Source organism: Glycine max, chromosome 4, assembly GCF_000004515.6.
Source record: "Glycine max cultivar Williams 82 chromosome 4, Glycine_max_v4.0, whole genome shotgun sequence".
Classification (NCBI taxonomy): Eukaryota; Viridiplantae; Streptophyta; class Magnoliopsida; order Fabales; family Fabaceae; genus Glycine; species Glycine max.
In genome coordinates this window covers 8545339-8689517 of record NC_016091.4, presented here as the reverse complement: position 1 = coordinate 8689517, position 144179 = coordinate 8545339, and the positions used below count along the sequence as shown (strand labels likewise).

General features: G+C 36.1%; 7 protein-coding genes across 14 annotated transcripts in view; 2 read left to right on the top strand and 5 right to left on the bottom strand.

Moving 5' to 3' along the window:
* Nucleotides 1-13892, top strand: part of LOC100802230 (protein SABRE) — a 26633-nt gene extending 12741 nt beyond the window's left edge. The window contains exons 9-20 of the mRNA XM_014774572.3: nt 769-1125; nt 1251-1369; nt 1720-1969; nt 5566-5790; nt 6384-6523; nt 8605-8677; nt 9226-9327; nt 9432-9614; nt 9799-10128; nt 10226-10393; nt 10708-11080; nt 13287-13892. Coding sequence (XP_014630058.1) covers nt 769-1125; nt 1251-1369; nt 1720-1969; nt 5566-5790; nt 6384-6523; nt 8605-8677; nt 9226-9327; nt 9432-9614; nt 9799-10128; nt 10226-10393; nt 10708-11080; nt 13287-13396 — 2430 coding nt within the window. The 3' untranslated portion in view covers nt 13397-13892. The remainder of the gene's footprint in view (nt 1-768; nt 1126-1250; nt 1370-1719; nt 1970-5565; nt 5791-6383; nt 6524-8604; nt 8678-9225; nt 9328-9431; nt 9615-9798; nt 10129-10225; nt 10394-10707; nt 11081-13286) is intronic.
* A 12704-nt stretch (nt 13893-26596) lies between these two features.
* Nucleotides 26597-44431, bottom strand: LOC102662616 (alpha-glucan water dikinase 2). Its single transcript, XM_006578233.4, has 11 exons — nt 44215-44431; nt 44004-44113; nt 42621-42699; nt 42441-42532; nt 42176-42332; nt 41128-41421; nt 40935-41045; nt 40745-40843; nt 40507-40638; nt 27609-27743; nt 26597-26754 (listed from the first exon to the last, which is right to left on the bottom strand). The coding sequence occupies exons 1-10, from the start codon at nt 44293-44295 to the stop codon at nt 27630-27632; spliced, it is 1269 nt and encodes a 422-aa protein (XP_006578296.1). The 5' UTR covers nt 44296-44431; the 3' UTR covers nt 26597-26754; nt 27609-27629.
* Nucleotides 44432-48644: 4213 nt separating this feature from the next.
* On the bottom strand, nt 48645-49115 carry LOC100810049 (cysteine proteinase inhibitor 1). Its single transcript, XM_003523747.5, has one exon. The coding sequence runs from the start codon at nt 49019-49021 to the stop codon at nt 48677-48679; it is 345 nt and encodes a 114-aa protein (XP_003523795.1). The 5' UTR covers nt 49022-49115; the 3' UTR covers nt 48645-48676.
* A 4592-nt stretch (nt 49116-53707) lies between these two features.
* Nucleotides 53708-72953, bottom strand: LOC100801328 (GATA transcription factor 24). Of its 3 annotated transcripts, none has more exons than XM_003522723.5 (10): nt 72212-72953; nt 70844-70930; nt 70621-70754; nt 56740-56850; nt 56505-56616; nt 55940-55999; nt 54989-55057; nt 54830-54904; nt 54579-54659; nt 53708-54390 (listed from the first exon to the last, which is right to left on the bottom strand). In XM_003522723.5, the coding sequence occupies exons 1-10, from the start codon at nt 72467-72469 to the stop codon at nt 54325-54327; spliced, it is 1053 nt and encodes a 350-aa protein (XP_003522771.1). In that variant the 5' UTR covers nt 72470-72953; the 3' UTR covers nt 53708-54324. The 3 variants fall into 3 exon arrangements, with proteins under 3 accessions (XP_003522771.1, XP_014630057.1, XP_006578295.1); XM_014774571.3 differs by having other exon boundaries at nt 53708-53903; XM_006578232.4 differs by having other exon boundaries at nt 70621-70733.
* A 2722-nt stretch (nt 72954-75675) lies between these two features.
* On the bottom strand, nt 75676-80849 carry LOC100809517 (GATA transcription factor 25). Its single transcript, XM_003523746.5, has 7 exons — nt 80277-80849; nt 80083-80166; nt 79653-79786; nt 77132-77239; nt 76869-76977; nt 76157-76216; nt 75676-76061 (listed from the first exon to the last, which is right to left on the bottom strand). Exons 1-7 carry the CDS (start codon nt 80604-80606, stop codon nt 75957-75959), a joined length of 930 nt encoding a protein of 309 aa, XP_003523794.1. The 5' UTR covers nt 80607-80849; the 3' UTR covers nt 75676-75956.
* Nucleotides 80850-83100: 2251 nt separating this feature from the next.
* LOC100800789 (BEACH domain-containing protein B) lies at nt 83101-141825 on the bottom strand. 6 transcript variants are annotated; one of them, XM_006578223.4, is made up of 42 exons: nt 141478-141825; nt 141220-141291; nt 140918-141123; nt 138473-138536; nt 137979-138198; nt 137423-137599; nt 136571-136891; nt 130385-130607; nt 129982-130050; nt 129140-129601; nt 128658-128973; nt 118774-119238; nt 118514-118672; nt 118260-118409; nt 110924-111079; nt 110684-110725; nt 110206-110550; nt 108671-108844; nt 108386-108546; nt 107955-108273; nt 107385-107820; nt 106945-107281; nt 106652-106840; nt 104043-104298; nt 103680-103865; nt 103389-103607; nt 103067-103243; nt 102188-102300; nt 101617-102078; nt 101118-101331; nt 100267-100488; nt 99683-100150; nt 99271-99594; nt 98698-99150; nt 98553-98599; nt 98343-98436; nt 88213-88419; nt 87914-88039; nt 87430-87801; nt 87083-87317; nt 84998-85765; nt 83101-83614 (listed from the first exon to the last, which is right to left on the bottom strand). In XM_006578223.4, the coding sequence occupies exons 3-41, from the start codon at nt 141034-141036 to the stop codon at nt 85074-85076; spliced, it is 9771 nt and encodes a 3256-aa protein (XP_006578286.2). In that variant the 5' UTR covers nt 141037-141123; nt 141220-141291; nt 141478-141825; the 3' UTR covers nt 83101-83614; nt 84998-85073. The 6 variants fall into 6 exon arrangements, with proteins under 6 accessions (XP_006578286.2, XP_006578290.2, XP_006578288.2 ...); XM_006578227.4 differs by having other exon boundaries at nt 87083-87314; XM_006578225.4 differs by having other exon boundaries at nt 140918-141119.
* On the top strand, nt 141797-142937 carry LOC102664205 (N66 matrix protein-like). The gene is made up of 2 exons (XM_006579008.1): nt 141797-141811; nt 142389-142937. The coding sequence occupies exons 1-2, from the start codon at nt 141797-141799 to the stop codon at nt 142935-142937; spliced, it is 564 nt and encodes a 187-aa protein (XP_006579071.1).
* Nucleotides 142938-144179: the final 1242 nt, after the last annotated feature.

Below are 144179 nucleotides of genomic sequence, written 5' to 3'. Positions count from 1 at the left end.
TTGTCCCCTTAAATAAACCACGTGCTGAACACCAAAGAGAAGCCATGTACACAATTATATCCCAAAGAAGATTTAAAGGCAAAGATACACCCTTGAATATACAAGCATTCCTTTTCTACTGCACAAAATACTGTACTGAACATTGCCACAAGTTTTTGTTTTCTCTCTTATTGCCAAACCCTTTAATGTGAACATTAAGAATCCAACCAACTAGGAAAAAACCCAATTCTTACTAAAAATTCTAAAACAGCCTATTCCAAAGGCAGCTTTCAGCCAAACAATGGAGAGTACTAAATGAGGCAAAATTGCCGATTCAGAACTGCACATAACATACACACAACAAAATTATGATGACGGAGAATATCTTTTTGTTACCTTTGTTTCTTCTATCATTTATTCTGCCTCTGCTCTTGTACTCATCTTCTGCCCTCAAATAAAATTTCTTCTCTTATCTAAAAAAGTTCAATTTTTTTCTTTTACCGCTGAATTTTCATTCCTTTTTCCCACTTTTCTCAAATATTCAAGTATTTTGTACATCTTTTACGACAAAGAAAATGTATCTAGTACACCTTCTCTTATATTAAAATAAATGAAGCATCTAACTATCTATTTTACCTGTGGTTTGCAGAAATGTAGGGCCTTGATTATGTATGTGATTGTTTATTTTTTACCTCATTGATACTCCTTTATTTGAATTTTTTATTCACTTACTAACAATGTAGACATCACTCATCCTTTTTTTAAAATCTCAATTTTTTTGTCAATCAGGGTAGATTTTTGCTTGCTGCCGTAAGCGGCCGAGTTTTAGCCCGGTCATTTCATTCAATCCTTCATGTCGGTTATGAGATGATTGAGCAAGCACTTGTTACTAAAGATGTACATATTAACGAATACCAACCTGAAATGACATGGAAAAGAATGGAATTCTCTGTTATGTTGGAGGATGTGCAGGCTCATGTTGCACCTACAGATGTTGATCCAGGAGCTGGATTGCAGTGGCTTCCAAAAATTCTCAAAAGCTCTCCAAAAGTATTGCGTACAGGTGCTCTTCTTGAAAGAGTTTTTATGCCTTGTGATATGTACTTTCGGTATACAAGGCACAAAGGGGGCACTCCAGAACTGAAGGTGAGTCATTGTATACCTAATCTGTTAACATATAAATGTTTACTCCCCCCCTAGTAAATGCATGTATTCCTCAGATATGTCATTTGTCATGGATGTGGTCAATACTCGTTTTAAAACTACTGTAGGTGAAGCCCTTGAAGGAGCTCACATTCAATTCTGATAATATAACGGCAACAATGACATCACGCCAGTTTCAGGTCATGCTGGATGTATTGACCAATCTTTTATTTGCACGCCTGCCAAAGTAAGGACAAACCTACTGTGCTTGCACTCATTCTAAAACAAAATCTATTTACCTACTCCAAACAGTCGCTTATGTTGTGATTCAGTCCTTATTGCTTTACTATTTATCTCATTGTACTTAATATCTAAGTTTTAGTTTTCATTATATTTAACACCATTGTTGATTCATTATAGTTTGTCATGTTTACATTCCCAGGAATGAACTTTTAATCTGTGAAACAAACATACTCATTGTGACAATTATTCAAGATGCGATCTCTTTTTGCCCTTCAAGAAATTTAAAAAAAGTCCAAGATGTTGTGATATATGATGAGTTCTTCAAATTAAATAAGTGTATTGTACACAATGCAGGCCTCGAAAAAGTAGCTTATCCTTTCCTGTCGAAGATGATGAAGATGTTGAAGAGGAAGCAGATGAGGTGGTTCCTGATGGTGTCGAAGAGGTGGAACTAGCAAAAATCAACCTCGAAAAAAGAGAGAGGGAACAAAGGTTACTTCTTGATGATATTCGAAAATTGTCTCTTTGGTGTAACCCTTCTGTGGATCCACATCAAGAAAAGGAAAGTGAATTATGGATGATATCTGGTGGGAGATCTTTGTTGGTAAGAAATGAATTTTTTTAACAATCTTTAAATTGATGTGACTGTATAGTTTTATTCAAAGTATAGATGCTTGTTCCTAAATATTCTGGTCCTGCTGTAGACTGATAGCAGACCTCTTAATAAAAATGTGTCTTAGTATTTTGAATCTGCTGTATACCCATCCTATACTGTACCATAGTACCTCTGGTACTCATATATAATATATCATTACTTTTGCTGAGCAAAAAAAAAAAAAAAAAAAAGGGGTTGGAAAACAGGTAGGAAGTTTATAAGTTATAACCAACTAATAGAAATTTATAGGTTGATAGCGAACAGAACAATATAAATAGAAAGAGATGATGGAGAGAAGTGTGTAGAAGAAGTTAGTATGAAAATGGAGTGTTTGAGGAGCTCTCGAATCATTCTCAAGATTGTATTCCGCCACTTCTGGTTACATTGACGCAGTGAGTATTAATAAAAATTACTTGACACTGAGTTTTTGTTTGTATTATTCTTTGGTGCTGCTCAGTTGGGTCTATCATAGACAAAAAAGAAATCAGGCAAGTACTTTGCTTGGTGATATTTTTATGGTTTTGGTACTTGAAATATTAGTATCTATTAGCAGAGGTTGATTATTAGCTGTTAGTACTAACTTAATTAAGGAAAAAAAGTCACTCTTCCATATAAAAGAAGAAATTTAGTATAAGAAAAGGAGTACGTGGGAGGAGAGCTAGTCCCTAATTAGTCCCTAATTTTTGAACATTTGGATGGTGATCAGTCCCTAATTTTTAGGGACAAACAGAATCTTCTAAGATGAGGTATGTGGCTCCAAGTCAAAAGTTCTAAGATGATATTATAGTCTATCCTCCCTCATACTCCTTTTCTTATATTAAATTTTTAGGGACAAACAGAATCTTCTAACGGTAATATGGCCAAAGTAGTGTATACAGGGGGGGGGAGGGACCCCTATCTTACAAGCCAGTTTTGTAGGTTTGAGTTATGTGGCTCGAAGTCCAAATTCTAGATGATATTAAAGTTTATCTTAGATCCAATGTTGGGCCACCAACATTTGCCATGCTCTAGGTCGGTAGCCTTGGGTGTGGGGGTGTGTTGGAAAACCACCTTACCCCTAGCCCACCTTAGTTGTGGGCTTGTGACCTCTTTGGAGGTTGCCTTAATTGTAGCCTTTTAGTTCCACATCGACTAGTGATATGACCAAAGTATTGTATGTAATTGGGGGGTAATCCACACCTTATAAGCTGGTTTGGTTTTGTGGATTTGAGTTAGGCCTAATTCTACGATATTTATTGAAAAAAACTTAAGTCCCACATCGGGTAGAAATAATGTCAAGATAGATTATATAAGTGGAGGGCAACCCTTATCTTATGAACTAGTTTTTGGGGTTGAGTTAGGCCCAAACTCACATTCTAAGATGATATTAGAGTCTATTCTAGGCCCAAACCCACCATTTTATCCACGCATCAAGCCCAAAAGTGTCCGGCGTGAGGTGGTGTATTGAAAAAAACTCAAGTCTCACATTGGCTGGAGATAAGGCCAAGATAGAGTATATAAGTGTATTAAACTCAGAAAATTGCACAGATAAAAAATTGTGTGTTCTCATCTGGAGAATTCTCCATTAAATAGTGATGTTACAATCTGATTTCCATCCCTGAAAGCTGGCTAATCTGCAATAAATGCTATCCTATAGCCAGGGTAACTAATTAAGGAGATACTTGCATAATTATAGCTATACAATTATGCAACAAATCTGCACCAATAACAACAAATATTCTTCAATATGCACTGATTAATGACAAATATTCTGCCAATCAATTCCATTGACAAAGTGAGGGGAAACTCTCACCCTATGAGCTAGCTTTTGGGTTTGAGTTGGGCCTAAACCCACATTCTAGTAGACTTGCCTGTTCTGTCAGGCATTTCTGGAGGGGGGGGGGGGGGGTTAAGAAGTCCCACATTGCCTGCCTCAACTCTTGTGGTACATGATAGGTCCCAGGCAGCATTGCCACGTGAGCAGCTGATTCATAATGAGACAAATAAGCCTAGGATATGGCAGGTGTATTCTAGAAGGGGCAAGAAGGGAATTAGTGGCTAGTTAGTTATGGGAATGACGTGGTCTTGGAGTGAGGGCCTAGTTGAGTAGTTCTGTTATATAAGGAGTAGGAAAGGGAATGGGAATTTATCTTGGATTGTATTAAGTCACTAGAATGGTTAGGAAGTGTTAACTTCCTAAACGGGGCCTAGCTCTGAGTCAGAAATCCAGGAATTGTTATTCCACTTTCTGTAATTGTCCTCATCTTTTTATTACAATCAATAAAGCCCTGTGATCTTTTTTTTCACTGTTACATTTAGTTCTCTGTTTCTGGTTCGTAACAGTACAACTTATATATCTGTTGGACAACTTGAGTGTCAATTGGTTTTATGATGAAATCTAAGATGATATTAGAACCTATCCTTAGATCCATTCATTAAAAGGGACACTCACCATATTATCCATGCACCAAGCCCAAAAGTGCTGGGCGTGAGGGAGTGTATTGGAAAACCCAAGTCCCACATCGGGTAGAAATAGTGTTAGGATAGAGTCTATACAAGTGGAGGACAACCCTCACCCTATGAGCTAGCTTTTGGGGTTGAGTTTGGCCCAAATCTACAAAGAATATTTATTAATTCCCTAATGCTTGTATTATTCTGTTACTGTTACTTTTTAGGAGATATTCTTTCCTTATCTTTAGGACTAGTTTAATGTACAGTTGACCAATTCTCCTATTTATTGTACCGAATGTTATCAATGGTGGATGGCAGCTATTAGAGTTAGCCATTTTTTTGTTGTATTTTACTGTATCTGTTATTTGTTTCTCATGGGCCTTAGGCCCTTATTTAGTTTGGGTTCTGTTGAACACTTAAACCACAGCTATTAGGGTCTAACAAGACTGGGAAGCCATCTGGGTTACTGCTTGTCTGATTGAAATCACAAATCCAGTTCAGTGTTTATATTCTTAATAATTTTGCTCGGTGTAGACAGCATTCCATAAAAATTTATGGTGCTTTCACCCTTCTGTAAGGAGTGAAGGTATTGAGGTTGATAGTAAAACAGAGAAATTGCATTTTTTTTTATCAGCAAAAGTAATATATATATAAAGGAGTACCAGAGGTACTAAATTACAGAAATAGGAAAGACCATACGAATGGTGCCTGAATACAGACTGAACATAGTCTGAGTACAGAGAAATTGCATTGGATTCTGAAAAATGAATTAACACATAAAAATGGAGGATGAGTTCAACTATTTATAGATTTACTAGAAACTGAAACCTAACTATCTGTAACTAACTGTTAGTCACAGTAGTATCACTATTATAAATGTCAACTAACTTTTAGCTGTTGCATTACCCAATACACACAAATTATAACTACTCTAATAGAAAGAAGGACATTTCATTTTTCATTGGCATTTGAGGAATCCGAAGCTTTCACGAGTAAATTCATTCTGCTATTGTGTTTGTGATAGAGTTTTGAGATGTGTAGATTATTTTTGTATATGCATATTTCAGTAGATGACAAATGTGCATACCTCATGAACAGTAGTCCAACACTGGCAGGTCCAGGGACTGAAGAGAGAGCTTGTAATTGCTCAAAAATCTAGAAAGGCAGCATCTGTGTCATTAAGGATGGCTCTTCAAAAAGCTGCGCAACTACGGCTAACAGAAAAGGAGAAGAACAAAAGTCCTTCCTATGCTATGCGCATATCTTTGCAAATCAACAGAGTTGCTTGGAGTATGCTTGTTGATGGTAAATCCTTTGCTGAAGCTGAGATTAGTGACATGGTAAGAATAATTTTCCCAATCCGTTCTCTCTTACTTCTCTTTATGTTTCCTTCAAAAATTTAGTGAGTCCACCTTAAATTTGCTTCTCAAGAAGTATACACTGGTGTCTCAATGCTGGATCTTCTATGTATCAAGTCTTGCATAATATTTATATTTATTAGATACATTCTAAAGTTTCTTGCATTGACGTGTGTTTAATTTAGTTTATTTTGGAGAAATAATTACTTTTTTTTGTGAGCTTTCTGACAGAGCTTTAAAAAAAGTGATTATTTCGAAAAGCTATTCCCAGACACTAGCTAAGACTCAATTTTCCCATGAGTAGATGATATAGAAGGCACTCTTACATGACTAATGTTTTCCTTCTACCGTTGTAAGCCATTGAATACTTTATCCCTAGTTGCTATGGGGGAGGGGATCAAGGAAAAATCACAGTAGTCTTTTCTAGTTTGGTTGTTCTTTCTTGTTCTCGTTCCCTTGCCTGAGAATGGTGGTTCCTTGCTAGCAATTTGTTTTGTAACTTTTCTTAATTCATTTCTTTTTTGTCCCAATTTGGAAGATTATACTAATTCTGTTTCATGTTGCCAAATACTTAGATATATGACTTTGACCGGGATTACAAGGATGTCGGCATTGCTCGGTTTACAACTAAATATTTTGTTGTCAGAAACTGCCTGCCTAATGTCAAGTCTGATATGCTTTTGTCAGCATGGAATCCTCCATCTGAATGGGGAAAGTATGTAATTTTATTGGACTTTCTCTTAATTGGTGCTTATGTTGATGTTATGATATTTGTTGCCATGCTGTTGTAACCTCTATCAATGGTTTTAGACCTACTATAGAATTGGTGAAGGTACTAGTTCATATAGTTCATGGTTGAATCAGAAATAAAAAATATATTTTTATTATTATATAATATATTAAACAGTAAAATAGTATATTGTTAAAAAATTAAATTAGGCAAATTTTTAAATTTACATGAGGTTCATATTACAAGTTCTACAAGATAAAAAAAATTCATAATAAATAGTCAAATTGTAACAGTCTATACATATATCCATATATGAGACGCTATTTATTTAAAAAATTTAAAGCAGTTCAAATTGGTTTTCTACACCAGTTCTTACCTAGTTTAGGCTGGTTCTTGTCAGGTTTTTTACTCTTATCAATTTTATGGATAGTCTGAACCAGCGATCTGATCAATTCTTTGTCCCACATCCAGTCTTAATAACTATGCTTTTATACATTGTGTTAATCATTGGAGATAGGTTATGTTTTGATTTTGTTTGAGGTTCTGATTCAACTCCATCCTTCTCTCTCTCTCTCTCTCTTCACCCATTTGTTGTGCTTGTGGTCATGATATAGTTTTACATATCTACAAGCACAATGATAGAAATTGAGAGAAATTGTAAGATTGATTTCATTGATCAGAAAATTATCAAGCCAAGTTACAAAGGCCACAACTCTATATAGAGTGACTAACAGAAACCTAACCCTGACAGTTACTAACTGACTACAGTTAGTGACTCTAACAGACTGACAGATCACTGACAGTTAAACGAATCTGAGAGAGAAAGAGAGGGAGAGAATTGAGGTTTAGGGAAAACTCTGTTAAGAGTTTCTGTTATTGAATTGTAAAACCCAATGATTCAATACAGTTTACAAGTATAAATAGTTAGACTAACTGTCCTAACTAACAACAGCTGCCATGGAAGCTATTGAGTGGTAAAATAACTGACTAATAACTAACCTAAAGGATTAGTTAACTAAGGAAAGCAGTAAGGGAAAAATAAAACTGTACAATGGAGTTGAATACTCCTATAACAGTTAACTGATAGCTTGCAGTTGACAACAAACATTAAGTAAAATCCAATACGCTTTTCTTAGTGGAGTAAGAATACTCTAACACACAATAAGTCAGAAGTGCTCCTCCTGTTTTCATCACCTGAAGGTTGTAAAATACAGCTTCCTCCCTCCTCACCCATTACTTTCTGTATGTTTAAGAAGGAAGTACCTCCTTGCATATAAAGTAAAACTATTAGAATGAATGAGAAATATCCAATAGTATCCTGATTTCCATATGCGTGTCTCAGCCGTTGTTGCCAATCTCTACAACATCAACCTTGCACTACTGTCCTTGTCCCCAATCTGCCCTCCATCAGTTTTGGGTCTTGTGCCTCCTGCATTTTCGGCGTTTTGCGTCATTTCTCTCCTATTGCTGACCTGTGGCCTTTGTTGCCTCTAACAACCTATAACCTATACTAAGGTGTTTCAGGCTGAAATAACCTCATGCTGTTTGTTGATGCTGCTGCATTCTCTTAACACATCTAAATGTGAACTAGCCACTGCCCACTTGTCCCAGACACGGTTTGAGCCCCACCAGTTTTTTGTCCCAGATGTGATTTGGCCCCGGTTTTTGTCCGAAATATGGTTTGCCCCATTCTCTGTTGTAGATTAGGTCTCGCCCTGGTCCTTGTCTCAGATGCAGTTTGGCTCTGCTAGTTTCCAGTCCCAGATCTTGCTGTCTTTAATCCATGTTGCTATGGCCTTGCTTCCATCCCAAAACATTCAGATTTCAGTGTTTATCATTGCATTCTCTTTCCACCAAAAATCATTCCTTTGACTGGTTTTCAGCAATGGGTCATACAGTGATGAATTGACTGTGATTTGTATCATTCCTGTGACTGTGATTTATAATAGTAAAATTTTTTATATACATTTTAAAGGGTTAGCAACTGCATATTAAATCCTGCTGTATTTGTATTTGCTGCAAGTATCATATTGCATGACCATCTCCTTTTTGAAATTCTTTTCCAGAAAAGTGATGCTTCGAGTGGATGCACGACAGGGAGCTCCAAAGGATGGAAATTCTCCCCTTGAACTTTTTGAGGTAATCATTTCCTTTAGGTTTTTTGGATCCTTAAACTCGGGGAAAATCAGTGAAGAGAAATAGAATCCATTCTTGGCCAAATTTGTGGTTTTTCTTTCTTGCTATTTCTTTGGTTAAATTGAAACCATATGTCATACTTATCTCAAGTAGATCTGAATATAATATAATGCCAAGTCAGTATCTTAGCGTTTTTTCACTGATTCTCTCCATATATAGATTGGCCTGAAGACATGCCCGGTGGGGCATTAGTATGATTTAGAGCTGGAACATTAATATATCATTAGTAGTTTTGTAGGCCTTAATATGGTACATAGGCGGCCTGGTTAGCTGCACAACAAACATGCCTGCGATACACCTTTCTTTGAAAAAACTACTGCAATGTGAAGTTCATATTCATATTGATGACAGAGTAAATGTAAATATCAAAGAGCTAGAAAATGTTAAATCTGCATTGTGTGTTTTTCAGAATCTGTAACTAAACTTGCAATTGCTTAGAATGTCTAGATTGGTTTGGCTTGTTTCTTACATGAACTTACTTTTCACTATAGGTAGAGATTTATCCTCTTAAGATTCATTTAACAGAGATGATGTACAGAATGATGTGGGAATATTTCTTCCCAGAAGAAGAACAAGATTCCCAACGTCGTCAGGTTAGTTTAAGATTACAAATCTCTCATATTATGATGTCTCAAAAATCAAGGCTAAGTTAGCAGAAAAACCATGTCAAAAGTTAAAATAGTGGTTATTTGTATAGGAGGTTTGGAAGGTTTCAACCACTGCTGGTGCAAGGCGTGTAAAGAAAGGTTCGTCAGTTCTTGAAGCTTCTGCTTCAAATAGTCACTCAACAAAAGAGTCCGAGGCCTCATCCAAATCTGGCATATCTGCTATACTATTTCCCACATCAAGTCAGCCTCCATCCCATGTTGACTTGGCTCAAGTGAGTATTTGATGAATTGCTAATACATGGTTCTCAGGTCAGATTATTAATATCAGCAAATGCTAACGTTGGTCTGCATTAATGGAGAGCTAGGGAGGAAAATAGCTTTTTCTTTTCTCATGTTCTCCCAATTTATTACTTTAGATGCTACATTTCTCAAGGAGTTTCTGAAACCTGCTTGCAGGCATCCAAAACACAAAATGTCAAAGCAAACCCTGGTAATGGTGCAACCCTTGAGTTGAGAAGGACATCATCTTTTGACAGAACTTGGGAAGAGACTGTGGCAGAATCTGTAGCTAATGAACTTGTGTTACAAAGCTTTTCTTCCTCAAAAAATGGCCAATTTGGTTCTACTGAGCAACAAGATGAAGCTGCTAAGAATAAATCAAAAGATTCAAAAGGTGTGAAAGGTGGTCGTTCATCTCATGAAGAAAAAAAGGTGGCTAAGTCACATGAAGAGAAGAGATCTAGGCCACGGAAGATGATGGAGTTTCACAACATCAAAATTAGTCAGGTTGGTATTTTTGGGCCTTTTGGTAAAATTGTTATCTATCATCACTTCTGATGCAATAATTAAAATTCAGCTAAATGTCATGGATTATTTCTTACAGGTTGAGTTACTGGTTACATATGAAGGGCAAAGATTTGTTGTTAATGATCTCAAATTACTGATGGATCAATTTCATCGAACCGAGTTTACTGGAACTTGGCGAAGACTCTTCTCGCGAGTTAAGAAGCACATCATCTGGGGAGTCCTAAAGTCTGTAACTGGAATGCAGGTGATGAATGACTCACAGTTTACTTTCTCCTTTCATTTTGTTGTTAATAGTTATATACAAACCTGTTCCTTTTTACTCATATCTGCTGTTTTTACCTACCACTGCAAATTTATGTGGATGCTATAACACAAACATGCTGTGATAGTAAATTGACAGAAAAGGAACTTGAGTGAAATTGTTTTAACAATTTCCTTTAAAATAGCCTTTACCAATCAAGAAAAGCACTGTATTTTGATAACATGGGTCTATTTGGTGGCAACTTTAACTGTTCTGCTAAATCCTTTAAATGTGTATCTTTTATATGGATTATGTAGGGTCGGAAATTTAAAGACAAAGGTCAGAGTCAGCCCCCTGGTGCTGGTGTTCCTGAAATTGATCTTATTTTAAGTGACAATGAAGGCCAGGCAGGAAAATCTGATCAATATCCACCATCTTGGCCTAAGCGTCCAAGTGACGGTGCAGGTGATGGATTTGTAACATCCATTAGAGGACTGTTCAGTACTCAACGTCGCAAGGCAAAGGCATTTGTGCTCCGAACTATGAGGGGAGAAGCAGAGAATGATTTTCAAGGTGATTGGAGTGAAAGTGATATGGATTTCTCTCCTTTTGCTCGGCAGCTCACGATTACAAGAGCTAAAAAGCTTATTAGGAGGCACACTAAGAAGTTCCGTTCCAGAGGACAAAAAGGTTTGTTTGTCACTTTCATGCTATTGCTTTTATTGTCTGTCTAGACAGTCTAATTAATATTCAATTGTTTCATGGACAGATTTTTGTTTTTTGGATTTTTTAGAAGAACATATGTATGGCAAAAAGTTTATTATTAAAAGGATAAGAAATCCCCTCAAAGATAAAAAAGAGACCAAACTAAAATTGCTCAAGGAACAGATGCAACAAAGTTGTCTTCTCTCTCTACATATTAGTAATATAAATTCTATTGACAAAACTATTTGCAAAGCACCAAAGAGAAGCCATAAACACAATCCTATCCCAAATCTAACAAAATTGAGAAAGACATTTGGAAGTACCGGCATTCTCCAAGTAAATACGCCTGAGAATTTCAAAAATAGCTACAGATATAAAGTTCATACTCTACTCTTGCCTAAACTTTTTCTTTATTGATTTTTTGTTCTAAGAAGTCAAGCACCAAACAATACCAGCCCATGCCCAAAAGCCAGACCGATTGGAAAGCCATTTCAAAACCATCTGAACAGGTGATGAGAAATTGCTCCACAGTGAAAGGATATACCATGTGTTCACCAAGAATCCCTAAAATCTATTCCATTAAAAATTAGGTGATTTACAGTATAAACATAAATGGGTACTGTTACTGAACTTGGCCTGCATGTAACACCTTGAAAGAAAGAGAAGTCTGAGGTCTAAAAGTCCATCTGTAATAAATCTGTTAGTTATAGAGTTCAGCTAGTCAGCTATCCAGACAGAAGGCATGCTATGGAGGTAGGTTTGAACTTCCACATGGGTTTGTTGAGGAGGAACTCCAATGATTAGGAAATTGATTGGTTTCTGAATAGGACTTTACGAGGAAGTATGCCAAAAAATTGAAGGTCCTAGTTCTCCTTTAGAGAAAACTTAGGTGCAGTGCGTAGGACCTTTGGGTTCTATTCTCCGATCAAAATTGAAGTTTCATTTCAGTAACCCACCACACCAACCTTCAATGCCTGGGTTATCAAGATGAAACTCAATTTTGGTTAATCAACAACACCGGAAGTACCTCTATGGTACTGAACCTAAATTTTCTGCCTCCTTTCTTAATTTAAGAAAGACGAATAGAATATAAGTTTTTACGAACAATGTTCTGGCCTTTTAGGTTGTATGTGTTGAGGGATTGTTGTAGCAATTTTCTTTGGATTATGCAATGGTCTTTTAGCTTGCTAAACCCTTGATGCCTCTTCTGCTGAACCCTAATGTGCAAAATTGGGACTCCTCTTTTTCTTCCCCCCCTCCTCTCTGGATCAATTCCTATTCTTTAGAGCTGATTGCTTGAATAAAGTAAAAGCATAATGTGTTCTAACTTAATTTCTCTATTACTTGGTTGGAGTACTCGTGATTGCTTGCATGCTCATGGTGGTTGCTATAATGATCATTTTTAATATGAATAACACTTGTATGTATTTAAGCTTTTTGTGAGGTACTGTATATACTTTGACCAGCTATCCTAAACTACTCTCCTCTCTCTCTCTCTCTCTCTCTAGGGTTAATTGTGTGTTGTTTCCTCATTATTTGTTGTTTAAGGTAACTTCCGAAAATTATTAATTACACAAATTACTATGCTAAAATGACTCTGACAAAAAAACCCTTACTAAAAGAGTTAGAATGTAGTTGTGAATCAATTTAAGTATTTAGTGGAGATACTAAAAAATGAGGGTGTTAGTTGGAAAATAATAATTAATGTTTTCTTGGTTATCTAAAATGACATTATGATAAAACTAAAATACTCAAAATAGCATTGACATGTAATACGAGACGGAAGTAGTACTTTAGTTGATTGAATACCCTAACATTCAAGATTATACTGGCCTTTTCAATCTAACATTTACAACAAACTCATTATCTTTCTCAACTCTTTGAATGAGTCTGGGTTTGAAAGAAGATAGAATTTTAGAACAGATTTATGTAATATGCTAACTTATTTCAGATTGGTTCCATGGGCATACAAAATGTCAAGGGAGCATATCTGAATGTAATATGTACTTCTAGTACCACTGGTACTCAGTAATATAATATTATTTTTGCAGAGCAAAAAAAAAAAAAAAAAAACCTGTCAAAGCTGTGTTGTGTTTTGATATTTGACTTGCTGATCTTTTTTTCTGTCTCCTAATCGAATCCCTTCATGTTCATTTGATTACTTGAGGAATGAAGTTTGAATCTCTTTCAGGTTCTACTTCACAACAGAGAGAATCGCTACCATCATCACCACGAGAGCCAACTCCATTTGACAGTGATTCTTCAAGTGGATCCTCACCATATGAAGATTTTCATGAATAGAAATGTTGTCATCTAAAGGATTTCTTACTTTTCCGCTGAGCATGACGCAGGTTACATCTAGTTCTTAAATACTCTGAAGGTAGGGCCTCGGTTGAAAGCTATAGACATCTTGAACAGAGGGGCGCTTGGAATGGAAAGAGAACTTGGGGCTATGCATGCATGGTTGATGTTGATTGCTATTCATTGTGTATTTTCTGTCGCAACCCAAGTCATGAGTGAAAAAGAGCCTTGCTTGCTTTCATCTCACACCTAACATCTATGCAACATCGCTCGCACATCTAACATTTCTATTCCTTGACAACTTCAGTCACCGGTGAAGAGCCATGCGTTCATCTCTTAACGTGTTTTCGGGTTGTATATTCCTGTAGCTTCTGGTCAATGTTCAATTTTTGGCTTCTTAATTTATGAGAAAATAGGAGCCTAGAGGTTGACATGATTATGTATATACATTTGATTATATTTTGGAAAATAGAATAAAAGCAATATCTTTTTCGCAGAGATCCTTATTTAGAATTAAAATAAAATTGATGGACACAAAACTTTGTATAATGAGAGATTATTCTAAACCATTTCCCAAAGGAATAATGCTTGTGTAGAAAGTACTGAGCTGCAGGATATTTATTTTAGTACATTTTTTTTGTGTGAATATTTAGTACATTATCCTATCAAACCAATACAGAGCATTATACATTATCTTCTCAGAGAAATTATGAAACATAATTCTATCGAGCTTCCTTTTTTTTAAGAAAAATCCCGCTATCAACCAGTGAACTTCATTCACAGAGCCAGCTAACAAAGAAATGTTAGATTAGTTCTTCGAAGTGTGGATGAGGAGGATTAGGCGTTTGATACTTCTTAGTTTCTACTTTGTAAATTAATATGCATAATTTAGATTAACTATTAAGATTTTTCCAGGAGATAGAAATGAGTCAGCAATATTGCCAGTGATATATTAAGAATAAGAATATTTAAAAGTATTGTATAACAAAAAAATGTTTAAAATACTTAAATTTGTGTAAATATCAGATTTTACTAGTAACAAATTTTATTAAGTTAAATTTTCAATATCAAATTTAAATTTTTTATATCAGATTTTGTTAAACAGTAACCTTATTTAGAATGAAAAATTATAATAAAAATATCAAATTTTGTTAAACTATCAATTTTTTTAATGATAGTTATTATTTTATTATTTTCTCAATAACCAATCTATAGTTATTATCATTGTTGTGATTACTATGACATCAAAAAGTATACTGACTTTATACTTATAGTACACTAACTCTTTTTTAGGATAAATTGCTAATTTAATTCCATAATCATTGACTTGACACTAATATGATTTTTTTTAAGCGCTCTTAATATCACGACACATAAATAGTCTCCTTTAATCTCTTTTTTTAATCATGAAATATTTATGAACTTTGTTTATGATTAATCTAAAAAATCTGACTGATTATCTTTAAAGTGATTTTTTTTTCAATTATGTTTTTCATTCATAAGGTTAGAATTTAAAACCTTACCTAAGAGGATCGAATCTAATACCACTCAGACATTTTTAATCTTTAAATGGTTTATTTAATATTTTAATTTTTTTAATGATTAATGTCATAATTATAGACTTTAAATGATTAATAAGAATTAAAAAAATACATGTATGAGTAATGTACGGTACAAAATCTGTTTAATTAAAAAGAACTCAAATAAATTAGAAAGTAAATGTATTTATGTTTTATCATTTTATTTCAATTACAAGTACTTAAACAACTATATTATTATAATTTTTAATCTATTTGTTTAAATTTACAAATCAGTCACTTATACTACATATTTAATTTTGATACATCATCATTTACAATGCCAACAAATTAGAAATCATCCTAAATCTATTTTTTAAAGCAATCATTAAAAAGGTCTATAACCTTACAGCAAATAAATTTTTGAAAACAATGTCGTCAAATTCTATTTTTACAACATCCATATGGTGCCATTATTTCAGATATTTAGATTTTAGTTGCAGAAGACTGGTATGAGACTCTATAGCATGTTCTCCGGCAAGGCCACTATTGCACAGGTTTCATGTCCAAAAGTTCATCATGGTAACTATTTCGATGTACTTAACTGCTAATCAAGTTGGTGTCCTCTTTGCTAAGAGTAGGTGTTTGCTCAGTGGCTTATGATCATTGTAGGTTTTTTCTAGTTTAAACTTGTCAAAAGGTTAAATGATTTTTTTCTTTTATCTTATTTTTTTAGTTTAGATTGATCTTTTATCTTTTTTAAAAAATAATTTTTAGTCTTTTATCTTGTCAAATTGGTTCAATTTAAATTAACATCATTAAGAATTTGAAGATATTAGCAATTAAAAACTACCAAAAAACACAATATTTTTCCAAGGTTAAAATATGTTGTTTGCCCCTATAAATATCAAAATGTTTGGATTTAGTCATATTGTAAAAATTTTGGTCTATTTTTTGTCTTCACAAAATTAAAATGTGTTACTTTTTGGCTTGAATATAGGTTTGGGTCATCCAAACCTATATATCATTCTTTTTAATTTAAAATTCAAAATTATAGTTTGTGGGAGTTAAAAATCATCACAATCGAAAAAAACAAACAAAAATGCAACAATCAGAGATCGTCCACACCCACCACCATTAAACACTATAACCACTGCACCTCCAACCAAACAACCACCATTTCAAACCAAACAACACCTAGATTTGCACCTCCAACGAAGCACCACTCCTCCAACCAAACAATCACCTCCCTGTGTAGAGTAACCACCCACCTAAACCCAAATTGTGCCGTCATAACCAAACCAATGGACTCAGATTTGCTACGAACAACAACCACCCTAAAATCCATCAACGATGCAAACCTACGAACTCATATCTACTCTTTCTAGCTTAGATTTGCACTCTCTCTCTTTCTTTCTCTCTCTCTCTCTCTCTCTCTCTCTCAGATCCATGTTGCCGCTACCCCCTTTTGTAACGCCTCGACAAGTCACACCCGAAAGAGAAGGATCCAAAGACTATGTAGGTATGAGACTCTATAGTTGAGAATAATGTAAATGAATTAATTGATATTGTCTATACAAACAAGATGCATATATTTTTCGGCAACCCATCACTTAAGAACTCCATAGTTAAGCGTGCTTGGCTTGGAGTAGTTCTGAGATGGGTGACTTTTTGAGAAGTTCCTTGAAAAGCAGGTGAGTGAGGACAAAATATGTTGAAAAGTCTTGTGTTGGTTTATGGGGTCAGTCATTGATCCTGAAGGCAAACAGAGATGATTTTCGAGGTCTCGAAAAAAATTATCTATGGAAGATTCTGACTGGTGGAAGGTTCTGATCAATAGGGATGTTGAGTGGAGTGTCACATCGTAAAGTGTCGTAATGTGAGAGTCATTGAGAAATCGAAAATCAGGGATGTTACACCTCCACTATGTCATTGTTGGCGCGTCCCCGTTAGGATCATTCCCTTGCAGCACCTGATGTAATAGCCGTCCCTTTACTTCCTATAAATAAATAAATAAATAAATTAATATTAGGTCATCAATTCTCTCACTATATAAATTAACTTTTAACCCAGAATAGCTTTTACAAAAACACGTTCTATTTCTTTCTTCTTCTTTTTTTCTGACGCACAAGAACCCTAACAGAGTAGTCGGAGGAGGAGCTCTAGAGAGCACCAGAAACGCCACCATTGCAAACGGGGAACGCTTGAGCGACTACATTGAGATAAGGGATGAATTACTCACGCTTGGGGATTAGAATGGACATATATAGGGATCTCTAGAAAATCAATTTTGGGTTGTTTTTATAAATTTTTAATTCATGAACCTTTTCCAATTGAATATTTCATATGCTAAATTGAGTGTAATATTTATTATCATGAACTTCTATGATTCTGTTTAGTGTATATTGACATAATATTTTTTTATTGAAGGGGTCAGATTTTTTTTAAGTTGTCAAATTGTTATCACTTGATTTTTTATTTTTGTGTATATTAATGTGTACGATTTTTTTGTTTTACGCTTGTGCATTTACCATTGTTTTCGAATTTGTCAGTGAATTGCTATCATTCGAATTAAAAGTTTGACCCAAATAATTGTATTCCCTTTGCTTGCAATCAAAATTTATGAACCACACGTATTGTACCACTTTGTTGAAATATAATATATATCTCGAATATGAAGCTGACCACGTATGGTTGTTTTGCATATATATATAATAGATATCATGCTTTTGTGAAAGTGATCCTATACGTGCAATCTTTTCTCGTGGCTTAAAACTTGAATCTTATATACCACTATACCTATTCTTTCATATATATATATATATATATATATATATATATATATATATATATATATATATATATATATATATATATATATATATATATAACATATAAAATAAGGTTATAGAAATTATTGCTTAATAGTGATTATTTTTGTTACTTTCTAAATTAATTGTTGTGGAAGTTTTTTTAATTGAAATTAATATATTACTATTGAATGATATATGTATGATGCATGAGATGTGATAAATTATTTTATTGGCGTTATGACATTGTGATTGAGATTGTGTGTAAGTGATAATCATTTGGTATGTAATGAATTGTGAATTACATAGGTGTTGAAATGTTGTATGTATTCAATTGTGAGCTATGAATTCTGTAATCACACAACTGTATGACCCTTTAAGGGCGACCAATTAATGCGTGATGAGTTGTGATGGGTTCCACGGTGGGAACCCGACGAGTTTAATCACTTGAGGCGCGATGAGTTAAAATAATTTTCAAAAATAATTGAGATTTTGAAAACAATTAAGTAGTTGTGTGCATTGCATAATTCATAGGTAGAGTCTATGTGTTAAAATATTTTCTGGGTTGGACCTGAATTAAGAGGGAGAGGCCTTGACGGACTCCTTGGAGTCTAGGTCTTGGAGGTAAATACACCCGGTTTGAGTGTTCCTTTAAGCCTGTGCTGATCCCATATGGTTGGAGCATTCTCGCAAAACAGAGTGATCTTGAATGGTCTCCCTATGATTTCACTTAGTGAGAGTGACTTAACTTACCCATTGTGAGGCATGTCCCGTCATGTACTCCTAGGCGCCCGATGAGATTTTTCACTAAAAAATGGTATCATATTGCATGTAGGCTTGAGTCTAGCATATTTGTTGCATAACGCTTGTGTTTGACTTTCATTGAGTTAACAATTGCGTCATTTTCTAGAGTGTGTGAACTTGAATAAGTGTGAATAATGTGTGTGATTTTGTGAAGTGATGTTATTTATATAAATTCAGCTCTAAGTATTATATGTTTCACATGCTCTAATATTTTATTATATACGAATGTGATAACTCACTCCCGGTGTGTGTTTGTGTTTGGGTTGATTGCCATTTTGTTTTAGGTGAGCCAACATATAATGAGTTTCATCCTGGAGATTGAGAGACTTAGCCTATGATAGGGATATGCTCTGATAAGTGTGACATCGGGGCGTAGGATTTTACCTCACATGTTATAATTTCGTGAATGATATAATTGTGTTATGTTTTGTTTTCGCTTTGTTTTATATTTATTCAGAATGGGTGGCCTTGTTTTGAGCTGGGATAACTTTATCTTTTATTCGCATAATTTCTACTATGATTTCACTAAGTGGATGTGAACCTTTTACCTTTTGAATTGAATTAAATTAAATGTGTTTTTTAAAAAAATTAATTCCGCATTATTTTATTTCCTTTTATTATTTATTTATATTTGTGAGGGTAGATGGTGTCACATTTAGTGGTATCAGAGCAGGTTGGACCTTTTGGCCATGTGTGTTATGAGCTTTCTGTGTTTCCTTGTGTACTCTGATGCGTTGTGTTTTGTTTTGTTTTGTTCAGAGGTGTACTTTGTTGTGTTGGTATATTTTTCAAAGTTTTGTTTCTTGCGTGACATAGGAAATAATGGCTGTGAGAAATGAGCGAGAATGACTTCTTATCGAGGCCTTGAACAACTTGGTGCAAGTTATGGCTAATCAGGGAGGTGGTGGAGGAGAAGTGTTGTACCATGGTTTAGATCGCTTTCGGAGGAACAACCTACCTACCTTCAAGGGGGGTTATGATCTTGAGGGTGTTGAGGCTTGGTTGAGGGGGATTGAGAAGATCTTCCGGATGATGGAGTGTTAGGACCAACAGAAGGTGTTTTTTGCTACTCACATGCTGGCAGATGAGGCAGAGTACTGGTGGGAGAACACTTGCCCACGTCTAGAGGGAACAGGTGGTGTTGTTGTCCCATGGGGGACTTTTAGACAGACTGTTTTGGAGAAGTATTTTCCAGAAGATATGAAGAATAGGAAGGAGATGAAGTTCCTCGAGCTGAAACAGGGGAGCATGACGGTGGCAAAGTATGCAGCAAAGTTTGAGAACCTTGTAAGGTATTTTCCTCATTATTAGGGGGAAGTTGGGGAGAGGTCCAAATGTGTGAAATTTGTCAATGGCCTCCGACCAGAAGTAAAGATGATGGTGAATTGTCACGGTATTCACAACTTTGCATAGTTGACCAACATGTGTAGGATTTTTGACGAGGATCAGCGGGAGAAGGTTGCATTTTACAGGAATGCCAATGCTAGTCATGGGAAAAAGAAGAAGCCTGTGACTCATAGTCATGCTAAGCCGTATTCTACCCCTCCTGGGGAATATGGAAATCATTCTGGGGGACAGAGGACCAGTGGAGGACATCACCTTGTTGGTGGGAGTTCTCAGCCAGTTAATAGGGTGTCTTAGCTTGCTGATAGAGGTGGTACTCCTGCTATACTTGCTATGCCAACTCAGTGTGCTAAGTGTGGTAAGATTGGTCATTTTGCTCGTGAGTGCCCAGATAGTGACGTGATTTGTTTCAATTGTCGAGGTATGGGCCACATCAATACTAGTTGTCCGCATCCTAGGAAGGAGAAAAGTAGTGGGAGTCTGAATAACCAGAGCGGATGACCGAGGACCACAGGGAGAGTGTTTGCTCTTAATGGTATTGATGCCACACAGTTTGATGATCTCATCCAAGGTATGTGTTTCATAAGTCAAGTTCCCTTGGTTGTATTCTATGATTCTGGTGCGACACATTTGTTTATTTCTCGTGTCTATGTTGAAAAACTTACCTTGCCTGTGTCTTCTTTGAAATTTGACTTGATTGTGGATACACCTGCTAGTGGGTCTATTTTAACTTTTGATGTGTGCTTGCAATGTCCTATCTTAATTTTTGATAGACAGTTTCTAATTGATTTAGTTGTTTTACCTTTGAGTCAGATTAATTTTATTCTTGGTATGGACTGATTATCTTCCAATCACATCTTATTAAATTGTTTTGAGAAATCTGTTGTCTTTCCTGAGTCTGGTATGAGTGAAGGTGATATGTTTTTGTCTGCTAACCAAGTTGAGGCATCTTTTAGGAAGGATGCACGGGTATACATGTTCTTAGCTAGTATGAGTGTCGAGACCAAAACCCCTATGAGTGATATACCATTGGTGAGAGAGTTTCTAGAGGTGTTTGAGGAGGTGTTAGGATTACCACCTAAGAGAGAGGTCGAGTTCTCTATAGACCTAGTGCCTGGTATTGGACCTATATCCATAGAACCTTATAAGATGTCCCATGTAGAGTTAAGCGAGCTTAAGAAATAGTTAGAGGAGCTCTTAGAGAAACAATTTGTGAGGCCTAGTGTGTCACCTTGGGGAGCGCTAGTGTTGTTAGTTAAGAAGAAGGATGGGACTATGAGGCTATGTGTAGACTATCATCAATTGAACAAGGTGACGATTAAGAATAAGTACCCTTTGCCTAGGATAGATGACTTGATGGACCAATTAGTAGGGGCTTGTGTGTTCAATAAGATAGATCTCAGGTCAAGTTACCATCATATTAGAGTGAAGCCTGAGGACATTCCGAAGATTGCCTTTAGGACCCGTTATGGCCATTATGAGTACTTGGTTATGCCTTTTTGTGTGACCAATGCCCTAGGTGTGTTCATGGACTACATGAATAGGATCTTTCATCCCTACCTAGATAGTTTTGTAGTGGTCTTCATAGATGATATCTTGGTGTATTCCCAGACTAAGGAGCATCTGAGGGTTGTGTTACAAACCCTGAAGGACAACAGACTATAAGCTAATTTATCCAAGTGTGAGTTTTGGCTAGAGGAGGTGAGCTTCCTAGGGCACGTTATATCTAGGGGAGGGATAACAGTAGATCCTTCCAAGGTAGAGGCGGTGATGAGTTGGGAAATTCCTAAGTCAGTGTTTGAGATTAGGACTTTCCTTGGTTTAGCAGGATACTACCATAGATTCATAGAGGGTTTCTCTAAGCTAGCCTTACCTTTAAGTAAGCTTACTTGTAAGGGTCAAGTTTTTGTGTTGGATGCCCAGTGTGAGAGTAGTTTCCATACCCTTAAGGAAAGGTTGACCACTGCACTAGTTTTAGTGTTACCTGACTCGAGCAAACCCTTTGTGGTGTACTGTGATTCATCCAAGATGGGTTTGGTTGGAGTGCTTATGCAGTAGGGACAGGTAGTGACCTATGCTTCTCGACAACTCAAGATACATGAAAGGAATTATCCCACACACAATCTCGAGTTAGCAGTCATAGTTTTTTCTCTTAAGCTTTGGAGGCATTACCTTTTTGGATCTAAATTTGAGGTGTTTAGTGAACATAAGAGCCTTAGATATTTGTTTGATCCAAGAGAGCTTAACATGATGCAGAGGAGATGGTTGGAGTTCCTTAAGGATTACGATTTTGAGCTTAGCTATCACCCAAGTAAAGCCAATGTAGTAGCTGATGCCTTAAGTAGGAAATCCCTTCAGATGTCTGCTTTGATGGTTAGAGAGTTAGACCTCTTAGAGAAGTTTAGAGACATGAGTTTGACATGTGAGATCACCTCTGGTAGAATTAAATTGGGTATGTTGAAATTCACCAGTGAACTTTTGAGCGAGATCCGTGAGGGTCAGAAGCCTGACCCATTCTTGTTACCCAGTTAGAGTCCATAGTTGCAGGGAGAGAGAGTAGTTTTAGAGTGGGGCCTAATGGATTCTTGAGATTCCAGGATAGGGTGTGTGTTCCTAGTGTACCCAAGCTTAGGAGAGCGATCTTGGAAGAAGGTCACAGAAGTAGTCTGAGTATCCACCCGGGAGCGACTAAGAGTTTGTCCTTGCGTGCCTAGTTTGTCAGAAAGCTAAGATAGAACACCAGAAGCCTTCAGGGAAGTTGCAACCTCTAGAAATACCTGAGTGGAAGTGGGATAGTATCTCCATGGATTTCATGGTGGGGTTACCTAGGACCCCCAAAGGTTTAGATTGCATTTGGGTTATTGTACACAGGTTAATGAAATCTTCTCACTTCATCCCAATTAACATAAGATATTCCTTAGAAAGGTTGACTAGCTTGTACGTCAGTGAGATAGTTAGACTACATGGTTTTCCTTCTAGCATAGTCTTTGATAGAGATCCCAGATTTACCTCTAGATTTTGGAAGAGTCTTCATGTAGCCTTGGGGACCAAGCTTAGGTTGAGTTCTGCTTACCACCCATAGACTGATGGTCAGACTCAGCGCACCATCTAATCCTTAGAGGACCTCTTGAGAGCCTGTGTGTTAGAGCAGAGGGGTAGTTGGGGTAGTTTCTTACCCTTGATATAATTTACATACAACAATAGTTTTCACTCCAGTATAAGTATGGCGCCTTACGAGGCATTGTATGGTAGGAGATGCATGACACCTCTATGTTGGGTAGATCCCAGTGATAGCATTGCCTTAGGACCTGAGGTGGTTCAGCAGACCACTGAAAAGGTCAAGTTGATCCAAGAGAGGATGAGAGCAACCCAAAGTAGACAGAAGAGCTACCATGATAGGAGAAGAAAGGACCTTGAATTTGCTGTAGGTGATCATGTATTCCTGAGAGTCACTTCGTGGACTGGGGTTGGCAGGGCATTGAAGTCCCGTAAGCCCACACCTAGATTCATTGGTCCCTTTGAAATCCTAAAGTGTTCGACCCAGTTGCGTATCAAGTGGCCTTACCACCATCTCTCTCAAATCTCCATAGTCTCTTCCATATCTCTTAGCTCAAAAAATATGTTCATGATCCATCGCACGTGATCGAGTTGGACAACGTCCAAGTGAAAGAGAACCTGACATATGAAACACTGCCACTGAGAATCGATGATCGTATGGTCAAGCAACTAAGGGGGAAGGAGATTCCCTTGGTCAAAGTGGTATAGGGAAGTGCTTCGAGCGAGGATGCCACTTGGGAACTAGAGGGCCAGATGCGTGATGCATACCCTACCTTATTCGATACTGGTAAGTTTTAGGGGCGAAACTTCTTTTAAGAGGGATGAAATTGCAACAACCGTCCCTTTACTTCCTTTAAATAAATAAATAAATAAAATAAGATTAGGTCATCAACTCCTTCACTATATAAATTAACTTTTAACCCAGAGCAACTTTTACAAAAACACATTCTATTTCTTTCTTTTTCTCTGGCGTACAAGAACCCTAATAGAGCAGCTGAAGGAGGAGCTCTAGAGAGCACCAGAAATGCCACCATTGCAAACGGGGAATGCTTAGGCGACTACATCGAGATAAAGGATGAGTTACTCACGCTTGGGGATTAGAATGAACATGTATAGGAATCTTTAGAGGATCAATTTTGGATTATTTTGGGTTGTTTTTATAAATTTTTAATTCATGAACACTTTCCAATTGAATATTTCATATGCTAAATTGAGTGTAATGTCTATTATCATGAACTTCTATGATTCTGTTTAGTGTATATTGACATAATATTTTTTTATTGAAGGGGGTCAGATTTTTTTTAAATTGTCAAATTATTATCACTTGATTTTTGTGTATATTAACGTGTACGAAACTAAACCAAAAAATAAACCAAGATACCAAAAATATGATTTGAACTTTTAAAATAAGTTCTTTTTTAATTTAGTTTAAGAAGTTTCACAACCAAATTTGTTAATACATTCTCAATTGATAAAAGCTTATTGAACAATTGTTGAATTAAACTATTTACCCAAATGTACTTAGTCATTTAGTTGTGGTTTTCACTTTAGCGCGCGCACACAAAAGAAAAGCAAGAATAGGCCAATCATATCTCATTATCTTGTTTAATTCGTACAATAAGAGGTTAAATTCATCTTAGGAATGCAAATCTAACCTCAGGTAGCATGACTTTGTCGACATGTATCATATATCAACAGATTCAATTACATTGGAAATTTTCAGGCAATATTTTATGATATTAAATTTGTGGTGTTGCCTGAACTAAAAATATTGTCCCATCTTTAACCACTCCTTCAATGTCCTGAGGGCAACCATAAACTCATGTTCACAATTTCACATCTCATAATGTCACAGTCCACCATCACATGTTTACATGTATCTCATAATTTAACACATGTTCAACTTTACACTTATACTCAATCTCAATAACAATATTATAATCTCAAAGCAACATATTATTCCATAATTCATCACATTCAATTTATAGACATTGCTCATGAATTATACAATACCCATGACCTAACACTCGTGTTTCAAACACGTTTAACATATTGCGCTATAATTTAACACTGGTTCCTAAATAGGAAACCTACATTTTTCCTTTAACACTGCGCATCAACACTTTTTCTCAAGATAAACACTGGTCGGGTTATTGTATAATTCACAACTCACATCACAAGTAATGTCACATCAAATGTTAATCACACACTTATTCACAACTAAAACTCATGTTCACAATTTCATATCTCACTATGTCATAATTAACCATCTCATGTTACATGTATCTCGCAAATTGACACATTCCACTTTGCACTACCCAATCTCCATAACAATATTATAATCTCATTATAATAATTTATCACACATCATAACTCATATACACATCATACAGTAATAATATTTGCATGACAAAAAATACACACACATATATATAGTAAATCAAACTATATTATTTTTAATCAAAAGAGTTTCTACAACAATTAATTTAAGATTACATCAAAAGAAATTACTACTAAGCATTAACCTTACAACTTTCTTTAATTTATTATTTTAGTATTACATTACACACACACACACACACACACACACATAACATGTTAATCATCATCGTGGTAAATACAGAATAAGATAATAATTTATATAAAATAAGTCATTAAAAGGAATACTACTTAGAGTATAATTCACATTAATAAAAAGAACTCAATTTTTAGGGTTCACACTCAACACAAGAACACATCAATTTCACATAAATTGGTTCGTTAAACATATATAATTCACAGTTATAATTATAAAGATAAAATCAAAATTTGCAGAACACTCTTCCCATCTAATTGATACTCTAAGGATCCTTACACATGTTCTCACTACTCCCCAATTGTGAATAACTCACCCCTTACCCCTAAGCGGGCTCACTTATGCATTGTGATAGCAATAGCGGCATCTCTAGCGATTTCTTGAGATTCCTCATATTTTTCTTCTGACTGCTCTGATAGGGTTCCCAAATGTTAGAGAGAAGGAGAAGGGATTGGAGCCTCCATTCTATTAAATATGTGAGATGAGTATTTCTCTCTCCATAGATGTTATTCTGCAAATCCCAACGGTTAAGATGTGCGGAAATGAATCTCAAACCACATATCAAAATTTCACGATAATCCAACGGTTAACAAGTCCGGGATTGTAGTTTTTCGAGACAATTTTGAGTTTTTGCGGGAAAAGAAAAAACTACGATGCAAAGGGTATTTCTCTCAGCTCAGACATTTTTTTCTTAAGAAAATGTTCAGAAATGAGTTCTGAACCTGGTGCTCAAATTTCACAATGATCCAACGGTGGATGAGTCCGATATCGTCATTTTTCTGAGATAGGTTTGGTGATATGCGGGAAAAAGAGAGGATTTTGAGAGGAGACGGAAAAACGAAATTGAGAGGAAGAGGAGGCGTAGAAAGTATCGTGAGTCTGAAAACTGACCTAAGATACATCTATTTATAGATATGGTACTCATAGCCTATTATTTATTTTATTTATTTATTTTTATTATTTTATAAAAAAGAACTCTATTTTATTTCCTATCAAACAAATAAATCAAATATTTTTTTTCAAATCATTATTTTAATACAGCTATTTATCTTTATTTATTTAATTATAAAAGTCTCACCATTTTCTATTTCTTTTTACTAAAAAACCTTTTTATTTTATTTACGAAAAATGAAATGTTACAAGAAGAATTTCATCACGGATTCTCTTACTAGCATCTCCCTATTGCTTGGCTAGTTCAAGTATATTGTTTGCAGAAAATTAGTAAATCTGTCTTGAGCTTCGCTGATTTCACTGCAAATGGAATACAATTCATTTCATAAGCAACAGATAGGCTTGTGATACCAACGATTAAGATTAGTATTACTCTATATAGAACAATAAGTGAGGAATATCAAACATGAACAAGTTGACAATACGACAAAATACTTTATGAAATTGGGCTAAGGCAAATTATTAATTGGACCGACGATCCACCATCAACTACAACCATTCAAACTACATTGCTAAATTATAAGGGTTGAGAGAAAGAATGTCTGAGAGAAATTGTGTATGAGGGAGGGTTACATACTTGATCTTGTATTTACAGCTAGATTAAAAATCAATCAATGGAGTAATAAAGGAGCTAATTAGGATCCAATTAGTAGCTAACTTACAATCCTAATCACTAGCTAACTAATTAGCAATCATTATCATCACATTAGACCATATATTCTAACAAAATGCTAATATTCTACATATTTATAGTCGACGTGCGATCTCGACACATGCCCCTTATACCTAGGATTAGACATATATATATATATATATATATATATATATATATATATATATATATTGCACTGGGAAAGCCAAGAGGAAAAACAAATTTTTGGACAATTGAAGGTACCCAATATCACATCTATGATGGCCTAAAAAGTGTATCATGAAAATGGTGCACACATACAAGTCTAACCTAAAGAAGAAAGGAGATTTATGTTTCACTTATAACAAATCCATAGTGAAATTGAACAGAATAATCCAAAGTTCAAAAGAAATAGTCTATCGAGCGAGAAAAGGAGATGCTATAATTATCACAAAATGGATATGAAACAAGAACTTCTATGGAAAGAATAATTAGTAAAAGGAGTGAAAGGATAATTATTTACCAAGGTTTTACATTAAAATTCTTATTCCATGTGAGATGCCTGCAAGCCATGAACCTCATCCAAACTAATATTCCAATCAGCCCTAGTTCCCCTTCTGTTTTGCAACGATCTATCAGCTCCGTGGCAATATTGAACCTAAGAAAAATTAAACATATTAAATAATCATTTCAGAGTTCAACTACAATATATATAATTTTTTAATACAAAAAAAATCAATGTGAAAAGAAGGAATTTACACTACAATGATGATAGTAAAGATCTTCAACAACATAAAAACCAAAAAGGGGAAAACATAAGAAGAAAAGGAAGTAAACTAACAACGACTATATTACAATATTCATTTCCTTTCCTTTCCTTTCCTTCAAGTCTTTGTAATAATTGTATTACAATGTTCTCCTGTCTATATGTCTCACTAGACAAAGAAGTCACTAGAAAGTAACCTAGAGAGTTATCATAAACTTTGTTTTAATGAAAATGAAATAAAAGGTTTTGTGAAACACCTAATTATTGTTGGTTTTATGGAAGAAAAGAAAAATAAAACAAAGGAGCAAAGCAGAGAGGAATGGAATGCGTTGAATATTTGAAGAAGGAATGGAATGATAAATTTTATTCATTAGCAGCACTACATTTGTAATAATTCAGATAAAATAGAAAACTATCACATTACCAAGATTTTAGCAATATGTGGATAACAACCTAACTTGCTCCTAAAGTGTAGGAACCACTTATTGACTAAAACAAAAACTAAAACAATAGAAGATAAAGATAAAAGAGCCTCGTAATGTTGTCCAAAAGCAAATAATTAACACTCCTCCTTGCTTTAGGATCTGCAAACTCCAATCTTTTGTCTTAAGAGCTCAAACTTGCTAACAGGAAGTGGTTTTGTAAGCAAATCTGCCAATTGATATTCTGACTTGCAATAAACTAAAATCACTTCTCCATTTTGTTGCATCTCTCTTAAGAAGTAGAGCTTGATGTTAAAATGTTTAGCCTTCCCATGACACACTGGATCCTTTGAAATTGCAATTGCTGCTTGGTTGTCAATGAAAATTTCTGTCATATGATTCTGCTGCATATGTAAATCACATAAAACCTTTTTTAACCACAAAACTTGATTTACAGCTGTTGTTGCTGCTATGAATTCAGCTTCTGCAGTGGATTGTGCTACAATCTCTTGCTTCTTTATGCACCATGAGAAAACTCCTGAACCTAGGCTGAAACAATATCCTGAAGTGCTTTTCATGTCATCAATGGATCCAGCCCAATCATTGTCAGAGAATCCATATAACTTTAATTCTTGACACTTCTCAAGTTTGACACTATAATCAACAATGCCTCTAATATACCTCAATATTCTTTTTGCTGCTCTTAAATGAATTTCACTAGCACAATGCATAAATCGAGAGAGGAGACTTACAACAAATAGAATGTTTGGCCTTGTTGTAGTGAGATACATTAGACATCCAATCAAGCTCCTATAATATCCTTCATCAACTTTATCAGCACCATCTTCCTTGCTCAACTTCTCTTTTTGATTCATTGGTGTGCTAACTATTTTACATTCCTTCATCTGAATTTCTTCAATATTTCCTTTGCATATTTTTTTGGCAGATGAACACATCATTCTCACTTTGTTTAATCTCAATTCCAAGAAAGTAGGTCATAAGACCAAGATCTTTCATTTCAAAAGCCTGCATCATTTCTTATTTGAATTCCTCAACCAGCCTTGTATTATCTCCGATCACTAAAAGATCATCAACATAGAGGGAAATTGTGAGAAAATTGTTTCCCTTACATTTCACATAAGAGTGGATTCAAATAAGCTTTTTACAAAGTCGATGCTCAAAAGGTGATCATATATCATGTTGTACCAAGCCCTTGGTGCTTGCTTTAGGCCATAGAAGGCCTTTTTTAGTAGATAGACTTTATCTTCTTCACCTCGCTTCACAAATCCTTCTAGTTGCTCTGCATATATCTCTTCTTGTAAAACTCCATTTAAAAAGGTAGGTTTGACATCTAACTGAAATACTTTCTAGCCTTTTTGAGCAGCAACCATTAACACCAATCTAATTGTGTCTAATCTGGACATAGGAGCAAAAGTGTCAGAATAATCAACACCAAAAATTTGTGCATACCCTTTTACTACGAGTTTGGCCTTGTATTTGTTGACTGAGCAATATGCATTAAGCTTTGTTTTGAAAACCCATTTAACTCCAATGACTTTTCTATCTATAGGGTTGTCAACTAGCTCCCATGTTCTATTTTTCTGAATCATTGACATCTCCTCCTTCATTGCAATTTTCCATTTTGGGTCTTTTAATGCTTCTTCACAGCTAGCAAGTTCACATATTACTACATTACATCTTTGATAAATGTCAGACAACGACCTTGTGCCTCTAATTGAGGGTTCACCTTCTAACTCATTCTGCAACAACTCTGTTGTTTGCTCTTCAAGATGATTGTCTTCAATATTGTTTAAGGATCCATTTGTTCTTTGTGGATTCTTCCAATCCCAATTATGATCTTCATTGAAATGCACATCTCTTGTGATAACCATCTTTCCAATTTGAGGATGATACACTTTGTAGGCCTTTGAAATTGAACTATAGCCCACAAAAATACCCAGAATCGCCTTCTTGTCAAGTTTGTCCCGCTTAACTTGTGGAACATGTGCAAAACAAACACAACCAAACACTTTAAGAAAGATCAGTGAAGGCTTATACCCATACCAAGCCTCAAAAGGAGTTTTATCTTCTAAGGTCTTGGTTAGAAGCCAATTTTAAAGAAATACTGTAGTATTAACTGCTTCAGCCCAAAATTGTTTAGGCAATTCCTTCTCATGCAACATACATCTAGCCATTTCCATTATCGATCTATTTCTCCTTTCACTAACTCTATTTTGCTCTAGAGTGTATAGAGTTGTGAGTTGATGTTCAATGCCAGCTTCTTCATGAAATAAAATAAATTGTGCTGAGGTATATTCCTTCCCATTATCGGATCTTAGAACTTGAATCTTGCAGCCACTTTGAGTTTCCACCATCTTCTTGAACTTTATAAATACTCTAGCCACTTCATGCTTGAATTTTAAGAAAAAAATCCAACACATTCTTGTAAAATCATCTATGAAAAGAATAAAGTATGAACTACCTTGTAGTGATGGTGTTCTTTGAGGTTCTGCCACATTAGTGTGAATTAGTTGCATCTTTTGAGAGGCTCTCCAAGTTGATTTGGGAAATGGCATTCTATTTTGTTTACCAAACTGGCAAGCATTGCAATTTGGCGAGAAAACACCATTAGACTTCTTGTCATGTCTTTCTTCTTCATGTTCAACATTCTTTGAATATGACAATGGCCAAGTCTCTTATGCCAAAGTTCTATGGGGCTGGCTTGAGTGAAATAGGCTACCCACTCCTCCTCAATTGGATCAAATGAGAAGCTTTTACCTCTCGTTTTAACTCTCAGCATCTCCTGACTAGCAATGTCAAAGATAAGGCAATGTTGATTTTCAAAAAGGATACTTTAAATCCTTTTTCTATCAACTAACCTACGCTAAGAAAATTTTGGTCAATATCGAGTACATAAAGAACATATGAGATTGTCTTTATACCTGAACTTGTTGAGATTACGATGGCTCCTTTTCCTTTTGCCGAAATATAGCCACCGTTCCCAATTCTGATTTTTGAGACTTTAGTAGGCTTCAAATCCTTGAAGAGTGTTTTGTCATATGTCATGTGGTTTGTACAACCACTATTAATCAACCAGCATTCTGAACTACTCCTTGCTGAAAAAGATGTTGCCACAAACATTTGATCTTCTTCATCTTGCTCTATGACCTGGGCATTGTCTTCATGCTGTAGAAACTTGCTTTTGCAAATAACAACTTCATGTCCAAACTGATTGCATTTGCTGCACTTTGCATCTGGTCTTCTCCGGCATTTGAATGGTGGGTTACCCATTTTGCCACAATGGTGACAAGGTGGGTAATTTTTCTTTTTACCCTTACCTTTACTTTGGTCATTTACAGTACTTCCACATTCATAATGCTTGGCTGGTAAAGTACCATCAACCACATAATCTTGTCTCATAAGCCTTTGCTGCTCCCGGGCCTACAAGGCATGTAACACTCTTGCCAAAGTGATCTTGGATAGATCCTTTGTGTTCTCCAATGTGGTTATTGATGCTTCATATCTCTTAGGCACTATAACCAGAATTTTTTATACAATTCTGGAATCAGCAAATTCAGTGCCCAATAATCTAACCTTATTAGCAATGCCAAGCAATCTATTTGAGTATTCTTTAATTGGCTCAGACTCTTTCATCCTTTGGAGCTCAAATTCCCTCATCAAGTTCAGCACTTGCATGCTTCGAATCCTCTCATCCCTTGCATATTCTTCCTTTAAATAATCCCATATTGCTTTTGGTGTTTTGATGGTCATGATTCTAGTGAAGACAATCTTTAAAACACCAGCAAACAAACAAGTCTTTGCTTTTGCTTTCTTGGTTTTCCTTGTGATTTTTTATCTGAGCCATGGTGGGATTGTCTAGCAGCGAAGGAACATTGTAATCCTCTTCCACAGCTTCCCAGAAATCCAATGCCTCTAGGTAGGACTCCATTCTAACTGCCCAAAGGTCATAGTTCTCCCCATCAAAGACAGGAGGAGCAACTTATGAAAAGCTTGCTTCAACGTCAATTTTCACAGGTCTCGTAAGAAGATAGTTATGATACCACTTTATTGGTTTTATGGAAGAAAAGAAAAAATAAAAAAGAGGAGAAAAGAATAGAGGAATGCGTTGAATATTTGAAGAAGGAATGGAATGATAAATTTTATTCATTAGCAGCAGTACATTTATAATAATTCAAATAAAACATAAAACTATCACATTACCAAGATTTTAGCAATATGTGGATAACAACCTAACTTGCTCCTAAAGTGTAGGAACCACTTATTGACTAAAGCAGAAACTAAAACAATAGAAGATAAAGATAAAAGAGTCACGTAATGAAGTCCAAAAACAAATAATTAACAATTATCATAATCACATGTGCATCAAAGATCTCTCAGCTTCTTTCTCTCTACGAGAAATTTCATCCAATAACCATAAAACAACCTCTTTTGCATCTCTATTGAATTGTATGTAAATTGAGCAATATGTAAGGCTTTTCACGTAAAAAAAAATTCTAAAATATTATGTTACACAATTCTTTTAATTCCTAAAGGAAAAGTATTAGGGCTCTGCAACAATAGTAAGACCAAAGGCTACATCATTTAATCAACATGAAGGTTAGGCATTTATAGAAAAAGAAAATTTAATAAGAGGCTATTAGAGTAGAAGAGTAGAATTACTCCTTTTCAATTTTTTAACTACGGTTGGTTAGTTGTGTTAGTCAACTCAACTAACTTAAGGTTAGTTGGCAGTTACTAATGTTATTGTAACAACTGTCTAACTCTAATATAAATACTAAAGATGTAACTATTTTCAGTTGAGTTAGTTAATATCAAAACTCCATTTTTGAAGTTAGTGATTTTCTCTTTCATTTCTGAAATCCTTTTATGGTATCATAGAGCTTTGTTCAATCTTGAGCTTCAACAATGGCTTCCGCAAACAATTTTTAACCTCCTCCTCCCCCTCTACCACCGTTTTCTTCAACTCCGATGGCTAATTCTATTCCTCAATCGATTTCAACATTGGTACCGGTTCCTCAACTAATTCCAACGGCGATTATGGTTCCTCAACCAGTTCTGACGAAGATTCGCCAGTCTATTCTGAGCCAACTCCAATTCCATTGGTTGCAACATTGCTTCAGGCGGTTCCAACTCTGGTCGCTGCAGCATCCTCGCCTTTGTAATCGCATCCTTCTACCTCCTTAGAATGAACACGTGTAAAGATCCCTAGAAGATCAATTTTGGATTATTTTATGAAATTCAATTCTATTCTTATGCTTTTATTCATGAATTGATTGTGTTTGATGGACTAATTGATGTCCCGTGCGAAATTGCTGTGAAATTGATATGTTCTTGTGTTAAGTGTGAACCCTATAAATTAGGAGGGAGAGGCCCTGACGGACTCCTCGGAGTCTAGGCCTTGGGGGGAAATACACACGATTTGATTGCTCTTTTAAGCCTATGTCAATTTCACATGGTTGGAGCATTCTTGCAAAACAGAGTGACCGTGACTGGTCTCCCTATGATTTCATTTAGTGAGAGTGACATGACTTACCTATTGTGAGGCTAGTCTTGTCATTTACTCCTGAGCACCCGACAAGGTTTTTCACTAAAAATGGTATCACATTACATGTAGGTTTGAGTCTAATATATCTGTTGCATAACGCTTATGTTTGACTTTCATTGAGTTAACGATTGAGATTTCGGTGTTGGTTTCTGGAGTCTGTGAACTTGAATGAGTGTGATTTTGTGAAGAGATGATGTTTATGTTAATTCAGCTCTATGTATTTATATGTTTCACATGCTCTAGTGTTTTATTATATACGAATGTGATAACTCATTCCCGATGTGTGTTTATGTTTGGGCTGAGTGCCATTTTGTTTCAATTAGCCAACATATGATGAGTTTCATGCTGGAGATGGAGAGGCTTAGCCTTTCTCAGGGAAATGCTCTGATAAATGTGACATTGGGACATAGGGCTTTTATTTAACATGTTATAATTCCATGAATAGTGTAGTTGTTTTATGATTTTCATTGTTAGTTGAATTTCTTTTCATAAACTTGGACGGCCGTGTTTTGAACCAAGACAATTTGATTTATTTATTTGGACTAGTTCTATTTTGATATTTGAGAAGTGAATGTGAACTTTTTATCCTTGAAATTTTTTTATATATTATGTGTTTGATGAACTTTTAATTAGTTATGCACTTATATTTCTTTTATTACATATATGTATGTGGGGTAGAGGGTGTCACAGGGTGTATTTAATCAATAGACTTCCCTATACATCTATTCAAGATAAGGTTCCTTTTCTGAAGCCGTTTCACAAAATTCCAGACTACTCCTTCCTCAGAATTTTTGGATGTGCTTGTTTTCCACTTTTAAGACCCTATAATTCTCATAAACTTCAATATAAGTCAGGAGTGTGTCTTCTTAGGCTACTCCAATTCACACAAAGGCTATAAATGCTTTAGATGACAGAATTTACATCTCTAAAGATGTATTATTCAATGAGTCAAAATTTCCTTATCCTACCTTATTTACTTCAAAACCTTCTACTTCCACTGATTCTCAACCTAATCCCACCCCCTCGCTATTTTATCCACTGTTCCTGTCTCTGTTGGTGCACAACCCTCCCAACTATCCACTGCATCTATACAACAACAACACTTTTCCTATCATCCTACACCAAAACCTAGCCTTTCCCTTCCAACCACATATGCTTCTACTTCTATTTCCCAACCTGAACCTATTCTTGAACTTGTCCTTGAACCTGTTAATCCCTCTCCCATTTTTTACCTCTTGTCAACTTTCACTTGAAGTTACTAGAGCCTCTCATCCTTTTGAACCTTTACAACCTACTGCACCAACTCAACCTTCTTTATCCAACAACAACAACAACAACAACGCCTTATCCCACTAGGTGGGGTCGGCTACATGGATCAACTTCCGCCATAATGTTCTATCAAGTACCATACTTCGATCCAAACCATTAATTTTGAGATCCTTTTTTATAACCTCTCTTATAGTCTTTTTGGGTCTTCCTCTGCCTCGAATTGTTTGTCTTCTCTCCATCTGGTCTACTCTCCTCACTACAGAGTCTACCGGTCTTCTCTCTACATGCCCAAACCACCTAAGTCTATTTTCCACCATCTTCTCTACAATAGGCGCTACTCCAACCCTCTCTCTAATAGCTTCGTTTCTAATTTTATCCTGTCGAGTCTTACCACACATCCACCGCAACATCCTTATCTCCGCTACACCTACTTTATTCTCATGTTGGCTCTTGACCGCCCAACATTCTGTTCCGTACAAAATCGCCGGTCTTACCGCAGTCCGATAAAACTTTCCCTTTAGCTTGATCGGTACCTTTGCATCACATAACACCCCCGATGCTTTTCTCCATTTCATCCATCCTGCTTGAATGCGATGATTCACATCCCCTTCAATTTCCCCATCATCCTGTATTACAGACCCAAGATATTTAAACCGTGTGACTTGAGGGATAATATGGTCTCCTATTTTCACCTCTGAGTTAGAAATCCTCCTTCTTTTGTTGAACTTACATTCCATATACTCCGATTTGCTTCTGCTTAGGCGAAAGCCATGTGTTTCTAGAGCTCGTCTCCAAGTTTCCAACCTCTCATTCAACTCCTCCCTCGACTCTCCAAGGAGGACTATGTCATCTGCAAAAAGCATGCATCTCGGCGCTATCTCTTGGATTTGTTCCGTGAGGACATCCAGAATTAAGGTAAAAAGGTAGGGGCTAAGGGTTGACCCTTGATGTAAACCAATTGTGATGGGAAAATCGTCTGACTCTCCACCCTGTGTCCTAACACTAGTCGATACCCTATCATACATATCTTGGATAGCTCGAATATATGCCACCCTAACCCCTTTCTTCTCTAGAGCTTTCCACAAAATCTCTCTAGGCACTCTATCATACGCTTTCTCCAAGTCAATAAAAATCAAGTGCAAGTCTTGTTGGGCCATGCGATATTGCTCCATCACCCGCCGTAATAAATAAATCGCTTCCATGGTCGACCTTCCCGGCATGAAACCAAATTGATTCTCAGTAACTTGAGTCTCCTTTCTTAATCTCCGTTCGATCACTCTTTCCCATAATTTCATGGTATGACTCATGAGCTTGATTCCCCTATAATTTGCACAATTTTGTATATCCCCCTTGTTCTTATAGATTGGCACTAACGTGCTTCTCCTCCATTCCTCCGGCATGCGTTTTGACCTCATAATTTCGTTAAAGAGTTCGGTGAGCCACTCAAGACCTCTATCTCCAAGAGTTTTCCACACTTCAATAGGTATGTTGTCTGGCCCCACCGCCTTACCATTACTCATTCTTTTCAACGCTTCCTTTACTTCCTGTTTCTGAATCCGACGATAGTACTTATAGTTCCGGTCCTCTTCTCTTGTGTCTAGACTGCTAGAGTCATATCCATATCCATCATTAAATAAGTTGTGGAAATACGCCTTCCACCTTTCCTTGATATCTTTTTCATGCACTAAGACTTTGCCTTCTTCATCCTTAACACACTTTACTTGATCCAAATCTCTAGTCTTCCTCTCTCTACCCTTAGCAAGCCTATATATAGATCTTTCTCCGTCCCTGGTTCCTAGAGCTTGGTATAGTCCGTCAAAAGCTTGGGCTCTTGCCTCACTCACCGCCTTTTTGGTTTCATTTCTAGCTATCTTATACTTATCCCAAGTTTCAGAATTTCTACACCTAGACCACTCCTTGAAACACTCCTTTTTTACTCTAACTTTGCTCTGAACATTTTCATTCCACCACCACGATTCTTTACCCCTAGGTCCAAAACCTCTAGATTCACCCAACGTCTCTTTAGCCACTTTAATAATCTCTTGGGACATCTTGTTCATTTCGTATGTACAAGGGCCAAATCTAGCATTGAGAAACCTAGACTTAAATCCTACGCTGCTATTGACTCATGCTGAACCTAAGTCTGTCAAATCTGCCATCTTAAATCCTACCTGGTATGCAACCATGCAATCTGAATTTGATGCTTTGGTCAAGAATGGCACTTGGACTTTAGTTGAGTTACCTCCTAACAAAATGGCTATTGGCTGCAAATGGGTCTTTAGGCTGAAACATAATCTAGATGGATTTGTCAACAAGTATAAGGCTCGACTGGTTGCAAAAGGTTTTCATCAGAGAATCGGTCATGATTATAATGAAACCTTCTCACCTGTTACTGAAAGAATCATTCTTACTCTTGTCATTTCAAATAACTGTTCCCTTCAACAGCTAGATGTAAATAATGCTTTCTTAAATGGTGTGCTAGAAAAGGAAGTTTACATTCAGCAACCATCTGGTTTTGAAAAGTCTGACAAGCAGCTAGTTTGTAAACTGAACAAGGCGATCTATGGCCTTAAGCCGGCTCCTAGGGCCTGATATGATAAACTCTAAAACACTTTGTTGTAGTTTCAGTTTATCCCTAGTGTGATCCCTCTCTATTTGTGTATTCTAAGGCAACTTCTAGAATTTACATAAATCTATGTGGATGATATTATAGTCATAGGGAATGACTTTAAACTAATTCGAACACTGGTGACTCGGCTAAACGGTGTGTTTTCTTTAAACGATCTTGGAGATCTTGACTATTTTCTAGGGATTGAAGTCACTTATCATCCTGATTGTTCTCTTACTCTTACTCAATCCAAGTATCTTAGGGATCTTCTAACAAAGACAAAAAGGGATGAGGCTAATCCTATTGCATTTCCTATGGTTGGAGGCTGCAAACTATCTAAATAGGTTCAGAGAGATTTTGAGATCCTACTCTTTACAGATTAGTGGTTGGGGCACTGCAGTATGCCACTATAATAAGACCAGAAATATGTTTTTCTATGAATAAAGTATGCCAATTTATGTAGCATTGGCAAGCTGTGAAGAGAATTCTAAGATATCTGAATAGGACTTTAACGCTGGGATTAAGGCTACAACCCTCTAAACTATCCAATTTTTCTGTCCAGGCATGTTGTGATGCTGACTGGGCTTCAGATCTAGATGATATGCTATCTACTTCAAGGGCAGAAATTTGCTTAGGACCTAATCTAGTGTTCTGGTGGTCAAAGAAGCAGAAAGTTTTTGCTAGATCTAGTACAGAAGCAGGGTATAGAAGCCTAGCTCTTGCTTCTACTGAAGTGACTTGGATTCAGACTTTGCTATTTGAATTAAAAGTTAGACACACTACACCAGTGATCTTTTGTGACAATATGAGCACAGTCTCTCAAGCCCACAACCCAGTTCTGCATTCCAGAACCAAGCATATGGAGCTTGATTTGTTTTTTGTCAAAGAAAAATTTATGGAAAAGAGTCTTCAAGTGATTCATGTTCCTACTGTTGACCAATATGCTAACATCCTCACCAAATCTCTATCTCCTTCCAACTTCATTGTTTTTAGGGACAAGCTCATAGTTGTTCACAAAACTTTTGTAAACGAAGGACCTCATGAGCTTGTCAGGGATATTAGAGTAGGATAGTAGAACTACTCCTTTTCTGTTTTTTAACTACTGTTGGTTAGTTGTGTTAGTTAACTCAAGTAACTTAAGGTTAGTTGGCAGTTACTAATGTTAGTTATAACAGTTGTCTAACTCTAGTATAAATACTAGAGATGTAACTGTTTTCAGTTGAGTTAGTTAATATCAATACTCCATTTCTGAAGTTTGAGATCTTCTATTCTTTCATTTCTGAAATCCTTTTAGAGGCCATCATTAATACTACATTAAATATTAATAGGAGCATTCTGGTTTTAGTTGAGGAAAGTGATAACTTTGTCAGTTTTTTTCTTTTCTTTCTATTCCCAAGTTCTTTGAAGTTATCACTGTTTTCAAGGATAATTTGGCTAAGAGCAGTGTAGTTGGTTGAATATAGTCCTTAATTCTTTCTTTACATGCATCTTTGGCTTGTTGTCAAACCTTACACTGGCCTCATATTTTTTCAGTATATTTGGGTGGTAATCCACATAGTAATTTGGATAGTGTAGTTCAAATGGTCTCTATCTATTTGGATAACTTCGAAGGATTATTTTTATTCTTTGGGTACTTAATTCATGCTTATTCAAACATTTTGTTCAATATTCCCCTATCATCTCTCTTTTTTAGCACAGTTCACCCACTGAAAATCCTTTTCTTTCTTTACATGGCTCCATTTTCCCCTAGATTTCAACTTGCATAGGAAATTTAGTGATAATGAAATTAGTGAACTAGAGTACATACTAGTTTTACTTGATTATATTCATCTCAAATATTATTTGTCTTTTTATTGATTTACTCCCGTAATCACCAAAGAATCCTACCTGGCGATCATTTCAGAAGTCCAAAACTCCCTCAAAGATCAATCTTTCATTTGGAAAGAGATTAGACAGGGCCCACCCAATAATGAGTGAGGCCTAAGGCAAATTTGGAGAGAAACTTTGTTTACTTTTAATAAGAGACTTATATATTGGACTTTCTTGACAACATATGTGACATTTTTTACTTTAAAAGACTAATAATAAATAATTTTTTGTTAATGAGCCTAAAACTTAAGTTTTAGTTGTTTTACCCTTAGGTCAGTCCTAAAATCAGAAAAGCCTATCTGACATTATTTTGCACCTTTTTGGCGCACTATTTTGTTTTCCTTTCAATTTCTTATGATTCTTCGGATGTAAATTCTCTCATTTCTTTCTATTAATTTATTATTCTCTTATCCCCAAAAAATAAAAGCATTATTTGGCTTTTTTGAGATTTCTTTTTTCTTTATTGAATGAGGTTGTTATATTTGACGATTTTGGTGGCACTTTAATAGTGTAGTCAAGACAAAAACACACAGGATTAAAAATGGAGCGAAAAAGAATTGCAGTCAATAGGACAAACAAATTGCAAGAGAGTTACATGGGGAACTTCAAAAAAAAAAAAAAGTAGTGAAGAAACAAAAAAAAAAAAAAAGTAGTGAAGAAATCAAGCAAAAGTTGACAGAATTCGATGAAGGCATACAGGGATCATGGAAACATAATTGAAATGAAATATTAAATAATCAACATTACAATGTGAATACAACTGACTGGAATTGATCACCTGGTGTTCTATATGCTAATTCATTTAAAAACTTTTTCAGGAACTTTTTAATTGCAAGAGGCCAAAAGGGTGAGCATGTGGAACTATGGCCTGCATATTTTAACATAACATGAAAAATGTTAAAGAAGAAATATGAAAATGACCTTTTCAGTTGGATTGATTGGTTTGAGCTCCGCGAAGAAGTTTTCCCCATTGTGTTTAATCCAATATCCACCTGTCCAGATGACAAATTGAATACCAGCAAAATTCCTTTTCTGCAAATTGACATCTACAATCTTTTTTCGGGAAAAGGGGGGTAAGAAAGGTGTATGGTTAGTATATGTCTTTAACCCATGAATCCACAATAGTAGGACTGTGAAACAATGCACTTGCATAAACAACCTGAAAGGATCTATTCCCTGCAAAGTTATCTCTAAAATAGCTTTGACATGCTCCAGAAACCAGTTTTGAGTTTTCTGGCCATATCTCTTGTGGTGGCACCTTCCACAATATAGCAAAATCAGATAATGAAACCAAAAAAAACATGTAACTGCTGTAACAGAGGCTTAAGAATATGAAATTATAAACTCACCAACCACTCACTTGGAGAGGACTTGCATACACCCCAGTGAAGCACCGTAGTACCTTTTGTGTTTGCAGCAATGAAAATGTGGTTGTTGCCATTAATGGTTTTTGAAAATACCTATCAATGCATGAAAGTCTTAAAACTGTCCAAAAAAAAATAGTCCTTGAGGCATGACAAGAATGATAACAACAAAACTAACCATAATCTCATAGTTATGAACATGATATATTTGCTTTGACAATACATCTGTTCCCCCTATAAAATTCTCTATAAGAGCTGCTGTTGATATGGTGCCTTTGGCATGCCCTTCAGAATGCTTTTGCAACCAGTCTTCAATATTAAGGTAGGAATATTGGATACCACTTCTGAGTTTATCTCTGTTATCATTCACAGGTTTTATTCCTCCAGTTAGATAGCTATTCCGTGACTCGGTCAAGGTTATTCCTTTTGATAAGTGATTTGGGAGCTCTCTCAATGCAATATCATAATTTTGCTGCACCAAAAATGTGAAAGTACAAATGGGACTGAAATTTGTTTCAGAAAATGAATAATAAAGTTTGGCATATCTTTGATACAACAAAACATAGTGATCATACTTTTATTAACATAGCTACAGCAGAAAGACAACAAAAAACCATTACACAGGAAAAGACTCTATATGTAAACGAGAGAACTAGGATGAAAATTTCCCATCCTCGTAGGTTCACTTCAATGCATAGACTGTCATTTTATATTGAAGAAATATTGCCTTATGATAGAAATGAAGAGGGGTACAAGTGTATCAACAATATTAATTCCAAAGAGTTTTAATATTTCACTTTGTTGATAGTTATGGCTCTTCAAGTTGTGACTTTAATTCTTAAGGCTACTTGTAATTACCACTTCAGTAAATGAGAGCAAATTTGAAGGTACCCTTGAAAAGAGTATCTATATATATGACATACTTTGAATTTGTTGTAGGACAGATTGATTCACTATCTTGCCTCTCTTCTTGCACCTTTTGCTTTCCTTTTTCTTTCTCTCTACTCTATTTGCATTGTGCTTTTTCTCTAATCCCTTTGATGTTCAACATGTCACATTTTCTAAACTAGGCTACATGTACACAGCACCATATATAAAGTCTACCCAGATGTCCCACCAAAAAGACTCCGTGTTATAATTGTAGTGGTGAGAAAAATGAACAAGCCTCTCATTGAAAGTCTCTTTAAAAATATAAACTTTTTTTCGCTGCAATATGTTAAAAATACCTTCTGTTGCTGGGGCAAACTTATAGGCCTTCCCTCCCACCGTGAATAAGCCTTCTGTTCTATCAGATTTTTTGGTATTCTAGAATCAGAATGAGATATTCCAGGAGCATCACTTGCAGGTATCTCTATTCGAAAATTGCTGTGGTTCAATTTCAACCTAGAAACCAAGAAATATAATTTTCACTGGACAAGTTCAACGTTGCAAAAATTGAAACCAAGAAAAATTGGTACAAATCTTAGTTTATTTAAAAACTTAGAGGCAAACCATCTATCGTGATTTCCATCTTTCAGAACAAACTCAATGGCATGTATGCTAGGGTCCCGCAACTCAATTATAAGCATGTATATCTGTCCATTCTGCAAATCATGCATAAAAAAACTTTAACATGCTGACCTCTGGAGCATCATTTATCCATATTGTTGAATTTTAAGGATAAAATAAAACCTTTGTAAATTGTGACTGCAATGCACCCTGTTTGTAAGATTTTGCTCCAGAAGAATTACCAGCTGGAATGAACCAATTCCTACAGAGGACAAAATAAAAGTTTGTACACTTCATTTCACTTGTTTTTTGCCTTTAAACAGTTGTTACGTGAAGCAACAATTAACAAGGTATGACAAATCATCAAAGATATAGATAGTGTAGCAAAAACATATTTAAAATTCCATATCCGCAAATAATCCAACACTAATGCACACTGATTTTTTATTAGTAGGCATCCTCTATGGAAGTCAGGGTAATCCTAATCGAGCTGAGTGGAGGCTCAAGTTGAACTATTATATGCATATAAAAAATTCCAACTTGAAATTATTGAATAAACTGAAATAATCTCAATTAATCAACACACTAAGTGGCTAATGCACACTGATTCTAGGAATTAGTGATTCGGATGAAAAATAAAAATTGCACACCTAAGCATTTTTCTTGAAAAAAGAAAAAGGTTTTACTTTCTCCATTGTTTTTTAATTGTCAAATTTCGGAAAAAAATTGTTTCTATTTATCTATCGATTACAAAGTTGAAAATTACATTAATTACTACCTTTCTTTCTAAAAATAAGATTCTTTTAATTAATTCACATCAATCCTTATTAGAGATAATATATTTATCTTTTTAATTCATAACATTTATTGTAAAGTAATTAAGGTTATTTTGGTGAAAATAATTATTACAAAAAACAACATGAAGAGTCTTATAAAAAAGGATAAACAAAATTGAAAAATAGAAACTCATGTAACGTCTCTAATTATCAATTTATCGATGGTTCTTACACCACGACAACATTTTTAATGGTTTTCACATGATGACACGTCACTCATCATGATGATGACACGTCACTCATCATTCTTAATGGTCAAAACTCTTCGCATGTAGTCATTTCTAAGATCTTGACAACAAGCTCTTACACCATTCGACTTCAGGATCATTGTCAATCCCCACTTACTAGCACAAAATTTTTTTTAGTATGTTTTGTTTTCACTCACACGTTTTCTGAAAAATTTCCTATAAAATTATTCATCTCATAACTCATTCAAATCAAACATATTTAACTATAATGTTCTTTAAGTGATAGACTACCGAACAATAAATACATTTTGTTTAGAGTGTTGCAGCTCATATTTAAGGACAAATGTAATATTATTTCATCAATAAGATCCTTATTTTATCTTTTATTATTTAATTAATTTACAATACATTTATTATGGAATGAGAAAAAAATGGAATAAAATAGGAAATCATACAATTATTTTAATAAAATGAAGAAAATTTATTATATTTTTTAATTTCTAAAAAAACAAAAAGTAACGGAGGTAGTAGTATTTATTTACTTATTCCCATTGAAGACAAAACCCCAGTGAAGGATCCAAGTCCCTGTACAATTTTTGAGTTGAAATTCAATTCGCACGTTGCGATTCTCCAATGATCCGGATATAATAATCTAGGAAGATTCAACAAACAAAAAAAGTATTAATGATATACGATTTATTATATCTCAAGTTAGCTAAAATTACAATTAATGACTCAAGAGAAGCCTTGTACCGCAAATTGCATTCCTTCAATTAGATCAAAATGAAGAACACGAGGAGCCATGGCATTGTTGCTTGACCCAGATGGCGCCATAGCTACTGTTTATGTTTTTGTTCGCAACGAAAACGAAAAATGGAAAAAGAAGATTGAGTTTCAATTTTTATAGCTACCAATTTCCTTTATACGATCCTTTTTTTAAAAAAAAATGTTTTATGTGTGAAGAGATGCTGCAGACAGGACAGAAAGATTGGAAGGACCATTTTCCAGGTTGAGCGCCACCGCTAAGATTAAAGTATGGAAAAAGAACCGAATGCTTTGCTTTGAGAGCAGAATTTCGAAAGATGCTACAAGTTGTATCGGCGAAAACACTTGTTAGCAAGATATGTAAACATAAATATACAACATCAATTTATTTTTTTTTGTTTTTTTATCAGTATATAAACCATGAATTTGTTGTTCGAGTATTACACTCCCTCTAAAAATAATAATATTATACAGATCATTCTTAAAATATTGAATATCTATTAATTTATTTCCTATTTAATATATTTTATTAATTTTCAGAGAGTAATTTGAAGAACGGTTCAATATTATTACAAATATCACATCAAATAGATATTTATCATGTCAATCAAAATCAATATTAATAGCATAAAAAAAACTAACGAAAATAAGATGAGTGAAAAAAAATATATTTTAACTTTTTTATTTATTTTGAAATTCCATCACTAATCACCATCATGTGTAGATTTACTTTTATTAAAAAGTGGGAATTTATATATTATAAATACTTATTTTGACAGATTTTTTTTCTTAATTAAATTGTTATTTTCCATTTTTTAATCAGCAAGCAAAACGTTAATTTATTAATTTTTATTAGTGAAATTTTTTACTGCCTCTCTCATTTTTCCTTCGATTACCATTACAAAGTTAATCTTATAACTTTATCACGTTACTTGTCATATTTTTATTTCTTTCTCCTTTCTTTTTCTTTAAGGTGTCACAACATGAAAGTCTCCGTGTATAATTTTTCAAACCGGAATCCAAATAGACGGCTATTTTACTTCTTGCTTTGGGCAATTGGGGCAGCATCAGATGCGTTCATTCACTTTTAATGACGATATTAGATATCACCCTTTGATATCATCTAACAATATTAGAATGTAGGTATAATTAAAAATTGCCTTGAAAGAGATAGCTGTGTTGGATACCTGAACTGCCTTAAATCTTGTATATTGGTTCGATATCACCGTTTTTAATTTGCAGCAATCAAGTCAATAAATTAAACGTTATAAGAATGAATGTATTTTTTTACATGTTTATACATTATCTAATGTTTTATCAAATTATCAAGATATATGTTAGAAAGAATGATGAATTGAAAATGAAACTCAAGTTTGATTCATTTGTGATTTCTATACTAGTTCGCACACAAATCTCAATAAGTAAATCAAGATAGACGACAGATTTTCATCAAGCCTATTTTACACATGTCTGTATAGCATGATTCAACCACTAAGAGTTAAAAATCTATAAGACTCTTGTATTTATTTTTTGTTGTTGAAACATTTATACCAAACACCCTGTAACACCTATCAGGTCTCATATCAATGACTGTTGGTTCTTTGAGTTGAGTGTATATTTCCAACCACTTCTTTCAATAAAAGTCTTTACATTGCGAATCATTTACTTACATTTCAATTTAATATTCTTACAACTTACATTATCAACCAACCTCTCTACTATTCGCTTCAGTGTGCTTTCAACTATTGTCCATCAAATTTTCTGCTCTATAGATCAACGCGAAAAAGTGGAATAATCTCGATACAAAACAAAAATCATAGCCAAAAAGAAAATAGCCATCAATATACATGTCTAGTAGAAACTAAATGATTCATGAAGGCTCCCAAAAAACAAAAGGGGCCCATGCATATGCAGAGAAGCACACATACAAATGACAGAGCACATGATTCGTACGTTAGAATTTAGCATATGAAGGACACTCCCGGTAAGTGGTTCGACCTGCATATTAGAATTCATGTTTAAAATGGAGATTGTACTCAGTAAGGTTGATTGTCATTTGTCAAATGAGACCCCAGATGTTTCACTTAAGTGGAGAATGAGGCTTGGAAGACGCTTCAAGAGGTCCTTCCATCGCGTCGACAAGACGCAGGTTCTTACGCCGTGTTTGGCGTTCAGGAATGTTAGTATGTGGAGGAGAACGCAATCGTTTCTGCTCTGGCCGTTGCTGCGCTTTCTCCGTTTCATCTTAGGAGAATCAAACACTGTCTCGTGCGATAGATTACGCGCGTTCGGAGAAGAATCTAAGCGTGAAAGAAATAGGGAAATGGAAACGAGAAATTAGGAATACCTGCTACGGTTGAGAGCATGTTTGGAATCCGTTGCAAAATTAAGTTTGAAGAAGTATATTTTTGCGTTCATTTTGTTTCCATCCGTTGTATTTGCATTGAAATGCCTCTCGCAGCACTTCCAATATGCATTGAGTTGGGAGTGAAATGGAGGTGTTATGAACCCTGGTTTGTGTTGGTAAGGAAGGATCGCGTAGTAGTGTGAGAAGCGGATAGCAATCGTTTCGTTTTCAGGTTTTGGAGGGTTGATGGTTTTGATTTCGCGCGGACGGGTGGGATCTTAAGACTGCATATGCGTTAAGTTAAATCAAGTTTCAGGGTGTTACCAAAAATAAATAAATTAAGTTTCGGGGTGGGTTCAACTTCAACTTGTTTATTATTTTATTTTTTTATACAGTGACGACAACCAAAATTGAACCTAAAACCTTATACGTGTCACTTAAACTTTCACTGTTAGACCGATTCTAATAAGTTACTTCATTTTTAATCAGTCAAGTAGTAAACTTTCAAGTATTTATAAAAAAATAAAAATACAAAATTGGCGAGCAGTTACTTAAAATGTCCATTTGTTTTAATTAAATAAACAAGTTACTTGACCTAAGATGCCCCGTGAGCATTAAAATTTTGTAAACAAAGATTACTCCATGGGACCTAAATTATATATTTTACAATTTTTAATTAGATTTCAGTATTTTTTTCAACTGAATTCTTGAATTTTTATTTTTTTAATTGATCCTTCCATATCATTATCGTTATAGAAAATTAATTGTGTGAGTCAATTGTATAAATTTATTATAGGGTGAAATATGAAGAGGCTTTTGAAATAATATTAAGGTTGAGTGCAAAATTAATTGTCCAAGTCAATTGTGTAAATGCGCAGTTATAAGGTGAAACATGAAAATACTTGTGAAACAATATTCAGATTGAGTCAACCAGCAAATGTGAGAGAACACTGATTGAAGAACTTGTTTGATATAATCGGTAGAGATGAGAATGAGATGTGAGAATATTAAATTTATACAATTAAGTATGTGATTAATTTTTTGTCATAACAATTAGACATGAGAATCTGATTAAAAAATAAATATCAGTTCAATTACACAATTAAAAAATAATAATAATTTAATGACCTAACGTCATACATTCATTTCAAAGAATCTATGAAATAATTTAACATATTTTTAAGATTTTTTTTTTCAATTTATGTGTATGGACAATGTTATGAAAATAAATGACTTAACTAATTCAACTAATCAATTATTTTAGTAACAGTTTAAGTGGATTATTGGATCGACTTTTAATTGGTGTTATTGATTTTTGTTCCTTTTTTTTCCCCTTTTCTTATCATTACCTTTTTTCCCCTCTTCTCACCATTACCTTTTTTCTTAATATTTTCAAAATATTTTTATTCTCTCTTATCTTCACACCCTCATATTTTTTTATCGACAAATATTAGTTATTAGAATTGTTAATTTTTCTTATCTTCTGATTTTATTTTATTTTTCCTTTAAATCAATCTTATATCTCTATTTTTTTATATCTTATTAAAAGGTTGCATGTGAAAGAGTACTTGCATGTTGGTTATTTTATTCTTAGAGATGGAGGAAGGGTGGAGAGCTTACTTTTTATATTTTTTTTATATATTTTAAAAATATCTTATCTTCTCTCACCTTTATGCTCCCACTTTTTAACTTTTGCATATTTTACATGAACTAGTTTCTATAACATAGTTATATTTTACTACATTATGGAAATTAATTTTCATAATATATTAAAAGATACACTACTTATTTTCATTATAAAAAAAATAAACTAACGTGCTCCAATGTCCAGAAGTTCCTGGCTATGTGAAGGTATGAATGAAGGTCATTAATATTATACCCCATCTTACATATGTAAAGAGATTGTTTTCAAATTCATATTCACAACCATAGGCGGTTTCAAGGCCCGGCTACCCTGGGCAATTGCCCAGGCTCTGGCCCAAATTCATATCAGAAAACACCACTTCTTCGGGGTCCCCAATTTTATTGAGAAAAGCAGGACAAGACACACATGAGAATGTGTAGTTGATAACAGAGAAAGAGAGAGAGAGAGAAAGTATGGATCTAAGAACGAAGGGGTTTGAAGGAAGTGAGATTCCTGAAATGGAGCCAAGGCTTCTCCAGCACGGTGGCTTGGTAACTGGCCGTGGTGGATCCATTCTTGACCTTGAGGACCAGGCGGTAGTTGGTGCCGGCCACGACCTGAGTCTCGCCCTTTGATACCTTGACCAGCGTCAGCTTTGCCCCAGAACGCTTGTCGTACTCGCTCACCGCGTAGTTCGCGATCTCCGCCACGTGGCTGTCGTTCACGTCCTTGATGGGGCTCCAGCCGCCCAGCGCAGATTCCGACCGCCGGGCAGCGTAGGAGACCAAGACGAGGGAGAGGAGAAGGAGACAGTGGTGTCTCATTTTGAATCAAACGCTGGATCCTAAATTTGTGTCGCAAGGGATGGGGCTGGTTGTTGCTGCTATTTATAGCATTGGAAAAACGCGGTTAACGGGCTTGTCCTGAGTATTCTCGTTTGGGCTAGCGCATGTTTGCCCTTCTGCTTCCTAGATATTGCGGCTGAAACACGCGTTCCTGTCCCCGCTTTTTTAAAACGTTAAATAGTGTGTTAAGGAATCAAAGTTGGTAACAATTTATAATATAAAAAACATAGCTGCACGTCAATCTCTAATTAAATCCTACAAATATTAAGGTGAGTGGGTGATTTTCTCAAAGCTTAAAACGATAGAATTCCTTTCAACCAAATGATTTTCTCAAAGCATTTGTTTACTAGAACAGAGATTGTAGGCAATTCACCCAGTGATGGCATGAGAAGAGACAGCACAACAATCCCAACAACTTTGAGTGGTACGCCAACTTTGAACATGTCTTTAATTTCTATGTGTCCAGTGGCAAAGCCAACTACATTTGATGGTGTTGAAGTTGGAAGCCAGAAAGCAAACTCGGTTGCTATTCCTCCAGGGATTATAAGAATAAGAGGGTGCACATGCATAGTTCCTGCTATGTGATAAAGAAGTGGGACAAGAAGGGTGGCAGTAGCAGCATTAGAGGTGATGAACTCAGTAACAATGCTACATATTAGACTAACAACAGTAACGGTGAATTTGCTATCTTTAAATTTTTGCCCAGGCTTTATAATTTTTCTGGCTCCGCCACTGTTCACAACCAACCAATCAGCAAGACAAGATATAACTTTATCGTTATATTGTGTCAGGGTTCGTCCTCATTTTCATTATAAAATAAAAAGAAAAGATTTTAATACGATATAGTATGGGTAAGCTTCTTGCCCCAATGCAATTGGATAATTTGTATTTCTACGTAGTCTTTTTTCTTTTTTCCCACCTAATGTACAAGGATGCTAGATATCATAGTGGATCTCTAACAGACAGGTTTTGGATGAGATGGGTTTGAGGGAGAGCGAGATTTGAGGGGAGAGAGCTGAGGTTCAGCTATGTTGTGGAAAGAGAGAGCGAATGGCGCATCAGAGAGAGGGGTTAGAGTTAGGGCACAACAAAGAGAGGGGAGAGAGCGAGGTTCGGCTATGTTGTGGAAAGAGAGAGTGAGGTTCAGCAAAGAGAGGGGTTAGTGTATGGGCCACGTAGGAACAAAGGCGAGCTTATCAAAGGACTGTCGCTGCCTTGCATTAAGATAACATTCTAAGGCGGTTATTTGTAACCGCCTTAGGATGTGCGACTTAAAAAACAAAATTTTTTCCCCTAATTACAAAATGTCACCGCGTCCTATACTAAAGCGGTTCTTTAAGAATCGATGTAATCGGAAGAGAATTGAGTATCAAATGAATCGATAGTTAATATTGTTAACAAACGTCAATGCCTCATTGAGGTTACAATGTCTTTGACTTTGAGCACTTTTTGGCACCTTTATATCACTTTACTACTTTTGGGTGTGTCTTCATTCACGGTATGTGTATGGCAAAAGAAGACTCAGCAATTAGAAGAAAAAAAATGAATGTAGAAGTACGAAGACAAAATTAGTTGCATATAACACAAATGACAAAATGATACTATTTCTGGTTTTGCAAATACACGACTTTAATGGAAAAATAAGTGTAATTATTAAGGATAAAAAAAATTTAAAGATAAAATAATTTTTTGTTTCTTATAATTAGAAATAAAAAATATTATATTATATTTCTTATATATAAAATTGGAGATAATATTGTTGTAACTTAATTTTTTCTAACCCAATGGATTGTCTGACATGAGGTGTTCCATTTGGCTAACATTCTGTAATTGACAAATACTGAAACAAATTTAAAAATTTGGGAAAAATAAAACTTCTTAAATAATAGTTTTTCCCAAAAAAAAAGTGATATTATTATACTCGTAAAGTACAATAAATTCAACTTGAAGTTGCAAATAGTCCGGCAACAATTAGTTGTAACTAACATGAACATAAGTTAATAATAGACTTGAAGGTAGCGTAAAAATTTTAACAATTTTATTTAATTATAACTATGCTTAGTATAATATCATAATATTGGGATATAATGATAACAAGAATGACAATTATTTTTGAGCCATCATGTGACACCTTCTACCCCAACATGCATATAAATGAAAAAAAACATATAAAACATGAAATTTAATTAAATCAATTTTATTCATTAAAATTGTAAGTAAATTCATGTGGGTAAAATATCCACATTTGTTTCACTGTTATCAAGTATAACTTCTTAGGAATATTTTCGGCTCAGAACAAGGTCGTTCAAATTTACAAAAAGTCCAAGTTAAGTAGCAGAATAAAATAAAATAACATATTCAGAATATCATGCAATTAAAACAGAAACTCATGTTCCAATATCACATCCTATCAAAACATTGTGTCTTGGCGTCCTCCAATAGAAGGTTCCTTAAAGCAATCCACCTAGTCATCTACTCCCACGAACACAAGATTTGAGATCATCACAATCCAAACATAAACAACACACGAGGAGTAAGTCATCACATTCCTCAACGGATAGAGGCAAACGGAAGCATACATGTATGATATAAATATAACGATAATATAATTATAACAACAATATAGGTATAATAAGACTCAACTTTGACAAAGTTCGCATCATTTCAACACTCAAGACGTAACCTCACTTGTTCTAGTATTTAATCACAAATCACATTCCATGCCTTCATGATTAATCACATATTTAAGACAACATATCTCTAATGCAATACCGCATCACACACTTACACAATTCATTACATACCATCACATAACAAGTCACAATGATCATTACACGAGCGTTATACAACAGATACACTAAGACTCAATCTTATATACAATGTAGTACTATGTTAATGAAAAACCTCGTCAAGCGCCCAGGAGTACATGGCAAGACAGACCACACACTAGTAAGTCACATCATTCTCACTAGGTAAAATCATAGGAAGACCAGTCAAAGTCAAACTGTTTTGCAAGAATGATCCAACCATGTAGTCTCACAATTTAACACATACCCAACTTGTCACTTACACACAGTTCATCACACATCCATAATCCCAAGACATCATGTTATCATACCTCATTAATCATATACATATCATACAATAATAATATTAATATGTTATGTTCATATGATTAATCATCTCATTAAAACAGACATTTAAAATCATATATGTGCCGCTGGAGTTTGAACTATGTAATACACACAACTATTCAATTGTTTTCAAAATCATTTTAACTCGTTGCATCTCAAAGTGATTACATTTGTTGGGTTCCCATAATGGAGCCCATCATAAAACCCATTGTGCATTAACTAATCGTCCTTAAAAGGTCTTACAGTTGTATAATTGTACAGTTCATAGCTCACAACTCAATGCGTACAAATACATATATCTTATAGTTCAACACATCCTTAATTTATCACATATACTCAATCTCAATCACAATGTTATAATCTTAACCCAATATGTTATCACATCTCATGAATCATATACATATCACTTAGTATTAATATTTCCATGATACAAAACATGTATATATTAAATCGAACAATACTATTTTCAATTAAAAAGAGTTAATAAATAATTAAAATAAATATGCATTAGCAGTATTTATCATTTAATCTTAATATATTAGTTTCCTTCAATTTAATTTTATTATTTGGACTATTAATTACTATTTTTTTTAAAGCACGAAATAAGGGAATAGAACACATCAAATTCACAATAATTTCACATCGGGACATTAACTGATTCATCAAACACAGTCAATTCATGATTAAAAACATAAGAACGAAATTAAATTTCATAAAACAACTCAAAATAACCCGAAAATTGATTCTTTATGGAACTATACACATGTTCAGTCTAATCCTCAAGCGTGAGTAACTCATCTCTTACCTCTAAGCAGACTCACGTGTGTAGCCCAACAGTGATAACAACATCTCTAGCGGTTCCATAAGATTTTTCAAGTTTTTCCTTTAGTTGCTCTACTAGAGTTTCCAAACGTTAGAAAGAAGGAGAAACGACTGAAGTCTCAATTTCATTGTCTTTGTGTGAGGGAAATATCTCTCTCCCCAGACATTATTTCACAAATCCCAACTGTGAGAATGTGCAAAAATGAGTTTCAAAGGTGTTATCCAAATTTCAGGACGATCCAACGGTTAATAAGTCTGGAATCATAGTTTTACTAGGACAAGTTTAGGTATATGCTAAAAAAAAGAGTTTTAAGAGAAGAATAAGAGAGTATGAATTTGAGAGGAAGAGATAGTGTGAAAACATATCGTAAATGTAAAAACTGATCTAATATGTCTTTATTTATAATACTCTGAGCCTATTATTTATTCTATTTTTCTTTATTTTATTATTTTATAAAAAGGAACTATATTTTACTCTTTTATTAAATAAATAACCAATTAAAACATCTATTTATTTTTTAAAACATCATTTTACTCTATTTATTTTCTAATACTATGAAACCCTTATCTTAATTAACAAAAACCCTTTTCTCTTATTTATTTAATTTCTAAAAAACTCTATTAATTTTTACATAATTTTTTTTTTATTTTACAAAAGAGAGGGTGTTACACACCACAAGAAGAATGATAATATGCATGAAACAACACAGAGAAGACGACGACTAATATTTATTTGTAAGTATATGTACATTTGGAACAAGTCTATCTGTACTAATTAACATATTCCAAATGTTCTCACCAGAGCACAGCAGCACAAGCCTAAACTTCATCAAAGGTCGAGATTAGCACACCGCTACGTTGATATTCAAATTAGCAACCCATCCTTGAGTGGCATAGCATATCACCTAAAATTCATCTCTAAAATCAGGGTAGCAGAGCTTTGATCTCAATGAAATTATTACAGTCAGGGACAAGCAGACAGCATTCTTACAACACAGGCCCCATACTAATGAATATTTTATGATATAAACACTGAAGGAAGATCATCTGATAACATATACACAAACAATGTCTTGGCACTTATGCCAGCATCAATATTGCAGACTACTATTTAATGTTAGACCGGAACAGCAGTGCTTCTTGACACTTGCTAATCAGTAATCATTTCCATTTCCGAGGGCTACTATCAGTCATAACCCCGAATTTCCTAATTGTCTCGGGTATGTATCACTGCTTCTAGATCTGCATCTGATTAGTACACCGACAATATACTACAGAGGGACCATTTTATAAAACCCCTCAACTTAATGAATCACTTAGTACCTTCTAATCAAAGTTTCCTGGAATGTCAATATCTGTATCTGAAGGATTAGAAAGCTCAACCAGAGGTTCCTGATGATCAAATAAACCCCACGTAAGAGGTAACTACTCATATGCATCTTATAAAGAATTGTGTTACCTACATAATCATTGTATTTACAAGTGTACAGTGGGGCCATTTAAACTCAGATGAAGCCGCCTGTACAGTCAGAGTCGTGAATACAAGAGTTGTGTAGTTAAGATTACTAAAATAGGAATACCTGTTCACTGTCATTTGTTGAAGAATGACCAATTCCCAGTGGCAGAACGTTCGTAAAGTGTTCTGCAGTTTCAGGCAATTCCTGAACAAGAAAATCACCCCAATACCCATCAGACAAGTATCATAACAATTCATTAATTAGAAGCTTTCAATTTCTCAATACCAGAGGAAATATGTTGGAATACTCCAAATTATCTGTAAAAGAATGTGTGTGTGTGCAGAGAGAGAGAGAGAGAGTGAGATTAAAACTACCTCATCACTGGGGTTTACAGCATGATTACTAGAACCATCCGCTGCATTGGACTTGGAAGGATCTTCAGAACTACCCTGAATACCCCACAAAAGGTTTCATGAAAATGAAAATACATTTGCACTGCTGAAAATGAATTTGCAACATGTAAAAGATTCTACTTGCTCATCATGGATGCCAGGCAATTCCCCTTCAAGAACAGAAGTAGGCTTGACATCAATAGGAGTGTCCTGCAAATTCCATTGAGGTTGATAGGTAAACCACCAATGTATATAGGACTATGATGTAATTAAAAGGACCTAACAATATGCACCACAAAGATTTTCAGGAGAGGCTCCCAAATCAATTCAAACAACCCAACTCAAACTATAAAGTTGGTTTATTTGCTTTTCACCCTTTTTGGGGTTTAGGTTGTTTTGGATTTTGAAAAAGAATTGGTTCTGGTTCTGGTTCTGGTTAGAAATAATTTTAATCCAAATCTTCATATTGAACTACAGTGTTCAATAATAAATCTTTTACAAAGAACTAAATGAAATTTATTATCATGTCAACGTATACTGTTTCCATCTGTTTGTGACAATCAGAAATCTAAAGTGGTGAATTTATTTATTAGTATCATTTTCGCTGAAATTTAATTGAAAATGTTGATAAAAAAAGCATTTTGTTTAGCTACAGATATATTATTTGATATTAGTGTTGTATGAATTATCCATGCCTGTCAGAATTCTTTAACTAGTAAGTTTCATCCAGATACCTTATTGAATGGGATTTTGATCTGTGATCTTTGACTTTGTTAAGAAAGGGGAGTAACTGAATCGTAATTAGAACATCAACAACTTGACTTATGACTAAATTATTATCTTATTCTAATAAATTTAATTTTCCCATCACAAAAATATGGAATTATTTTTCTTTTCCTATCCAGAAAAAAAAAAAACTTAAGATATTGCACACTCAATAATTTACAAGTTATAACAGATCCATCACCGAAACCATTTCATTGGGAACTGATAATTAAAAATATAAGTAGAACTTATCCCCCTTCGCATTTACAATTGGCTTCCAATCAGGGAATAAATCTGGAAAAACATTAAGCTCTCTGTCTTACATACCAGATCACTTTGCTCAACAGAAAGATTCCTTCCACCCTTACTGAGATCTCTGAGTGTGCCCTGTCAGAGTTAAGAAGTGGATTCAGGGTAACTGAAGATATTTACAAGGTGCAAACAGTTAATGAGATTGAAGATGCAGTGCATAAAATGGAATGTAAGGTAAAAGAAACACAAATTAATATTCTGACCAGCATATCATAAAGTTAGAAACTAGCCACTGCTAAGGTAAAAGGGCATTTACTATAAAGCTCCAACCAGTTCCTGTATGGCTATACCATTGGGACCATAGTCCAAAGTAGTTGCCAATTATCTTTTGGAGGGAATTATATGAAAGGGAAAAATAAATATTGTACGTCAGATTTTGATAATTCTACTTTAAGTTTTATATGGCCTTCCTGAAGACTAGAATTTTGACATAACACGATGGTATCATTTCAACCATGTAGCTGACTCCATTTAGCAGAGGAAAATACTTTTGTTGTTGTTGTACTTCAAATGAAATATAGAAGTTCAAGTTCACAGCAAGCATTTCATCACATCCAAACTTATAAGCACAATGACTAACCTTGTTAGCCCACATAAGGCCGCATGCATTACATAAAGTCCTTGGTCCAGCTGGCCCCCGACGCATTGCAGGAGTATTATTTTCACCGACACCACAATGGTGACATCTACGTCTAGAAAGCATGAAAAAGCAATGTGGATAATATTTACAGAAATGCAATTAAATCATACATGCAAAAGAACCACAACATTAGGATAAAATAATATATGTAGGAAATTCAAGCTTTAAAACTCACACAGATTCAGAATGAGAAGTGCCAACTTGACCAGAACTCTGTGCAGAATCCCAATTAGATGAACCTGGGCTTTCCTTCAAGGAAGCAAACTGCCCATTCTTCCGATGCATCCTAGCAAGAATAAAAGACAGCAAAAACAGAACAGAAAAAAAATTATAAATATAGAAGAACAAATCAAACTTCAAAAACAACCTGCAATCAAACAAAACCTACAAGAATCCCTCAAAATGGCACTCAAGTACCAACTATCAACACAACACATTATGTTCCTCAGTCCTTAGCTGTTGAGAAATATGCTCACTGATTTGACTTTACCTGATAACAACTCAGGCCTAATATTTCATGATAAAAAATTTCAATGTAAAAACAATTTTAGTCAGACCAGACACTGACCCTCTTTTACATTATAAATTCTACATATGACAATCAAGTTCAAATGTATTAGGTTTGTCCCGTTAGTCTGAATAACTTTTTTATAACTTGCTTACCACAGGAACGTATAATGTTAGAGATGACAAGATTAGAAAAAAGCAAGCTTTCTATTTTAATCTTTTTTTGTGGCATTTCAATGGTATTAGTGCTAAAAAGTTTATCGCTGGAGCATAATGCTAGGGAATATAATAAGCAAGTGCTTATTTTCTTGACCTCCTAATGGATTAAAGCACATTGCTTTTCTCAACAAACTTCCTTGATAGTTTTGTTGAAGGGGGACAGGGAAAGTCTATTAAGTTAGTTCATTTCTTTCTCTAAAATAAAACACATAAGCAACAGTCTTCTCAGGAATATTATTCAGATGCCAGCGACACAAATATGGTGTAGACATGATAGTGTCCTAGTAAAAGAGTTCTAACAGATCACAATAGAAGATATTTAGCGAGGGAAAAAATTTAGAAAGAAGAAGCGAAAATGATTATTAGCCACTGAACTTTGAGTTACAACTCAGTATATATAGGCTGAGATAATTAGCTATGACTAACTAACTAAGAACATAAAACTAACTCCTAACTAACTGACTTAACTGAGAGTGCAGTTAAATACTGCAACTCTCTGTATAATACTTTAATACCCCCCTCAAACTCAAGGTGGGTGAGACTTTGAAGGAGTCTCAAAGCCCATTGAGTTTGGCCCTTAGAAACATGAATCTGGTTGTAGAGAGGGGCTTGGTGAGAGCATCTGCCCACTGATCAAGAGCAGGAATATGATGAACAACCAGCTGCTTGGTTAAGACTTTTTCTCTAACAAAGAAGACATCAATCTCCATGTGCTTGGTCTGAGCATGAAGAACAGGATTATGAGCCATAGCAACTGCACATTGATTATCGTAGCAGACAATGGGAGTGTTGAAAGGAACTTTTAACTCAGTTAAAAGGGTCTGAATCCAAGATATTCTGCCTCTGTACTAGACCTTGCAACAACCTGCTGCTTTCAGGACCACCATGAAATGAGATTGGGACCAAAGTAGATAGCTGAACCAGAAGTGGATCTTCTGTCTTCAATATCAGAAGCCCAATCTGCATCACAGAGGGCAATGAAAAGGATTTTTTTTTTATCGGCAAAGATAATATATATATATATATAGTACCAGAGGTACAAACAATACATGTAAATAAACTGCAAGCATCATGGTTCCAAAATCAGACTAAGAGCAGTCTCGAAAGGAACCATTAGCTGCAGAGGCAGGAAGGCAGGGAAATACAGTGATAAGTTGCTCCCACTTCCTATATTTTCTACCCCCCTGAAGAGACGAAAGCCAGTTGAGATGTTAGATGCCCAGTAAGTATATGGGATTGCGAAATCCTTCTCAAAACTCTTCAGCCATGTCCAGAGTGTGAAAATAGCATCCTCCATCACCTTGTTACCATCAAAAGTGACATTTGAGAAGATTATTTTATTCCGTTGCTGCCACACTGACCATGTGAGGGCCAGCCACCAACACGATTAGCACAAATACGATTAGGCAAAAAGATCACATGCTGGGAGAAATGCTGCCACGGTTTCTGCGGAAGAGTGTGACACCCTCTACCCCTCACATATATATTAATAAAGGAATAAAAATTCAAATATTAATTAAAAGTATTTTTAAAACATTTTTAAATACAAGCTTTTCAAATGGATAAAAGGCTCACATTCACTTTCTTCTACATCATATTCAAACTTGTCCAAATAAATAATAAAGTCATCTCGACTCAAAGAAAATCATATAAGTCTCATACAATTAATATAGAACCTATATCCTAATGTCACATCCTATCAGAGCGTGGTGTTCCCGTGTCCTCTAGCATGAGGTTCTTCATAGTCATCCACCTATTCATCTGCTCCCCCGAACACAAGTTCAAGATCATCACAGGATCCAAACATAACAACACACAGGGAGTGAGTTATCACATTCCTAGCTAATAGAGAAACAAGACAATCAAATATACATATTATATAAATGAGATACCACTTGCTTAAACATAGCTCACGTAACTTCACCACTTCATCATTCAAAATTCACTTTTTAATTATCAATCACATTACACAAGAATCCCACACTTCGATCAAGATATAATAACACATCAATTAGCAAGCATATGCAATAGTTATGCTAAGACTCAATTCTATATGCAATGTGGTACCATGTCAGTGAAAAACCACCCTGGGGCGCTTAGGAGTACATAACAAGACACACCACACAATGGGTTTGTCAGGTCACTCTCACTAAGTAAGATCATAGGGAGACCAGTCAGGGTCACGATGTTTTGCGAGAATGCTCCAACCATATGAGATCAGCATAGGCTTAAAGGAGCACTCAAACCCGGTGACCCCCAAGGCCTACACTCCGAAGAGTCCGTCAGGGCCTCTCCCTCCTGATTCAGGTCCAACCCCTAAAATAATTTTTTTTACATGCAGACACTGCTCATGAATTATACAATACCCACGACCTTACACTCGTGTTTTAAACACGTTCAACACAATTGCGCTACGATTTAACACTGGTTCCTAAATAGGAAACCTACATTTTCTCTTTAACACTGCGCATCAACACTTTTCTCAAGATAACGCTGGTCGGGTATTGTACAATTCATAGCTTACAACACAAGTAATTTCACATCAAGTGTTAACTACACACTTATCCACAACTAGAACTCATTCACAATTTCACATCTCATAGTGTCACAATCCACCATCACATGTTTACACGTATCTCACAAATTAACACATGTTCAACTTTACACTTATACTCAATCTCAATAACAATATTATAATCTCAAAGCAACATGTTATTCTACAATTCATCACATACTCACAATTTGAATTATCATTTCATATCCTCAATATAACAATTTATATAAAAGACTATCACAACATGAGGACTAAAACCCCTCAAATAATATTACACAATTATATTCAAATCATAGGTTCAAATATACAAATATCAAGAGCACAATTTATCAAGCAATTTTCATCAGGACATCAATATTTTATTTATAATCATAAAGGAAAAATTGCAATTTAACAAACATCCCAAAATAAAATCCCAATTTAATCCTCTAAGGATCCCTACACATGTTCTCACTAATTCCCAACTGTGAATAACTCATCCCTTACCTCTAAGCGGGCTCACGTGTCTTCAGCCAGCGATAGCAACATCTCTAGCAGTTCCCGGAAATTCTTTCAATTATTCATCCGACTGCTCCGATAGAATTCCCAAACGTCAGAGAGACGGAGAAGAGATTGAAACCTCCACTTGTGCTGTCTTCATGCGATTCCTTTTTCTCCCTCCGCGAATATTATCTCGCAAATCCCAACGGTGGAAGCGTGCGGAATTGAATTTCGAACAACATATCCAAATTTCACAATAATCCAACGGTTAACGAAACCGGGATCGTAGTTTTACCAAGACAGCTCTGGGTTTCTGCGGGAAAGAAAAAAGCTACAATGCGAAGGGTGTTTCTCTCAGGTCAGACATGATATCAAAATTCCCAACGGTGAGAATGCTCGGAATTGTGTTGCGAACATGATACTCAAATTTCACGACGATCCAACGGTGAACGGGTTCGAGATCGTCGTTTTTCTGAGACTGGTTTGATGGGCTGCGGGAAAAAGAAAGGGTTTTGAGAGGAGAAGGGGAAAAACGAAAATGAGGCCAAAAGGAGCTAGCTGACTTAACATAACTATTTATACCTAGGGTACTCAGCCTATTATTTGCTCTATATTTATTTATTTTTTTTTTTTTCTAAAAAGCTTTTTAAATTTATTTACGAAAAATTGGGATGTTACAATTCCACCCCTCTTAAAAGAAGTTTCGTCCCCGAAACTTTCCGAAAGATCGAGAAAAAGATATCACGCATATGATTCTCAATATCAAGTTGTGTGTCTAGTTGAAACTCTTTTTCTGTTACTCCGATCACAAGACTCCTCTGCACTTAACTATTAAATCCGATGATCCTCGTTTACTCAATGATAGTATTACATAAGTAAGTCTTCTCACGAGAGTGACATCTCAACTATAATAGAATGTGAAAGACATACTATTTGGATTAGGGTAATATCATAAGAAACACGAATAACAATTAGAAACAGACAAATATACACAAGAAAACGCGACTAAACACATGGTCGGCCCCTTTTTTTTTTTTTTTTTTTTTTAACATGGGACGGTTCAAGAATAGAAGGAAGAAGAAAAGTGTCGAGACTTTCACGCTCCACCAAACCTAGTTCACAATGACTATCGAGAATACATGATTTGCCTACCTTTGAGTCTAAGCCTCTTCCTTCAACATGATCTTTCTCACTTTCGTATACTTGACTCATAACTCTCACTTAGGTTCAAGAATTGTAACGATTCAATTCTAAGGTTGCCTACTTGATACTAACTGGGTGCTAATTAGATAAGCAATACAAATTACTCCCTACTTTTGTAAGTTTGTTCACCTTAAGGTAATCTTCACACATATATACTCATGTCACCCTATAACTTTGCACTTGAACTTGAGGTTTCGATTGTTGTTTACAATATCTAACTCTATAACTAGGACACTAGTCATATCATCGGTTTCCTATTCAAGCTCTAACTACTAAGCTAGTTCTAACGTTTAAAACTAAACTCACAACAAGATTCTTGAGAATTTTATCCATCTCTTTTATTCCGGATTCATCTCCAAAGATCCTCACAATGTATCAAACTAACAGTAATGTCTCCCAAAATATTATGGTGAACACCATGGTTATCTATTCTAAATCACATATAGGATTAATCTTTTCATAAGTCTTAAGTTGTCAAGAAATATTGATCACTATTTGTCCTTCTACAAGCACTCCTCTAAACTTAAAATTATTTCAATTATTTTACTACTCCAATAAGGATCTACGCGGCCAAGATACCACTCAACGGTTTACAGTGACCGACTTTTCTATGGACTTATGACTTACTCCTTACAAGGATCTCATCCGAAAACTTAAACTTACTTGAGTCATCTCCAACTAGAATTAAGGTTAATTCAAGGAATGCTAAAATAACTTTTGGTTCGACTACTGGTTAAGGGAATTTTATCTTAATCTTAGGTTTCATTCATCTCAAAACAACTTCTGCCCAAGAAGGATTTAAAGTTATCTCTCACCTAAAAAATAACATACTCTAAGGGTCAACATCATCTAACTAAAATGCATACGAAATTCTTAGTACTTACATGATTCCCAAGGGTCTATAACAACCTTAAGGTATACCCCATAATTCAACTTAACTGGAAACATACTAAATACTATTCATTGAAACCACAACACTCAGGGTAGGAGATCCTGTCACACATTCCACGAACACATAGTGGTCATGACCAGGTACACATAGAGGCCACAATAGGTACTAAGGTATTCCTTGAAGCATCCACAAACTTTTCCAAATTAAGGTAAAAAGAACTAAGATTTATCTTGCTAATCATACAACTATCATCCATAATCCTTTAGGTCACCTACCTTACGCAAGAACACTCACTCTTGAATCCTTCTATGCTTCACTAACTACCTTACTATTTTCTTAAGGTTTCACATTAAACCTCTTAACTATTCTTCATAACTTTTCCAACTACCCTATGTTCTCAAACAACTCTATACTAGATATTTCTCACAACTACGATTACAAGTTTCTATGGGTACTACACTTATAAGATTCTCAATCTTGCACTTAGGTGGTAACTAAGCATATCCTCAAGGAACACAAATACATGACTTACTAAGTTTGACTTTCGTCTATGGGTAACAAGGAAAATGCATACTCAAGTGTTTCCTCTCAAACATCTTAACGTGATTGTCAAGGACGAAGTCTCTCTTTATTCGTAATAGAAGTAACAACAAGAAAGATTATCAAATAGTTTAACTAGACATGATTGGAAGATGAGCAACTAATAACAAGATGAACACTCGATTGATTAGGAGATAATAATTTTGAATAAAAAAAAATGATCACTTATTCGAAATCAACAACAATATTTCAATGAATTCTAGCAACAAAAACATGACCACAATGTACACTCATATGAAGACATTAACAATCACTTGATTGTGATAGAAACATCAGTAATCCAATTGTTTGATGTAGTCTCATAACATAGAATTAATTATACTTAGGCTTTCAAGTGAACTCAATTTATTTGACTTAAGCACGCAACACAAAAAAAAATAGGTTGCACTAGAATTAGAAGGTACGATCAAAAGAGTATTCCTTATGAAATATAACTTGATATGAGTCATCCAACTATAGAGTATTAGCATCACTAAGAACAAGAAATCACAAACAACCATACTACCTATGCAATTAAGGCAGAACACCATACTACAACTATATATACTTAGAATTATAAGGTTCCTATAACAAGTATATAACGTACATTTAAGAAGTAAGAATTAAACAATTAATAAGGATGTATTGAGGAATCACAAGCTTCAATAACTACATTCACGACTACACACAAAATAAGGGAGTTAAGTAGTCATGCGTTTACACATCAAGAAAGACACACTCATCCAAGATATATATATGGTCCAAAAGGTTCTTGCAACACTAATCCACGCATCAAAGGAGAAATAAGCTAACTAACAACATACACATAGGATGATAGAGGTTCGTTAGCACATTATCAATCAATATCAAGACTACTTGCATCACCCAATGGCTTGCCATAATGTCCAACCGCACTTCGCAAATTATAGAGATGGTCAGTCTCATAACTCATGACTCAATAGTGAATTTATGGTATAGCAGACATTAAGGATGCAAGGCACATACAAGCATTATTATTAAGTCTTATTTAATCATGTAGGAGAAAATACAAATAAAAATTCAAGCATGCTCAACAAAAGTACTCATAAGTAACCACACAGAGTGCACACCAGAATATGATAAGCACATAACACACTGGCCGAAAGGTTCGACCTGCTCTGATACCACTAAATGTGACACCCTCTACCCCTCACATATATATTAATAAAGGAATAAAAATTCAAATATTAATTAAAAGTATTTTTAAAACATTTTTAAATACAAGCTTTTCAAATGGATAAAAGGCTCACATTCACTTTCTTCTACATCATATTCAAACTTGTCCAAATAAATAATAAAGTCATCTCGACTCAAAGAAAATCATATAAGTCTCATACAATTAATATAGAACCTATATCCTAATGTCACATCCTATCAGAGCGTGGTGTTCCCGTGTCCTCTAGCATGAGGTTCTTCATAGTCATCCACCTATTCATCTGCTCCCCCGAACACAAGTTCAAGATCATCACAGGATCCAAACATAACAACACACAGGGAGTGAGTTATCACATTCCTAGCTAATAGAGAAACAAGACAATCAAATATACATATTATATAAATGAGATACCACTTGCTTAAACATAGCTCACGTAACTTCACCACTTCATCATTCAAAATTCACTTTTTAATTATCAATCACATTACACAAGAATCCCACACTTCGATCAAGATATAATAACACATCAATTAGCAAGCATATGCAATAGTTATGCTAAGACTCAATTCTATATGCAATGTGGTACCATGTCAGTGAAAAACCACCCTGGGGCGCTTAGGAGTACATAACAAGACACACCACACAATGGGTTTGTCAGGTCACTCTCACTAAGTAAGATCATAGGGAGACCAGTCAGGGTCACGATGTTTTGCGAGAATGCTCCAACCATATGAGATCAGCATAGGCTTAAAGGAGCACTCAAACCCGGTGACCCCCAAGGCCTACACTCCGAAGAGTCCGTCAGGGCCTCTCCCTCCTGATTCAGGTCCAACCCCTAAAATAATTTTTTTTACATGCAGACACTGCTCATGAATTATACAATACCCACGACCTTACACTCGTGTTTTAAACACGTTCAACACAATTGCGCTACGATTTAACACTGGTTCCTAAATAGGAAACCTACATTTTCTCTTTAACACTGCGCATCAACACTTTTCTCAAGATAACGCTGGTCGGGTATTGTACAATTCATAGCTTACAACACAAGTAATTTCACATCAAGTGTTAACTACACACTTATCCACAACTAGAACTCATTCACAATTTCACATCTCATAGTGTCACAATCCACCATCACATGTTTACACGTATCTCACAAATTAACACATGTTCAACTTTACACTTATACTCAATCTCAATAACAATATTATAATCTCAAAGCAACATGTTATTCCACAATTCATCACATACTCACAATTTGAATTATCATTTCATATCCTCAATATAACAATTTATATAAAAGACTATCACAACATGAGGACTAAAACCCCTCAAATAATATTACACAATTATATTCAAATCATAGGTCCAAATATACAAATATCAAGAGCACAATTTATCAAGCAATTTTCATCAGGACATCAATATTTTATTTATAATCATAAAGGAAAAATTGCAATTTAACAAACATCCCAAAATAAAATCCCAATTTAATCCTCTAAGGATCCCTACACATGTTCTCACTAATCCCCAACTGTGAATAACTCATCCCTTACCTCTAAGCGGGCTCACGTGTCTTCAGCCAGCGATAGCAACATCTCTAGCAGTTCCCGGAAATTCTTTCAATTATTCATCCGACTGCTCCGATAGAATTCCCAAACGTCAGAGAGACGGAGAAGAGATTGAAACCTCCACTTGTGCTGTCTTCATGCGATTCCTTTTTCTCCCTCCGCGAATATTATCTCGCAAATCCCAACGGTGGAAGCGTGCGGAATTGAATTTCGAACAACATATCCAAATTTCACAATAATCCAACGGTTAACGAAACCGGGATCGTAGTTTTACCAAGACAGCTCTGGGTTTCTGCGGGAAAGAAAAAAGCTACAATGCGAAGGGTGTTTCTCTCAGGTCAGACATGATATCAAAATTCCCAACGGTGAGAATGCTCGGAATTGTGTTGCGAACATGATACTCAAATTTCACGACGATCCAACGGTGAACGGGTTCGAGATCGTCGTTTTTCTGAGACTGGTTTGATGGGCTGCGGGAAAAAGAAAGGGTTTTGAGAGGAGAAGGGGAAAAACGAAAATGAGGCCAAAAGGAGCTAGCTGACTTAACATAACTATTTATACCTAGGGTACTCAGCCTATTATTTGCTCTATATTTATTTATTTTTTTTTTTTTTCTAAAAAGCTTTTTAAATTTATTTACGAAAAATTGGGATGTTACAAAGAGCACCATGGATGTTGACCCATGACATGGATTCCCACCATAGCGGGATAATTCTGTCACATAGAAAGAATAGATGTGCTTCATTCTCCTCATGGCTCCCACAGAATGGGCATAATGTATCATTGAGTTTCACCCGTCTCCTCCTCAAGTTTGACTTTGTTTGCAGTCTTTCTTTTATTAGCCTCCACGCAAAGATTGCTATTTTAGGTGGAATTCGTATCTTCCATAACTCCTCATACACCCGCGCCTCCTCCCCTTCAATTTCCTCTGCTGAGAGCACTGTATAGGCGCTGCTGGCTGAATATTGGCCGCTAGGTTCTAATGTCCAAATCCACTCATCTTTTCTGTGAGGCTGAATGCAACTGCCAGCAACATCGTTTAAGAAACAATCAGCCATACCAATCTCACTATCAAACAGATTTCTTCTCCATTTAAAGTTCCATTCCCACCCAATGCTGGCCTGCTTTCCCATCTCCTGTATAGTCTGATTCTGTTGGCATGATATCAAATATAATCTGGGGTATTTTGCTAGAAGTGCTGTATCACCATGGCTCCACTTGTCCTCCCAAAACTTGATTTTCTCTCCATTCCCCACCTTCCATGCTATCCCTCCCAACAGTGCATTCTCATATTGGGGATTATGAAGAGCTAATTTAAGATCTTCCCACCACAAGGATACATTATTGTCTCTTGTTACTGCATCAAGGCCCCTCCACCCGCCGTACTTTGATTCTAGAATCCTTGCCCATAGCTCACCATTGTGATGGAATAAATTCCATTTCCATTTGGCAAGCAATGCAAGGTTAAACTTGGTGATATCCTTTATTCCTAAGCCTCCTTTGTCTTTAGGGAGACATACGGTCCCCCACTTGACCCAAACAATCTTGTGTTGGTCATCACCACCACCCCAAAGAAAGCTTCTTAGTATGCAAACCAACTTTTTCACCACCCTTCTAGGAACCCTGAAAAAAGACAAGAAATAAATAGGAATAGAAGTTAGGATTGACTGAATAAGAGTGACTTTCCCCCCCCAGGATATGTGTTTCTGTTTCCATTTTGCTAGTCTCCTCTCACACTTTTGAATGATTGGATCCCACAAATGATACTTCCTTGGGTTTGCCCCTATAGGTATCCCCAGGTAAACAAAAGGAATGGCCAATAAGCTACAATTCAAGAAAATTGCCGCGTTTTGCTTCCACGAATCAGACATGCCAATAGCTCCAAAGCTGCTTTTGCAAAATTTATTTTAAGTCCTAACACCAATTCAAATGTCCTCAAAATGGTCTTAATTGCTTTAATGTTCTCCATTGACGCCTCCCCAAAGAATATCGTATCATCCGCATACTGCAGAATGGTAACATCCACTTTATCTCTCCCCACTGAAAATCCTGTATAGAATTTTCTATCAACAGCTTCCCTCATCAAACCATTTAGGCCTTCTGCTACTATGTTGAAGAGAAACAGCGCAAGAGGATCTCCTTGTCGTAGACCTCTTTTGGGGGAAAACTCCTTAGTTGGGCTCCCATTAACCAGTATCGAGACAGACGCCGAGGCTAGACATCCCTCAATCCACCGAATCCATCTAGGACTAAAACCCATCCTTGTCATCATGTACATTAAAAAATTCCATGATACTGAGTCATAGGCCTTCTCATAATCTACCTTGAACACAAGGCATGGGTTTTGCTTTCTCCTAGCTTCCTCCACCACCTCGTTTGCTATTAGTACACCATGTAATAAGTGTCTACCTTCAATGAATGCAGACTGCCTTCCATCTATAATGGACGGCATCATCTTCTGAATTCTTTTAGCCAAAAGCTTGCTGATGATCTTATAGATACATCCAATTAATGAAATAGGCCTGTATTCCGATATCTCTTGTGGGTCACTCACCTTCGGAATTAATGCTATGAATGATGCATTACCACCCTTCAGAAAGATTCCATTCACGTAGAATTCATCAAGGAAGCGAAGGATGTCAGGCTTCATAATGTCCCAAAATTTCTTAATGAATTTGAAATTAAGACCGTCCGGACCAGGGCTTTTGTCGCTTCCACAGTCCCAAATAGCCTCCCTCACCTCCTCCTCCTGAAATCTCCCTACCAACATGTCATTTTGCTATTGGTTAATTGACTGAAATCGGATACCGTCAAGAGTTGGCCTACTAGGTTCTGATTCATGAAATCTCTATTGGAAGAAAACTCTAACTGCCTCTTTCACCTTCCTAGGCTCATCCACCCATGCACCTTCAATCATGATGCCTTTTAGGAGATTATGTCTGCGGGATGCGTTCATCATGAGGTGAAAATACCTTGAGTTGCAGTCACCTTCTTTGAGCCATCTGGATCGAGCTTTTTGCCTTAACAAGGATTGATGAGAGTGGGCGGCCACCCACAGGTCTTCCTGTAACTTTTCCTGCAACGAAAAGGATATGGTTTCCCCAAAACAGTAGGTCTAAGATGAAGACCAAGCAGCACTATACCTTTCAAGTATCTTAGGATTCTTTTCACTGCAATTCAATGAGAATCTAAAGGATTAGCCATAAATTGACAAACTTTGTTTGCTGAGTAGCTGATCTCAGGTCTAGTGATAGTCAAGTATTGTAAGACACCCACTACAGACCGATACAAAGTAGGATCAGAAAAGAGATCTGAGTATGTTTTAGTAAGTTTGCAGCTGGAAGCCACAGGAGAGGAAATAGGTTGAGCCTCTGCCATATTAGTTTTCTGCAACAAATCTCTGATATATTTACTCTGAGTGAGGAGTAATGACTTGTCAGGAAGAGTCTAGCAGACCGAGTTGTTTAAGAAAAAACTTTGAATTAAGTTGAGATGTCAGGTGCTGAATCAACTGAGTGGAACTGCTAGTAAGGATGATATCATCCACATAAACTAAAAGATACACAGTGAGATGAAGTCTTGAAAACAAAGAGAGAGGGATCACACTTACTAGCCACAAAACCAAACTAAGTTAGAGCAGATTGCAGCCTCTCAAACCATTGTCTTGGGGCTTGTTTGAACCCATACAAGGCTTTATTTAGTTTACAGACCAGAGAAGGATTTGATTGTTGGAAACCAGGGAGTTGAGACATGTAGACAGTCTCATTTAAGCAAGCCATTAAGAAAGGCATTATTTGCATCTAGCTGAGCAAGCACCCATTGATTTGTGATTGCTAGAGTTAAAATAAGCCTAATAGTAATAGGCTTCACAACTGGAGAAAAAGTTTCTGAAAAATCAAAGCCTTTAACTTGATTAAAACCTTTGGCAACCAGTCCAGCTTCACATTCTTCTGCAGAAAGAAAACAGAGAGGAATTTGAGGATTGACAATGAAACGTTGAAGGTGATGTGATTTGATGACTGACTCAATGTGTTAACGCCATAAAAGGAAAGTCGAATCATCAAGCTTATGGCGCAATTGAATGAGGAAAAGAAGGAGTAAGAAACACGTTGCTTTGTGCCGCCATTGACGACCTTACCAAGCTCTTGATACCATAAATATGTTCTAACAGATCATAATAGAAGATATTTTGAGAGGGAAAAACTTCAGAAAGAAGAAGTGAAAATCATAATTAACCACTGAACTTTGAGTTACAACTCAGTATATATAGGCTTAGATAGTTAGTTATGACTAACTAACTGAGAACATAAAACTAACTCCTGAGAGTTCAGTTGAATACTGCAACTCTCTGTATAATACTCTAATACTTAGAGGCAAAACATACAAATGACTTTCAAATATCAATCTGATAGGAACAAAGAATTGAAAAGAGAAAGAACAAAAGGATTTTATTGACTAGTAAGAAAATAGCAGAAAATAGGAAAGAAAACTCTCCTCCAAGGGTTTCCCCTTCACAAAGGATTTCTCTTTTCACAAAAAGCTAACACTCAATCTACAAATGATAAGATCTCCCTCTCTCCTATCCTTCTTCCCCTATTTATATCTAATAAACCCCTCTAACTAATCCCTTAACTAACTAATCAATATCCTAACTGGAGTAACTAACCTATTAATAGTCTAACTATGTTAACTAACTTTCCCTTCTCCTTATATTCTAACACAACCACAATTATCAAGAGCATAAATGGTGAGACAATTGAGCGTCCATATTGTTTTCACTGGCAAGTTAACTTCCATTGGACAAAAGTCATCAACTATTTGGGTGAAATTGTGCAATATGGAATTTTATTTACCTCTGTGCTACCTCTTTTCTGACGGAATACCTAATTTTCTTGTCAAAACATCTTTCCTTGCGTTTCTCGCGGAACCTGACCAAGGATGCTATTCTTCGTGAAAGGTTTGAACGCTTTGGAGTATCACCCATGTCCTAGAGATTTTAGTAGAGTGCTCAAATGCAAACATAAAAAGGCATTACAAGTTATAAAACTGATCTCGTTAAGTAGATGTATACATTACCCTGTTACTTTGATCAAATGGTGGTTCAACTGCTGGCACACCTGCCTGCACATCACGTCCTCCCAAAAGCAGCAAGACAGCTTGCACCTGCAATGTTAAATTTAATCACCAAGCATTCCTCAGTTATCTTCCTTTTTCAATAATTGAGAAGTAGATAGGTCTAATTTAAATGCAGGTTACTTTGTAACTTTATTCCATAATATTGGTTAATTTTCTATGTTCTATCAATCTGTTTTAACTAATCAGAAATTTGAACTAATTTATAATTGGTAACTTCATTTCTAATGTCAAAGGTTTGCTGATAACTTTTCTGACTTGGATTGCAGAGACTAATTATGCTCAAGAGTCAAGAAGAATATTAGTAACACATTTTCTAACATATTATTTTATTGGTTAAAATTCATGTGGGACCCACTAAATAAGAAGTGAGATCTATTGGGACTCACATCAATTAATGAGACTTACATGAATTTAATCTGATAGTGTGTTGCTATCATTTCTTCTAAGCTTAATTTATTTTATATTGCCTCAGTCATAAGATGAAAGCATAGGCTTAGTAGGCTACACTTATTGTTCCTATTATTAAGCCTTACCAAATCAAACCCATGCTTCCCACACTCCTATTAAATATTTTTGTTTTGAAAGGTTTAACAATATATTTATTGAAAGTAAGAGAAAGAATAAGAATATTTAGTAAATTTGTTTCCCTAATAAATACTAATTCTCTTGAATACTTGTTTTCTTAATTTGTGTGAATAAACCTTAAACAACAGTCAATTTGGGATAGAGGGAGTATATCTTTCTTTTAATTAAGTAAAAAACCAAGACATAGAGACAAAGCCCGCATGCCCGGCAGAGTATCATTCATTTTGCATTATACGGCTTCATTAATCATCTCTGCTTTGAATATATCGGCAATCAGCATGCCACTTTGCATTTAATCTATACTCCCTCCGTCCCTAATTATAACATCATTTTCAAAAATTTGTTTGTTCCTTTTTATAAGACCTTTTTCTAATTTCTAGATTCATTAATTATTTTTTTTCTTCATATGGTTGGTTAATTATTTTTTCTTCAAACCTTAATGAGAAACAATTAAGTAGATATAGAGATATGAGAAACAATTAAGTAGATATAGAGATAAGAAAAGGATAATCTTGGAATGATAATACAAACTTGTGTTATTTTCTTAACGCTTAACAGCATTCCCCTTCCCCCTCAAACTCAATTTGTTAAATTTAACGAAACCTACTAGTCCCAAGCCAATTGCAACGAAACATGCTAACAAAACGACGAGCTACACCAATCATAGCATAATAAAACAAAACAAAACAAAAAAACTTGAACTCTCCAAGAAAGTAAAATTACCTTCTGAGGAGTGACAGCGGGAAAGACATAAACTTCTCCCTCGAAAGAAAGAGTGAGCTCGCTAGTTCTGGAAGGCATAGCCACTACCGCTTCATGATTTACACTCGCGGCATTAGTAACGTTCACTGAGTTAACATTTGCATCCTCCAACTCATCCATAGCATCATCATCACCACCGTCGTCGTCGTCGTCATCGTCATCGTCGACGGGTATCGCTGGGTCCTCGAACTGCAGAGGCTGCGGATTCACGGTCGCCATCGATTCCCCCCACGCGCCTGTCGGAAACCCTAATTTCGGAGCATGACCCAAGTGACGGAAATTGGAAGCGTTGAAAATAAGTTTCAGAATTGGTGGAGGGTACGAGAAGGATAGGGGAGAGAGGATTGAATGAAGTGAAGTGAAGATGCGTTATGTTGTGGAGAGCAGGGGTTGTGTTTGCAATTCCTGGAACGCACTCAAAATGAGAGTGAAATCTGGTTTGACGGCGTCAGAGCGTCGTGAATTTTCTTTCTCCTTTGAGATAGTAGTGGTAGTTAGTTATCGTGAAAAGGTGTACGGTTATAGAGTGTAGGTACTACTTCTCAAGTTAACGGTTCTCAGAGTCAGAAGGGTCTTGCAGCCATCTAACGTCTGCTGATAGGTTTGACCATTGCTCAATGGGATTTATCTCTTTTGAAACTCTTGATAAAGTATAATTGTAACTGTAACTAATAATAAAAAATTATATTCAGAAGGATGCATTAAGAAATGTATTTGTTAATATTCCTTATCCTATATTTTTAATCCATTCGGTAGTAAAGTTTACTTGATGATAAAAAATGAATGAATAGTAAAGAACATTTACCAAGAAGATTTGCTAAAAATTAAAATGAAACACTTTAAATTAACAAATATTACAAAATGTTTTAAATTCTTTGTTAATAATTTTAAAAAAATTAAGTTTTAAATATATTAAATCATTTTTATTCACCTAAAATATTCATGAATAATTTTTTTTACATATTAAATGTTTTTAATATTTAATCCATTGACAAATATCCTTGACGAAATGTGTTTGATAGTAAGATTCTAAAACAACATTAAAAACAGTGTTGAAAAGTGAAAACTGCGGTGTTATCATTTTTATAGTAGTGAATTTCAGTGATGATGTAACGGGAGACAGTCTGTTCTGAGCATTATTGGAAGTGGGAACCAACCATTTTATAGATAGTTCGTGGGATGAATATTATGATGTTGGATTGGAATCTGCGTTCTGGTTCATTGGTCTCTTGGATTTTGTTTGTGTCATTTTCTCTTGATTAAAAATCCTAAAATTAATGCACTTACTATTTTAGATGTTTGCTACAATTATGCTTTTTGCACTTATGAAACACAACTGACATCTTAAGATATTTTTGTTACATCCGAAGATATAATCCTAGGCATGTAGAAAAATTATAACATATAAATAAGTAAATAAATAAAAAGGTAGAACGATTTATAATTAGATTACAATATGTATTAATGTAAATTAACAAATGTATCAGCTAATATTAAGATTCCACCAAAAAAAAAATGTATCCATAAATGAATAATAATAAGACTATAAGAGTGTATTTTATTTCAGGTTAAAATATATTTTTTATTTTAAAATATAAAAATATTTAAAATTTATCCTTACAAAAAATTTCAATACATTTTTTATTTTTATAAAATTAAGATTTGTTCAAAATAAGATTTAGATATCAAATTCTACTTTGTATTATTTTTTATATTTATTTTATATATATATATATATATATATATATATATATATATATATATTTTGTAAAATCATCATATTCACATCGATTACATGTATAATTAATATAAAAAAATATTATATTTATTAATTTTATATACATATCTAATGTAAAAAAATTATCGCTACAGTATGTACAGCTGTATCCATCCATAACCAAAAACTGACATTTTATGAAAAATACACTAAATTTTTTTAGAGAAACCAATGCGAACATTTCTATATTACCAGGATAACAAAATATTTTATCCTTTATTTTATTAATAGCTGCATCACTTTACCGGCAATTTGTCGATATAGTAGCCGTACAAAATAGCATCTTTTGTTTGGACTTTGGACAGTCCAGCAGAGAAAGTTCAAAGTGTCCTTTACAAAATCATTATATTAGTTTGAAAAAAAAAAACACTACATTTAATTCCCACATTGTAAATATATTATGCATAAAAAATTTCTATTTAAAATAGTTTAAAATAAGCCCTAAAAATTTATATTTTATATAAAATATATGTTTTTTAAATAAATAAAAATAAGTAACACAATCTTCACTATTACATTGAAATACTAGCTTAATCAGATGAGAGCATGAAAAAGGGTAATCTTGACTATATGATTAAATTAAATGGTCAAGATTATTTTTAACCACTATAATCTTTACTTTTTTGTAAGGAACGTAGTTATTCACATGTAATTATATGATTAAGAATTCATTTATATACATTGTAATAGCAACAAGGCAAAGTGAACACTGAGGATGATGCTAGATGCACTCAACGTTTTAAGTGAATGGGTGAAAATACCTTTCGCTCAAGTTGATTCGTATGACTCATACAGATCAAATTCATCCATACAAATCATACGAATCAACTTGATCCATATGTTTAAATTATTCTTACGAATTATATAATCTGTATATTTATACGGATCATGTAATTCATAAGTTTAATTTAAACATACGGATCAACCACGAATTCGTTTACCTTCGATACAGGATAATTTTAAAATTAACAAAAAATATTTGATGCACAAGCAATAAAACTAGTGCACCTAGCAACACTCGAACACATATAGTAGCTACCTTCTACCCATCCCAATAGATAGAAATATGTCCCCCGCCCAACCTAGATAATTTGTTTATAAATTATCTAGGAGTATCAAAAACATCTATGGATATTCATGGATATTTTCTAAAAAATAAATCAACAAAATTATTTTGTAAGATCCAGACACATGCTGCAAATATCACTGTAAATTTATAAATTAAAAATTGTAAAAAATAATCACTATAACCCATAATTATTGTCAATTTTTCTAAAACAAAATTAGTTTAAATATTGATAAATTTACGTCTTTTTTCTCCCATGATGCATAAGATTTATCATATTTCTAAAGAAAAAAAACTATTCAAACTATCTAAAAAAAAACTGTCTATTGTTCAATCTTAAAATTTGGTTTTGAAAACATCAATTCCATCGCTAACACTTCGCCTAAGCTTTGGTTAAAAAGTTCAAAATTGTACGGAGAAGCAGGGCTCGATCCCAACGTATACACATGCCAATACCCCTCTAAAATAAAATAAAATAAAAATAGGGAAGTGGAAAAATTTTCCACCAGAACTATTGCATGTTGTTGCGCACATTTTTCACTAGACTAAACTAAAACCACCGACCACTGTATGAGGATCAAGTTCGTTTCAAATTCCAGTTTATACATTCATAGATAAAACAGTTAATGCAACTGTACGAGAGTAAAGCAATAGATCTCTTGTATGAGATCAAGTCATTCCAAATTCCAGTTTGTACAGTCATAGATAAACATTTTAATCTGATCAGAGAGTATAGAAATAGAGCTCTTGTATTGACGAGAACTTTGCTATATACTGTACATTCTATAGGTCAAACTGAATGGAATTACTATAAACCTGCGAATGTCACAGTCAAGGACTTGCATTTCCTGTGAGTGGAAAACTCAACGATCAGATACCAAAGCTTTGCTATCATTAACAAGATTGTTATGCTGTGCAGGGATGCCACTCCGAATGTCCAAGGCATTATTATTACTGCCCTCATCAACCTAGTCATCAGGTGCAAAAGAAAAAAAAAAAGGATGCTTTTGTTACCATACAGAGTAAAAGATAACCTGATAATAATTAATAAATGAAAACATACCTGCTCAGGTGGTGTAAGAGAGTGTTCCAGGTTTCTCTTAGAAAGATCCCTCAAAGTGCCCTGCAGAATTGCAGTGTCAGAGGGACTAAAGAACATCAAATTCAGAATTACTGAATTTAGCAAATTTCAGATACACAGTTGGGCAAATTTTAATATAATGCTCACAAGAATATAGTCACACCTTCCTTGGCATGCTTTGAAATGGGAGGGAAAGGAAATTAAATTAATATCGGATGTCTCTAAGAAGAAAATAGTATAATACTATAGCGCAAAAGAACAAAAGAATTGGGAGAGAGATCAGTGTAGAAGAATAGGACTTGATGTAGAGTCCACTCCTAAGTCATAACAAGCAGACAAGGCAGAGTCTTGGCTTTAAATGAATTCTGGGTCTCACACAGCTGATATGGGACTAACTCCTACATCAATCCCATATGGCAAGAAAGAGTGGTCCGCTGGTCCACACTGCAGGTGGACAAGCCAATCTCTAATACCAAGGGTTTAACCTATGGCACTTGAGAAATAGAGGAAAGAATAGGAAGGAGATGCAAAAGATAGCCAAAAGTGAGCGTCGTCGAGTTAGAAGAGTAAATTTTGTATTTTTTTAATTTCAATAGCTTTAGATAGATTAACTTACAAGTATAGAAAATAAAAAACATGAACCGATTACCAACCCCCCTCCCCCCTTGGCAAAAAAAAATGGAGAAATACTTACCCTATTTGCCCAAAAAAGCCCACAAGCATTGCAAAGTGACCTTGGACCAGATGGCCCCTTACGCATCATTGGAGTGGATTTTGAACTTATTCCACAATGTGTGCAGCACCTATACATTCATAATCATGCAATACAAAGAGATGAATAGGCATATCCTCAACCCAAATTGCACCACCAGAAACCCACAATCAGTCACCGAACAATATTAGGATGAAAGAAAGATTCTGGCCACATGATTGCAAGGGTAACATGATGAAACTTACAAGGTTTCTGATTGAACAGCATCCTGCCCTGACTCTTGATCTGAACCCCAACTATTAGTTCCATCCTGATTCTTTGATGAAGTAAATTGACCCTTATTTCGATGCATCCTACATTTAAAAATCAAATAAGAAATATACATTGATGCAAATTAAATCAAACACCTAAAATGGTGAGCAATAAGAATAAAATGTGGAACATAGATGATGTGCAATAGTCCGTGGGAAGATATGAACTTCTTCATTTGATAGCATTAATTACATATGAAATAACAAATGCCCAAAAAGGTTCTTGCTGATAAAAACAAAGCAATTTGTTAAAACAATGCAACCATGTACATACCAATACACACACACACACACGCATACCCATGGCTATAGCAACAAAAATCTCAATGTCCAAAATTAGCCATTCACTTGAGCATATATATCCAACTTGCTGGCAGAGGATGCTGTTGAAGCATGCCTTATATTTGAAATCTTGTTGTACACAATTTGTCATATGGGAAGGGGAAGCAAAAACATAAAAGCACTAATGTCAATTTCATCTTAAATGTATTAAAAGGTCAAAATTTGTCACACAATAGTAACAAAGTAAGAAACAAATAAAGTAGTTAATGAAGGAAGATGGCTGGGAGTGAGTCAAGTGACTACCCCCGAAAATGCTGTATTGGAATTGTTGACTATAGAATGGCCGCTACAGCAAACATAGCAGCTGCAAATAATTTTATCCTTTAAACCGGGAAAAAAAAACAGTGAACAAAGTTTCAATTCTCAAAATTTAAAGCACTTATCAATTATCCTAGTGAATAAGTTATAAAAAGAAACATAAAATACAATAATGAAAGTCTACCAAGCAGAATTAAATAAAAGGAAATACACTTATTATCCCCTAAAAAAGGGACAGTGTAGTCAATTACCAAACACAAAAAACAGTAATGTAAATAACACATCTTTTCCCTTGCGGTTGCTGTCTACTTGGAAGGTAGAAAGCAGAAAGAAAAAGTTCAGAAGACAGTGTGGTGCAAATCAGAGGAAGGAGTGCCATGTGTTTCAGCTACCAAGAGCTATTGTGGCACTCTGCACCATAACAGCAAAACACTCCGATACCAGCATTTGGGAGAGGCTCCACTCTGGTAGTGCAATTACAGTCACACCAGCCACTATTAACTACTTTGGAAACCTATTATGCATGGATACTCCAAAATTAGTGATGTATCTGTACAGTTTTACTATCCAATACCAATACTTATCAATATAACAGCATTCATATATCTGACATCTCTATTTTTTTATTTAAATGTGTTCACTACCTGCAAGGTTTTGGTATAAAAAAAATCTAAGATACAGATTCAACTGCTGTTCTCACTAATTACCACTCTCAAAATCATATTTCCACTCTTGAAATCATATCTAACTAAAATTATTCATATAATGTAAAGTTTCTCCTTATTACATGAGGAGGGAAGAATTAGAACACATGGGATTTGTATGGCAACAATGTTACGCAGACGAATTGTATACATTATTATATATTTTATTTGATAGATCCTGTCACACCCATATCTTAATTTTTAAAAAAATTATTTTACTTGCATGTCGTATTGGTATTGGATACTTGTACCGGTACACATGCAACATAGCTTGAAACAAAACCCTTTCAATCCTCCGATTTTGAACTACCTTCATGTAAAAACCACACATTTAAAGTACAATGGAATTGATTTGGCATATAACTCAGAACCGATACACTTGTTTCAACTTTGAAGAAAAATTATTTTATGATATAGCTTTCTGTTTAGAACAGTTTTTAGAGGTGCTGTTATTTCTAAGTTATGTCCAAAGAATTAAAACACCTTTTTTGAGATAAAGGTTGCCTAATTTTTATATTTTTAAAATTTCTTTTACTCAAAAACCACTTTTTTCTTTAAAAATAACACAAACAATATGACCTAAATAAAATAAATAAATAAATAAATAATCCAGGTTTCTGACAGAAATGAATTACAGGAATCCACAACATGCTTAAATTTATACAAAAACAAATGAAATTAGAGTGAAAAATAATGGACAGCATTAAATCTATCAAATATTTAACGATCTTCTTTGTCGATTTAAAGTTCGCTAGGTATCAGTTACCATTATTATTGCTGCATAGCATAACAAAATGAAACATAAATCAGGAACCAGTCCTACAACTTCCACAATACAAAAGTGCTGGCTGTAGTATAGTGCAGTTTAGAGATTACTCCTCATCAACCCAATCCTTCAAAATATACATCGTAGAGTGATCTGAGTTCTTCACACAGTAAAACTACAAAATCTATACATTCATGATGAGATGATGCTTTTTACAAAGCACGTATTATTCTTGGCTCTTTACCATACTGATCAATAATATAATATACCTAGTAAACACTTAAGACGGAATTGGTTTGAGAAACAAAGAAATGCAAAGTAACTTAATATTAAAAAAAGTTCAACATTCCAACTGCAAATAGAAAGCTTACTATCAGATTCAGACCTGAGTGCAACTTCTTGACGTACACTATATCTAACTTTCTTATCAAAGCACCGCTCTTTCCTCTTCTGACGGAACCTATTCAATGACGCTGCTCGATGTGGTAGACTACATTTTGCAGGATATTCCTCCTCACCCTGCATCCATCACCAACAAACAAATAATTAGAAAATACCTTCACAAAGATCCGTTTGAATAAACTTCTCCAAGCACTTACAGGAGAATAAAAAATATAAGAAAGTAAAATGAATTGAGCTTCTCTCATAAGTTAAAATCAACTGATATATTTTAAGTTCTACAGAAGCTTTCTCATATAACTTCTCTAAATATTAGGGTGATACGTTAATTTTAACTTCCGAATAAGTTCAATTAATTTTTCCTTCTTATTTTCGGAGATGTTTAAACCTAAAATTCTCTAAGCATCCAAACATACAGTCTGATTTCGAGATGATAGCTCCGCACATTGCGAACCCGAAGTTAGTTCATTTCCTCCCAGCAGCAACAACACTGCTTGAACCTGAAACGGCGTCGTAATAGTGACAAAAAGAAGAAGCATAAATTAGTTCAGTCTCAAAAGAGACAGTGATTAAAAAAGGGAAAAAGTGAAAACAGAAGAAAAAAAAGTGCCTTATCAGGTGTAACAGCATCGAAGACATAGACTTGGCCGCGAAACGAGAGCGTGAGCTGGCTAGAATTGTCGATAGAGATTTCAGGGCCCGGAACGGCGGAAACGTCTTCGACAGCGGCACCATCGTCTTCGATGGTGTGGGAACTGTAATGGATGTGGTGGTCGGAGGCGGCGCCGTCTTCTTCGATGGTGTGGGAACTGTAATGGATGTGGTGATCGGAGGCGGCGCCGTCGTCTTCGATGGTGTGGGAACTGTAATGGATGTGGTGGTCGGAGACGGGGCCGTCGGTGTCTTCGGCGGAGACGATCTGGTTGATGGAGCCGAACATTATTGTTGTTATTGTTGGAAGGAAGGTAGAATTACGCGGGTAAAGAGGAACCCTAACCCTAATCCTACTTCTAACCCTAACACCGTTTAATTGAGAGGGAGTAAGAAAGAAAATAACGACAATGGGGATAACTATAAATACGTCTCAGAACGTGTTGTGTTTGTGGGGGTGTGAAGGCGAGCAATGTCGGAGTGAAGAGACTCAAGAGAGAGAGCATACTTCTAAAGTGTCCCCAATGCTGCCAATATTTACCAGGCTGCCGCTCTTTAATACTATTCCCTTAAGGAATAAAATATAAGAAAAAAAAAGTTGAATTACATTCATGAAGAAAATTATTATCTCCAATTTCTTTTTATTTATCTTTAGGTTGTTTAATGGAAACCAAAAACTACAATCAATTTTCTTAATTCTAATAAAATACCTATAAAATTTCCTATTCCTTTCCTTTCCTTTTTCCACTCCATAACAAATACATGTATAAATTAATCAAAAATAAAAATACAAATAAGAATTATAATTGATAAGATAGTAATTAATATGATCTTAAACTTTACAAAAGATAAATAAATAAAAACATAATTTCGCCAAAAACCCAACAATAAAAAAGTGGAATAAATAATCATGGTTTAATTTTGATAGTCTCAATAAAAAAAGTTGTTGGAGTAATTCATTTCCAAAAATATCATCTACATTAATTGCATAAAGAGAAAATTATTAGAAATAAAACTTCAATTAGATAAAAGATATTTTAGATATTTAATCACTAAAGACTTAATTATTGCTTTAGTCTCTAAATTTGGGAGTATGCTTTTTTACTTCCTGAAATCTAAAAATGGTTTTTTAGAAATTTTGACAATTTACTTTTTTTAGTTCTTGACACAATAAATTGACACTTTATGAAATTTTTAGCACTTTGTGACGATTTAGCACTATGACATTTTTAAAATGAAAATTCAAGCGGTTAAAAAATAAAAACTAATTTATGAAAATTAAAAACTGTCATAAAATATTAATTTATTATACTAGGGACTAAAAAGAGTAATTTGTCAAAAATCAAGAGCAAAAAGAAATAATTTTAAATTTTAGGGACTAAAAAAAGTACACATCTCAAATTCAAAAACAAACAGTAATTAAACCTTGTTTAAAACTAATTTTGATACCAAAGATAATTTTTTATACTTATTTTAAAATTTGTTGAAACTAATTTAGCAAAAAAAATGGATTGATTTTGAAATTAAGTCATAATGTTAGTTTATTTTAAATTTACATTTTAAAATTATTATTAAGTGCTAAAAAACCGTCACAAAATGTTAAATACTGACATAAAATATTAATTTATTATGTTAGAAACTAAAAAAAAATTTATCAAAATTCAGGGACTAAAGAAAATATTTTAAATTTTAGGGACTAAAAAACATAGAACCTAAATTCAGACACTAAAACCATAATTAAACAATCATTAAATAATAAAAAATTATTTAAGAATTACTTTTTAATCAAATACACAATGTATTTTTTTCCCTTCGATTTCAGTATGGAGGAAATAATACTTAGTAAGTAATAGCACACTAACATCTAATGTTTAGTTTTCTTGTTTGCATTAAAAAATATTTTTTTATAGACAAACATGTTATGTTAGTGAAAAAATTTGAATCCATGATTTTTTTATCATTCTAACCCTTAACCCTTATGCCCCTAAAAAATATTACTTTTGTCCATATATATAAAACTCTTAAATATTTCACACTCTTTCAGAAAATTAATTAATTTAATTAATAACCTTAAATTTGTATTTTTTTCCAAAATTTGTCATAATTATTAACACTCATCATCTCTCTCTTTCTATCTAATTAACTAATGTATGTCAATCTTTTTCTTCAATCTTATAAGATATAATACATGTTTATTTTAATAAAAAATAAAGATAACTTAACAAAAGTCATGTAAAAAAACAAACAATTGAAAAAAGTATTATATCTAAGAAAAGAGCTAGTAAAATCTATTTATTGTCATATAATTTTTTTTACACAACTAATATAAATGAAGATATAAGATAAATTGGATAATTAAGAAAAAAAAGTTGCGGGATTGATCCTACTAACAAAACTAATATTTGCTGATAAAAAAAATAAAAAAGAAAATTTGTAACAATGATATTAAAACTTAATTTTTGCCACGTGATTATTACAAAGAATGGACTTATATCTAAGAATCACTTTTTTTTATTTATTTTTCAATGATAACCGCTTTATTGCGTGAGATTGTTTAGCTACACAAGTTGCTGATAATCGTGAAGCCCAAATTTTAACACAAACCTGGCATAGTTCCATTGCATAAACAAGAAAAACTGAGGGTTGTATTGGCAAGGGTATGAAAGAAGCAGAAGGTCAAAGCGGAAGTAAATTAAGAGGTTAGAATATACTGTTTTAATCAAAGAAACTAAGATATTCTGTTTTACGAGTGATAATTCTCCGTTGCCGATATTCCCAGTCAATTGTTCTTGGTATCCTTAAATTTCATTTCATAGACCTTAAAGTGAGCAACATCAGCAGATACATGACATGGGCGGAGAGTTATCCTTCGCCTGTATGATAAGGCATTAGGGCCTGTCTGTCTGTACAATCCAAGTGTTAACAGAGAAAACCAAAAATAATAGCACAGCTACAATTTTAGTTCACAAGAATCCTATTGAAGAATTAACGAATATAATGTACATGTATGACCAAACCCGCCAAGTCTTTACCTCCCTAATTCCAGGAGCTTAGAAAGTAGATGATACTCCACCCAGTTCTTCTATTCCACAGTACAAAAGAAGTAGATATGCTGCTGCTTTCTATATTCAGGTAAAGCTGGTACTCACTCATCTCTGATCTCACAGTATCCACAAGCACTTCACGGGGATGATACACAAAACAGCCAAAGGAAGAAAATGAGAAGATCACCACGTAAGTGATATCAGCAATTTAGCATATAACCCCAAATATGTTGTCAATTGTCAGTGGGTGCACCTGTAACATGTGTAGAAGAAGAAACATCATAGTACGTTTTGGATGTAACTTTTCTAAGTACAATCAACAAATATTGTGGATTATTCATATTATCTACAGATTAACATACACAGAGCAATACAAAAGTGTGGTAAGAACAATAAAAAGAAAGGCTCACGTTTTGAACATACCCACTTTCAAAAGACAAGTTTAAATTATCAACACTATAGAGAAAGATAAGTTCAGAAAAGAGACATTCAAGGGCAAACTGTCACCCATTTATTAAAATTACCAGAGTTGTTCGGCTCCAAATATATATATCTTGAAGAAAAATTATGAGTTCTAAGACAAAACTTGCATTGTGAGTAGTATTGATGTCACCTCTGATTTTAACGTTTACTTACAAGTTTTGAGACAACTTGCATTAACCAATTATAACGTATAATAAATAAATGGTTAATTACAATAATTCAATTGATAAATGGTTTTCTTATGTGGTAAATGTGTATTGGGACATCAGCTAGATAGATTATATTAGTGGAAGGCAACCCTCACTCTATGAGTTAATTTTTGGGATTTAAACTCAAACCCACATTCTAAGATGATATTAGAGATTATCTTAGATCCATTAAACGGGTCACACACCATGTTATCTACGCATCAAACCCAAAAGTGCTAGGAGTGAAGGGGTGTATTGGGAAAAACCTAAGCCCTACATCAGTTATGAGCTAACTTTTGGGGTGAAATTAGACCCAAATCCACATTCTAAGAATGTGAAAGTGAAATTGATTATTTAAAAGTCAAATGTGATTAACATTTAACATTACTACTGAGATTAGCATCAGAAATGTAAACCTGTAGAACAGTAGTAATTATTAATTATTATTAATATAATACCATTGCAAGATAAATTTGAACAAATGCGGACTGGCATTCCTAAAACATGTCTTCACTCAACATTGTCAACTCTCAAATAATAATTTCTACACATTTTATATGGAAAAAAAAAGCCAAAGTATGCATCTTTGTTACTTGCAATATAGTCAGCAAGAAGTCAACAATAGTACTTTGAAGGATAGTCCGATACCTTCAAAAGCGTTCCCCAACAATCATGCTTAAAGGATAATTATGAAAAAAACCTCAGGTATTATTTGAATAATTTTAGTAATTTCTATATGTTTCCCTTTTTTATCTTTAACAGACTGGCAAATTTCCGTAAGGAACAATAGGGTACAGACATTGTTAATCATGGATAACTAAAGTGCATGGGAAGTAATCTATCGGAATTCTTATGTGATAAGCATTAAGCAATCTGCAATCTGCAATCAAGCACAATCCTAAGTATTGATACAAGAGAGAAAAAAGAAAAGGAAGCAAGTAGTCATAAAATTGACGGCATTTTACCTGAAACAGTCATCATGGAACACCTCTAACTTTCAAAATTCCACATGCACCTTCTGCTGTATTGTTATATTTTCTGTTATGTCAGTTTTGATTTTGTACTTTTGCTGTGGCTAGTTTTACGAATCTGAGGATTTTCTATTGAGTACACTAGGAGGCTTCCATCTTTTGTGCCAGCTAAGAAGCATTCTTCTGGGGTTACTGCCAGAGATGTCAAAACCTTTCCAACTCCTTGATATTTCTTAACAACTTCAAGGGTGTTCATAGAGCGAACAAAAATCTGTCCCTGGTCACCTGCGCCTACCAAAAACTTTCCACATCTGCTCAATTGAACAGCATTAAGGCGTCCATTGGATTCAGAGGCAGCAAGATACTTTCCATTAATTGAATACAGGTGCAAACTAAGATCATCATCAGCATAAATCACAATCTGGCCACACTGAGAGACAACTAGCTTTGTAATTGGACTGCCTGACGGATGCCGTAAGGATCTAACATATCTACCTTCTCGCAGGGTGTGGAATACACAAGTTCCATCTTTTGATCCACTGATTATAATATCAAGTTCATGACTAACATATAAACAAGTTATTATATCATCATGCCCACAAAGGATGTGGCATGGAGTTTCAATTATCACATAATTCTTACGGGGCAACTCAGATTGACTATTACGAATTCTCTTTTCTGCAGTTTTACCACGAAAAACTTCCCAAACCATTACTGTAGTATCATAGCTTCCAGTTGCAAGGATACTTCCATCAGATGTAACTGCAGCTCAGATATCATTCTCTAGTCAGACAGGAGCAGGAAATAGAAGGTTCAAGGTTGAACATCACAATGCAAAACTATATGTTAACAAAACGCTCACTGAAAGCTGTCAAATGAGACATTTATATATGGGAAAGAAATAACAAGTATCAGTAGCTACCTTCGGATATACAAAACTGGCAATTCAATCTTTCAACCAACAGCAAAGAAAACATCTAAGAATAAAATGATGGTTGAAATGAAGAGAATAGAGAAGGACTATTCTGAAATTGATATTGACTCAAATATACAATTGTTAGACATGTTACAATATGATTACAAAAGAAAAACCACCAATTCCTATTTATATATTTGTACTAGACACTTAATCTAAATAAATATGGATATAAATAATGAGATAATAAGGTAATAAAGAAACCAATCTTAAGAAACTCTAAATTATTCCAAGATATAATATATCTGAATGTTGTGCGTCGTATGTCCACACGTGCATCTTATATATAATTACATCATTAGAGTACAATAAAACAACAACAACAACAACAAAGCCTTATCCCACTAGGTGAGATCGGCTGCAGGGATCACACGACATCATTCAACAAGGTTAAAAACCAAAGTTTCATAAATATTACGAAATCTGAGATCTCCCTTGATGATTTCTTCAAACTTCCTTTTTGGTCCCCCTCTTCTCATTTTCCCTGGGCTAAAAATCATGCAATCTACTCTTCTAACTGACACCTCTTGTGGCCTTCTTTGTACATGCCCAAACCACCTTAACCGATTTTCTCAATGGGTGCTACATCAATCTTCTATCATGAGGTTTCTATAGTTAGCATGTATTAAACATGCTATTTGTAAGAAAGTGAGTTATGAGTCTTACTCAACCCTACAAAACTGGCTTGTAAGGTGAGGATTGCTCCCCACTTATATAGTCTATCTTGACACTATCTTTAGTCAATGTGAGACTTCAACATGTCCCGCTTTTGCCGATGGCTACCCACCATATCAGACTTTCAACACACCCTTCTATCTAGGGGTGACCATAATTTAGGTGGCTTTTCCAACACTATCTGATAAAGATATTATAGGATATTTTTCATATATTCTAACAATGACCATAATGATTGCATTTAGGGCTCTAGGCTTAAAAAAAAAAAAATCTTTATCACTTCATTGAATAGGGAAGATCACAAGAAAAAAAAAACAGATTTAAGGAATGGATGCCACTCTTAAACAAACAAGACGGTATATTGCAGGGCATTAATGGTAATTATGTAGTCACCATATTAGGAATCCTTTCTGAACCATTAAACATACCTGCAACACAGCTCACCACATCCTTGTGCTGTCGGATACTCTGTACCATTCTGCCATCGCTTAATGATATGACCTGAAAACTATTTTCCCAATTGCCACATGATATTAAGAAATTCTCAGAGGGTGATTGCATTGTTGCAAAAGATTGAGCTCCAAGTTCAACATTTTCAGGCACAGGAATCCCAATTTTGCGTGGAGAAAGTATGTCAGAACCAACTCCAAAGAATGGATCCTGCTGAAAGTTAGAGTTTGTTTCATTACTTATGAAACCAAACATAATTCTAATAAAAATACACCAAATAAATATCCAAATGTATTTTTCAGTGTCTGATGAAACCAAGCCTAACCTGGGAACCAGAAAATGTAAAATTTCCACCAGACTGTAGTTGAGTTGTCAACCACATCTTTACAGACAAATTGAGACCCTCGTCCACAAGGACAATATTCGAGTCCATCAGACCAACATAAAGCATAGCAGATGAATATTGACTTGTATTACAAACAATGGAAGTCAAACTAATAGAATCAGGAGCAAAGTACAAAGGATGTGCAATTGGAATAGGTGGCCCTCTTCTCGGGTGTTTCTTACGAAATATCTGGATTGGAGTCTGACCAAAGTTGGCTATCTGGTCTTCGATAGCTGCTCTTTGCAAATCATCTTCCATTGTTTCCAGATCAACAGCACCTTCATAAGTCAAGTAGTAGAAGATGTTTGCTGCCTATATTCAATGTTCAAATTTTAACAACTCAACAAACCTGAGTTTTTAAAGTTTAGCCAATTCTAATTTGCATAAATGGTCATTTAAAAAAAAATGTGATCTTGATGTATACCTCTACAGCAGGTTTTCCACGTTGCTTGTAACCAAATACCAAATCTATCCAGTGATGAAGATTTGAGCTAACATATTCACTTTCAAGGGCCTCCCGATTTCTCCTAATGAATTCTTCAGGTGAACCCTGTGTAAACAATTTCTAATGAAGTCCTGTCTATTTATTTAGATTTGAGTAGAGAAAATGAACTCAGGTTTTATTGAGCCTCAAATAAAATGGTTCAGTAAAAGATCATAAATTAATAATTGCCACCAGCATTGCTCAAGTATGCTACTCTGTTTTGCATATAGTTGATGTACCTTAGCCCAAGGAGGCAGGCAAACATCCCCAATAGGTTCACCATCCTGTTTAACTCCTAGATGATAAGAGTTTGAATTGACAAGAAACTCAGGCATGTAAAAGAACTCGGGTATTAACTCCTTCACATCACTAGTATTTGTAAGGCAATTTCTGTAGGTACCCTCAATACCTTGAAAAAGACGGTCAGCATGATCAAATTTACCACCCTGACAACAACAAAGAAAAAGCATTAGCAAAAATGATTTGTGGTGTACTGTGAATATCAGGGAAAAAAAAGATAAAAACAGAAGAAAGACAATACAAAGCAATGGACAATACACACAGAAGGCCAAGAAACTAGCTCTTGGCTAGTCATAGTTAAGTACCTTGAAATAGAAGATGAATAATTAAAGGGCATACACATACGTTTATGAATTCAATTTCAGTTCATACAACAGGCTAAGGCCCTACCTAGATAGAATACTTTCCTGTGAAAGAATTAAAATTAGTCCCACATAATATACCAAAAATAAATGTTAAAGACCAATTCACCTAAAAACTTAAGCTGCAGTGTGGAGATTCCTGAAAGATTTTGTATCTCTAATCATTACATACCCTCTTACACAAGAGCCACCTTAATAGTGATCGCCCCTAGCCTGCCTTAATTATGGTTTCTTTGTGGGTTGCTTTAATTGCAGCCTCGAGGGAGAGTATTTAGTCCCACATAGTCTAGAGATATAACTTAAATAGAGCTTATAAAGTTTGAGCAATCCTCACCCTACAAGTCGGTTTTATGGGATGAGTTAGGCCCTTTCACTAAGCCCAAATTCTAAAATGATTTCAGAGTCTATTTTAGATCCATTTTTGGGTCACCTGCATTGCCATGCTCTAGGCCCATAGACATTTGTTTTTTGCTCGGCAAAGATAAATATATATAAATAATCAAGTACCAGAGGAACAGTGAATACATGAAAATAAGCTTCCAGGCAGATGGTTCCAAAATCAGACTATAAACAGTCTCGACAGGAACCAAAGCTGGGAAAATACAATGATAAAACTCTACCCGATCCTCTGCTTTCTACCCCCACCTAATACACAAAAGCCAATGACATGTTAGACGACCAATGGCAGTAGGGAATATCGAAGTCCTTCTCAAAACCCTTCAACCACGTCCATAGAGTAAAAATAGCATCCTCCATCACCTTGTTGCCGTCAAAAGTTCAATTTGAAAAAATTATATTGTTCCTCTGCTGCCACACTGCCCATGTAAGGGCCAGCCACCAACACCTCCACCTTGTATCCCTAATACCCTTGGCCAAACAATTCACATGTTGGGAGAAATGTTGCGTTGGGTTCAGAGGGAAAGTACCTTGAATGCTCACCCACGACATCGATTCCCACCATAAAGGGAGGATTTTGTCACAGAGAAAAAACAAGTGTGCTTCATTCTCATTGGAATTCCTACAAAAAGGGCAAGATGCATCAATAATTTCCACATGTCTCCTTCTCAAATTCTCTTTGGATGACAATCTTTCTTTAAGTAATCTCCATGCAAAAACAGCAAATTTAGGTGGGATCCTTAGCTTCCATATCTCTTCAAATACCTTTACATCGTCCCCCTCAAGCTCCTCTCCTCTCAACACATGGTAGACACTTCTTACTGAAAACTGTCCACTCGGGTCTGGTTTCCAAATCCAAGCGTCCCTTCTGTGAGGTTGAATAATAGCTCCATTCACATCCTTGAGGAAGCAATCAGCCATCTGAAGCTCACTGTCGAACAAGTGTCTTCTCCAGTTGAATTTCCACTCCCATCCATTACCCTCCTGAGCTCCCATCTCTTGAATTGTCTGATTCTGTTGGCATGAAATTAGATACAACCTAGGATATTTTGCAAGTAGTGTTGTGTCGCCATCAAGCCACGTGTCCTCCCAAAATTTGATCTTGTCACCCTTCCCCACCTTCCACACTATCCCTCCCTAAAGAGCGGTCTCATGATGCGGAATATGGATGACCAATTTTAGATCTCTCCACCATAACGAGATATTACTATTACTTGATGCTTCATCAAAACCCCTCCATTCGCCATACTTTGATTCCAAAACCCTTGCCCATAGCTCTCCACCATGATTGAATAGGTTCCACTTCCATTTGGTAAGTAATGCAAGATTGAATTTGTTGATGTCCTTAATTCCCAAAACTCCTTTGTCTTTAGGGAGGCATACTGTCTCCCACTTGACCCATGCAATCTTGTGTTGATCGACTCCACCACCCCAGAGAAACCTTCTTTGAATGCATACCAACTTGTCCACCACTCCATTCACCAAAATTGAAACGGACGCAGATGATAAGCAGCCCTCGATCCATTTGATCCATCTAGGACCAAAACCCATCCTTTTCATCATATAGAACAAAAAATTCCATGAGACTAAGTCGTATGTCTTCTCATAGTCTACTTTAAACACAAGGCATGGCTTTTGCTTTCTCTTAGCCTCTTCCACCACCTCATTTGTAACTAGCACTCCATGTAGTAAGTGTCTACCTTCTATGAACGCTAATTGTCTTCCATCTATAATGATCAGCATCACCTTCTTTAATCTTTTGGCCAAAAGCTTGCTGACGATCTTATATATACATCCAATCAGTGAAATAGGTTTGTAATCCGACAATCCTTGCGGATCAGAAACTTTAGGGATTAAGGCTATGAACAACGCATTGCAACCCTTTGGGAAGATTCCATTCACATAGAATTCATCTAGGAAACGAAGGATGTCAGGCTTGAAGGTTTGCCAGAACTTCTTAATGAACTTGAAATTAAGGCCATCTGGACCCGGGCTTTTCCCACTTCCACACTCCCAAACCGCCTCTTTTACCTCCTCCGAAAATCTAGCTATCAGTGAAACATTCTGATGATGGTTGAGTACCTGGAACCGTATTCCATCAAGTTTGGGTCTGAGAAGCTCTGGCTCTTTAAATCTTTGTAGAAAAAACTCTCTAACTGCCTCTTTCAGCCTATGAGGTTCGTCAACCCAGGATCCCTCAATCATGATTCCCTTCAATAGGCTGCTTCTACGAGACGAGTTGATCATGAGGTGAAAGTACCTTGAATTGCAATCTCCCTCTTTAATCCATCTTGTTCTTGCCTTTTGCCTAAGTAAGGACTCATGTGAGTGGGCAGCCACCCACAGTTTTTCCTGTAGCTGCTTTCTAAAGATTGCCTCATGAGGTGATAATTGCCTATCCATTGTCATCTCTTCAAGGTTGTTTAGCTCATCCTGGATCTGCTTTACCTTCTTGTATGTGTCCCCATATTGCTCCTTATTCCATATCTTCAATCTATTTTTGAGTCGTTTTATCTTTTCTTTGAGTATGTAGGCCCCCCACCCACTATGTTGGGTAGATGACCAGCAATCCTGCACAACTCTGACAAAGGATTTGTCTAGAGCTAAGAATCCAAAACCCTAAAAGGTTTAGGTCCCCAATCAATAGATTTCGACCTGAGGATAATCGGACAATGATCTGAGTAATTTCTGACCAAAGTGCATTGCGTGGTTGCTGGCCATTTGGTAATCCAATCAGGTGACACCAGAAATCTATCAAGCTTGCTTTTGGCTGTTACCAGGTGAACTTTCTTCCCATCCATGGTGCATCCTCTACCTCCAAATCCTCAATCCACTCATTAAACTCCCTTATACTATTGTCCCCCTCTCCTCTGTGACAGCTGCCTAGCCTTTCTGAATTGTTTCTGACATTGTTGAAATCCCCCAAAATTTCAGCTGCTTTATTGTCTCCCAAAGATTTCTCTTGCTCTGAACATCACATGGTGAATATATGTTTACAATATGGACTTGTTGAGCCTCCTTAAGCCATTGGCCTACCAACAAGATGAAGCCACTACCAATGACTTTGTTTTGTAACTTGAAAACTTCTTCACTCCATATATACAATAACCTGCCTGTAGTACTTGCTGCTGGCTGCCATTCCCACCCTACCTCCTTGTCCCCCCACAAAGCTTGGCACAAGCTCACATCAATGTTTTCTTTCTTAGTCTCTTGCATATACAACAGGTCAATTTTCTCTTTACGGACCATTCTCCTGATTGCGGCCTATTTTACCCCCCTCCCTAAGCCTCTTACATTGTAGAAAATAATATTCATGGGTTTTGTGTTCTTGCACCCAATCTCTCTGCCTCCTTCAAATCCCTTTCCTCCATTTCCTCAATTTTGTTGATCAGCCTTTCTTGGTCTGTTTCACCTGTCATCCCCAACACCTTAGCCATTTTCAAAATATCTTTTGCCTCCACTGGCTGAGAAGTGAAATTACTATTTGCAAGCTGTATGTCTTTCGTAACTGGTGTGCCTTCTTTCTGTCCCGAGTGCCCACTATTGGGAGAAGCACCTTTGTCATTTTCTAAAATTTGCTACTGATGTGTGTTCACTAGCAAATTTTGTTCCTTCAGACAACCCACTGTTTTTTGCCTTTGATTCCTCCTTGTTCGAGAGTAACGTTTGAAGTTGCTGTTGAGGGCGGAAAATAATGTTTGTGGGCTGTTCCGCACTTGGTCTTGTTAACAATGGGGGTGTGGGTAGAAAAGCCCAACCCATTGCCCCCAACTTCTTTTTCCAGCTGGCACTCACGTGCTACTTCTCCCGCATAAGTAAGCTTCCCTTTCACGGCACCATCACTTACAGCTTCTAGCTTTCCTTTTTTGTGTTCCTTTTCTACCCCCTCGATTTTCTCGACCACCCCCACCTGCTCCCCTTCCCTCTTCTGATTTCGTTCAAATCGCAAGTCCAATAATCCTTCCATCAATTCCTGTTGTGCCACGTGGCAGGCAGTGACGACATCGCAGGTGTCCCTTACACTAGGTGTCGGACTGTGCGGCTTTATCCGCTGGACAGAGTGAGCGTCCATCGATCCAATGCCAGCGGGTTGACTGCTGGTTAAAACACCATCGTGGATCTTCGTCGCCGGCGGTGCCAATACTTCGATACTCCGTGCCTTGTTGACGCTTGGTGTAGCCCGCGGTTTCTTTGCTTTCGTACCATTCATCTCTGTCGTCTCGTCGTCGCTGGATGCTCCCGTGGTATCCTTTGTCGGCGAGCCCAAGCAACTGTCGTCGGAGTCGATTTCTTCCAAGCCTGAACTAAGTTCCTCCACCACCTGCACTTGGTACACTTCCTCCCCGATGTCGAGATTTACGATGTGATGGATGGTCGGGCTCCATGGCGTACGGATGAGCACCCTAGCATGGTCCACCCTTCGAGCCTCCTCTGTAACGTCATCGAGATCCACCAGTTCCCCTATTGCAGCCACAATCTGCTGAATATACTTCCTATCCCAGGCTACGAGTGGAATGCCCCAGCAGTGAACCCAAGCTACTCTTTGTCCCGTTCTTAGGCTCGGGTGCCATTTCTCCAGCGAGTAAAACATGGAATGTTCTTCCTCCATTGCCTCCTTCGCCATGCGTTCAGCTGAAGCGTTCGTAAACCCGAGTAAAAACACCATGTCATCCCCCATGTACTTTGGGGTTATTTCTGCTCTGAAGTCCCATAATGGGTCTTCTTCAAGTCTATCGTACCACCTCAGGTCTTTCAGACACCCGACCCAAGCTTGTCTGAACCACTGCTTGTCATTCATTGGGATGTCTAGGTGTAACGATGATCGAGACTCAGCTCGCTAGGTAGCTTCCTTGTATGATCCCTTTGGCTGGCCATGTTTGTAGCTGTCTCTGGCCACTACCTCCGCATACGAGGTTGAAAACCTTGTTGCTTGATGCTGACCTCGATGTGGTCCTTCTTTTTGCTGCTTCCCCTCATGCCTGTTTGGTACTGGTAGTGTCGCTGCCTTCATTGCCTTGTCCCTCTCATATTTAGGTATGTTAACGTACAACTTCAAGCCTCCGATGACAATCTGGTCCAGTTGCCTAGCTAACTCATGCGCATCCTTCACTCCCTTGAATCTAGCGAAACCATATCTCCTGTCATTCCTGTTTTTTTGCTTTGAGATGAAAATCTCCCTCAAATCACCCCACTTCCTGAAGCGATACCACAGGTCCTGTTCTGTGATGTCGTCTGAAAATCTTGTGAAGTAGAAGGTCGAAACATCCTGCTTATCCCTCCAGTTTTCTCGTTTGTAGTTTTGCTGTTGACCATCCCTATTGCTGGAGTATGTCCGTCGAGGATCCACGTGAAAGCTCACTCTATCTCTCACTATTGTCTTGCCTCTAGTCCTAACTCTCTCCCACCCCGCGTTTCTCTCTCCCCTGTTTCTCTCTCTACTCATTCTCTCTCCCCTAACTATACACATTTTGCTCATTGATAGAAATATTCTCAAGGATAGTATTTACCATGGGATTTCTTTTAATACTTTCTCCAATGTCCTTCTTGGCCTCTCTCTACCTCTCCCCATAGACATTGGCATGAAAGGGTGTTGAAAGTCTCCCATGGCATGAAAGGGTGTTGAAAGTCTCCCAAGTTGTGGTCACCCTTAGCTGGCCTTAATTGCAGCATGACAAAGTTTAGTAAGAGAGAGAGAGAGAACATTACTTAAATAAAAGGCATGGATAGCCAAGGGTGACCAAGCAATTGAGAGCAGCAATTGAATTGATTTTGTTGCTACCAAGCAAGAAATTTACCGAAGACAAGACTTGTTTCAAGAAATTCACCGAAGACAAGACTTTGATTATTTGATGACTCCATGAGATAATTCTTCATGTTGAGTTTCTTTGAAATTGTATGTAAGAACGTCATCAGTGCAGAAGATGATGCAGCCATTGAAGACAAATGAGAAGGGAAAGGGACTGACTGATCACAATAGTTTTTTTTTTTTTATCAGCAAAGATAGGTATTTATATATATATTAAAGAGTACCAGAGGTACTGAAATACATATAGGTAGATGGCCGAATGGTTCCAAAACAGACTAAATAGAGTCTATGAAGGAACCAAGCAGGCTACAGCATGATAGGAAATGTTACTAATGTAAGTATCTTTTCAATATTAATAAAAAACCCTTCTCTAATGTTACTAGACCACTGATTGAAAGGTAGTGAGAAGTCCTTCTCCAAGTTGGATAGCCATGTCCACAATAGAAAAGCTGCGTCGTCAATCACTTTGTTGGCGTCGAAGGAGTCGTTAGAGAATATAGTCTTATTCTTCTTCTGCCAAATACTCCAAGTTACTGCCAGCCACCAGCATTTCCATCTAGCAGTTCTAATCCCCCCAGCCATTATCAACCCATGTTGGAGGAAATGTTGCTTTGGATCATTCGGGAAAACTGCAGAGATGTTCAGCCATGATACTGATTCCCACCAGATAGGAATGATTTTCCTACAATGAAAGAACAAGTGTCCTGCATCCTCTTCCATATTTCTACAAAATGGGCAGCTCCTATCCACAACCTCGATTTGTCTCCTATGCAAATTTATTTTAGTAGGCAGCCTGTTCCTGAATAATCTCCACGCAAATACTGCATATTTAGATGGCACCTTTAGTTTCCACAGCTCCTCAAAGGCCTCATCCTGTATCCCATCAACTTCTATCCCCCTCATTAGATTATAAGCATTCTGCGCCGTGTATTGCCCTGTATTATTTGCCAACCACACCCATTCATCCCTTCTATTCAGCTGTATAGTCCTACTATCGATGTCTCTTAGAAAGTTAGTGGCCATTGGTATCTCATTGTCAAACAATGTCCGCCTCCATGATAAGTTCCACTCCCATTCCTCATCCCTAAAACCTCCCATCTGCTGAATTAGTTGATTCTGTTGGCACGAGATTAGGTACAATCTGGGGTACTTTGTTATCAATGATACATCACCATCTATCCACTCATCCTCCCAAAATTCAATCCTATCTCCACTTCCCACCCTCCACTGTATCCCTCTTTTTAGCTCTTGTCCCTGTTGTGAAGACTGAAAAGCTATCTTTAGGTCCCTCCACCACATTGATTCTTTAGTACACCCCGGTGCTTCATCCAATCCCCTCCAACCACCATATTTTGACTCCAATATCCTTGCCTATAGCTGTCCCTCCTGCTGGAATAGATTCCACCTCCACTTGCCTAGTAAGGCAAGATTGAAGGTGTTTATGTCCTTCACCCCAGTCCCCCCTTTTCTTTTGGTAGGCAAACTTTGTCCCATTTAATCCACGCAATCTTGTTATTTTCTGGACCGCCTCCCCATAAGAATCTTCGTTGCAATCCAACTAGCTTATCCTCCATCTTCTTCGGTATCCTGAAAAAAGACAGAAAATAAATGAGAATAGAATTTAGGACTGACTGGATAAGGGTTACTCTCCCCCCAAAAGACAGGTGTCTTTGTTTTCACTTGGATAATGCTCTCTCACACTTTTTTATAATAGGATCCCACATTTGGCCCCTCCTCGGATTTGCACCAATAGGTATTCCTAGGTAGACAAATGGAAAGGACAACAAGCTACAGTTCAGCCAACTGGCTGCTTCAGACTTCCAAGTCTCCGGCATTCCAATTGCTCCACAACTACTCTTTGCAAAATTAATCTTAAGGCCTGATGCAAGTTCAAAAATTCTGAGAATGGCCTTAATCGCCCTAATGTTCTCCTGCGATGCCTCTCCAAAAAAGATTGTGTCATCCGCGTATTGAAGGATGCTTATCTCAACTTTGTTTGCTCCCACTACAAACCCCCGATACAGGTCTCTCTGAGTAGCTTCTCTTATCAGTCCATTTAATGCCTCTGCCACAATATTGAAGAGAGCAGGTGCTAGTGGGTCCCCTTGACGAAGGCCTCTCTGTGGAAAGAACTCCGCCGAGGGGCTGCCGTTAACTAGAACCGAAATAGATGCAGATTTTAAACGTGCCACTATCCACTAGATCCATTTATCACAGAAGCCCATTCTTCTTAGCATGTACACGAGAAAATCCCATGAAACCGAGTCGTATGCCTTCTCATAGTCAACTTTAAAAACTAGACATGTCTTCTTACTCCTTTTAGCCTCTTCCACCACTTCATTTGCTATCAACACACTTTGTAGCAAATGTCTCCCTTCTATAAAAGCGGATTGTCTTTCATCAATCAAGATTGGCATAATCTTCTTCAGTCTGTTTGCCAATAACTTAGCTACTATCTTGTACATACATCCAATGAGCGATATTGGTTTGTACTCGTCCAAAGACTGTGGATTTGTCACCTTAGGGATTAAGACTATGAAGGAAGCATTACATCCCTTTGGGAAAGATCCATTAACATGGAATTCATCCAAGAACCATAGAACATCCGGTTTCACTAAATTCCAGAATCTCTTGATGAACTTAAAATTAATGCCATCTGGTCCCGAACTTTTGTCACTTCCACACCCCCAAACTGCATCCTTTATTTCCTCCTCCAGAAATCTCCCTGTCAACATGTCATTGTGCTGCTGGCCAATAGACTGGAAATGAATGCCATCTAGGTGAGGCCAATAGACTGATCACAATAGTTGAGCATGGATCAAGGTGGGAGAAAAATTCCAATTCATTACGGTCTAATGCTCTTGATACAATAACGAATAGTGAGAGAGAAAAAAAAAACATAACTAAAATGTAACTATTATTATGACTCAATTACAAATGATACAAGATGGATAACTGTCTATTTTATATATAGACAGACCTAACTAACAGTGGGCCAGCAAAAAGACTTGGCCCATAGAGAGCTAGCATACAAGGAAAAGTAACATCCTACACATTTATCTCTAATATACCGAATTCCATTTGTCCTTCCTTACCAAAACATTATAATTTCAATTATTATTAGAAAAAAAACTAACTACCCCAGTGTGCCCAGAGCCTCCTCGCTATGCAAAGGTATGAGGGAGGGTCATCGTATGCAACCTTACCCTTGCATATGCAAAGAAGTTGTTTCCGGATTCAAACCCATGATCAACCAGTCACCAAGGCACAACTTTACCACTATGCTAGGGTTCACCCTAAACTTCAACAATTATTATCTTTTGTAAAAATTATTTACCAGAAAAAAGGGGGTAAAGGAAAACAGTCGCTAAAAAACTGTGGTACATTCATTGCAAGACATTTCATGCTAGACTAATAGTAGAAAGAACACCATATCTACCATCTAATTGAATATAAAATACAAATCAGGTAATAAATTTTGAAAATATGTTGTGAATTCCGATACCTGCAGATTACGGTGAAGAGAGGTAAAGGGCTCCAATCTAAGAAGGTAATAAAGCACAATGCCCATACTTGAGTAATGAGATCCATAGTAGAAACTGCATCAATAGACAAACACCATTACATGACAGAAAATTATCTATCTATCTGTGTGTGTGTGTGAGAGATAAATAAAGGATCACTGGAAATCCTAAACCAAGCCTGACCAAATTACCTGGGTATATCAGGATCACAGAAGTTACGGTATCTATCTTCAAATACCTAAATTTAAGAAGCGTACACTAAGAATGATAATTAAAAAAGAAGAGAAAAAAAAGACCAATCCATCCACATTTTAAATAATAATAGAACAAACAAACCTCAAATCGTTTAGTATCAAGCGCTCCAACAGGCTTTGAGAGATCTCGAAATGTAGATGATTTGTTAAAATCAAGAACCTCTGATGAGTGGTCAGCCAAGACCCAAGGAAAAACGGGATATTGTGTCAGATCATTATAAGATCTTCCAGCAAGTGTATTGAGAATCATTAAATACTCAAAGTTTGTTATATCCCTTCTCCTCCAGCTTTCTCTGGCAGTTTCTGCCATTTCTTGTGCCACTCGTCGATCAACAAAACTAATAGATCCACTCTTATCCTTTCCACTTCCTTTGGGAAATGAATATTCATTTCTTGTAGTAACTATCAAGTTTCCTATATCTTTTGCATCCTTCTGCGATGCAAAGTTTAAAAATACTGGGGCAACTGAATCACTAAAGAATATCTCTATTGCAGTATATCTGAGCAAATATCGCGTCCAATGAACAGCTTTTATCTAAAGTGATAATCAGACAAAGAGTCACCCAAAAGAAAAGAAAGAAAAAGGGACAATCAAATTTCAATCTGTAAAAAAGAATATGTGAAGAAATTAAGAAAATGAAACCAGTAAACCAACCTTGGCCACACTCCATCTTCGATGGCGTTTAACACATCTCATAAGTTTAACAGATCCATTTCCATTTATTAGCTCTATGTTACCGACTGCAGTTCCCTTCTGAGGATCCATACCAGAAACAGGCCACTTCAATGATCTTTGTTTTAGATCAGACTTGGTCAGATCAGAATTAATTGAGGCATCAAAGTTTCTAAAAACAGATGATCCACCAGTACCCTCTACCAAGAATTGAGCAAAGAAATGCAAAACATTTTTCATCACTGCCAAATGACCAGCTAATTTTCTCTTTGGGGTCACAAGAACGCATGGAACTGATACAAGCACCTGAAAATTGAAATTAGGCACAACATCAACATTACTGTTTCAGACACCCTTTAAATATCAAGAGATCATATTCCTTCATACCACATACCTCACTAGCTTCTGTTTCAGGAGAAGAGGAAGTATCTTTTCGTTCTTGCACAATATCCTTTCTGTCACTGGCATCCTTTAGTAAGTCTGAGGATTGACATTCTGAATAATCAGTGGGAATTTGAGAATTTTGTCCACTTATTACAGTATTGGTTTCACTAATGTCCAAAGTTCCCTCATCAGTTATTTTTCTCATCCCTTTCAGCAAGAGCTGCTTCATTTGTTCAGGTACATAACCCACAAAACCAGGATTACTTTCATTGACAGGAGTAGCAACCCCACTACCAATGGCAGGAGGACTACACAGATTTTCATCAAAATGGTAATTTTGCCTTAGTTTTGGCCTGCGCCGCCATGTGTCTTCTGTCTTATCAAGTTTCCAGTGTGTTACAACAGAATTTGGAAAAGGGTTAGTAGACCACGGACCCCTCTCATCAATTAAAGAACGAAACATGTGTATCCATTTTTCCTGTAAAAAAGCAACCCTGGTTGTTAACAAACATACTGATATTAAATTTCACCTCTTTTATGATCAAAAAGCAGGGTTAACAAATAAATAAATATATAAAATAATGTTATGCTTACAGCAACATTTTGCTGCTTTTCCTCATAAGCAAGCTGGAATTCAGCTCTTCTGCTATCATCAGTAGCAAGAACAGAGTTCAAGCTACTTAGTATATCGTCTTCAAAAGCTTTCTTACTGCTAGATTCTGCCAAGGAGTTTTCATCTATTCTAGAATGAAGCTCCTGTATCTGCTGGGTGCGGTCAATTTTAGATGTCTTCATGTATTTAGCCTCATCACTGACCTGAAAAGTGAAAGGCATCAGTGAAAAACACAAAATAGCACCAGTGGTAGACAGAAACACAAGGGTTGTAGAAAAGGTAAGGTATAAACATGTGTCATACAACAAAACATTGCATTAACCATAGCCAAAGAGGTAAATAATAATAATTTCATTCATATTTAAGATGCCTCCATGATCATTCATATAGAATGGAAATAGTCTAGCAGGGAATGAAAAAACTAAATTGATGAGTAAGATTAACAAGTATGAAAACATTTTATGCATTGTTTGACCAAAGGTTTTGCAATAAATTTCAGTTCATGTGATGATCTTAATTAGTTTTATAACTGACAGTCATCAAGTAACTTCAATCCTATGCAGGGAGCAGCATGGGCTCACATGCTGATAACTTAATATAGGATATTTTTCTTACAAAATCGACAAAAGTTTCACATTATGGATTAATTGTGAACCCATGGCTTAGAAATGTCTTAAAAGTTAACATATAACATATTTCAAATAATTGGAAATATCAGGTGATCAACTTATTAAATTCTCTCAATGATATTGGAGATTACCCCCCCCCCCCCTGAAAAAAAAAACAAAGAAAGAAGACATATATGTATTCAACAATATATTTTCAGACATACTGCTGTCAGAACTCGATCCTTTTGAATTAAATTTTGAATGGACCCTGCATCTTTTGAATTGTAGCTAGGATCAAAGGCATCATCTCGACTCGCAATGCTAGTAGCAAGCATTGATTTTCCAATATTGACAGTCTCCCGTATCAAATGTGATAAAAGATGAAAACGAACACCATCATCCAATATTCCGTACTGTGACCTAACAAAAAGCAGTGTCCTACCAACATCCAAACCAAAAGTTAGTTTCTGACAATTTAATCTCAAAAATGAGAATTGACTTTGAGCCTGCTTGTTATAGGTTTTTGTGCCCATAAACACATCTGTGGCATTTCTGTCAGAGGGAAATATTTCTTCCTGTGGTCAAATGACCAATTGGGATACTTCCCACCGTGTAAAATCACATTCTTTAATTGGGAGAGGAGAGGGGACAAAAACTATAATCCATGTTGAATAAACTTTTAAATTTATATACTTGCTCTTATGTATTTAGTAGAAATGTTACCAGATAATAAGTTGTAGCCTGCTCTTGCTTTGCTCATCATCAGCATTCAAAAGGCAAGGTAAAAGTGAGATGAACTGGTGGACACACTGTGATGCTCTTTCTAGAGAGGATTTACATAAATACAGAATAACAAGGCGATAAATAATTCTTGGACACCTCTCTCCTCGTAAAACCATAGCCTTATCAACATTTTTGTTAGGCTTTGCAGCTAAAGCAGTGCCAATCCCTCCTGCTACAACAACTGCAGCGACTTCAGCAGCAGGAATGTTTAATGACTCAACTAAACCACGAGCCCTTTGACCAAGAGACGGTCCTGCAAATGACGATGACTTGGGTAACATATTGCTGGGTCCTTTACCATTCATCTTGCTAATAACAACCCACAATTTGTCATATAGATTCCACCATTTCTCCTCAATTGTATCATCATTTGGTATTGGCTGCTTAGAATTCTGTGATTTTCTGAAAGTGCACAGAATCAAATTGTAAATAGTTATCTCAAGCATCAACTAATATTTGTTTTCATTGTCATAAGTAGTGTCATGGGTAGCAGGGTTCTGCATTTTCATACCTAGATGTTTGCACGTCAGCTTCTTCTACCAATACTTCCTTTAAGGCAGAACTATACTCCTTGTGACACTCCATTTCAAAATCAACATGACAATCAAAGTCACTTCCGAGAAACTGTAAGAAAAAAAATGGCACGTCTTGAATAACGTATTAAATGGGCTAAAAACACTACATATATATATATATATATATATTAAAAGATATAAATCCGTACAAGAGGTACTGTGATATGTACATCCCAGGTTTTACCCTACATTGAGCTACGGTAACCTAATATTAGCATTTGAAAGCAAATATTAGGCAACCATAGGTCTATATCTATGCCGCAATACCCTTCATTAATTAATTATATACAGAAATAAAAGCATGATATAATACCATTAAACACATGACATTATCATATTGTAGGCTCAAAGGCTTTTATAGAGTATTATCTCCTGATGTACAAGTGATATGATAATAAAAGCATGATATAATACCATTAAACACATGACATTATCATATTGTAGGCTCAAAGGCTTTTATAGAGTATTATCTCCTGATGTACAAGTGATATGATAATAAAGTTTGGAGAAAACTTGTTTTTACTTTATTTCTTAGCTTCAAACATTTAGAGAAGAACCCTTAGTTATTTTTAGGACTGGTCCACCAAACCTTGTTGAATACTTAGCATCCATGAGATACAATTCTTTTGTCAGCATCTATATGTTGGTAAGATAATAGCAGTTTCAATAAAACTTGGGTATTATGTCACAAAGATGTCCACATTTGATATAAGGATATTGCATCTTCCACACATAATTTTCTTTCCTTGTAACATTGAACTTTATAAAGGAAAAATGAAAAATCCATACAAAAAAATTGCTAGTAAACGCAATACCGGGAGTTCTTTATCAATTTCAGAAATTAGCATCTCATCAATCAATCTCAGAAGGTATAACGTATTGTCTCGACAGGGCTGTGAAATGAAAATATTGTCCATAGCTGACAGCTCTACCAGATTCTGAATCAAATCCTCGTATATATCACGAAGAAAAAATCTATATGAATTGCCACCCTACAACAAAAATTCGACACAAAATCATCACTTGAATTACATGATATATGCTGACTATAATAGCTAGGCTAGAATAACTATCATAAACACATTCTTGCATCATTAAAATGAATAATGTCAAGGTGTAGTCAGATTCCCAACATACTTCCTCAAAGTGCATAAGAATAAAATTGACTGTCTCTTCCATCTGTTGCCAGCCACCTTTTACAGAATGCAAATAGTGACAGAGAACTAGGGAAAACAAATTCCTCACCAAGAGCAGCTCATCCATCCCACAGTCACCTTTATCAGGTAATTTGGCATTGTACTCTTTTAACACATCCAGCTTCAGAGATGATGTTAACCAGGCATTCCACCCATATTCCTGTTAACAATATTATCAATTAAAAAAACAATTCATCACCTGTAAACAAAGAAGAGCTTTCAAGAGCCATACCATAAAAGCTTCAATATTAGAAGCATTTGAATCAAGAAGGTCAAGTAAATCTCTGACTATTTTCATTCTTGCGGGTGCATCCTTACAGCCAGACAGATATCTGAAAATCAGAGGCAACATTTGAGGAAGTAAAAAATGACTACCCTTGCTTCTCACCCTCTCCAGGTGGTTATGTCTTTGTAAAACCTGTAAAGAAAACTTCCTTTAGAAATTTCAGGCGCGTAACCATCAATAAGCATCATAATGTAAAAGACTTTGTCTTGGCAACTTAATTCACTTTAACTCATTATCAAGCACACAATTTAAACCTTGTAATTTAAACTAGCAGGGGGGGAAACATGAGGGGTCTATATGTCATATTACCTGTTTGGGGCTAGCACCACCAAGAAGAACATCAAATAAAGTGGCACACAGATTCTCGGTCTGTGGAAAACAGAACAGTCTATTAGATATAGCTAAGAAAATTGGTTGCATTCTGATTTTCCTTTGGTTATCTGAAATTGATCTGGATCTTCCCATTGGGAGATTAAAGAATCTTGACCCCTTCTTCTCAGCAGGAAGGCCAACCAAAAGCCTCCCTATGAACTGTAAGCTCAACAATCTAGTAGACTCAGATCCCCTAGGACAAACCAAAAAAAACACAAGAAGGCATCAGACCCAGATATCTAGTTACTGACATCATAAAACTATTTCTTTAACCTCCAATCTACATGTCAGTTGTACAGCCTAAAATATTTAGAAAACAATGCAATTATCTTTTATAATTTCTTTATAGTAAAAGAAACATTTGTTTTCATAGAAAACAAATTATAAAGGTAGAAGAGTGCAAAGGATATGATAATGGATTTTGTTTGGATTGTACAGAAAAACACTGAACTCTGAACTTCCATTTATATTTAAGCTTTACAGTAAGATACACTTAATTTTTACAGAAATATGAAAAGAGCATAAATAAGGAACCTAGTAAAGGATAATGTAATGAGCCTAGTAATCTGTACACTGTACATGGATTTTATTTCTACACTCCCCTAAAGCTGGAGTGTGTATATTGTTTATATGATCCAAGCTTTTGAATAGTACAAAGAAAGAGCACAAAGACAACCTCTCAAGAAAACAAATGAACCAGAATCTATGAAATTGAATCATGTAACAAAGGATGTATATATACTTATCTTCTCGAACCACCAGCTTGGGCAACAAAACAACTGCAATTTAGTACCTCTGGTACTCTATTATCTATATATATACTTATCTTTGCTGATAAAAAAAAAAATGTAACAAAGGATGTCAATTTCTCACAAGTCAAAAAACACCTCTAAGAAGATCATGAGCAGGAAAAATAAAAAGGTTAATGAAAAGACATCCGGACCAGGAGCATTATCTTTATCTTTATCCAAAAGTAAAACAGCCTCACAAAGGTCTTTCTAACGATGTGGCCTTTTCTGAAAAAATGGGATTTCTATCCAGCCCCTCTAAAAATGGTCTAGAGGATTCCTCCTACAAAAAATCTCCATATAAATTCTGGAAATTTCAAAAGCAATAACCCCAGAATCCCTAAATAGACTCCATCTTCCAGATCCATTTCAATAGAATTCTTCCTTCTTTTCCCTTACACCATCCTGAGAAAAAACTTTGAATTAGCATCCCCTTCCTTGGCCCATAGGACTCTAGAATTTTTCCTCCAGCAAACTTCCTCCTCTAGCAATAAGGTTTCAAGTTCAGTTGCTCTTGCTTAAATCTGGTCATCCATGCCCGCAATAAGCACGTTGAATTGGATCTGTTCTTTGTCCAAGAAAAGGTTCTCAGCAAGAAGTTTCATGCTCAGCATGTTCCATTCCATCTACAGAGCAATGTGCTGATATCCTCACCAGGGCTCTGTCCCCTGCCTCTTTTACTGCCTTTAGATCGAAGCTCAAAGTGCGTGAAAATTTTGCATCACTCCCATCTTGAGCTTGCAGAGGGTATTAGTGTATTGTATACTCTTGAATTGGTTTAAGTATTTTAATCAACAACTAGAGTTTAGTACTGTAAATATTATCCACGCACCAAGCCCAAAAGTGTTGGGTGTGATGGGATGTATCGGAAAAAACCCAAGTCCCATATTGGCTAGAGATAAAGCAAAGATAGAATATATAAGTTTGTTAGAATTAGTTATAACCGTAATATGATAGGCTAAGCTTGCTTAACAAGCTGTTCAGCAACAATAATATAGTCTGTTATACCCAGATTCATAATAATGATAGATTTCAGATTTTCATTTCAGAAAACCTTATTTCTCTCTCTCTCAGACAATCCTAGTTTCTACAAGAACAAAGTATGATTAGAATTAGACATACAGAATTTGAAAATACAACAGAAAAGGGAGGAAGATAAAGAACAAAAAAAGAAAAAGGGATAGGAAAAAAGTAAAGAGGAAAAAGACAGACAAAGGGAAAGAACAGAGGATGAAACACAAGTACAGAAAAGAGACAGAAGGAGAAAGTGAAACAAGTGTAAAACAGAGAAGGAAGAAAAGGGAGGACAGAACAAAAAAGAGAGAAAGGAAAAATAAATAGAAAATCTTACTTAAAAGTGGGTAAGACTCACTAGAGACTTGCCGGCTGCCGCAAATGACAGAAGGATGGACGAGGGCATGAATGGAAACAGATTGAAGAGTGGGGGAATCTTTTATGATAGCAAAGGGTTACTAATTTAGTTAGTGGGTGTGAGACTGACAGTGCATACATGTGCAAAGGGTGATGAAAACAGTCAGTCAGACCCAATGTGACTATTCATTTAAAAAACAAAACTAAAACAATCATGTCTTCCGCGATGCATGTGACCACTTTTTTTTAATTATTATTACATGTGACCACTATTGTGGCTGCTACTGTTTCATGGAATACATAGCAGATTCTTCAAAATCCACAATGCCATAATGCAACTACAGCCGCTATTTAACACTGAGCGAATTCATGTAAAGATGGGCATACCGCTGGAGAAGATTGACAAAAACCTGACAACCACCAACTATATTAACTTGTTCAAGGAAAGAAGCCAATAATGATATCTGAGAAACAGCACGAATAACCATGTGCAAGACATCTTCAATGCAGGTCATATCCTGACTTTTCTCAAAAAATGCTATCAGAGCTTTTATGTCTCCAGCAGCAATGTTCTGCCTGCGTATCCCCAAAAATTTGGAATGAAAAATTGAACAGAGTATGTAGACTATGAATAATAAATATTAAATGTCAAGTGGAAAAGGGGAAACATGAAACTGTACCTGAGACTCATTTCACCAAGACTCAACAAAAGAAGACGGATCTTATGCATTTCGTCTTTACTAGGTCTTTCCCCCGTAACTTGCTCAGAAACAGAATGTTGAAGGGGGTTACTTTCAACAAATGATTGAGACTTTACATTATCACAATAGAATTGGTGAATTATATCAAGGACACGCGGAAGTCGGCATAGGCTCTTCAGTAATCTAGGATCATTGTCAAATTGTTGGATGAGAAACATGTACAATTCACGTTGCACCTTGTAAACAGCATAAACCCAGATAAGAGGATTAAGAAATATGTTAGACATAGCCTCTTCCACAAGTAGCTCTGCCAGTCCTGAGAAGCATTGAAAAGGAAATAGAAAAAAACAAATTTATGGCAAAAGAAAATATCATCAAATGAAAATTACATGTAGAAGACATGGTAACAAATTACACACCAGAATTGGAAACAACATTAAAAAGATGCTTCAATGCAGAAAGGGTTTCCAAATTAAGTTGTCGTCGAGGAACTGATTGTAACAAGAATCCCAGGACAGAAAATCCAGAGACAATATGCATCTGTTGTTGATTTGCTAAATTCTCATCTAAAAGAGATGCAATAAGCTCAATAACTTCTGTTGTCACACACTCCCTCATTGTCTGTGTTAGTGGTGCGCCCATTTCAGATACTCCAACTTCTTCGTTTTCAAATTTACAACACTGGGTAATAAGAGGGAAAAGCACAGATACACCACCAACACAGTATATTATCTGCTGCAGTAAACGTCTTGAACATAACTGAGTACCACCAATGACAGCTGCTTCAAAAGAATTCTTATCCAATTGATGACTTGTTATCGGTGAAACATTAAACAGCATTCTACTAACGCTTGCCTGAAAAAAATAAGAAACATGCTTGAGTTTAGATGTTGATGAAATATGGCTCAAACATACCTCTTCTATGAAAACAAACAAATACTAAATAAACATGCATGTATAGGCATATAGAGGACAAAAAATTCATGGACCTGGGCATTGAGTCCAAAGATAATTCTTGATGCCAGACCATCTTTAGCATCAAGAATCCCACTTGGTACTTTGTCACCAGAAAGAGGCAAAGATTCATTGTCAAGGAAAGAATACATATAACTTGGTCCAAGAGAGTAGATACTCTGTACTTGTTCAGCAGAAATGGCATCATTAAATAAATAAACAGGACCAATTTGGCCAAAAAAAGGGGATGAATCTGCGATGGATTCGAATGTGAGCACATTGTCTTCATAGTGAGGCATCTTGAGTTTAGCACCAATCATGCAACTTGTTAATGATTCACTGACTTTTGCATACCTGAATAAACAAAGCATACAATCAAATCAGAATGTCACAACTAGCAATTTAGCAATTAATCACAAAAAATAAAATCACAGAAATAGAAAGGAAAAAATATGAAGGTATGAACCTGCATCTTTCAGATGAGACAAGATCACCATCCAAGTAACATCTCAACAAGCTACCGGCAGAAAAGGCTCTTCCTATGCTATGAGTTATGCAAAGAAAATGCCATCTCCTCCTGACTAAACTAACATGCAGGTCCATGCGCTGTCTCTTCAGATTAATTGACTGCAAGGGACAAGAAAAATCAAGCCAGCAAAAACATGCATTTAAAAATAAGAACAAAAAAATGTTGAGGAACAACACACAAGTTGAATAAAAGAACTAATTTTTCAGAAGATTTATTTCTAACCTCATAAGTGAGCTTCTCCTTTGCAAGCACAGCCAAGGACCCTCTTCCATTTTCTGTAAGGAAACTGAAAAGACCCATTGATCCATTTCTAGGGAAGTTCTCAACCCTAAGCCAACAGGAAAAAGAAAAACCCTTATTGAGGGGCCACTGCAGAGGGGTTTTCAGAATGATACCCTACAAGAATTTGAAAAGAATGAGATAATCGATGGAATACAAGAATGAAGCAGTAGTTTGGCAATGAAAAACTGCTTCTACAAGAACTATAAGCAGGGAACAAAAAACAATACTTTTACAAGCATCATACGACATCCATTAACAACTAACATAAAGAATGTATCCTATACACCCAAGAGTATTTGTAATTTAACCTAAAGCTCATTAAGAAATAAGAAATGTTCCGATTCATAAACCACAATTAAGTCAATATAACTCAATGCTACTTGAGTCAAGATTGACATGGTCAGGTAATACTTCTGTCAGCTGCTCATTATGATCTGGCATAGCCAGTTTTGATGGTATTTGTCATAAGTAATAACTTCTATCAAAGATACATCATAACCCAATCATCCCATATAACAACAGTTCACTAGTATCCATACTCCTTAATATATTCATTGGTTCAGCTAAAGAGGTTTCCAAGTGAGCTTCGTTGGAATTGATGGATTACTACGTTCCTTCATTATTATAACTCAGATAAGTTCTTCAGTTACTTGATTCAAAATCCTTCCAGCAAGAATTTAGTCCTTGCTAATTCTTTCTTAGAAGCATTAAGCTCTCACCAAAGTTAAAGTCTTAGTTTTGACAAAACTAAATAGAACTTGAACATATAAATGATATCCTGAGTAGACCACATTAGGTTGTATACTTGTATCCTTGCATTTGTTTGACGTGTCTCATAGCAGAGATTAGTAGCCACCATTTTAACACTGAATTGTCTGGCAGCTTTGTAATACACATTCTATTATATTTTAGGAGCAATGGGCGTACAGCGTACCTGTTACCTAAGTAGAACGCTTGGAACTCCTATTTCCACATTTCAGACTTTTAGGAAGACAAACACATATTCTGTTGAGGCATGCACATATGTTGCAGTTAAAGTAAGGGTAGAAAATAATGCCACCAGCTTTTACAATCTCTGAGGATGGACTAGTTTTTTGGGCTTCATTAAGAATAAAGGCTCATTTTCCAGTTAGGGAGAGGAGAGATTCCCTTATCAACTTGGCAAAGGGATCAGATAGCTCTTCTAAGCTAATGGTTTCCATATATATCTTTTTCATCAACAGTCTTCTCGGTAAACATTCTCAGAGGGTATTATATCCTCAGTTTTCTTAAAAACTGTATTAATAAAAGATGTTTATTATTCAAATATGACTCTTCTTTTCTTCCATTGATGTCAGCTAGTCACACCAATTATAATTATATACTGAATATATCTAGGATGGAAGAAAAAGTACTGTTGATGCCAAATACTTCAAAAGTAACTAAAGAAGAACATGGAGTTCTAGAGATATATCTATAATGGCTTCAGGACTTACAGAATCAATTCCATCAAGATCAAAAAAGGCAGTTGGCCCCTTCTCATGTAGCATTGACAAGAGACTTGTTAACAAAACAGAGCAGTACTGCCTCCTCATCCCAACTTTCTCACTTCGGAGTAAAGCAAAGATTTTGCGGATATCCTTCCCTGATATGCTATGCCCACCAATGGCTTGAATTAACTGTGCAATCTGAAAGATCACGCTGTCATTATCTTCTTGAGAAAACCAATTAAGAAGAAAATCAAGCATTCCTGCTCTGACACAAGAAGCTCTATTAGAAATGGAGTCTCTTAGAAGCTGCTGAAAAATGTCTAGCCCGTGATGCTGCAATGACTCACTGCTCTGCCCAATCAAAAGATAACAAGCAATAAAACAAATGGCATTATTTTCTTAAAACAAACTTTAGCAAAACTACTAAAATAATCATTAAAGAAAATAATTGATCAGAAAAAACATGGGGAAATGAATTGCAAACCTTTTGCAGTACAATAAGATATAATATTATTACATCTTCATTCTGAAATAAAAAAAGAAAAGCAGAAAAATAAGAAAACATGAAAACAAGATTTATTAAATGAAGATTTCACAGTACTAAATAAGATATAGCATCAGGTCCACCAAATACCACTTTCTTCAGTTTCCTGGAATAGAAAATGAAACAATGCAAGTGGATCAAACAATTATTGAAAGCTAGGCCTATGTACTGGTACATCACCTTTATCATAGGACTCATTTTGACATTGAATTTTCCATCAACAAGCATATCGAGCAAAGCATCTAAAAGGATTTCACTTGAATGCAATTGGCAAAAATCCAATAGCAGACTCTGCAGCGTCTGGTAGCCCTTTCCAGCCAGAGCTCTAAATGCTGCCTGCAAGAGATAATAATACAAGAAGTTATTGAATTGGAATGCATTGGCACAATATAAGCAGGTACAGGAAAAAGAATATAAAAATATGATCTAGTTGCAAAGCAAAAAGGATAACACTTTAAAGGAAAGAGCGTGATTGTTGTCAAAAGGCAATCAGCCTATACTCAAATTCGTATGCAACCAAAATACAGAAAATAGAAAAATTAAGGGCAGTTCAAGACCTAGTGTCTGGTTTATAAATTTTTTTAAACTAAAACTAAAAACTGGTTGTTTTTAAAATTTTGGAAACTTACAACTAAAAACCACCCCAAACAAGCCCTAAAATTTCAGCATATCTGTCTAGCTCCTACTCAAGTAAAAACCCTTTGAATCCATAGACAAAATTTGCTCTTAATCATCTTTGGGCATAGAGAATGAAGAAAGTTCCATAGCCACTTTGTAGACAAAGAAAAGTTTTCGGACACCAAGCTTCCATATCTTTTTACTTCAATTTGAGAAAAAAAAAATATTTCATGAAAGATCAATTGATTTAAAGAGCAAGCGATATTAAAGAAAGGAAAAAAAAAAGGATTTATCCTTAGAAGTGATGTAATAAACACATTCATATGCCTTTACAGCTTCAGGAGAATTGGTTATAACATCATTTGTGTCAATTTTTTGTTTTCACAAACTGTGAAATAGGAAAATACGCCACCGAGAGAGAATGAATAGGTTTACAGAGAGAAAAACTGGGTGGGGGAGAGAGAGGTTTAGAGGTAAGGTAGCTGAGAGAGACAGAGCGAGCTTCAGGGAGGCACCCCGACAGGACTATGCCGGAAACAAGGAAAGAGCCCAACAACTCTACACTGTGACAAACTGGAGGGACCACAAGGATATCACATCCTTTTACTTCACTCGTTTTGGTGAAGACATTACAGAGAAGAAGCTGTGGCATCATTTCAAGAAGTGGGGTGATGTAAAGGAAATTTTCATACCCAATCGTAGAAACTACAGTGGAAGGAGGTATGGATTCGTCAGATTTAAAGGGGCACGCGACATTCCCTACTTGGCAAGGCAGCTAGATAGGATCGTTACTGGTGGGATGAAATTATATGTCAACATCCCCAAGCATGGAAGGGAGATGCCAAGAAAGGTAGTTGCAGGGATCAAACCACAGGGGTATGAGGAAGCACTCAAATAGAAGCTAATTGAGCAAGACAAGCATGCCAAACAAACCCAGTTTCATACATGGATGTGCTGACAAGAAATAACAGGGTTTCGGGACAACGAATGGCCCTCAACAGCCCAACCCACAGCCGTGAAACTTCAACTTCCTCGGTTCACATTGACATCGGACCAGAAGACATCAAATGGCTGAAGGATGCGTGGGTAGGGCGTCTAAAAAACGCAGCTATGTTTGAAAGAATGGAGGACGATTTATGGTGGGAGATAGGACTAGATATAACTCCCAAATACATAGGAGATGACTTAGTCTTGTTACTTGGCCTCAATGACGCCGGTGCAGAACAAATCATGAATGGTGGACAAGACGGAGGCACATCTATGTTCTATTCAATGGAACGATGGAGTCCAAACTTACGCACAGAGAGTAGGCTGGCCTAGGTTATATCCACCAGATTTTGGCTGTTATGGGAGAAATGGTGGATATGGATGACGAGGTTGAGGAAAAACGGAGGCTGGATAGAGCAAGAGTGCTCATTAAGACCCCTTGGAGGCTGACAATCCAACACACCATCAATGTCCATATTGGTGGCGAAACCTTCAAGGTGTATGTTGTCGAGGAGTGCGGCAATGGTACTCGTGACTGCCTGAGGAGGGGACGAAGCTTTAGGGGTTCGTCAGAGGAGATCGACTCCGACGAAAGCTATCTCGGCAACCCCACTCTGACATCGACGGAAAACATGGTGTACGAAGATGACATGCAACACCTGTCGGCACCGGAAACGCGACCCGCACCATGCTACATCGCTACTAGGCCCGGTGCCGGCATCGTAGATCACGAGATGACTCTATTATCCAGCGGTCAAAGTGGCTACAATTACCCACTGGATACTAGCAATAGTCCGCGGGTGTTTGGCAGAAACCAGCGAGTACCTACGGCTGTATAGGAAGACAATCACAGGCGGCAGGCACAGATCACCTACCACCATGACGAATCAGCCAAACAGGGGCAGCCACTCAGTGACGGGTTCACCAACCATGCAGCAGGGGAGCAGACATTTCACGGAAATGGTAACAAAGAAAAGGGGGAGACATGTGGCATGGCAGAGGCCCAGAAGATATTAGTAGTTGCAACACGTGACGAGGCAAAGGCACAAGACAGCTTTTGTGCACGTGACAATTTTAAAAGACAGGAGTGTGGTGAAGCTGTAATTGAAGAAGCAGCACGTGAGCAGGGGGGAGTAGTGTCGTGGATATAAGTGGGTCAAATAAAAGGATGGGTTGTTTAACTTACACCTCCACTGAGAAAACATACAACTTGGGCCTTAGCCCAGAAAATAACAAAGCCGGAGCTGAAGATACCTGGCACGTGTATTCAAGACAAAGGAGGTGTCAAAAGAAATCCCAAATGGGTCATTCTTTTTCTACTACAGTGGCAGAAATAGATAGAAGCAGAATACAACCACAGAACCTGGCACAAATTGGGACTGCGTGCACAGCCATTAATACCCCTACCACTGAAACAGCTACACACAATGGAGGTCTAGAAGCAAATACAGAGCTACAGCACATTCAAGAGGCAGCTAACATATGGAGCATGGCTAAACAAATGGGGGCTACAGGAGGAGATGAGCAGAATACAATCATTGAAAAAATTAAGTCTACGGAAGAAAGGGACAAGATAGAATGTGAGAGGTGGGGAGACAGCAGAAGGAATCAATGAATATAATTTCATACAATGTCAGAGGTTTAGGGAGGGGGTAAAGTGGGCAGCAATTAGAAGATTGATCAAGAAGGAGGGTGCGGTTATGTTATGCCTCCAAGAGACAAAGAAAGAAGTGATTGACAAAGCTATGTGTCAGGCTTTATAGGGGGATGTTGAGGTTTGTTGGGAGATGCAGCCTGCTAATAATACAGCAGGAGGCATATTATGTCTATGGAGCGAAAAAACATTCAGGTTACAGAGGAAAGTCATTGGCAATGGATTTATTCTCTTGGTAGGGGAATGGATCAAAGAGGCACTCCAAATCAATATAGTTGCTATCTATTCACCATGTGACATTCATAATAAGAGAATACTATGCGATACTGTAAAGCAGTTGAAAGATTCATTGTCTGGAGGGCTATGGTGTATCCTGGGTGACTTCAACAACATCAGTGACACAGCTGAAAGATTTGGCACATGTCAAAGACTATCTGGGGAGAGCAGCATCGAAGAATTCAATGACTGGATAGATGATCTGGAGGTTATTGAGGTACCATGGCTGGGAAGAAAGTTCACCTGGTATAGACCAAATGGAGCATCTAGGAGCAGGCTTGACAGGTTCCTGATATCCCATGAGTGACTTGGCAGATGGCCTGGTAGCTGTCAAGCTACTCTCGCAAGGAACTTCTCAGATCACTGTCCAATCTTGCTTCAGTCCAAGGTCGTAGATTGGGGTCCTAAACCTTTTAGGATTCTAGATTGCTGGCTATCAGACAATTCCTTCAAGGCAACTGTACACCACTGTTGGACTTCTTACCAGCAATCAGGTTGGGGAGGTTATGTTCTCAAAGAAAAAATAAAGAGATTAAAGCAAAGGCTGAAGATTTGGAATCAGGAACAGTTTGGAGATACCCTAAAAAAGGTCCAGAAAGTTGAGGCTGAATAAACAAATTGGAGGAAGACACAATCCAAAGAGAGCTATCTTCCCAAGAAGTCATGAAAAGGAAACAATTACAAGAAGCACTATGGGTAGCTGCCCAAGCTCATGAATCTTTGTTGCGGCAGAAGGCGAGATCGAGATGGCTCAAGGAGGGAGATTGCAATTCACGGTACTTCCATTTGCTGATGAATGCCAATCGTAGGAATAACTCCCTAAAGGGGGTCATGATTGATGGAACATGGACTGACGACCCACATAAGGTGAAGGAGGAAGTTAGATCTTTTTTCTCACAAAGATTCCATGAACCAGATTATTACAGGCCTAGGCTTGATGGCATCAGTTTTCAAACTATCAATCAGCATCAGAATAACATGCTGACGGCTCCATCTCAAGAGAAGGAAGTAAAACAGGCTGTCTGCGATTGCGGGAGTGAGAAAAGCCCAGGTCCTGATGGGCTGAACTTTAAATTTATTAAGAAATTCTGGCAGATGTTTAAACCTGATGTTCTTCGTTTTCTAGATGAATTTCATGTGAATGGTGCTTTTCCTAGATGCTGTAATGCATCCTTCATAGCATTAATTCCCAAGGTGGCTGACCCGCATCTCTTGAATGACTATAGACCTATCTCACTAATAGGTTGCATGTATAAGATCGTGGCGAAGTTGTTGGCTAAAAGAATGAAGAAGGTAATGCCATCTATCATAGATGAAGCCCAATCTGCCTTCATTGAAGGTAGACATTTACTACATAGTGCACTCATTGCCAATGAGGTGATTGAAGAAGCCAAAAGGAGCAACAAATCATGCCTTGTATTCAAAGTAGATTATGAGAAGGCATATGACTCAGTTTCATGGGATTTTCTGTTGTACATGCTAAGGAGAATAGGTTTCAGTTCCAAATGGGTCAAATGGATTGAGGGGTGTATGAAATCTGCATCTATTTCAGTTTTGGTGAATGGCAGCCCCACAGCTGAGTTCCTTCCTCAAAGGGGACTTAGGCAAGGGGATCCATTAACACCCTTCCTATTTAATGTTGTAGCTGAAGCTTTGAATGGGCTGATGAGGAGAGCTATGGAGGAAAATCTGTACAAAGGTTTCTTAGTTGGCTCCAATAATGTGAGCATTAGCATCTTATAGTATGCGGATGATACAATCTTTTTTGGGGAAGCATCTAAGGAGAATGTCAAAGCAATAAAAGCTATCCTACTGACATTCGAACTAGTATCAGGTCCAAAAATCAACTTTGCAAAGAGCTGTTTTGGAGCATTTGGGGTAACAGATCAGTGGAAGTAATCTGCAGCCAATTACCTGAATTGTAGTATGCTGGCTTTTCCTTTTGTTTACCTTGGCATACCCATAGGGGCCAACCCGAGGCGATGTCAAATGTGGGATCCCATTATCCACAAATGTGAGAGAAAATTGGCAAAATGGAAACAAAGACACATATCCTTTGGGGGGAGAGTGACACTAATACAGTCAGTGCTAACATCAATTCCTATTTATTTCTTTTCTTTTTTCAGGGTGCTTCAATTAGTGGTGGATAAGCTAGTAAAATTACAACGTAGATTTTTGTGGCAGGAGGACCTGACCAAAACAAGATTGCATGGATTAGGTGACAGACAGTGTATTTACCAAAAGAAAAGGAGGGTCTGGGCCTCAAGGACATCAACACTTTTAATATTGCTCTTCTCGACAAATGGAAGTGGCATCTTTTACAGCACCAAGGGGAATTATGGGCTAGAGTATTGGAGTCCAAATATGGTGGATGGAGGAATATGGATGAAGCAGGTAGGGTAGGCCCTGAATCAATTTGGTGGAGGGATTTAAAAAGGGCTCTTCATCACTCACATCAGGGTAGGGTTATCCAAGATGGATTAAAATGGAAGGTAGGAGGGGGGGATAGAATCAAATTTTGGGAGGATAGGTGGATCTGTCGGGAGGAATCATTAGCAGAAAAATATCCTAGACTATATTTGGTTTCATCACAGCAGAACCAGCTTATTAGACAGTTGGGTACTCACAAGGACAATGGTTGGGAGAGGAATTTTATATGGAGAAGACCGCTGTTTGATATTGAAATTGATTCGGCTGTTAGTTTCCTAAGAGAGGTTAAAGGCAAGTCTATACAGCAACAGGGATCTGATGGATGGGAGTGGTTAGGAGAACCATCAGGTACATACTCTACACACAGTGTTTATAACATGATATGGGAGGAGATAGCAGATGGGAGCCAGGAGGAATGTTTTGAGGAGTTATGGAAAATCAAGATCCCAAGCAAAATTGCGATTTTCGCATGGAGATTATTTAGGGACAGACTGCCAACAAGAAAAAACTTGCAGAGGAGACAAGTGCAGATTTCAGACATGTCATGCCCTTTCTGCAGAAGGGTGGAGGAGGACGCATCCCACTTGTTCATCCACTGCCACAAAATCCAACCTATTTGGTGGGATACCATGTCTTGGTTGAATATTAAAGGTGCTTTCCTTTTAAATCCAAAACATCATTTCCTTCAACATTCATTTGTTCAGGCTGACGGCATAAGGGTCAAGAGGTGACAGTATTGATGGTTGGCTGTAACATGGTCCACTTGGCAGCTTCGAAACAGAATATTATTCTCCAATGCAACTTTCAATGGTAACAAACTGTTTGAGGATGCAACATTCCTACTATGGACTTGGCTTAGAAGAATGGAGAAAGATTTCTCAATCCACTTTAATCATTGGTCAAGTAACCTCCGATAGGGCTTTTTGTATTAACAGAGGGTAGTATAAATAGGCTAAACAGCAGATGTACATTTCATATGTAGTCATAGTCTGGTTCCTATTCAGACAGTGTTTGTCTGACTATGGAACCATTTGTATGGCTTCCCTACCCATGTATTAAGCACCTCTGGTACTTCAATTATATATATATATATATATATATATATATATATATATATATATATATATATATATATATATATATATTTGCTGATAATAAAAAAACATAGTTCCAGAGCCCCTTTGTCTAAGTAGTTAAGAATTTGATCCTTGTCTACCTTATATTCTTCTTAATAAAAATTGAATTCAAGTACATGATAAAAACGAGCCAGTGTTTTGTTCATGCCATAAGCCCATAGGCTCTTGTATAAGGTGTGATAAAGAAATAATTTTATGCATGAGTTTTAGTCCAACAACTTAAGTTTTTGCCGTAATTGGTTTGCCACAATCAAAAAACAGCTAAAGGACAACAAAAGAAAGAACTTATGGAGCCTATGGAAAAACAGAAAGATACAATTCATAAATGTGCTTAATCGAAACAAAACGTTTGTAAAAAAAAAAAAGTAACAACATTAGGGAAGAAAAAAGGGGAAAAAACAATGAAGATAAGTACCTTTGAGGTATCATTACTTGCAAGCAGACAAGTAAGTGTTTGGAGTACATTCAGAACCAATTTCTCCCCATTTGCCTCATCAAGGTTGCTGTTCAGTAATGATACAACATGCAAAAAGCATTCCCCATCCCGAAATAGAGTCTGATAGTACTGAAGCAATAAAGCATTAAAGTCAAGCCTTCAGTAAAATTGCCAAAAGCATTTGAAGACATTTAAGCAAAGAGTAAAGAAATAAATCAATATTGGACACATACTGCTTGGTTAGCCTGGAGCATATCTCTCATTCCTACCAACAAATCAACAGATAGATCAACAAAACTTTTCTCACGTTCTTTTAATTGAGTAAACATTTCTAAATACTTAGAGCATAACTGCAACTTCGCTTTTTTATCTTCCTCGGAGAATGGCATAATCTGACCAAAAAAATAGCCATGTTAAAACTGGTAACACAGAAAATCATTTCCCCAATTACATTATAACAGCAAAATTCAAGCAAAAAGCACATAAAGAATACCTTCATGAGATCGAGTATGTGTCTAAGCACATCATCTCTCAAACCCTCCACCCAAAATAAATCAAACAAGCAATCAATGCATGTAAAACTATGTAATATCAAACTCCTAGTATCTTCAGCAGCTGCTATAAACTTGGCAAAGAACTCCATGCACATTTTCATGCAATTAAAACAACTTTGTATAATCTTAGGTGAATTGCATGTATTTTGATCTTGCACTGATACCAATGCTTCCATGCCACTATTCTCATTGGAGGGCTCCATACTTCCTGGCCTTCTAGACTCTTGTGCTTGAACACAGGCAACTTGTAGAACACGAGAGACTGCATTCAAGTTCTTAAAGGAAGCAATTGTTCTCTCAGGAGAAAGCTGCAAGATGCGAACCAAACTCCCCACAAGAACACATGCAATTTCCGGATTACAGGCAGAATGTTCAAGTGCATCCAGCAAAGCAGACAATTCTCTCTGTAATTAAAACAAGGTATAAATACTTAGACAATTGTCAAATAATTTACTTCAATTATACAATGCATGCACAAGTATCTAAAAAATTAAAAAAGAAAAAAAAGATATTCAGGAAATTAAGATCACGAATAAATAACACAAGCATGCAAATGGATAATATATACACATCAGAACTCTTAGTTCAGCAAAATAATAATGAATAAAGCCAAATTAACTAGACAGGTAGTGCATAATTTAAAACAAATATCCAACATGAGTGACATAACAACATCTAGTTTCAGAATGCAATCACTGTGTTGCTAACAAAATCATCTGATCATTAGCTGACTTCCGCCTAAAGCACTGATCTCGTCAGCTTTTTGTTCAGTTCTTTCCTCACCTAACCCGAATAGAGTGGGGTCACCATTTGGTGAGTACGACCTCCTGGCATCATTGTTGACCGTGGTTACAAAGTTTGTATAATAACCAACAGGAAATTGCTGCAACCCGATGATTCTGTCAGGTTCGTCTCCCTCTACACCCGCTGCTGTGTTGGTTCCCGGAAGCTCGCCGCCAACCTGTGCTTCCTCCGACAGAATATCCATCCTAACCTCACTCCCAATTCATCAGAAGATCCTACATAGCCCCCTCTGTTACAATTGCATCTACAATAATTGTAACACAGCTCTTCTACAATCGTAACCACATAATCGACCCCATTAATGGACGCAGTTACTGTGTGGTTAATTGTAAGAGGCCATGGTGTTTTGATTAAAACTCTTGCCCTATCTAGCCTCCAAAGATCATCTACGTCTTCGTCCACATCAACCACCTCCCCGATCCCCTCCGCGATCCTTGCGATGTTTTCCGCATCCCATGCGTGTAACAGAATCCCCAAGCACATCACCCATACCAACCTGAAACCAGGCCTCAAGCTTGGACTCCATTTCTCTAGAGTATGGAACATAGATAAACCACTTTCGACTCCTTCTCTGCACAGCTCTTCTGCTCTTGTGTCATTGAGCCACATGAGAAGCACCATGTCACCGCCAATGTATTTTGGTTTAACTCTTCACCTCCATCCCACATAAGTACTTCATCAAGTCTATCAAACGCCATTAGGTTCCTCAGTCTACCTATCCAAGCTTTGGTTAGCCATGCCTTCTTATTCATTGATAGTGTTAGTTGGATAGACGAGCGAGAGGTCATACTTGATGCCTGCGCATACTTCAATGTCCACCGTTTCACCACATGCATACTGTCTGCTGCAACCACATTCGGATATGATCTGAAAGTTGCCTCTCGCTGGGGATTCTGCTGTTGTAATCCTGTATTCGGTGTCATATGTTCTGCTGTCCCCTTTCCTTTACCTTTGTCTCTCTCTTCCACCTTTTCTATGGCTACCTCCTCCTTTTCCTGGTGTTTCTTGTTGACTGTCTCTATCGGATTCCATTCCCTTCCATGCATCGGGATGTTCACGTGTAGCTTTAATCCTCCAAGAACCAGGTTATCCAGTTGTCTCTCTAGTTTCCTTGCATTTTCAACCCATTTGAATCTCACGAAGCCATATTTACGGCCACTCCTATTTCAATTCCTTGAGATGAATACCTCCCTAACGTCACTCCACTTCTTGAACTCGATCCATAGTACCTTTTCTCCCATGTCATTTGGAAACTTTGTGAAGTAGAACGACAGTATGTCCGGTGCATCCCTCCAATTTTTGCTCCTTCCCTTCCCCCATCTGGTCGTTGTTGCCGTCGCACCATGTTGCACATTCTCCTTCCTGGCATAGTTGAGGCAAGGCCTATCACTCACGTTCTTTTTGTTTCTCTCTCCCACCCACTCTTTGTTTCTCTCTCTACCTCGCTTTCTCAGTTTCACTCCCATTTTGTAATGATATGTTCCAAAGGTGTTCTTTTAAATGAACTAAGTTTTCCTTACCCAACTTTGTTTCCTGAACCATCATTAATCACTTCTGATGTTTCTGACACTACATCCACCCTTACTGTTTTATCAAATACTCAACCTTCACTTGCACCTAATCCACACCTTCCATCCCAAGTAACACCTCTATTTCATTCAATTCATCTCTATTGGAAAAAATCCAAGTCCCACATTGACTAGAGATAGTGCCAAGATAGAGTATATAAGTGGGGGCAACCATAACCCTATGAGCTAACTTTTAGAATTGAGTTGAGCCCAAACTCACATTTTAAGATAGTATCAGAACCTAACCTAGATCCATTAAAAGGGTCACCCACCAAGTTATCCACACACCAAGCCCAAAAGTGTTGGGCATGATGGGGTGTATTGGGGAAAAAATAAGTCCCACTAAAGATAGTACCAAGATAGAGTATATAAGTGGGGACAACCCTAACCCTATGAGTTAGCTTTTGGGGTTGAGTTAGGCCCAAACCCACATTCTAAGAATCTAAACATTTGCCATCTCCTTTATCTGTTCATTCTAAATAAAATGCTTCTCCACTCATCCAACCCAATATTAACATCAATATTGATCAAGATTGTACTGTCATATCATCTTACACTGGCCCTACTTCAGAAAGACCACTCAATACTCACCCTATGTGCACTCGTGCTAAATCTGGGATAGCTAAATACAGAATAAATCCTACTCTTCTCCTTGTTCATCTTGAGCCAAAATCAACCAAAGCTGCTTCGACAAATCGCTCTTGGCAATCAGCTATGCAAGCAGACTATGATGCTCTCATTAAAAATGGAACATGGACTTTAATTGATCTTCCATCCTCCAGAATTGCTATTGGGAGTAAGTGGGTTTTTAGGGTGAAAGAAAATCCAGATGGCTCTATAGACAAGTACAAACCCAGGCTGGTTGCAAAAGGGTTTCATCAGCAGTTGGGATTTAATTAAAAGAAATTTTTTCTCCTGTGTCTATTAGACTTATTCTCTCTTTTTCCATTTCTCACAAATGGCCTCTTCAACAACTAGATGTCAACAATGCCTTCCTCAATGGCATCCTTGAAGACGAAGTGTATATATCTCAACCCCCTGGATTTGTTTCCTCAAACAAACATTGAGTGTGCAGATTACACAAAGCCATCTATAGCTTAAAGCAGGCACCTAGAACCTTGTTTGACAAGCTCAAGGCTACTCTTCTTAGTTTTAAATTCTCTTCTAGTAAATGTGATCCATCGTTCTATGTATTTTTTGAAAATGGTTTTGTAGTCTACATTTTAGTCTATGTAGATGATATTATTATTACTGGTAACAACATCAAATCGATTCATTCACTTGTGTCACAACTGAATTTTGTATTTTCTCTCAAAGATCTTGGTGACTTGGATTATTTTTTGGGAATTGAAGTTCAAAGACAAAAGGATGGATCACTCATTCAAACTCAGTCTAAGTAGATCAGAGATCTCTTGGTCAAGACTAAAATGGATGAGGCTAATCCTATTTCTTCCCCTATGGTTGGAGGGTGTAAATTAACCAAGCTTGGTTTTGAAGATTTTTCTGATCCTACCTTATACAGGTCCATTGTTGGGGTCTTGCAGTATGCTACCATAACAAGACCAGAGATTAGTTTTTCCGTAAATAAGGCGTGTCAATTCATGTCGAAGCCTTCGGAGCAGCATTGGTTATCTGTAAAGCGAATTCTGAGGTATCTTAAGGGTACTGTCAATCAGAAAACCATGAACAACTTGCAGAAAGTGTTTGGAGCATGGTCACTGATTTGGGGCTGACAACAGGTAATTCACAGAGGAACTTTGTTCAACAGCTGCTGGAATTGGAGAAAAGAGATGGAGAAGAGGCAGCTAGATTGGGAGCTACGAGACGGATCCCATGAATATTATTTCATACAATGTAAGAGGGTTAGGGAGGGGGGTTAAGTGGCCGGCAATCAGAAGGATGGTCAAAGAGCATCATATTGATCTTCTGTGTTTGCAAGAAACAAAAAAGGAGATTATTGACAAGTCTTTGTGTCAGGCCTTATGGGGGGATTCCGAAATTGGATGGGAGGCATATCCATCAGTTAATTCAGCTGGTGGTATTCTTTGTATCAGGAATGAGAGAGAATTTAAGGTTGAGAGCAGATTCATTGGAGCTGGCTTTATATTGCTGTCAGGAAAGAGGGGTCAGGAGTCGCAACCAGTGCATATTGTTAATATATACTCTCCATGCAATCTTCAAGAAAAAAGGGTGCTTTGGGACAGTGTATCTCAGCTGAAAAATCAAAATGCGAGTGGATATTGGTTTATTTTAGGGGATTTCAATAACATTAGGACTTCTACAGAGATAATAGGATCGTCTCAGAGGGGGCAGATGGACGGAACCAAAGCGGAATTCAATGATTGGATTGACGACATGGAGGTAGAAGAAGCACCTTGGGTGGGAAAGAGATTCACGTGGTTTAGACCAAATGGTATAGCTAAAAGTAAGTTGGATAGATTCATGGTTTCCCCAGATTGGCATTCAAAATGGCCTGGGTCCACTCAATCTACGCTGGTCAAGAACTTCTCGGATCATTGCCCCGTCTTACTTTCATCCAAGAGTGTCAATTGGGGCCCAAAACCTTTTAGAATACTAGACTGTTGGTTATCAGATAAGTCCTTCAAGAAAGTGGTTTTTGACAGCTGGTCATCCAATCCTCAGAGTGGGTGGGGGGGCTTCGTGTTAAAAGAGAAAATCAAAGCCCTCAAACAGAAGATCAAGGTGTGGAACAAAGAACAATTTGGAGACACTTTCAGAAAATTCAAGAAGATAGAAGAAGATTTAAATAAAATGGAAGAGGAGTCAACAGACAGGCAGTTGGAAGACAACGAGCGGGCCCTCAGAAAGCAGCTACAACAGGAGCTATGGGAGGCTGCTCAAGCTCATGAGTCGTTACTGAGACAGAAGGCCAGATCTAGATGGATCAAGGAAGGAGATTGTAACTCGAGATATTTCCATCTGATGATTAATTCCAAGCGGAGATCAAATTGTTTGAATGGAGTGTTGGTTGATGGATCATGGAAGGATGAGCCGGAAATAGTCAAAGAGGAAGTCAGAAGGTTCTTTTCACAGAGGTTCAAGGAAGATGATTTTGATAGACCAAGACTGGATGGTATTAGTTTCAAGACCATTGATATGCATCAGAATGACTTGCTAGTGGAGCATTTTCAGGAGTAGGAGGTGAGAAGGGCTGTATGGAGCTGCAGTAGTGATAAAAGCTCGGGCCCAAATGGAATTAATTTTAAATTCATCAAGAAATTTTGGGATGTCATCAAACCAGACTTCCTCAGATTTTTTGATGAGTTCTATGCTAACGGAGTCATTCCGAGGGGATTGAATGCATCTTTTATTGCCTTGATCCCGAAGGGAGCGGACCCTCAAGTGTTGAATGAATACATGCCTATCTCACTAATAGGATGTACTTATAAGATTCTTGTTAAGGTGTTGGCTAATAGACTGAAGAAGGTTATGCATTGCATCATCAATGAATGACAGTCAGCATTCATAGAAGGCAGACATATGCTCCATAGTGTGTTGATCGCCAATGAGGTAGTCGAAGAGGCTAAAAGACGCCAAAAACCTTGTATAGTTTTCAAGGTGGATTATGAGAAGGCGTATGATTCGGTGTCTTGGGAGTTTTTGATTTACATGATGAGGAGAATGGGTTTTTGTTCAAAGTGGATTTTATGGATACTCGGTTGCTTAAAATCAGCTTCAATCTCGGTATTGGTAAATGGAAGCCCCTCATCTGAGTTCTTACCGCATAAAGGACTCAGACAGGGAGACCCACTATCACCTCTTCTATTCAATATTGTTGCCGAAGGATTGAGCGGTCTAATGTCAAAGGCTATAGAGAGAAGGCTCTATAAAGGTTTTTTAGTGGGTATAGATAAGGTTGAAGTTAGCCTACTCCAGTATGCAGATGACACAATATTCTTGGGTGAGGCAAACTATGGAGAATGTCAAAGCTATCAAAGCTATACTATGTGCTTCTGAACTTGCATCGGGGCAAAAAATAAATTTTGCTAAAAGTAGTTGCAGGGCTTTTGGGGTGTCGGATCAGTGGACCTATGGAGCATCCAAGTACCTCAATTGTAGCCTGATGTCCTTTCCTTTCACATATTTGGGCATCCCTATAGGTGTCAATCCCAGAAGATGTCAGACATGGGAACCCATAATCACTAAATGGTTCCTAAACAGGTGGTCGACAAATTGGTCAGGTTACAAAGGAATTTTCTATGAGGTGGGTCATCCGAGCAAAACAAGATTGCGTGGATCAGATGGGATACGGTGTGTATGCCAAAGGAAGAAGGAGGATTAGGAGCCAAGGACATAACCTCGTTTAATATATCATTGCTGGGAAAGTGGAAATGGGATTTGTTTCAGAATCAGGGGAAGACATGGGCAAGGGTACTACAATCAAAATATGGCGGTTGGAGGAATCTGGATGGAGCTCAGAGGACTAGTAGCGATTCCATGTGGTGGAGTGATCTGAAGAAGGTATCTCAACATCCTCAGCAGGGACAGCAGTTGAACAAATTGACATTATGGAAGGTCGGGCGTGGGGATAAGTTTAAATTTTAGGAGGATAAGTGGACAGGTGGAGACAGGCAATTAGCAGAAAAATACCCAAGGCTGTACAACATATCGGATCAGCAACATCAATTTGTTCAGCAATTAGGAGTTTTCAATGAAGCAGGGTGGGAGTGGCAATTTCAATGGAGGAGACCATTGTTTGATAGTGAGATAAAGATGGCGGTCGCATTCATACAAGTTGATGGGCACAAGATCAGGTTTGACATTGAGGATCAGTGGGTGTGGGCGGCAGAGTCAAGTGGTAGTTATTCGGCTAGGAGTGCATACAGAGTGATTAGAGAAGCCATACCAGAAGAGGAACAGGATGGAGAATTCAAGGAATTATGGAAGCTCAAGGTCCCAATGAAAGTGGCTATGTTCGCATGGAGGTTACTCAAAGACAGATTGCCAACCAGAGATAATTGGAGAAGGAAACGAGTAGAATTGCACGAATATGTGTCCTTTATGCAGATCAACGGATGAGAGCGCAAGTCATTTATTCTTTCACTGTAGCAAAATTCTCCCAATATGGTGGGAATCGTTGTCTTGGGTGAAATTGGTGGGGGCTTTCCCACACCACCCAAGACACCATTTTCTTCAGCACAGTCAGGGAGTTTATCAAGGACTGCAGGGGAACAGATGGACATAGTGGTGGTTAGCACTCACTTGGACTATTTGGAAGCACAAAAATAGCATTATCTTCTCCAATGCTAATTTCAACGCTTACAAAGTAATGGATGACGTAGTGCTTCTAATTTGGACATGGCTTAGACACTTAGAAAAGGATTTCACTTCCCATTACAATCAGTGGTCTTCAAATCTCAAAGAAGGTTTTCTTCGGACATGAAGATAGGAATCTAGGATTCACTCCTGTACTTTTCTCTTATTGTGGTTTATTCCAGGTTCTGTAATTACAGTGCCTGTTTGTGAACCAGCTCTTGAGTGTATTTCTAAAACATGTATTGCTTTAGTACCTCTGGTACTTATTAATATTTATATGATATTTTTGCTGAGCAAAAAAAATCTTAAGGGTACTCTGTCTCTTAGGGATTACACTTTCAGGTTGCTTCTCTTCAGCATCCCTTCTCTCTTCATGCATACTGTGATGCAGATTGTGCTTCTGATCCTGATGATAGGAGGTCAACTTCTGGTGCTATCTTTCTTGGGCACCAATCTCATCTCTTGGTGGTCTAAGAAGCAATCAGTTGTGGCAAGATCCAGCACTGAGGCAGAGTACAAGAGTATGGCTCTTATTGCAGCAGAAATAACTTGGATTCAGTCTCTTCTTTCTGAACTTCAAGTTACTTGTACCACTCCAATTATTCTGTGTGACAATACCAGCACTGTCTCTTTGGCTCATAATCCTGTTATTCACTCTAGAACCAAGCACATGGAGCTGGATCTGTTCTTTGTCAGAGAGAAAGTTCTCACCAAACAGCTTAATGTTGTTCACGTTCCTGCCATAGATCAACTGGCTGATATTCTGACCAAGGTTTATCTCCTTCATTTCTTTTGTTCAGACCCAAGCTCAGAGTAGTTGAAAGACATTCTTCCAACCCCTCATGAGCTTGCAGGGGAGTATAAAAGTATACATTACTCGCAGTGTATTTTTTACTTAGCTGTTATTCTAACTAATGTAGTTAGCAGTTAGTCAGTTTATAGTTAGTAGTTTAGACTTTTAGTTCTGACAGCTTTGTGACAGCTGAATCAACTAACTCAGGTTAGTTGACAGTTAGGATAGTTGGTAGTTATCCAACTATATGATGCAGATTGGGCTTCTGACCCTGATGATAGGAGGTCAACCTCTGGTGCTGCTATTTTTCTTGGACCTAATCTCATCTCCTGGTGGTCTAAGAAGCAATCAGTTGTGGCAAGATCCAGCACCGAGGCAGTGTACAGGAGTATGGCTCTTATTACAGCAGAAGTAACTTGGATTCAGTCTCTTCTTTCTGAACTTCAAGTTACTCATACCACTTCCCTTATTCTTTGTGACAATACCAGCACTGTCTCTTTGGCTCCTAACCCTGTTCTTCAACCTAGAACATGGAGCTGATCTACTCTTTGCCAAAGAGAAAGTTCTAACTAAACAACTTAATGTTGTCCGTGTTCCTGCCATTGATCAACTGGCTGATATCTTGACCAAGGCTTTATCTCCTTTATTTCTTCTGTTCAGATCCAAGCTCAGAGTAGTTGAAAGACATTCTTCCAACCACCTCATGAGCTTGCGGGGGAGTATAAGAGTATTCATTCCTCACTGTGATTTTTACTTAGCTGTTATTCTAACTACTCTAGTTAGTAGTTTAGCCTGTTAGCGCAGACAGCTTTGTGACAGCTGTATCAACTAACTCAGGTTAGTTTTCAGTTAGGGTAGTTAGTAAGGTTAGTTGTCAGTTAGGGTAGTTAATAAGGTTAGTTGTCAGTTAGGGTAGTTGGTAGTTATCCAACTATATAAACAGTATTGTAATCTGATGTTAGTTGGGTTGAATAATATCAGATTTCTCAATCTCAATTTTCTCTCTTCTCTCAACTCTCTTAAAACAGAATTGCAATCTGATTATTGTTGGGTTGAATAATTTCAGATTTCTCAATCAGAATTTTCTCTCTTCTCTCAAATTCTCTCAACTCTACTATTATCTAACTTACCTGAAAGTTGAAGTGCACAAGTTAATTTTAGCTTATGGAAGAAGCTCAATTCGTTTTACCTTCTTAATTTCTTCTCCTATAAGTGTTTATAGAGAAGTTAATTCAAACAAAACATGAACATATCCAACCCCTAAAATTTAGAGATACATAAATTGTGATATGTGATTGTGAATATGAATATAAGTTCAAGCAAATTAAAAAAGAAAAACAAGAAAATATATATGCAAGAAGAGGGAAATAAAAGAACCAACCATGTTCTGTGTGTTCCCATTACTAGTTGAAGCAAATTCAACAAATGAAATTACTTGCATCTGTAGACTATTAACCCCATTAACTTCTTCTGTATTACCAGTGCTCCTTGAAGCAGACGATATTTCAGACTTCTCGGTGTATGCAAATATCTGTCCAGCAGATTCATCTGAACCTGATTCGAAATAAAAGAAATTTTCTGAAAATATAAGATCCCATATTCCCTCTTCGTGAAAAATTTCAAGTGACATGGGAGAAGAAGAAAGAAGGTTTCTAAATGCATTAAGAACTGTGTTCTGTAGAGTTGAGACAAAGACCCTGCAAAATGGAAAGAAAAACAACATATAAAAAATTAGTTCAATACACGAAGGTCCTACTTGAGAGCCATATTAAAAGAAATACTTTGCAATACTGTTTTTGATAGTTAATTAAACTTTTCAGTTTATAACAAGGAAAGACACAGCGAGCCATTGGCAAATTTCACCTTAAATAGCCTGGCAACTCATTCTGACTTGAGCAAGTTTTGATGCAAGGAAATATTGTAAATAAAACCCTCATGACCCATTTGATTGAAAGTTCATAATATGCTGAGGAAACAGGCAATGCAAGTCGACCAGAAGATACTTGAACATTAAGAGATTTTGAACCCTCGGGAACTAACAGAAATGAACAGAGACCTCTGCTCAGCATAACAACATAATTATTCCAAAAATCAGAAAAAGAAGCACGTGATGGAAGGCTATCAGAAACCACCACTGGATCAGGTTTTGTGTGATTCTCATTTTCTTGAATGTCAAGACCAGGCATACCAACAGCATGCCGTCCAGCAAAATCCTTCTCCCGTCCCAAATCTTGAAGCAGAAAAGCCGGCGAACAAAAACTATTTGCAAATTTATGCACCCTACCATTTTCACAAAGAAATTGCAAGTTGTTCACATTCCCAAAGCTGTATCAATGTCAAGGTCTCAAGCATCAATAACTTCTTCACTAAATTTGAACGAGATTCAAGTAGCAATCAATAAAAAAAAAAAAACTCAAGTTAAATGCAAAAAAGGACGACACTGTCCTAACTGCCACAGGAATAAAAATTCAGAGAGGAATACCTAAGAATGACAAGCAAATACATCTCTAGTGAATACACACATGATATGTTTCAGAATGTCAATAGGCAATGATGTTGATGCAATTTTTTTGTTTTATGTTTTCATTTTTTTTTATAATTATCATATAACAGTTCACATCAAAGAACTTGTCAAAGTGACCATGTTCACTGAATGAAAAGTGGAATCTTCTGAAATTACACCATGAGCAAATTATGAAGGATACACAGCCTCCCTCAAAACTTCCAGAGCAAGAATATGAAGTTGAAAGATTTTTTGCAATGGTTTATCATCCCTGCAAAAACCAAGCAGACAAATTTATCAAGGAATGCAAGACAGGCTGTATAACATAACAACGTAGATAACATAGTATTCTCTGGAGAGAAACAAGTACATGTTAAGCCCAAATATTTGTAAAACAGACAGCAAACTCAAATTATGATGAATGAAATAAGGAGATTCACCAACATCAGGCTAGTCATGAAATTATTTTCCACAAACTCAAACTTCAAGACATGCATTGATCCCTCAAAAAAGAAAATTGCAGATACAACAAGCTTAAAAGAACCATCATATCCTGCCCCTTGATCAAATATAGAATAATTGGCTTGAGATACACCAAACAATACCTGAATCCATCAGCCAAAACAAAATTGCTGTAATTTTTTGCATAATTTGAGGGAAATCCAAAACCATCCAGCAGCACTTCCAGCCCTCCAATACTTTTAAAATGATTCTGACCCCGAGAATTTGCAGATAAGGCCAAAGAAAGGATTTTCAAGCACAAATAGTGAAGTGAATCATCCATCAACAGTTCTTTCAAGCTAAATCTTCTAATGACACGCAAGAGCTCTGTGAAAAATTTAAATTTGGTGAATAGAAAATGGATGATAATTGAACAAAAGATATAAAATAAGTTTAAAAATCTAAGCAGCATGGATTATAAACATTATGTGAAATTCAATAAACACGGGATGGCCAAAGAAAGGAGTGGTAGTTGAGCTATTTAACAAAAGGATTGTTGTGATGCAAAATTAGGGCTTAGGAGAATGTGAAGCCAACCTCTCAACTTAAGGAGACCAAGATAATTTTCATTAATTTTTAATATGAAAGAAGAAATTTATTTAGACAAAGAAAATGAATTCTAAACAGAAAGGATGACAAGGAATCTTCCTAAATGAAAAACAAAATAGAAAACAAGCAAGAAAAATAAGAAAAATCGATGAAAAAGTGCTTCCTAATCCCTTAACATATCTGCTACTGAAACCCCATTAAATGGCATGTGTTTTACACCAATCTAAGTGATGTGCCAAAGAAGCCTCCTTAAATATCCCTCAACATGAAAAATAATAATCAAGAATTTGTCCAGAGACATGAGACAGCCAATATTTGCCAAAATAATAAATAATGGGTGATATACAGAGACCACAGCAACCAAAACAATGAAGAACAGGTGAAGAACAGATTCTGAGCAAGCATCAGAGGGAAAACTTAAATAAGTAAAAGAAGTAAAATAAAAGTGATAGTCATAATTATAAGCAGCAGCAGTAATGTAGAAATCTGCAAAGTGAACACATTCAACCAATATATAATTTCTCTAGGTCAACCACTACCATAATTTAGAAAACATAACTTCATGTCAACAGGCATTGATTGATTATTGTGAGGACCAATCATCCTAAAAAATTAATCTAGAGTAAAAATAATGACAGCAAAAACCAGACCTTACCTTGTGCTGAAACTTATTTTACTAAGAAGAATAGGCAAGTTGGGGACCAAACTCTACACCACTTTATTAGAATATTAGAGCATGTGTTGTATAACTGTATATACAGTTTTGTAATTTTGTGTACTTGTAAGGGTTGCTAGCCTTTGTGAACAGCACTTCTCTAGCATTAGATATTTGATAACAGATTAGTTAGTTCAGTTAGTCTGTTAGTTTAAAGAAAAAGAAATAAAGGTTGATGTGTGGGAATGCGGGAGCGACAAGAGCCCCAGACCAGACGGCCTTAATTTCAAATTTATTAAGGAGTTTTGGTAAGTTATCAAGGCTGATGTGCTTCGTTTCATGGATGAATTTTTTGCACATGGAACGTTCCCGAAGGGGTACAATGCCTCATTCCTTGCTCTCATTCCTAAGGTAAACGATCCGCAGAACCTAAATGAATATAGGCCTATTTCTTTAATAGGTAGCGTATATAAAATTGTAGCCATGGTACTAGCGAGGAGGATGAAGGAGGTGCTGCCAATATTAATAGATGAGAGACAAACAGCATTCATCAAGGGCAGACATTTGTTACACAGCACCCTCATTGCAAAGAGAAGTAATTCATGAAGCAAAGAGAAGTAACAAGCCGTGCTTGGTGTTTAAAGTAGATTATGAAAAGGCTTATGATTCAGTCTCCTGGGATTTCTTGTTGTATGTGTTAAGAAGGATGGGATTCTGCAATAGATGGCTATCATGGATTGAGGGCTGCCTAAAATCTGCCTCTATCTCCATATTGGTATATGATAGCCCTTCATCTGAGTTCATTCCCCAAAGAGGTTTAAGACAAGTGGACCCACTAGCTCCCCTTTTATTAAATGTTGTTGTGGAGGGACTCAATGGACTGTTGAGAGAAGCAATGGAGAAAAACTTGTTTCAAGGTTTCCTAGTGGGAAGAAATGAGGTGGAATTTAGCATCCTATAGTACGCAGATGATACAATTTTCTTTGGGAAAGCATCCATGAAAAATGTCAAAGCAATCAAGGTGATCTTGAGAAGTTTTGAACTTGTCTCAGGCCTCAATTAATTTCTCAAAAAGTAGTTTTGGGGCAATTAGGATGTCAGAGAGATGGAAGGTGGATGCTGCTAGGTATTTAAATTGCAGTCTATCGGTCATACCTTTCCTTTACCTAGGTATTCCGACTGGGGCAAACCCAAGGCGTAGTTATGTATGGGATCCTATTGTCAAGAAATGTGAGAGAAAGTTGGCGAAATGGAAACAAAAGCTACTATCATTTGGGGGAAGGGTCACTCTCATAAAGTCTGTTCTAAATTCTATTCCTATCTATTTCTTCTTTTTTTCAGGGTTCCCAATAAAGTTCTGGATAAGCTAGTGTCGATATAGAGGCAGTTTCTGTGGGGGGTGGTAAGGAGCAGAATTAGATAGCGTGGGTAAAGTGGGAGTTAATGTGTCTACCAAAGGAGAAAGGGGGAATGGGAATCAGGGATCTAAGGAAGTTTAATTATACACTTCTCGAAAAGTGGAGATGGAACTTATTTCATAACCAAGGAGACTTGTGGGCTAGGATACTGATTTCAAAATATGGTGGATGGCGGACTTTGGATGGGGAAAGAAGGGGCAGCAGTGAATCAGCATGGTGGAAGGACATCAATCTCATAGCACATTCCGGTGAAGATGGCCACTGGTTAGATAAAGGGATAAAATGATCAGTGTGGTGTGGAGCAAAGGCCAAATTTTGGGAGGATGGAGTATCACTTAAGTTGAAGTACCCTACACTTTATTCTATGTCCTATCAGCAACATGTCATACAGCAGATGGGAGTTTTCACAGCTGCAGGATGGGAATGGGATTTTCAATGAAGACGACAAGTTTTGACGACGAGATAGATATGGCTGCAAAGTTCTTGGAAGAATTAGAAGGTATTAGCATTCACCTAGATCGAGAAGATAAGTGGATTTGGAAGGAAGACGCATCTGGTGTATACACAGTGGGGAACGCATATAAGATGCTTATGACAGACCACACTGATGAAAATCAGGATGGTGTTTTTACTGTGTTGTGGAAGGTAAAGGTCCCTAGTAAAGCTTCTTTCTTCGCAGGGAGACTAATCAGGGACAGACTGCCAACTAAAATAAATCTGCGCAAGAGAAATGTGGAAATAAAAGATCTCACCTGCCCATACTACAAAAATAAAGAAGAGGATGCAGCACACCTTTTCTTTAGTTGCAGCAAAATTTTGCCGCTTTGGTGGGAATCAATATTGTAGATAAACACTTCAGGAGTATTTCCGCAAAACCCGAGACAGCACTTTCTCCAGCATGTGTTTGGAAGGGATACTGGCATCAGATTTCAGAAATGGAAGTGCTGGTGGATCTCCTTGACATGGAGCATCTGGCAGCATCAAAATAGGATCGTTTTTGCAGATGAAAGTTTTAATGCTAGTAAGCTGTTGGAGGATGCTATTTTCCTATGCTGGACTTGGTTAAAAAAATTGGATAAAGGTTTCGACATACATTTTCATCAATGGTCTAGTAATATGAGTGAGGCACTTTTGTGATTAGGATGGGATAACTCTATAACTGTGGGTAGCTTTGGGCCAAGTATACTGTCAGAATTATGGTTTCTTAATTCATGTTATATACCTTGTATTAGGGCACCATATTTCTGCTCAATTTGGCCCCCATGTGTAAATTTCACAGTACAACTTGTACTGCTTTATATATAATAAAATATTATTTTTGCTGATTAAAAAAAAAGTTTGTTAGTTAATTCAGTTAGTCTTTGCTGCTAGTTAATTCAGTTAGTCTTTGCTGCTAGTTAGATTTTGTTACTGCTAGTGTAAAGGTTCAGAGGTCTATATATACCTCTCATTGTAACCAACTCAGATTAACTTTTCAGTCTAGCAATAGTATAAGTCTTTTCTCTCAATTTTCTCATCTTCTCAAACACTTTCTCACCTTCTCAAACACTTCATCACTCAGTTTTATCAAATACACTTAAGCTACTAGGCTCTGTCAAAAAACTAGTTTTTCATGATGAAAGTCCATAAATAATTCTTTATTTATGTCCCTACATATCCCCCCAAACAAATATCCTTCTGTAATGAAAGGAGGATATAAACCTAGATTGGTCCCTAAATTAAGCTAAAATTTAGTTTAATTAAAAGAATGAAGAAAGAGCACCAAATACAATCTCAAGAACCAATTTAACCTAGAAGTCCAAGGTATTTAGAAGAACACCAATAAATGTTTTATCTTTTAGGAACGGTTGGATTGGTTAAAACACATGGTATTGGACAGGACAAATTATATTTGTTCTACGTTTGTTTTGAAAAAGGTTCGTGGGTCAGCACAAATAAACAAACATGGACAGGACAAAAACTTCAATTTTTGTTACTTAAAAAATCATAGGACAACTTTTTGTTCCTAGTACAAAGTATTAAAAAGACATACATACCCCCACCTCTCTCATATCTCTCACCCATGTATCCCTCCCCCAACCCAATTATCCCTCCCCCTACTTTCGCTCTCTTCTCTCTTTTTAACAACTGTATCAAAAAAGAAACAGAAACGCTCAAGCTTTTGTTTTTGTGTTTCTCCGTGATTTGAAGAATCGGAATTTGGAAGAGCTGTGCCAATTTCCACCGTTGACATCTTTCTCTGCCAATAGCATGAAACAATTTTTTTTTTGCTCAGCAAAAATAATATGGTATATTAATTGAGTACCAGGGGTACTAGTAATACATATTACAGTTCAGATTTGGCCCCATAACAATGCATTAGACCAAAGATATAAACTATATGTAGAATATTACAGAAATCCTTATTACTAGAAAATGCTGTAATAATCTATCCTACTCTATTGAGAAACCCTGCTCTAACATTGGAAGACCAGTAGTTATAGTGAGTGTTGAAGAAATAAATATTCAATTGCATGGAGTTTTTTCGTGCCAACTGCAGAAATTTAATCCGTGATTTGAAGGATTAAATATTCAATTGAATGGAGTTTTTTCAATTGCAAAAAAATTGTACCAATTTCCTCAATTGAATCGAAGCCCTACTACTTACAATTAATTTTCTTAAATCTCAGCCCTGTTCACGCTTTAAAAAATCTTCAATTGAATTGAAGTCCTTCCTAATAGCTCACATAATTGCATAAGATGAGTGACTTGAATCATTGAATCCAAACACATAATATATATTATCTTTAAATATATAATAATGACAATAATAACAATAGTAATATGAATTATATTAAAATAATTAATATTAAAAAGGTTATTTCAGTAATTTTTAAGATTTTGTTTGTGCTATTCATTGGCTATCAAACAATTCACAGATGAAACAATTGTCCTGTAACTCAGTGTTTGTCTAGTGTTGTTCTTCTTGTACTGTACTCTAGAGCGTATCAAATGCACCCTTAATAATTAACTTATCTTCACATTCAAGTAGGAAACAAAGTTAAGTCCAAGTCGCTTCTTTCTTTTTTCTGAAAAAAAAAACAAAAAAAATAGGGGATAAAGGAGCCATTACATACTCTGGCCTTAATTTCCATCAGTGGGTTTGAGTATTATCACATAACCAACAAATCATCATTTCAGGTTACACAACTCTAGGTCCCGGTACAGTAGTTCCATTAAATTTTTTAAAAGGTCCCTAAAGTTCAGAAATTTTTTACGAAAACATTCAAATAGGACCCTAAAAGTTTTTACTTAGGACCTAACTAATTATGAAATTTTATAGTTGATTCATGGAAACCTGTAACAGTAACACAGCTGCAGAATGGCAAACATATAATGAAGTCTAAATGGTCGTCAACCCAAATGACTACTTAAAATTTTTATAGGGGCCTAAATAAAAACTTTTTAAAACTATAGGAACCTAATTTTAAGTTAGTGAAACTATAGTAACCTAAGGATAAATTTTTTAGCCAGCATTTAATAATATATTTGCTGAATTAATTATACCCCATCATGCATCTGTATTTACCTAGAGAACATATTTTTGCCAAAATTAGAAAATCAGTAACTAAAAACAACAAATGACTAATAACCTCAAAATATACAATGATAACAGATGCGTACCTTACCTACTAACCAATTTAGGCCACCAGCTTCCATCACAGAAACAATTGCTTTCTGACGCCAATGTAACCTTGCTTCAGTAGACAAAACCTTTGAACTATTTGAAGAGATGATTGGAGCATCAGCATGTGAAATAAAGCCTACAAGACTGCAGAATAACTCATCCTTTTTGTCTATATTTGAACCTAAATCAATGAAAATATAAATTATTGATACAACATATGTAAGAATTTGTTGGAGCAGCTTGATTTTCTCAACAGCAGAGTCAGACAAACTTTCATCAGCAGAAAGGGCACCACTTATGGTTTTAAGTTCAACAACAGCCCCTGTGACAAATTGAACATAGAAAAAACAGTTCTGTTATTTTCCCATCATGAAGGACGCGCACATTAGAGAACAACAAAAGGCAACTAATTAAAGCATCAAAGGTAAATTTCCAAAACATAAGCTTATAATTCATATGAAGAGTGGAAAATAAGATTTGGGAATTAAATCCTATCAAAATTCAGGAATTCGTTACATATTTTGTTCATAAATAAAATCTGGTTAGAACAAAATGCATAGCGGTATATCCTTTAAAGTGAGACTGAGAAACAAAAATAAAGAACAATGAGCATTTGTTAAGCTATAACAGTGAAACACATAGGTCTAAAGCCTTTAGCAACATGAGAGAATACTAAAGGATTATAAAGAAACTATATGCAGATAATAAAAGATAAAACATATTACAGTTTTCTGCAAATATCATCCATAGAAGCAATCAACATCAGGAACAAAAGAAGAAAATCATTAGTCAAATAGTATTTTTTTTTTATAAGCAAAAGTATTATTTATTAGTCAAATAGTATTGATTATACCTTTCATTAAGGCTGTAAGTTTTTGAATTCCACCATAGTATCCAAAAACTCTGCAATTATATAATGAACGAGTGATAATTTTCAGTGCATCCAAAATAAAAAATCCTTCAGAAGTGATAAACAATTTTGCAGAAGCCCCAGATAAATCTGTTGAGGATTGCCCCATGTCGGTGTTCACTGAAAAGAAAGGAAAACACAAATTACTGCAAATTACATGTAACTGATGTAAGCAGTGACAATTTTGGTACAAGTGACCAAAATTACCATTTCTAGATTTTTAGGTTAAACGTCTTGTATTCTGAGAAAAAGTCTGACTCATTATAGAACATAACAAATGAAAATTTAGAAGTAAATGAACCAGTTGATACCAATAGAAGAATTCTGAATAAGTATATGGACTCCCTTCTTGCATCTGTTTCACATATAGATGGTCCCTACCTCCAATTTTAATTGCATTCATAAACTTATTTGGACTTCCTTGTAGTGGAAGTTACTTAACACTTAAGAGGAAAGAAGGTAACCATAATAATGATGATGGCAATGATTTGCAACTTACACTCAGTAACTAGTGAGCTTAACTGTGTGACCTCTTCAATTAATACCCGAATGACTTCAACAGGATGTCCAGCTGAGCAGCCAACAACCACATCATCGGCAGATGATAAACTCTCAACAGAAGTAGACTCCAATAATATGCCTGAATTCACAGGTTCCCAATCCTTGTAGGCAATTACAAATTGCTTGATGAAAACATGAAGCAGCCTCATTTTCTCCACCTAAATCATCAAGGTCATTTTCTTATATTCAGCAAATTTACTAAATAGACAACTACTTTTGTGAGGAAAAGATATTAAGCAATGCATTTAGCAACATTCTGAACAAATGCAGAAAAAAAAACTAAGAAAGCATGTTAATTAATAGCTATACGACACCAACAGACAACATATCTACATGACTTAAATGCATATATGAAATTATCAATAAATAGTTCATATGAAGCCATCAAGCTTCAGAAAATTAAATATTCAATAAGTATAAATCCAGTCGTACCTTATCATCAACTTTCTCATAACGCTCCCAAAGAGTATTTACAATTGCCTCATCACCAACATCACTGGAAAGAATTGAAAATTAAACAAAACTCAAGAAAAAGGGATAGTAAGTAACAACTACTAACACATGATTTTTGTGACTAGTTTTCTTGTTTTTTTTTTTTTGCTCAGCAAAAATAGGATTGCTATTAATATGAGGAAGTACCAGTGGTACAATAATTACAGTAGGCTGTAGGGATCCATCTAGTTCCATTAATTACAGAAACAGAGAAGATAAACCTATCAGAATTACATAGATTCATCATCTGATAGCCCCTACTAGTTACTAAACCCTTCCTTTAAATTAGTAGACCATTGATTAAAGTGTATTACAAAATCCTTCTCCATGGATTTGACCCACATCCACATTCAGAGGACAGCATCATCCATCAATTTGCTTCCATCAAAACTTCTGTTTTGGAAAACTATTCTGTCTCTATGCTGCCATGTTGTTCTTGTGAGAGCAATCCACCAGCATTTCCATCTTGTAGCCTTCTTTCCCTGATTTTTCCCAATTCCATGTTGCAAGAAGTGATCCCTTGGCTTTTGAGGTAGAGCTGTAGTTAGATTAACCCAAGACAATGACTCCCACCATAGAGGGAGGATGTTGGTACAGTTGAAGAATAGGTGAGTAGCCTCCTCCTCTTCAGATCTACAAAAAGGGCATAGTGTATCTGTTAACATGACTTGTCTCCTTCTTAGGTTTTACTTTGTTGGTAATCTATCCCTAATTAGCCTCCAGGCAAACACCGCAGACTTAGCTGGAATTTTGAGTTTCCATAGCTCCACAAAATCTGAAGTCTGATCTGCCCCCACTACTCCTCTCCTTATTAGGTCATACCCTGATTTTGTTGAGTAATGTCCACTTGAGTCGTGTTTCCATATCCACATGTCCTCCTTTTGAGGGTGTAGTTGCTGCTGCGATATCTCTCCAATAAAGGAATCCGCCATTGCCACTTCACTGTCAAAAAGGGGTCTCCTCCAATTAAAACTCCATTCCCATCCGCTACTCGAGTTACTCCTCAACTGCATGATGGTTTGATTTTGCTGACACGAGATCTGGTACAGCCTTGGGTATTTCTCCATTAGCAGTGCTTCAGATTCCAGCCATCGATCCTCCCAAAATCTAAATTTATCTCCCCTGCCCACTTGTTTTCTTGTAAAATCCCGCTTTTAATTCCTCACTTAATCCCTCTTTTAATTTGCTATTATTTGGTGCAGAAATCTAGAATAAAATGCACACATCTTTAAGGGTGTCACCTTGCCCAAAAAACTTGCTTTGGGATAGGTTTGTAGTGCCAGCTTCTCTGGTATTCTGAAAAGTTTGTTTCAAGAGACCAGCCAATGCTGATGACATGCAAAGGGATAGGACAGCCTCACAGCCTTCCTAGTTCCTTTGTAATTTGTGTCTTGTTTTGGTTTGTTTTGCCTTAAAATCTTCTAGCTCTTAATCACCTTATTGTCACCCAACCCCAATAGCACTTTCAGCCCTTAACTATACATTTTTATATACACCACCACCACCCATAAAAAATATCACATAAAACTTCAGACATTGTTTGGCAAGTCTACATAGTCATGTTCCCATTAAATAAACAAAAAATTAAGATAAATGTCATCATATCTTGCACTTAGGAAATATAAATTTGCATAAAAAGTAATTCACATGTCTTAACAGCTTACAGCATCTAACAACATTCTCTTCTATGACCACCAGCAACATGGATGTTACACCGATATAGTTCACCATAGATATCAAAAATGTTGAAGGCTTATATATATAAGCACTCTATTGACTTTCAAAGCTCTAACATGGAAGGCATTTCACAAATAATAGCATGAAAAATAAGGCATGTCTCATCGGGGTCTTCCCCAAACAGATCATATGCCATACAATGACAGAATGCAAGAAAGTCCAAAAAGGATGAGATAACCGAGAGTAGTATTGTTCCAAAAGACAATAATCACTACTCAGGGTTCCTTCTTCAGTACAAACTCAACAAGATTTAAGCATTATATTTATCATTTATTCTCATAAAGCAATAACAAAATAATAATGTTAATAAAGCAATGTGTCCAAAACTTTTAGTAAAATATGATACGTTTTAGTAAAATATGATATTAATAGCCCCCAAGAATTTGTCTAACATAATTTATTCTTTATGCACCAGAACATTAAATGAATCATTAGATATGTGATAAAACTCCCTTTCCTAAAACTCTACTCAATTATAGAAGAAGGCTGGCAGTAGCAGCCTTGGCGACTTGCCAAACACTCTGAGGACACTTGATGATAACTTGTGCTTCTTCCATACATGTGAAATAACATACTTTGCACATGTGAAATATGGAGCTTTATTATTTGATTCCATAATAAAAACCGTTTGAAAAAAAAAATCATTACCTAAAGCGAATCCTGGGCCCAGGAGGAGAGAACTTTTGAGCTTGTAAACTATAAGATTCGCCAGTATGCCCAGCAGAAGTTCTTCTGATAAGGTCAGCAACACCCTTAACGATATTCATCCTTCCTCGCCAAAATCAGCTCAGCGTTGAGAGTTCACGGACCAATCAACAGTTCCACCCATCACACTCGTGAAACTAACTTTCTAGCTAAAAGAAACCAATCACCACTAGTAAGATTACACAATAAAGTTGAATGTTGGACAATGATCACCGATGACAAAAAAAAGAGGTGAAACCACTTACTCATCAAAAAAGAACTTTAGAAAATAACCAAAAATTTCACACACTAACTTCAACCGTCCCTTTTTCAGCTCACTAATCAGACATAAAATTAAAGGATTAAATTAGCTCAGTCGAAGATCATTCCACTCGCTAATTAACACAGGATTATGAACATTACAAGAATCTAGAGAATTCAATGTAAAAGACACGCGCCATTATCGAAAACAGAAAATACTCAATTAAACATCGAAGATAAAAATCGAGACGGAGTATATATACCTGAATAGTATGAAGAATCAAGAGTTCTAGGGTTTCCGAATAGAGATCGGAAATAGCGATTGTGGGAGCTTCAATAATAAAGCACCCCCCCCCCCCCCCCCCCCTTTTTTTCCCTGGTCGGAGCTACTTTAATGAAATTGTCACCGTTGAGAGAATATACGATATGCTAGATTGAGGAATGCGTGAGAGAGAGGAGAGCACTATATTACTCGTTTAATTTCCACGTTGCCCTTCTTCTGGTTTTTTTTTTTCTTTTCCATCTTCTTTTTATTTTCCATTGCTGTAAGAATGTATGGAAAAAAGAAATTATTAATTAATAATGAACAGACTCCAGGTTTTTTTTTTTTTACCATTATATTGTATAGTTTCCGTCAAGAGTGATCACAAATCATCTCTCTCGAGCACATAAGATGATGTTCTTCTTCCAAAGATGTCCCCAGCAAATTTTTATTGTGTCCAAAAATTTCACTTATGATACATGATTATTGGTTTAAGAAAATTTTAAATTTCACACAAAGAGAATAAAATATATATTCTATCACTACATATATTATTCTTCAAGTCTGAAGGTAATGGAATCTTACATATCTTAGGTAATTACATCAATCTTATGGGTTAGCAAATTGCAATTACGCAATTTTACTAAGTATTGAAATATGCATGGGTATTTGATTCACAAATTTTTTCTAGTTTTTCTGATAATCTGAAATTTAATATTTCGATCTAATTTGGGATGGTTTTTAGTTTTGAATTTCAAAAATTTTTAAAATAACAATAAATTTTTAGTTTTAGTTTTAAAAAAATCAGTTTTTAAAATATAATTAGTTTCAAATAAATTCATTTTAAAAGTATCATGTCATATTAAAATTAGTTTAAGAGTGATTGTATGGTGGTGACGTCAGCAATGATAGCGGCAACAAAGATACCAAGATAGTTGGAGTGGTGGAGGTGTCATTGTTGGTGGTGGCGATGTCGATGATGGTAGCAATAGAGGTGTTGGTGGTGACGAAGATGATATTAGTGGTGGTGGTAGTGGTGACGATGGCAACAGAGGTGGTAACAATGACGATAATGGGGTGATACTGGTGTTGGTGATGGCAACAAGTGATGATCATGGTGGTTGGGACAAGGTTGGTGGTGGTTGTAATAGCAGTGATGGAGGTGGTATTGTTCGTAATGGTGGTGACAATGACAGTAGTCATGATGATGGCATTAATGGTGTTGGCGATGACAATAACGGTGCCAGTGGTGGTACCACCAATGCTGGTGATGATGGTGATATCAGTAGAACCAGTGGTGACAACAACGATGATGACAAAGGTGGTATGGTAGTGACAATGACAAAGGTGTCATTGGTGGCGGCAATGATAGTAATTATAACAATAATGATAGTGGTGACAATAACGATACTGATGATCGCGGTCGTAATAGGAAAAAGTGAAAGTGTCAAGATCAAATAGAGGAAATGTGTATGTTTAAAAAAAATTAAAAATCAAACTCACAAATTTTTTTTTCTTGGTTTTGAAAATGGATGTAAGAATGTTTCAAAAATGATATAAAAATCATTTTAACTTTATTTTTGTCAAACGAATTTTATTTTAAAAATTACACTTCAAAACTAAAAATCAAAAACTGGTAATAATCCCAAATTGACCCTTCATTTCTCATGTTTAGTTTATTTTTTAAAAACTAGCATTTAATGGAAATGATATTTTTTGGAAATATGTTTAGCTATAATTAAAAATTTTGTTTATTATATAATATGTAATATTATTTTTAATTACACGATAAAATCATTTTGTGAAATTTTATTGTTTAGAATTTTTTTTCATGTATTGTACAATTAGTTTTCCATGTATCTTATTTTAATATTGTGATATATTAGCTAATTAGAAATACAAATAATAAGTTTCATATGTGTATGCTCTTTATTTATTATATAAAAATTATTAAATTTTATTTTATAATTTCCTTCTTCTTAAGTTTAGTGTGCTATGTATTCCCAATATGAAAATTGATCTACTATCTTAGAATTGTTAATTTAATTAAAAAAATTAGTTTTGTTTTACATTGTTTTTTAGAATGTTACTCTTGGTTTTTTTTTTACACAATAAACTCAAATATTTGTCGCTATTTTAAAAATATAACCCGTTAATTATGTAGTGATTTATTGTATGTAATATGTATTTTAGTATTAGTTTTTCATTATTTTTTCAATGAAATTGTGTTGCTTAGATAATATATAATATTATTTTTTGATTACATGATAAAATTATTTTGTAAAATAAAACCTTAACTTTTTTTTTAAAAAAAAGTGCATATATGTTTAGTGTTAGATTTTTTGGGCCTATAATATGTTGTTGTTAACAAAACCTTAGCTTTTAAGAAAGAATTATATGTTGAAGACTCATAAGTGTAAAGAGAAAACAACTTTAAAACAAACTTAATGTCTTTTGATTTATTATATTTTTACGGTTATTTTAATTTGATACATTAAGTTTTAAAAATTTTATTATAATAAAATGTATCATTTTTTTCTTTTTTAAAAAAATGTTAAAAATATTAGTGTTATGTTAATTTTTAAATTTTAAAATGATTTAATGTCACTTTTAGGTCATTATATTTTACAATTGTTTCGCTTTGATATATTATCTTTTAAAAGTTTCATTTTACTCATTTATGTTTTCGAAATATATGATTTT

Bases quoted from the DNA above. Each gene is read 5' to 3' on its own strand.
- LOC100810049 (XM_003523747.5), bottom strand. From the start codon at position 49,021: ATGAGACACCACTGTCTCCTTCTCCTCTCCCTCGTCTTGGTCTCCTAC.
- LOC100809517 (XM_003523746.5), bottom strand. From the start codon at position 80,606: ATGTTCGGCTCCATCAACCAGATCGTCTCCGCCGAAGACACCGACGGC. The intron at 80,167-80,276 runs GCACTTTTTTTT...ACGCCGTTTCAG, and splicing joins ATGCTGTTACACCTGATAAG to GTTCAAGCAGTGTTGTTGCT. The intron at 76,062-76,156 runs GTATGTTTTCAT...CCTGATGACTAG, and splicing joins CTCTTACACCACCTGAGCAG to GTTGATGAGGGCAGTAATAA.
- LOC102662616 (XM_006578233.4), bottom strand. From the start codon at position 44,295: ATGGCGCCATCTGGGTCAAGCAACAATGCCATGGCTCCTCGTGTTCTT. The intron at 44,114-44,214 runs GTACAAGGCTTC...GAATCTTCCTAG, and splicing joins TTGAAGGAATGCAATTTGCG to ATTATTATATCCGGATCATT. The intron at 42,700-44,003 runs GTAAATAAATAC...TGTCCTCTGTAG, and splicing joins TTTGTCTTCAATGGGAATAA to GAATTGGTTCATTCCAGCTG.
- LOC100800789 (XM_006578223.4), bottom strand. From the start codon at position 141,036: ATGAATATCGTTAAGGGTGTTGCTGACCTTATCAGAAGAACTTCTGCT. The intron at 102,079-102,187 runs GTATGAAAATGC...GTGCACTTTCAG, and splicing joins GCTGACGTGCAAACATCTAG to AAAATCACAGAATTCTAAGC. The intron at 87,802-87,913 runs GTATACATCAAG...CATTGAATATAG, and splicing joins GTGGAAAACCTGCTGTAGAG to GCAGCAAACATCTTCTACTA.
- LOC100801328 (XM_003522723.5), bottom strand. From the start codon at position 72,469: ATGGCGACCGTGAATCCGCAGCCTCTGCAGTTCGAGGACCCAGCGATA. The intron at 56,851-70,620 runs GTAAATAAAATT...TATTCTTGCTAG, and splicing joins AGAAAAGAGGTAGCACAGAG to GATGCATCGGAAGAATGGGC. The intron at 54,905-54,988 runs GTAGAATCTTTT...TGGGGTATTCAG, and splicing joins CTGGCATCCATGATGAGCAA to GGTAGTTCTGAAGATCCTTC.